Source organism: Corylus avellana, chromosome ca11, assembly GCF_901000735.1.
Source record: "Corylus avellana chromosome ca11, CavTom2PMs-1.0".
In the NCBI taxonomy this organism is placed as follows: domain Eukaryota; kingdom Viridiplantae; phylum Streptophyta; class Magnoliopsida; order Fagales; family Betulaceae; genus Corylus; species Corylus avellana.
In genome coordinates, this window is record NC_081551.1 from 15,929,512 (window position 1) to 16,073,690 (window position 144,179).

Sequence of the window (144,179 nt, forward strand, 5' to 3'; positions counted from 1 at the left end):
TTGTTATAGATAAGGATAAATTATAACTTGGCCATTAAACCACCACTTCATTCTCAATATTTATACTAATATTCAAAACACGAAAAATAAACCTCAATTTAAAGTTTTAGTTGCAAAAATTGAAATTCAGAATCTAATAATCGGTGTTAGCCTATTAGCTCTGATATCATGCTAAGATTTCATAATGCGGAAATATAAAGCGGAATAATAAATAAAGAGACACAAGATTAATGTAGTTTGACATATAGCCTACATCCACACACTAAATCCCTATAGGCTACATCTTGCTTTTTATTGAGTAATTTGATAGTACATAAGAGGCCTCAATATATAGAAGCCAAAGAGAGAGAGAGAGACTCTCACACATAAGCAATATGAGACAAGCCTACATATTCTCTAACAGTAAGCACTACGCACAAATAATTCATTCGAAGAGGTTCCTCTCCAAGTCCTCACATCCTTCTGCCAATATCTGCCTCATTCTCTTGGACAATCTCTTTTATCATAGGAATAGTCCACCATCTGGTATCTTGATCTATAAGCTCCTCCACCTTTTCATCTTTAACTAACAACTTCCTTGGTATTTGATGCAAGTCAGTTTTATCCATTTTGGTCAAATTCGCACCTGACAAGTTTTATTAAAAATGTCATATCTCGAGTTTCGGATATCTAATTTAAGCAAGCTTGATGGATTTGGAAAGCTAATTCAAAGATCTACAAAGTCATATTGAGATTTGACTAATTCTGATATTTACTAGGTCAAAACGGGCTGCAAAGGAAAGGACGGAAATCAAGGCAAGAATCTAAGAAGGAAGACTTAATTGCTCTATTAGGGACTTTAATGAATATTTTATTCCAGCAAATCAAATAATCTAGCAATCAAATATATTTTATTTTATTATTTATGTTATTTAAATTATGATTTTATTTAATTGTAATAATTAACTTTATTATTCTAGAAATGTTTATAATAGGCTTAGGTTTACTTTTACTCCAAGTTTGCTTATTGTTATAAATATAGCAGACATAATATTTAAGAGACAGAGTTTATGTATTTTGATTAATCTATCAATATGAAACACTCAATGAATGATTTTCTATCCCTTTTGCCTTAATTTCATGATAGATTCTTGGTTTAAGAAGAATTGTGATTCTATTGTTGTTTTCTATTGCGAGCCCACTATGCCACCCTGCATCAGTATTTGACCATAATAAGTAGTCGGAGTAGGCAACCATCTATCACTCCATATTTTGATATCCCTACCATCTCCAATCCTCCATATAAGCCTATATTTAAGCGTATCACACACTGAAAAGATGTGTCGCCAAGCAAAGGAAGGTCTTTTACCCAATTTTTGCATACATGATAATTCCCTTTGGATATTATTTAGCCTTAACAATGCTTGCCGCTAAATTGTTTGAGCTTTGTAACATTCTCTACCACTATTTTTACAAGCAAAGATTTGTCAAAACGCACTGGCTATGTTTGGCAAAGGAGTGGGCCGGACCGGACCCAAAAAACCAAAATATTCTTCTCAAAATCAACCACAATATTCTTAATTTTTATATCACATCAATAACTTTTTTATTACTATTCAAATAAAAAAATCACTAGAAAACAATTTTTTTTTTTCACTTTTTTATACAAAACATTATTACTTTTTTTTTCTCACATCAATCAAATATGCTACAGTTTCGGCCAATTTCCTTTTCAAGCCCTTTGCCAAGCACACCCAGTGTCTTTGAACCCATTCCTACTTGTGTTTTAGGTAATGAATTTTGGCTTCAATAAAACTACCGCATCATTGAATTTATGTCTTTACATAATTATTTCGGTTAGAGAAAGATGCTTATACTAATTGTAGGAATTGCTTGAACCATAGCTTAGAGTAAGATCTCCTTCTCTACTTGTAAGAGGAACTTCCTTTTCCAGTTATGCAACCTTTTCCAAAATCAATCATTTATATTCCTGAAGGCTCGAGTTCTTGATTTGCCCACTAGCGTTGTGAGCCCCAAATACATTTCATATCTTTGTGTAGCCTAGATACCATATATATTAAGAATTTGATCTATGTCCTACATACTTATATTTCTGTTGAAGAATATTGACGTTTTATCCATATTCAACTTTTGTCATGAGGCCTTCTCATAAATTTTCAGTAACTTTTTTAACCTCCGCCATTCCCAAGAAGTATTGGCATTGCAAAAAAGTAAATTATCATCAACAAAAAAAAATATAGTATACATATAGACAATTTTTTTTTGGAGGTTCGAACATAGATTGTAGGATGGTTGCTTAATCAATCTCCTACATTATGGTTGCTAGCTTATGCAAGTAATTACCATTTCTTAAAGATAATCTTTTCTTCATTTACCCATAATAATAATAATATAAACCCATTTATCCATTTTTACCCATAATCTCTTTGAATCCAAATAAAGTAGAATTGATTTAAGCCTTTAGTATCCCTTTACCTTATAATAGGTGGTATTTTATTAAATGGCCACTACAAAAAAACTATCAATTTCTGACGTAGCTACAGTAAACGAATTTGTGCCACCTTACTAATTATATGCTACGTTAATAAATATTTTTATGAGGTGGAAAAGTTGGCAGGTCAGTAATTAGTGACCTGACAATATCCACATATCAATAAATTCTGACCTGTTAGACATTGCCACGTCAATAAATTTTTTAGGATTTTAAAACTTTAAAAATTATATGTTTTACTAATGTGTTAAATTTTTACACGTCAATAAATATTGACGTGTAAAATTACCACGTCAGAAATTTTTGATGTGGCAATTTTACACGTCAAAAATTACTAACGTGTTTAATTGCCACGTAAATAATGTCTAACGTGGTAGTTTAACACGTCAATAATTATCGACGTGTGAAATTACCACGTCTGAAATTTGCTGACATGACAATTTCACATGTCAATAAAAATTTTCATTATGCCAAAATTTCCTGACCTGACAATTTCACTGGTCAGGATTTCTTGACGTGTGAAATTGCCATGTCAGGAAATTATTGACTTGCCAGTTTAACACATCAATATTTTATGACGTGTAAAATTTCATATGTCAATAAATAATGAGAGGTGTTCCCAAGAGGTAGCTCAATCGGCTTGAACCACGCTTAATGAAGCGGAGGTCACTAGTTCGAATCCTCCTCCTCCCTCTTGTGCGGACATGTCAAAAAAAAAAAAAAAAATAATGAGATGTGAATAATTTTATTTAATAATTAATTAAATTTTATACAAACAATATAGTAATTCATAATTTATGAATTTAAGTTAAATTTTGTGCAAACCAATTAATTAATTAATTAGGTATATATATATAACAATTGGAATTGGCATGCAGTATATATATATATAATGTGCACCGGATTATCGATCCTTGGGTTTTTTTTTTCTTTTTTTTTTTTTTTTTTTTTTTTTTTCTAATTAATTATTGTTCTCATTAGAATTAAATATATTGCATGTACATGCTATAAACTATATAATTAATAAAGTTAAGTTAATTATATAATGATCATGATGCATGCATGCAATATGCTTCCCTCCATTAATTAATTCTATTTCAAATAACTAATTATATAATTATTAAGCATACATATATATAGACCTAGCTAGCTAGAGATCCTTTCGAAAATAACTATGGACTTGAAGAAATAATCATAAAAATATATGACATATTTAATCGATCACTTTGTTTTGCAAATTAATTTAGTATATTCATCACTGATCACCACTATATGGGAATTGTTAAAAGAAGGTTGGAAAATTGATTTTTAATTTATCAATTCTTTCCTTTTCAATTATTTTAATTTTACTTTGAATGTCATTCTCCTACATTAAAGCAGTCTAATTGCTAGCTACGCGCAGCTTGCACGATGAAAGAGGCATGCACTTATCTTATCAGTCAACGTCCTAAACATCTATTGGCGATGCCATGCCATCTTATGAATTTTATAATATAAATACATTAGAGAGAAAATCATACAATTTTATGAACCTTAAGTACTACATGCTAGGCAATTTCCTAACTATATTGTCACAGTTTTATTTAAAAGACAGTTCAAATATTAATAAAATTTGGTTTATCATACTAAATTATTCAAAGTTATATCAACCTTTTGTGTGTTAGAAGTTAGAACCCCACAAGCTAGTTAAGTATCCACAATTAATTAAATCAAAAGAATTAGATTTCTTAATTTTCTCTAAGCCTATACTTTTCTTAGTATATATATGCATTACATTACATATTACATTATAAAATATCAAAATTAAATTTAGTTATAACAAATTTTAATTTATTTATTTTAATGTAATGTGTTATGTTAGTATTTATATATTTATAAGTAAATATTCAGTATATTAATTTTAAAAAATTTATTGACGTCGAATAGAGATGACGTGCCACATTAACGCGTCGGGGATCCCCTCAGGAAACCAACCCTAGCATGATCCCATCTCCCCCCCACATGGCATGCGCCCGTCAGTATGTTGGGGGCACACTTGACTGATTTTTTTTTTTTTTTTTTTTCTATTCTTTTCCCCTCTTTTTCGAAGACTACCAGCTAGCTCCTTCATCTTTTCTTTTTTCTCCTTTTTTTTTCTCGGCTTTTTTTTTTCTCCTTTCTTATGCACTTAGCTGAGCTTTCGGTCCAAAGCGTGCTTTTTTTTTTTTTTTTTTCTCTTCTCCATCCGCCGACCCGTATACTCTCTCTCAAGCTCACTAGCTTTCTCTCTCACAAAATCTCCTCCGCACATAAACCCGCCGGCCATACGTCCTTCTCTCTGCCATCTCCGGCCGTCATCCTCTCTCCCTCCGCTTCTAGCTCCTACAAGAGCTCCTCATATATATTAACTAATTTTTTGTGTTAATTATTTAAATTTTTGCTTTGTTTGAGATAATTAATAATTGTTGGTTTGTTAATTGATTAGGTGATTCCTGCTATGTGTTAGGATTGTTATTTGGTATGTGGTATATATGAACAACCATGTGGTTTTGATTGTTATATTTTTACAACTAGTAATTAACTTAGATTTATTTATTTTATTTGTTTAGTGATATATAATAATAAATGCATTTAAATTTGGACTTGTATATTGTTTAGGTTTTGCCCTATTAAACTTTATAAATGCTATATGACCAAAAATTTTGACAAAAGGAAAAAAAAAAAAAAAAGGACTATGTACCCTAGCTAGATTTATTTTATTTAACTAGAGTCCCCATTATCTAACAAATGTATATGAATATTTGGGAAATAAAATAAAATGTGAATGTGAAAAAAGAATGTAAACGGTTAGACAAAATCAAATAATGTGTATGTGATAAAAAAATAATAATAATAATAAAATAAAATAAAATAAAAAAACAATTTTTTTTTTTAAAAAAGCGTGAAGTAAACCCTAAACCCTACTAAAAAAGATACGAAAACAACTAGCCTAGATAGATGATAATTATTGATGATCCTCATTTGGAATAGTTGTTATTTTGTTTAAGTTTAGGAAATTTTCATGAGTAAGAAATAAATAAATTATCAACAACCTTAGCTAGTAATTAAGTTTGCATTTAAATTCCATTAATATGTATGTGTTTATTGATTACTTTTAAGTCGCGTATATTTGTCTCTAATGTCCGTAGATAACAATGGCCAATAGTTGGATGACAAAACCTAGGGGTACAAAGGAATACATAGACGGTTGTAGATTGTTCGTAGACTTCGCAATTGGGAACTTCTCAGTACTTGATGGTAAGATTTATTGCCCATGTAAGGTGTGTCGCCTTAACCGGCGCTATTCACTAGGCATTGTTCTCGCCCACTTGACAGGGGGGAAAGGCATACTTCCTACATATAAGGACTGGATGTTTCATGGTGAGAAGCTTGTACGGGGTCATGTTGAACCGTCTCCTTCGAATCGTCTGGCCACAGATGTAGCAAGTGGAAGCAGCGATGAGGATGAAAATATGCACGCTATGTTACGTGATGTGTTCGGCATGCACGATGTCAGCGAAGACAACTGTGAGCCTCAGGTCGTTGTGCAGGGTGATGAAGAAATCTTAGTCGAAGAAGCGGATGAAGTTGACGTTCGACAGTACCACGAGCTGCTTAAAGAGGCAAAGACACTTCTATATGATAAAACCAAACATAGTAAGCTGAGCGCAACTGTTCATCTGTACAACTTGAAGTGTGTTAGTGGAATTAGTAACAAGATATTTTTATCTCTCCTTGAGTTCATCAATCAATTGTTGCATGCGGATGATGGAGCTTTGCCGATTAATACCTATAAGGCAAAAAAATATCTAAGGGACATGGGACTCAGGTATGAGAAGATTTCGGCTTATTGTAATGACTGCATGTTATTCTGGAAGGGCAACGAGTTGTTAGATTCATGTACAATTTGTGAAAAATCTAAGTGGAAAGATGAAATTCATTTAGACGAGGACAGTCAACCCATATCGTCAAGTAAGAAACACCTAATGAAAGTGTTGCGGTGGTTTCCACTCATACCAAGACTATAGAGTTTGTGTATGTCGCAGTATACATCGCCCCATATGAATTGGCATATAGACAACGGCACACAGTGGCGAAGCCACTTAATGCTTTGGGGGTGCCACAAGCACGCCCAAAGCTTTTAAATTTTTTATTTTTATTTTGCAATTTTTCTCCCAAATTCCACACGGTACTCCCAAAAAGAAAGAAAAAAAAAATTATTCTCTCCTACTTACGCAAGTTACCATTCGGCACTCTAAAAAAAATTTTAGTGGCACCCTCAATATAAATTGTTTGGCTCGGCCATTGACCGCACAAAGGATGATGTATTGAGATATCCGGCCAATGGTGAAGTATGGAAGTCATTTGATCATTTATATCCGGAATTTGCAGCGGATAGCAGGAATGTAAGACTTAGACTAACCTTAGATGGATTTAATCCTTTTGGGAATCTTAATACATCCCACAGCACTTGGCCCGTAATGCTTGTGCCATACAACTTGCCTCCTTTGATGTGTATAAAACAAACATTTTTTTATATTATTTCTAATTATCGTAGGCCCGAGTTCACCTGGAATGGATATAGACGTTTATCTTCTGCCCTTAATTGAGGAATTAAAGGAATTATGGAATGTAGGGGTACGCACATTTGATGTCTCCACTAAAACACACTTTATGTTGCGAGCATAATTGATGTGGACAATTAATGACTTCCCGGCATACGCAGATCTGTCAGGATGGCCTACCAGGGGAGCAAAGACATGTCCTTGTTGTATGCATTCAATAATGTCTAGATGGTTAAAACATGGCCACAAATAGTGTTTTATGGGCCATAGATAATACTTGCCCTTAAATCATCCGTGGAGGAAGAACAAAAGAACTTTTGACTGTAACTAGAAACTACAATGTGCATACGATGCGCTAAGTGGAGATGAAATCCTAAGACATTTAGAAGGGATGCCATTTGGGGATGAGGATGCCGGTAAGTCAAAGCCAGAAAGTAGTAAGAAGCAGGGAGAGAAGCAGAAGAAGAGTACTCCCAACTTCATACCATAAGGGACTAATCATGTAGTATGGAAGAAGAAGAGTATTTTCTTTAAGTTGCCGTATTTGAAGGATAATTTATTGTGGCACAACCTTGATGTGATGCACATAGACAAGAATGTGATAGACAACATTCTTGGCACAATACTCAACAGAAAAGGAAAAACAAAGGACAACTATAATGCTCGCAAAGACTTACAAGAGATGGGTTTGAGATGTATACTTCATCTATTTACGAAGAATAGAAAAATCTATATGCCCCCAGCTTGTCACACAATGTCCTATGAAAATAAAACCAATTTTTTGAAAGTGCTTCGGGATGTGATGGTGCCCGATGGTTATGCCTTGAATTCCAGATGTGTACGACTTAAAGAACGTACGATAACGAGTTTGAAGAGTCATGACTATCACATACTAATGCAACAACATCTACCTATTGCTTTACGTGGATCACCGCTAGGTAACGTGGTCAGACCTTTGGTTGAGATGAGTACATTCTTCCGGGGCATATGTTTAACTACGTTGACATTAGATGGGACATGTATTCCCCCCAAGTTTTTTCACTAGCATGGTTCATGTTGTCATACATCTTGCCCGTGAATGCCGACTAGATGGACCAGTAGGTCCAGTACAGTATAGGTAAATGTATCCAGGTGAGGGGTAAATTTTGATCACCAATTTTTTTTTTTTTTTTTTTTTGCCCACCACTAAAAGATAAAGAATAACTACAATTGATTGATTGATTTCTATATACAGGAGCCTAGGGGGGTTCAAATCTAATGTGCGCAATAAAGCAGGCCTTGCGGGATGCATTGCGGAGGGTTACATAACAATTGAGTTTGTGACATTCTGCTCGATGTATTTGGATGACGCATCGACGTTTCATAATAGGGCCCAAAGAAACCCTGATGGTTGTAAGGGGGCGGGAAAGCGAGTCATCTTCAATCGTATCACACTGGCACAGATTCATCGATATATATTGTTTAACTTTGACAAGTTCCTACAGCTACAGACGTGAGTCATGTCATTAGTACGTGCCCTGTCATTCCTTGTACAACCTTAATTTTTAATGCACTATAATGAATCTAATTTTTAATTGTAGGATGCACATGGAAATGCTTAGAAGGCGAACGACGGACGATCGGTTGGAAAGCCAACATTTCGAACAATTTGTCGATTGCTATCATGACTACGTAAGACTAATGTCTTTTTACCCATTAAATGACGAGTATATCTGTTTCACATTCAAATTTTCTCACCAATTTCACTTATCGTCCTCCATTGTACATAATATACTCACAAGTCAATGGATTGGATGATCGAAACAAAAAGAAAATGGGTGAGAAACTGGTAATGCACTGTAGAGGGCCAAAGAAAACAGCAGTCAAGTACAACAGATATGTGGTTAATGAGAAGTTGTTTCGTACTTTTGTAGTTGATATCGAAAAAAGGACTCAAAATAGTGGTGTGTGTATGCCGACTACTAATGGCGAAACGTATGATGGTAAGTTAACCCAAATAATTGAGGTTGAGTACTACGATAGGACTAAGTATGTTATGTTCAAGTGTGATTGGGCGAACAGCACGAGGGACAGGGGGTACAAGGTTGACGAGTATGACATAACGCTTGTCAATTTCAAAAACCTTATCCACACTGGAGAGAAGACTATGGATGAGCCGTTTATGCTAACTTCACAAGTTGACCAAGTATTTTACGTCGAAGATGATAGGAATCCAGATTGGGCTTGCGCTGTAAGGACTAAACTTAGAAAAGTATACGATGTTGGTCAGGGTCAAGGGCCTAGCGATTCTAGTGTCAACTACCACGAGATTGGGCCCCTCCTCTTGAGTAGCAATCATGATCAAGTTAACTCACGTGATGATGTCGATTACATCTGACCCGATTTAACACCAATTGAAGCGTATGTCATTTAATGGTATTGGAGTACACCCTTATCTTTGGATTTTTTTTTTTTTAAAAAAAGATATATCTATATTAATTTGTAATTGTTTTATGTTAACCATGAAATTTATATGTACAATGAGTAAATGATATATAATTAATTAAATAACTAGTATATGTTTAAAATTTTAAATGTGTGATTAGTTTATATATCCTTGTACATATTTACTTATTTTAAATACTAATTCGGTCCGTAATGTATTTTACAGGGAGATATGAGTTGTAGAGGGAAGAGAAAAGCACAAAGGCAACCCATTGTGCGGTTGACATCGGTCACCCAGGCGTCGGGCTCATCTCCCCGGGCTAATAGGGAGCCAGAAGGGTATAGACCAGTACTTCCACATCATGTGGACCCATGCGGGGCAGGACTTCGACTTTGCTAGTGACGTTCATGGAGATTCTTAGTATACTCCACCCGAGCTAGGCACATCCACACCTTTCACACTCAACTTCCCTATGTTGAGTGATCTAGGGATCGTTTCACATGGCCACTTTGATAGGCCCCTGTGCACCACCAGACCACAAGTAAATAATAGTGATGAGACACAGCTCCCTAATAGCAATGTGGGTAATGAGGATAGTACCGCGCAGGACATGCATCTCAATGATACTGCTACACGCCCGTTGGCGCTCAACGAGGTTTGGACGATAAGTAAGTATATATGCTAAAAATTGTAATATATTTTTCATTTTATTATGTAGTTTGTTTTAATTTGTAACTAACTTGTTTGAATCGTTAATGTAGTAGGTATAAATGAAAATGGCACCACCTGGTATCATGTTTTGAGTGTCAAGGCAAGACACAAGTCGTTAGATATCCCCAATGGGCAGAGGATCGTGTGTGAATATAACCCCGTGTGGCAGCCTGTGGGACAAAGCGCTTCAAAATTTATACGGATGACCGGATTGTTCGTCAGGAGCAACAATTATGTACGGATTAGCGACGAGTGGAAGAATGTGCCAGAGCGTAGGAATGAGGATTTATGGGATGCTTTGATAGTATGTTTGAATTAAATATTATTGTATTTATGATAGTTATGTGTATGTGATTTTGTCAAATATATTGCCTTATTGTTTAATTTATGCATAAGCACTTCTATGTCCCCCTTGAGTACGATATCGTGGCAATAAAACAAGACGCGTTCCAAGATATGAAAAACAAGCTTAAGACTTGGAAGTATAAATTTAAGCATAGTATTCACATTCAGTCGGGTGATACTCTGACGGCAGTGAAGGCTAGGGTAGGGGAACTTATGTTATCCACGTACAACAGTACGGACGTGGATATATTATTGGAGAAATAGTGTAGTGAAGAGAATCAAGTAAGTCACATATTTTATTGGGTTTTGTTTAATTTTATTGGGTTTTGTTTAGTTTTATTAAAACAAATGTGTTAGGCTAAAATATTAACAATGTTAATTGTGTAGAAATATGCTGCGTATATGAAGCAAATGCGGTCCAAGAACCAAACGCTTCACTGCACCGAGTCGAAGAGCTTTGCCAGAGCTACACATGAAAAAGTATGTGTATTATTTAACACACACATACACACACACACACACACACACACACACACATATATATATATATATATAAAATTTATGTTGAGTTGATAAATTATATATATTTTAATACTTATTCGAAGATTATATTTATGTAGTTCATGAATACGGGGACTTCGCTTACACGAGCATAGTCTTACATCAATACACACATGAATAAGGATGACAGATATCCAAATGACTTGGTTTGGGAGAGATGTGTATGCTACTATTAACCGATATGTCTTGGTTAATATATATTTGTTTTTATTTCAATTTAATATTTCTAATTGATTTTTTTAATTATTTATCACATTGCAAATTTAATGTGTACCCTACAGGAGACGATGAAGGAGCTACTACCCACTAACCCTGCTGCTACAAGATCTATAACCGAAGGCACCGTACGGTGGGCACCCGACGATGCGTACTCACAGGGGATAGGCAATAAGCCTGAGTACGCTGGTCGGGTTCGTCAAGTTGGGCCAAATATTCTACCTGTGCCTGACAGCATACACACTTATTATAAACCAGTTACACCACGGTCACAAAATCCCAGAAGCTCGAGGGTCTCACAAATGATAGAAGTTGCACTTCATGCTGAAAGGGAGAAGCACAAGGCGAAGATAGATGCGCTGTTAGTGGCACAACAAGAGCAGGCAGCTGTGTAGCAAGCTGAAAGGGAGAAGCAGAGGGCAGAGATAGATGCGCTGTTAGATGCACAATGACAGCAGTTTGCTGCGCAGCTATATGAGAAAGAGACTAATATTAATTTGATGTATGAGGCCCGTTTTCGTCAGCTTGAGTCTATGATGCAATCGAGGTCCACATCCGAGATGACTCGAGTTAAGGATGTGCCGGACAAAGAGTCCCCAGCTCGTTTGGTGGTGAGATCGTCGGTAGGGAGTGGATCAGGTAATGCAATTTTTTTTTTGTTTGGGTTTTCTTGCATATATGTCCTATACATACGAATTGGTATATATATATTGCAACTCTTGTTGCAATTTGTTTTTTCTTCGTTAGTTTGGTGATACATTTGATTGCTTTTAGTATTGTTTTTGATGTTCTAATTATTGATGATGATGATGATGATGATGTTTGTTATTATTTCTATTAGTAAACTTTAGTATTGTTTTTGCGTCTAATGTTGTTTAATATATTATTTTCCTATGGACTTTGTAAGAGATACATATTGCATTGATGATGTTTGTTATTATTTCTAGTTAGTGCATTTTTTGTTGTATTATAATAATTTCATTTTGGTTCGTATATATGTTAAAGTTGTTATGGTGCCCTATTTTGTGTTTGGCTTAGGATCCTGATAAGAAGGGTACGTATTGGTTGCTAACTGTTTGTTTTATCATTTCCAGGTAATGCAGAGATGTCGTACAATGAGAAAGCTATTGACCTGAAATGAGCATTGTGTACCAGTTTGTAGTTGGTAAACTTATAAATATTTTGTTCTTGTTTTGTTGATGTTTAACGTTACATGTAATTATGTCTATATTCGTGGTAACATATATAGTTTGGTTGTCTGTGATTGATGTAGAAATTGCATGTTTGTGATACTTGCTGGAACTTGCATGTTTGTGATTAATGTGGGAGTTCATATCATGAATAGTAAGTATTTTTTATGGATGATTAATGAATACTTCGTTTAGGGTTTAATGTGGTAGTTCGTTACATCAAGTATATTTTTGGTGAAGGCTTAACGTGGTAGTTCGTTCCATCAAGTATTGTTTCATGAATATATAGTTCGTTAAATGTGTATTAGGTCAACTTTGAAATTCTGCAATAAAAAATATTGTTTTTGATGTTCTAACTATTGATGATGATGATGATGAGGTTTGTTATTATTTCTATTATTGAACTTTAATATTGTTTTTGCTTCTAGTTTTGTTTTGTTATTATTTTCCTATACACTTTGTAAGAGATAAATATTGCATTGATGATGTTTGTTATTATTTCTAGTGGAAGCATTTTTTGTTTTATTATAGTAATTAATGTCATTTTGGTTAGTATATATCCTAAAGTTGTTACGGTGCCATTTTTTGTGTTTGGCTTAAGATGTTGATAAGAAGGGTATGTATTGGGTGCTTATTGTTTGTTTTATAATTTCCAGGTAATGCGGAGATGTCGTACACAATGAGGAAGCTATTGACCTGGAATGAGCTTTGTCTGTCAGTTTGTAGTTGGTAAACTTATAAATATTTTGTTCTTGTTTTGTTGATGTTTACCGTTACATGTAATTATGTCTAGATTCAGGGTAACAGATATAGTTTGGTTGTTTGTGATTTTTGTACAAATTGCATGTTTGTGATTAATATGGAAGTTCATTTCATGAATAATAAGTATTTTTTATGAATGATTAATGAAAAATTCGTTTAGGGTTTAATGTGGTAGTTCTCTCCATCAAGTATATTTTTGATGGATGATTAACGTTGTTTCATGAATATATAGTTCGTTAAATGTGTATTAGGTCAACTCCGAAATTCTGCAATAAAAATAAAGTCAAAATTGGTTTTTAAAAAAATGAAACAGTAAATTGAATCCTAAACGAATGAAACAAATGGATGATTAACAGTAAATTTACAAAAAAATGAAACACAAAAATGGAAAAAAAAAAAAAAACCCTGATGACTTAATTTTCTGACGTGGTAAAAGTACCACGTCAGAAAATTTACTGACGTGGTACTTTTACCAGGTCAGCAAATTTATTGATGTGGTAAAGAATGCCACGTCAATAAATTTATTGACATGGCACTGTTTGGCACGTCAATAAATTTATTGACATGGCACTGTTTGGCACGTCAATAAATTTTACTGACATGGCAAACAATAACACGTCAATAAATGTTGACGTGCTAAACAGTGACACGTCAGTAAACAAAATTTATTGACCCCTACGGTTCTAACCTTCAATACACGTCAGAAAAGTTTTCAGACATGTCAGATATCATGACACGTCAAAAAACGATAGTTAAGAAAAAATAGTTATTTTGTAGTGGGTATGCATTTTAGTGAGACAAAATATATATAGTAGATTTTAAAAAATGTCTAAAATGAAGTGGTAGACACAAAAATACTATCAAAAACAAATTGTTTATCTAAGGGCGTGTTTGGCATTGCGATTTCATTGATAAAAAGTGCCATTTTTAAACCTAATCCCAAAAAAATAAGTTGTTCAGGGTTGTGTTTTTTTAAAAATTGCTTCAAATGGAAGATAATGAGGTGCCTTTTTGAAAACACACAATTTTAAAAGTTAAATTACAATTTTAAAGGTCAAACTGCGATTTTCTTAAATGTTTAACTAAAATCATTATTTTTAAACTGGACTTTTAAAAATCGTAAGCCCAAACCAACCTAAAGGTACTTTAAAAAAAGATTGTTAAGCTTATCTTATTTTATTATAATCCTAGTTATTTGTTAACTCCGTATATCCGTGTTAAGTAAAACATATGATAGCGAATCACTTTCGTGGAAGTGTTGGTATAATGAGCAATGCGTGAAACTTTCGGTTGATTTGGTCCAAAACTGTAGTCTGTAGTCAACTCAAATGGGCCTGATTTTAATATTAGGCCCATTGCCAGCAGACAGCAATGATTTCACTTACTTTGAAGCGCGTGGCCCTGAAGGCATATTTTTGTCTTCAAAATAGACAAAATGCGAGGTGGGGCCCATTCCTGTGCCCCCACTAGGGTAACCGCCACCGTCAGATCCGGAAGGCTGCATCAGAGCCGCACGTATATTTATGACATCTCATATGCGTTTCGTGCCCCCACTACGGTAACCGCCACCGTCAGATCCGGAAGGCTGCATCGGAGCCGCACGTAGATTTAGGACCTTTCATATGCGTTTCTTGTTGACATTATTATGGGGTGAATAAATTTTCTTATATATATATATATTTTTTTTTCTATTTAATTGATTTGAATTAAAATGGGATCAAACATAGTCAGCTTTTTAATTAGGGCTGGGAAAAGTGTGGTTAATGTTTAGGCCCAATATTCTTCTTGGGATTGGTGGTAAAAAGTTGCTCAATTCCCTTATATATACCACTCCCATCCAGCCCTCTAAACCTACACCTCTCTCTCTCCCTCTCTGCCTCTAAACCAATTGTGCTTTCTTTTCTTTCTCACCCTTTTTCTCTGTTTTAACATATTTCTTTAAAATGCTTCTTTTTTTTGATTGGCTTTGAAGCTTCTAAGCATCTTATCTATAATTCGCATGGGTGTGCCCTATAGATGACCCTCTTTGTATTCTTCCACAGCTTTCTTGAACTGCATCTATATATGAGGAGCCTCTTGCATGCTAGAGAGACTATTTTTTTTTTTTTTTTTTTTATATATTTTTGCTGCGGTTCAATAAAGCTGTGGGAAGATACAGACAGGGTCAGAGAAGTTCAAGATCGGCTTTCGTATTATTGCTTGTAATACCCATCTAACCCTTTTTATTTTTATTGAATATCTATCTATCTGTTATCTTTCCTGATCTGCTAATTCCTTTCATGGGGTTTTTTTTTTTTTTTGTTGCCAACAAGTGTATGATCTAGGGCTCATGCTTTTGCTTCTACATATACATATTATGCATCAAATCTATGAGTTTGCAGGAAACAACTAAATCCTCCATTTCCTGATCCAGGTTTCATGGCCCCCGGCCCCCCTCCCACCCACCCACCCAATTCATAAAACATATGACTTTTTATGTTTTAACTCGGTTGATTTACTTGGCTATGACATTATTACTGCGTTCACATTTGCATGTTTAATTGCAGGAGAAACGTAAGTACTAGTTGTAAATCAAACAGCCATATTTATAACTTGGTACTTTTAGTGCAACCAAAATTGTTCAGTACTCGTTTTTTAATAGATTCCTACCTACAGATTCAATTATAGCTAGCATGTCATTTGCGGCTACTTTTATTTATTGCAGTTCTGATATATATTAGCAACTATTTTTTCATCCTTCACCTTTTTTTTCTTTTCTTTTTGTACAATAAATAAGTAGTACAATTATTTTCCTTTTGATGTAACTAAACTAGGTTTGATCTTGTCAGCACACTTACGAAGAACAATATGTAATTTTTGCTTTTGTTTTGATGAATATGTAATTTTGTAGTTAGAAGGAATAAGTTGAGTTCGTTTATTGATCAATGTTAGATGGACCATACCATGTGTTTTAAGGTAACTTTAGAGCCATTAAAATGAAAGCTACTTGGTTAGGTGAAGCTTTTATTAAAACCCAATAATAATATTAATAAAAATAATAAAAAAAGATATAGCTAGATCGGTCGTGTGCTGTTGTTGAATTAATTTTCCTCTGAAAGGAGATACCTGCTGCTAGCTAGGCAAATACAATGCAGAAGCAGCTGTTGAAGAAGGAAGTTTATTTATATATATAGGGTTTTCTTTTGCTAACTGAGGCAAAGACAACCCAAGTGGAAGGAAAAAAAAGGCCTTCTTGTTCACTTTGAAGAAACATTTTATTGTCTTGTATGGTAAAGGCCGATGATGTTTGTAGATCAGATCCTGGTTTTTTTTCATGCTTCTTCGATAGAAGAGCCAGACCAAGATTCATGAGTTCCAGAAAATGAGCAATTGTGCCAAGGCTTTGAATTTTTTATTAATTTAGAAATCTGACAGGAAAAACTTTTGAGGGTACAGTGTTTCACAACATACTGCCTTCTTTCACGGAGTTAGCTGGAGTTTACAGATCAGATGGTGCACTCACGGGAACTTGAATACATCCAATTAATTGGCCACTGATTTTGAAAGATATTGAACAGGTCATGTCACAGATGACCCCAACCACTTTAATTATTTCATACACGTCTTAGTGTCTCCACTAATCAAATACATATATTTGTCTAATCGTGGCCCTTGTCTCTCATTTGCTGTTTGATAATGTTTTTTTTTTTTAACGTTACTTTATTGTCAATCATGTGCTCTCTCCTTTCCCCTTTGGATTTATTAGTGTTTAATGCCTTTTTTTTTTTTTTTTTTTTTTGGAACTACTATTAATGACTTGACTTAAAGAGTCGGCACGCTTAATTATTATTTTCACTAATAAATCAATGTGAGTTGTGGATTATGGATTGATTGCTTATTAGTCATCTCTAGCTAGGTCAAAAAAGGAGGGACCCCATTATCTGATTTAACCTAATTAGCTTCCCTTTTGGGGGAAAGGATTGGAATAAAAGAGCCAAGTTTTCTTGTGCTTTGTGAATGTGGAAAAGATAGATGGGTAAAAGTGTAAGTGAAAAAAAAAAAAGGAACAAAAAAAAAAAAAAAATGAGAAGCTCAATGCAAAATCTTTTTGATCTGGTTGTCTTACTGCTGTTTTTTGTCTTATTGCTTAAACTATTGCTGCTGTGGGGATCATTCCAATTCTTTATGACTTATCTGCTTTTCATTGTCTCTTTTGGTTTGAGAGAGAAGAAAAAAATTTAACTTTGATCGACTTACTGTTATGCATAAACTGATCATCTCATGAATATTTCTGTGGGGAATGGCTATTGAATTGATCAAGAAGGGTGCATTTTCTATTGTCTCATTTGCATTCAATGTATATGCATGGTGCATGCAAGCACACCCAGAGTATTTTTATGCCGACTTTCTGATTTAATATAGGCATATGCATGCAGCCATGGTAATTATATATATATATATATAATGAATGACAACAGTTTTGGTGTTTCCAACAACATCCTAGATTGCTTTTTTTCTTTCTATTTTACAAAGCTAAGTTCCTCTCTAAAGGGTTAAATTTATGTGTAAATAAATAATTTACAACTACTTGAACATATATAGTTGTACGTTGTCTATATGGAAGAAGCTACTTTATTATGATTATTTCTCCTCTGTTGTGTAACAATCCCATGTACCTAGCTATCATGGTCAACACAATTTTAAGCATTATAATAATAGGTAAGAATTGATTAATGAAAAGATTGGGATAAATTAGTGAGTGCCAGCTAAGTTAAACAAAGAACCCACTAACTCACAAGGGGTACTTATAAGAATGGGTGCCTAGTGGCCTTAAACGTGCGCATCCCAATCTTCAATCTCTTCAGTTCATTTTCTTTTGCACAAGCGAGCCAGCAATAGCATCGTACAAATAGAAGTGTCCGCTCCACCAACCCCGACAAAGTGACCTCCTCTCTAGGAAAGAAGGGTTATATTGTCAATATCCACATACGCTCCGGCCAACAGTGCGGTCATCCTTAAATGTCGTCGTATGAGTCCGAAATGTTTGTTCCACATTTCGGGGGTTACTCTTAGCCCTAATTTAACTATAATTTAACCTTGACGCTCATTTAAGAGTGGATTATTGTATCCCGCACAAGCACTCATATTGCTGCGTTTGCGTCTCACATGTGGGCTCACAGTATGGACACATAACATGGACCACGTATGATTGCTCCCGTTTGTTTTACCTTGTGTACTCTACAATATAATTGATTTCCATTGCCTTTCATCCTGATCAAATTCTCAAATGGTGCTTTGGTTTGGGGAATATGAGAGCTTTTACCCATCAAATGAACCAGAATACTACATGTAACTTTTCTTGCAGATTACATATAGTAAATATAATGAATGATAACTGTGTCAGCTAGTGTTTCAAAAAATTCCTAGGTGGTTGTTTTTTTTTTTTTTCCCCCACTTTTTTACAAAGCTAAGTTCCTTTAAGGGTCTACAAAAGCTTAAATTATGTCGAAATAATTAATAAAATTTGTCATGATTATTCATCTTCTGTTGTATAACAATCTCAAGTAGCTATCATGGTCAAGAAAGTTGCCATTTATCTCATTGTTGCGCACTTCCTTATCAAAGGGAAAAGTTTTGCCGTTTCCTTTTGTATTGTATTATATATACCAATAGCGACGTAACTGTTCCATCTCCGCTACATGGGGGCAAAATTATTTCTTCTCCATGCCACTTCTCTTTCAGGTGCCCCCCATGGTTTCCCAAGTTTAAATTTTATCTGATTTCTTTCTAAGTTTCTCTCCCACTGCAAGTATCAGTCATTTTCACAGCATTAATCTTAACACCATCGTTCAGAACCACAAGAACCGAAATTTTCCTACATCACAATTTCGTTTTTGTGCAAGCTGGCCAGATCAAGCAAGAGGTGCACGTTAAATCACCATTTGTCATAAAAACTGAAATTGATAGAAAGAGATGGATTTAATTGAGTAACAATGCTTCTTGTTCATGAGCTTGTAGGAGCTCCCCCTGAACGTAAATATCTTTTTTATGGAGCATTTGGCATTGCGATTTTATAAACAAAAAGTGCGAGCTCAAACCAAATCCCAAAAAATGGATTGTTTGGCATTATGTTTTTTTAAAATTGCGATTTGAAAACCCAGAAAATATGTGTTTTCGAATCGCAGATAAGAAAGTACTTTTTTGAAAATACACGACACAATTTTAAAGGATAAACTACGATAAAGGCCAAATTACGATTTTGTCAAATGCTTTAATTGTATTTTAAAAAATCACGTTTTCAAATAGCATTTTTGAAATCGTAAACCTAAACAGACCCTTAAAAGAAGAAATGGCTGCATTAAACAAGAGGGTTCAAACTTTGCAGTTTTTGTAGTAAAAGTTTCTACAACAAAAGAGGCTTCCTTAGTATTTTGCAACATGGGGATCCAAATAGAGATTGGAGCTTTTCCACTTTAACAACCCTATCTAGGAATTCCTAGAAGGGAATTCTTTTATGAGGATTAATTTTGGCATGCAGTAATTTTATTATATCCTTGAATAGATCATTAATTCCATAGGGTCCTCAAAAAATTACTTTCTTGAGTTCACTAAATATGCTGGGATCACAGTACTTGTCCTTTGCTTCCTTGCATTTTAGCAATTATATATAAATAATGTACAATGTTTTTTTTTTTTTTTTTTTTTTTGAGTGAATCTAATTTAGAACTCAAACATTAATATTAATTATAGTTACGAATTTACTTTGAAACATATCTCAAGAATGCAAAATATTAATTGAAGAATATTACTGTTCTTATTGGTGTTTTCCTAGTGTTCTCCTGATTTTACGTGAATATTATTTTTTGCTTTTTTTTTTTTTTTGAGTGACCGATGAGTTAATTATATACATTCACTTGCTGTTTTAATCACCCTCCTTAGTCCTTACATAAACTTTGCTTATTAGTTATTTTTTTTAACAAGAAGATATTAATTAGCAGATTAAATTGGATTAAGTATGGAAACAAATTGAATTCAAAAACATTATTTACGGGTATATAATTAGGCTACTCTTTCAGTCTACGAGCAAGGTCAGGGATTGATCAGCTAATTAAGGTCTAGCTTTGAAAAGGTACTACTTGAGCTCAGTAGACCATAAGGCAGCTCAAGATCCTGCAAGCCATCCTACACTTATAATTAATTAAGTAGGGCAATAGTTTATAATTTCATTTCAAATTTTGAAAATAATTGCAGCTTACTCCATCAAATAGCTTTGGCCCCGGCTTAATTAATTCCATGTATATTATTCATGTTCGCGTGTCGATCGAGATATGTATATAAGATTATATAGGTCAATTTTTAACACAACTCGTTTTATTAAACGGGTCAGATCCCTCAACACTAACCCACTAATTTTGTGTTGGGTTCGTGGATCGTATTGAAAATTGCAAGTCTAAATGTTGCACATGTATGATTATAAAACTAATTTGACTCGTTTAATTAAATGAGACAGATGACCCATTAATTCTAACTCATTAATTTCATATTGAATTTGGATCAAATTTATGACTTGTTTCAAAACTTTTGAGCCGCCGTTATAATTAAGTGGAAAAGAGGGTTTAATTAGGGTCCCATAGGCTTCAAAATTAGGTGGATAGTAGGGTCTAGGTATTAGGTTTTATGTTGGGTACACAATAGCTTTATTGCTTTCACGGACCACGGAAGAGCCACACCTCTCTTGTCTGGCCTATTTTTGATCTGATTTTGGTGGGGCAACCTTCATAAGAATAAGACTTATTTTTATTACCTAGGCTAAATATATAGCATCACTTATTTCTTACAAATTAAGCTCCCTTTTTCTCCACACTGGAAAATAATTTTACTATAGAGATATCATTTTTTTTTTTTTTGGGAGGGTTGCAGTCCAATTCAATGCTAAAGGGTTGGTGTAAAAGATGGTGGCGATGTATATTATTATTGCCCACAATTGAGTTTGGTGGTACTTGCCAAAAGGCCATTGGAGGGAATTGGAGAAATCCCAAAAAGAAACAAAGAAAAGAAAAGGTAGTTGAGACAAGAAAGCTTGTGAGAGGCAGCTAACTTTAAAGTTCTTTGGCTCTTTTGAAAATTCCCCATGTGGTTCTTTCATGTAGGGGAGCCTTTTTCTGTCCTCAGCCGATCATGACTCTTGTTGAAGATCGTTGTAGCAGAAAATGGCAGTAAAAAGTTATATTTCCAAATCCAAGGGCCAATTTAGAAGCCAAAATGTTCACAAATAGCATATATATTTATATATAATTCGAATGATTTTACAAAGCCAAAAAAAAAAAAAAGTACTTAATTACACAAAGCAAAAGAGAATTATGTACATGTATTATGTCAGAAGGCCAAAAAAAAAAAAACTTTAGAAAATATATATTATTATTACCTTTTCAACTGGCTTGGGCAAGAAGATAATTCGGAATCTGAAATAGTCACAATGATGAAAACAACAACAACATCATCATCAATCATAGGAGAAACAAAAAAAAAACATGTTTTGCAGACTAATACTGTGGAAATCCAGCCAATAATAATGCACCAGCAAGGCTTAGAAAATTATATATTCACATATATCTCTGCATATATAGATCAAGGGAAGCAGATCCTGGGTTAGGGTCTGCAGTTTGGTTGCTGGAGAGAGAGAGAGAGAGACAGAGATCAAGGGAAGCAGATCCTGGGTTAGGGTCTGCAGTTTGGTTCCTGGAGAGAGAGAGAGAGAGAGAGGGTAAAAAACTGGAAGTCAGAAAGAGAGGGAGTGGTTAAAAAAATGATGTCACAAAGTGACAAACTTTAACCTTTTTCACAGAAATGTAGGAGAAGATGTGGAGGCAAAACCAAAAGGGCCAACAGGAAGAACTATCATCATTGATGATAAAAAGGAAAGGTAGGGAATCTTCCCTGCAACGTAACTATTTTTTTTTTTTTTTTTCACCATTTCGAATGAATAATAAATCAGGATATATATATATATATATATATATATATATATATATATATGAACAAATAAAAGTAATTAAATGCAAATCTCATCTAATTGCACAGACAACTTGAGAAATATATATAATCTGCTGCCCCTTCATGCATGGCTCAAACGTGTTGCAGCAGATTTAACCAGAAAACAAAAAGAATAAAAGAATATACTCTCCATGGAGTTCTAGCTCTTCCTGATATATTGATTGACGCAACCCTCTCTCACATTGCTTCAACAAAAAATTTGAGGAAGATCCAAAAACAAAAAACAAAAAAACCCACATTGTAGTTCACCATCAAAACTCTATTTTCTTGAAGAAAAATGCTAGAATTCATGTGAATTACCTTACAAATCAAAGAAAAATAACATGATGACAATTACATATGGTTTACCCGGCCAGATCCTTGCAGATAAAAGCTAGGATTATCAGAATTGTGGCATGGAGAGACTGGGAGATGGATCTTGTCTGTTGAAAGAAAGCACCAACAAAATCCAGAATTGCCATGTTGTCCCACAGCTTTCTTGAGCTTCCATGGCTTTAATCTTTCAGATTAACAAAGCAAAAGAAGTTCAAGAAAGCTGTGGAAAAGCATGGCCAGGACTTGCACAAATTTTCACCCACATTATCCTCAGATCTCTTTTTTTTTTTCTTAATTTTCTCTTTGACATGTCTTCCCTCTAAAGAAGATGTACTAACTTGTGTGTGTTTGAGAGAGAGAGAGAGAGAAAGAGAGAGAGAGAGAGAACTGAGCATTGCCCATACAGAGCCCTTCATGGACCACTCTACCATATAATCTGTCTACCAGCTTTATAGAGAGGGGAAGGGGAGGGGTGAGTAGGGTTTACTTCAGTCATAAAGCTCAAGTTACCAACAAATGCCTTACATTCCTGGTGAGTGCGCAGTGGGGTACAAACAATGCGTCACACGGCCAAATAACAAAAAAACAAGAGTGATGCTATTTATTTGGTAAATTGTCGTAATATTATTACCGCTATACAATTAGATAATTCAACAGTAAAAACTAATCAGTTCTTTTAGATTTGTACGTCGACGGTTATATATCAATCTAGTAAATAACATTATTAAAAAAAAAAAAACAATTAAGAGTAAAAAAGAAAAAGAGAAAGCATTTTCAAAACCAACCCCATCTCATGCTCACATGCCACCATGTGCATGTTGAAGATCATCTCCTCATATTATATTGGAATTTAAAGGTATGGGTTGTTTATGGTCCCCCAATCGTTATGTTTTCTTGCATACATTATAAGCCATATAATATATGTGTGATCATCAATCATGATGTTGTATTTGTGCAGCTTGTAGATATTTTATGCACTTTAGGTCATTCTAGAACTATTACAACAATATCCTCATGGCTTTAGGCCGTCACTTGCCTGTTGGGAGACTGTGTATCACGTGTATATATATATATATAATCTAAAGCATGGATTCTAAATTTGCTAAAATGTTGAAACTAGTTGATCAAACAATTGTAAATAATATTTTCGAAATGCTTGAAAAATCTGCTCATTCGCCTTTGTTTCACCCAAAAACACAAAATCACTTTCGTTTCACATCCTTATAATTATCATTGACATAATTTTTTTGGTATCAAATAAATGCAAAATCCTTTTTTTTTTTTAAATAATAATTAGTTGTGTTATATGTTTGAGTAATGCTAGCTAGAAGTCCTTCTCATGTTTCTCTTATATCCCTTCAAAACTGATAGAACTTTTAAAATTATTATTAGATAAAATTCAATAGTGATTTTAAGCTACATTAGTTTTGAAGGGATCCAATCCTGATTAGGATCCCCTACAATTTTTAAGAAATAATAGATTATCAAATTAAGCAATTTTGGTTGTTTTTAGGCATCGCTTGAAAAATGCCACCTATTAAAAATATGGTATGTTACCTTTGAGAATTGATCGTATATTTTCATCAAGTTCTTGCTCTGTATGTTGTGAAAAAGATTTGAGCCAAAAATTGTTTTTTGATTTTATGAAGAATAAACGTGTCTACAAAAATGAAGCAGAAGCTTTTTAGAAAGAAATTCTTTTTGGTGATCTCGATAACATGCCACATTTTTAATAGGTAGTATGTTTCAAACGTTTTGATGCTTAAAAATAGCTTATATTACATAATTTGAGAATCGTTTGAAATTGTAGGGGATTTGATCAAATCCACTTTCTCTTGTGCTTTATTTCAGCATTAGGTCCCGTTTAGTTTGCGGAATAGACCTTTGAATTGGACTAGTTAACACTAGGTATAGCTAGTCCTTTGTTTGGTAACACTCTATTCGTAGGAGTAGTCTATTCCCATGGGACTACTAATTTTATACACACAGGGTTAGTTAAGCCACTAAAAAATGAGTGGCTTAGTTAATCATTTCCTGTGGGATTAAATTAATCGTATAAATTGCCACAAAAAACGTCACTTGTGGGATTAAATTTCATTCTCTCTCTGATTCTTTCATATTTCGTTCTCTCTCTCTCTCTCTCTCTCTCTCTCTCTCTGTTTCTCCTTTCTTCGTCTCTATATTTCTTTCTCTATTTCTCTTTTTCTTTTCTCTCTGATTCTTCTGGTACAGTTTTTCTACAAGTGCAAACGATTTTTTTTTCTTTGTGCCGTCTCCCTTCTCTGTACCGTCTCTCTTCTCTATACCGTTTTTTTTTTTTTTTTTTTTTTTTTTTTTTTTTTTCTATACCTTTTTTTTTTTAAATTCTGTTTCTCCGTCTCTCTTCTCTGTACCATTTCTTTTTTTTTTTTTTTGACGGAGAAAAATAATCTACAAGGTTTTTATAAAATACAAATATATAATCTGTTTTTTTATTTCTTTTGATTCTCTATACATTCTCCTACTATATTTTTTTGATTTCAAGATTGAGTTTGATTATGTTTTCTCCAACTATATATATTTTTTTTATATAAATAATTTTGTAGCATAATTGCAAAAAAAAAAAAAAAAAAAAAAGAATGAAAGTCCTTAATAATATAAATTGTATTTGTATTATATGGGTATTTTAAGAAATTTGATCACAATATGATTTCATTCACCAACATATTGGATTGTACCAAACGAAGGAATATGATTAGCTAGTTTATTCCAGCTTTACAACCAAACAAATGAAGATGAATAGCTAATCAATTCCACACTCTTTTATTTTTAGTAGTAGCTAATTCTTTTCCAATTGACTAGACATTCTACGAATCAAATAAAGCCTTAACTCGTTTTAGATCTATATGGAAATTCAATTTTGGAAATTTGAAAAGCAATCCTTACTAATAAATAATCACACAATTAATTAAGTAAATCTTGTTCCCATTTCATGCATTTAAGGCAAGTATATTATTAGGATAGGCTTATTCCACCGCTCTCTTTTGTTATGGTTTTTCATGCTGACTTGTCATGCTCTTATTGGAGGGCACAAATGTCTTGATTTGAGCCAAGACCTTATAGAAATTATTCTCAATTTTTTTTTTAATTTTTTTTTTTTATTTCTTCCACATCACTTTCTCTTGTAGGCCTTGGAATGCAAGTAGAAATTAAACCTTCCTATGAAAGATGATAATGCTAAAGAAAATAATAATAATAATAAAATTTTCAAATTTTCCTTTCTACTTTACAATTAATTAGGGAGCTTCGATCTATTGTAATATATATAAAGAAAAATGTTAAGTGTTTTCCTAATGTCTTCTTCGTCCTAAGTGAATATTATTTTCTAAAAATTAAGTGAGAGAAATAAAGACCATTTTCTTTCTTATATATATATATATATATATAGAGAGAGAGAGAGAGAGAGAGATAAGATTGTCTGATATATATTGTGATAATTGTGTACGTAATTAATGACAAATCAAAGGCCCGCTTGAAAGTCTTTCTTTTTATTCATCCCTGCAGTTGTTTAATTAAAGGGTGTCCTTTTTTTTTCTTTTTTTCTTTTTTCATATGTGCTTGAAGTTACTTGAAATAATTAGTTACCGTTTTTATTTATTTATTTTCATATACTCTCATTTAGGAAGCTTTTCTAAAGATCCATAATTTGGAAACTTCAGCCTTTCAAAAACGTGATTAGTCTCTTTTTTAGTTAATAGAATCAAATTATACAAACAAGGGAAAAAAAAAAAAAAAATAGCATCTGTAATTTGTTTATTTGTATGTGTGATGCAGGATGGGCCGAACTCATCTAATTAAGTCAAAAAAGGTAGGAAGGAGCAATTAAAATGGTAACTAATGACAGAAGATGCCTAGAAATGGTTATACGTGAGTGCACTTGTGAGTGTTAAATCCCATATTAATAAAGTAAAAAAAAAAAAAAAAATTTAAAAAAGGTACTTTATATATCTAATAAGTGGGGACCCAAGCCTATTAGATTAAACTTTTGGGTTAAAGTGGTGTTCAAATAAGTATACTAATGTATAATTGGTAAAAACTCACAAACCATTTATATTCGCAAAAAGTGGTATCAGAGTCATAATTAACTTCTTGTGACGAGTGTCTGGATGTGTCCCAGAGAGGGAGTTGGGTCAATGTAAAAGAAACTCACAAGTGAGGAGAAGATTGTTACGTTGTAATATATATAAGGGGGAAGGATGATTCGAATTAGTGATATCTGCTTCATGAGGCGTGGTCTCCAGCTGATTGAACTACTCCTTATTGAGGACGTATATAAAGAATGCTTAATATACCTAAGTGGGGACCCAAGCTCATTATTTTTAGGCTTTTGAGTCTGAGTGATGTTCAAATATGAATATTAATGTAATCTCGGTAAAAATTCACAAACTATTTATCTCCCCAACATGTGGAAATTGCATGCATTTCCTCAAGTCCAATTAAGTTATAAACTATCTTGAGTAAGACTCAAGATAGTTTATACTAATTAAATATGAGAATTTTTATTGTAAGAGTCAAATTCATGCCCCTTAGTATTTACCTAATTAACTATATAAAAATTACTTTGAGGCCACTGAACCAACAATAATAACAATCACATAATAGTTAACTTCTTTTTCTCTTTCTTCTTCTTCTTCTTTTTAATTTTTTTTTAATGGTTTCTCCAGAAGTTGCAGCTAAAGGTGTGTTCTCCAATGGTTTTCTTTCCTTCTCATTTTCATGATGTAGACATATATAATGAGGCATAATATCAAAGAGACAATGGGGAAGTGCGGACAGAGAAAGAGACTACGAGTCCATAAAAAGTGATTCCATTTTTTTCATCAGGTCCGGGTAGAGATCAACGGTCATGAGCGGCCAATCCGGTAGAACAACTCATCTTACAAAGAAGGGCAGCGGGAATGATAAGATGTTCTTCTATCATTGTATTGTTCTGATAATTGTAGGGACCCACGTCAGCTATCCTCCAAATCAGCAGTGAATTTCTTATTTAATTTTGTCATATGATACATGACAACTCTGGTGCACGAGTAAGGCAGCATTTGATCATCTGTAGTGGTACGGATCATTGTAACTGTATCATTCTGTTAGTTCTGAATTTTTATTTTTATTTTTTTAATTAATTAATTATTTTTTTTGGGGGTTCTCTAGAAACTTCACAAAATCCTCGAATTTCAACGTGTTTTAAAACTACCCCTGAAAGTTCAAAAAATATCATTTAGGAATACCTAAATGAGATTTGAAAAAAAAGGAGTACTACACATTCCAAATTTATTTCTTAAAAGTTGGTTTCCAAATAATGTGTCACTATCTCATGAGATTTATTATTTTGGAAAGTGTATCACCAACTCATGAGATGGTGACATATCATTTGGGAACTAATTTTTGGGAAACAAATTTGGGATGTGTATCATTTCTCTTGAAAAAAATAGCTGAATCTTTGTAGTTTTGTTAGGCATTTTGAAAATTTTGACAAAATTTAACAGACAATCGTGATAGATGGGGACATTGCAAAAAATTGAAAGTTTGGTATCCTAAATTGAAAGTTTGTAAACTTTGAGAGATAATTTCAAAACATGTGAAAATTCAGGGAGAATTTTGTGAAGTTTTTATTTATTTATTTATTTTTTTTATTTAAAAACAAAAAAAAAACAAAAAAAAAAACAAAACCTTTAGATGGTTGATGCATTGGGGTTTAATCATGGAAAATTTACTTGGGTCCCAATATTTTGAATTGATTAAGCTCATTTTTATTTTTTATTTTATTTTATTAGTTGTTCATAAAAGAAAAGAAGAGAAAAGAAACGAAGAGAAGAGCTGACACCCTTGCATGCATTTGACTGAGTCTTTGGCCAGCTTTAATAATACATTTATAAATATTTGTATAAAGCAAGATTTCAATCAATTTTTAGAATTTGAAAAGGAATTTGTATTTTAGTTAAGTCTACGAAATAAAGGTCAAAATGCACATGTACCTCGCAAGAATGGTAGTTGATCGATTTTGAAACCTTATTATGTTAGTAGTTGTTGCGGATGAGAAATTGGTGTAAAACAACGAGGGTGGGTTGGCCAAAGGTTGAAACGTCCAATCCCGTCTCCTAAATGATTCTAGTGATAACTTAGGGACAGCAGGAAGGGGTCGAGAGAGGGGGCCGGTAAACGACTCTAGTTTAAAATTTCATTAAACTAGCTAGAATTATGAGGGGGGAAAAAAAGAAGAAGAAAAAAGGGTGGGAAAATATGAAGAAAAAGTAGGGTAGGCAGGGACCAAGGCAGAGTTTAGTATGGGCAAGGTCAAGGGCCAATAAATTATGTTGTTAGGGGCCGATATGCAATAAAAAAAAAACTTATAATTTTTTTTTTTTTACCTTCAATTTTTTTTTCTTTATGAGTTGGGGGGTGGCCATTACCTATATGGGCCACCCCCTTCCTCCGTCCATGAGGATAGAGTATCTTTTTCAAGTAAATTAGAAAGAGAAATGAACATGCTATAATGCAATGTTATTATCTATTTAATACTTTCAATTTGCCCCCTTCTGGTAGCATTTTTTGTTAACTTAGACGGAAAATACATCACATGACTAAAATTGTCCATTACACTCCTTATTAGATGTGTAAAAATACAGTTATGCCCTTAGATTAAAAAAAAATAAAATTCCCTAGCTAGATTGTGGGTCTTTGTTGAGGAAGGAGAATCGGCAGATGCTGAGTTATTAGATACTGAATTAATAGTTATATAATATCTTGACAGAGAAGATCAAAACACAAGAATGAAAAGAATCGATAGAATCAGGTGTAAATAGGGCAATATAGCCCAATACGCAAGAAATTGGGCATAACAAAGAATGAGATAGATAGAAGAGAAGAGTTCTTATTTCATTATTGTCAAGATACATCATATTACACGCTTAAATAGGAAGAAAATCAATATAAAGACCAATAAGAAAATGAAAGTGGAACATGTAAGTAGCTTAATGGAGTAGCCCAGCTTGCTGTCAATATTCCTACTAAGCAGAGGCAGCATGGCTATTCCACTATGCCTAGCTGTTCCATTATGCACATGGAGTATAGTTGTTGTTCCACTCTGCACGTGGAGCATAGTTGTCAACACTTTCCCTCAAGATGGGGCATGGATGTCTCGCATGCCTATCTTGCATAAGGCTTCATGAAGAACCCTACTTGATACCCCATTTGTCAAGATATCAGCAAGCTGTCACATATGGAGTAGATGATACCTTCTTAGATTTTTTCTTTAATGAAGTGTCGATCTATTTCAACATGCTTGGTTCGGTCATGTTGGACTAGATTATGAGCAATACTGATTGCTACCTTGTTATCACAATATAATCGTATGGAGTCGATGGATTCAAAACCAAGCTCTTTTAGAAGTATTTTCAACCATAATGCTTTGAATTCTGCCTCTACACTGGATCTAGCAATCATCGATTGTTTCTTGCTTCTCTATGTAACCAAATTACCTCCCACAAATGTGCAATACCTTGATGTGGATTGTCGATCCATAATCGAGCCAACCCAATCTACATCAGTATAGACTTCTATTTTCAAATGATCATGTCGAGAAAATAACAATCCTTTACCTGGTGAGGATTTTAAATAGAGAAGGATTTGGTAAACTGTTTCCATATAAATCTATCGTGGAGAATGCATGAATTGACTTACTACACTCCCAACGTATGCAATGTCCGGACGGGTGTAAGATAGATAGATCAATTGACCCACCAGTCGTTTATACCTTCCTTTGTATGCATAAGGACTCTCACTAGCTTATCCTAGTTTGACATTTATCTTTACTAGATTATCAGTGGCTTTGCATTCGAGCAATCTTGTTTCTTTTAGCAGATCAAGAATACATTTTCTTTGAGAAATAAATATCCCGTGCTTTCTCCTTGTTACCTCAATTCCAAATAAATAATCAAGATTGCTAAAGTATTTTATTTCAAACTCATTGGCAAGAGAGTGTTTTAAGATTTGTATCTTTTCATCATCATTATTTGTTAAGACAATATCATCTAAATATACAATCAAGGTTGTTATCTGTTGGGTAATGGATCGGCCACTCTAGGCCCAACACACCACTTGGCCTGATCCAATATGCAAGCCCACTAAAGACAAGTCCAGGCTGAGATATAGTCGGCCTAGACCGAGACATGGCCAGTCCACTGAGGGTATAATAGTCCTTCCACCGAGGGTACAATGGTCCTTGAGTAAGTGAAGAAAACCCACGTTCACTAATAGACAAGGGATACGCCCAATGCCTAAGCAAAGTCCCACGTTCAATAGAACGTGTCCCATCTGTCAGCACAGAACCGAGCCACGTGTGCCTGAGAACAAATCGGGAGCCCACATCTAGGGCAAGCGTGGCCAAACCACCATTAACACACTCCACAATCTCAAGATCATGGAGTAACCCACAACCCATGATCCACTTCGCCAGCATTGCGCAGAATGGATCATCGGGAATGTGAGGCCAAGAATTGGGGAACGATAATCGCTACCTGATGACTATAAAAGGGAAGCTCCCGTTAATTATTTGGTAATCACAAATCTCTCTCAAACTCTTATTGCTTACTTGCTCTCCCTCTCTCAAATCAAATACTGACTTAGGTATCGGAGCTATCCCCTGCTGGCACACCCTGGCAGCACTTATCCTAAATTTTCTTCTCTTGCGGATCAACGACTCCTCGAATTCGGTGCAAAGTCACTCATCGAAAAACTGTCATCTACATTATCTTTCCTTGAGTAGAATGTTTAATGAAAAATGTATGATTAACCTAACTTTGCTTGTAACAAAATCTCTTTATAGCTTGAGAAAACTGCTGCAAACCATGCCCTTGGATAGTGTTTTAGACCATACAAAGCTTTTTTCAATTTGCACACTTTTCCCACTGTGGATGAATCCTCCAATCTAGGAAGAATTTCCATGTAGACTTCTTTTTTTACATCTCCATAAAGGAATGCATTTTTTACATCGAATTGATGAATGGACCAATCCAAATTTGTAGCTATCAACAGTATCACTCTAATTGAGTTCCTTTTCGCTACAGGAGCAAATGTTTCCTTATAATCAATCTCATAGGTTTGTTTAAAACCTTTTGCAACAAGTTTGGCCTTGTATTGTTCCACATAACCATCGGTTTTTATGTTTGATCGTGAACACCCACTTGCATCCAACTACCTTCTTCCCATTAGGCAATTTAATAAGATCTCTAGTCTTATTTTTATGAAGAGCTTTCTTCTTTTCTCGCATTTTGGACACAAAGGAACGATATGATGATGAAAGATGTTGATAGAAAACAAAATTTGAGATGGGATTGTGTGTGTATGACCTGACTCATTTGCGTTGTGCAATGGGTAGACTCATATCATCAATGACAGGTATTACATAATTCATATAAAAAATAGTAGTATTACCTGAGTCAGATCAGATGTTTGGCATGTAGCATCAGGAATGATGTTATCTATTTGGCATTTGGAGTAAACTTTCAACTCATCCACAGGTGCCTCAGATGACTTATCAATATGTTCAGTAGGAGACTTGTTAGTAAGTTGTTTCTCCTGCTCAGGCATAGACGTATGAACTGGTAATGGAGTCAAGAAATCCTCCTCTTCATTCTAACTCTCCCCCTGAATAGGAGTTTGGGGTGTAAAGAAATATGATCATGTTTCAAAGAAAGTGACATCCATTGAGACAAAATGTTTTCGAGAGGGGGGGTGATAACACTTGTACCATTTGCCCACAAAGACACATTTAAGGGCTCAGTGTCTAACTTACCCCAAGCAAGACCATGGATATGGACAAAGCAAACACAACCAAAGACCTTTGGAGAGACACATTTCGAAGAATAGAAAGGTGGGGACAATACCATAAGGGGTGTTTTAAACTCTAGGACCTGTGAAGACAATCTTATTAATGGAATAAGCAGTTGTGAGTAGGGCATCTCCCCAATATGATTTGGGAACATGCATATCAAGCATTATGGAACGAGTTACCTCTAAAAGATGTCGATTTTTTTGTTCAATAGCACCATTCTATGGTGGAGTATCCACACAAGTAGTTTAATGAATAATGCCTTGCTCATGAAAATACAAGTTGAGATCACTAGACATACTCACCTCCATTATTAGAACGGACAATTTGGATTTTTGTGTTAAACTGGGTCTGCACCATCTTATGAAACATTTGAAACACAGAGGATACATGCATCACTTTTTTCTTTTAACAAATAAACCCATGTAGTCCTAGAAAAATCATCAATAAAAGAAACAAACCGCCGATAACCAGATGAAGAGACCATCCGAGAAGGGCGCCATACACCAGTATGGACAAGAGCAAAAGACTCAACAATTTTATTAGTACTAGGAGAAAAAGACACATGATGGTGTTTAGAAAGTTCACAAGTTTCACACTGTAACTTAGAAATGTTATTATCCTTAAATAAAGTAGGAAATATGTGTTGCAAAATTAAAAAGGAAGGATGTCCTAATCACTGATGCCAGAGCCAAATTTTCACTACAGAGTCATCTGCTTGACTTGTATGATAAACATGTATGAGCCATCCTTGTGTGCTTGGTTGAGAGTCTAGGTAGTACAATCCATCCCTCAAGCTACCTCTACCAATCATCCACCCCGTAACTAGGTCCTAAAAGAAGCAATAATGTGAGTAAAAAATGACTTGACAATTCAACTTAAGGGTAATACGAGCAATGGATAAGAGATTAGTAGCAAAACCAAAGACATGAAGAACAAAGGAAAGGGTCATAGAAGGCATGACAGAGATAGATCATTTACCCAACACTAGGGAGAAATAGCCATCAGTTATTCTAACTTTTTCTCTGCCTGAACAAGGATTATATGACGAAAATATAGGGCACATACCAGTCATGTGATCAGAGGCACCAGAGTCAATGACCTAGGGATCATTAGTGTCAATAGCAGATGCATTTAAGGCAATAACTAAATTACCTGTATGAGAGAGAGATGCAATAGCAGGTGTGTCCAATTGAAATATAAGTTCATGGAGTGTCTCTTATTAGTCTTTGTTGAGGCACCTTGTATCAATAGAAAGGGAATGGGTATCTGGTGTGGGAATGGCCATCTCGACTAAGGAAGTATGATTGGCTCGAGACCTAGCTCTTCTACTCGTGCGACCCCTACGACCTTGGGTGGGCTGGCCATAAAGTCTCCAGTAAGTCTCTCGAGTATGTCACGACTGATTATAGTAGTCACAAAATAGTTTATCTTTGTCATCAAAGGTAGCATCTCTGGCTCGAACATGACCTTTCAAAGGACATAGAGAGGCACTTAGTAGGGTAGTTTGAGCCTGTGAATTGGTGTGCGACTCTCCTCATTTTGGACATATGAAAATACCTTTTGAAGGGATGGAAGAGGTTCCTTGCCAAAAATCTGAACTTGTACAGGATCATACTCTGAATTTAATCCACCAAATAATTCATAAATGTGTTCTTCTTCAATCATCTGCTTGTTTTTCACAGCATCAATGACACACTCAGGTTGCAAGTTCTGATAATGATCTAACTCCTACCATAAACTCTGAGCTTATGAAAATAAGTAGCCATTAACCAGTCACCTTGAGTTAGTCCATGTATTCGTCACTTCAAGTCATACTTCAGTGCGGCGTTCCCCATTTTGGAATAGGTCTAAGCAGCTGCATCCCAAACATCTTTTGCCGTACGAAGAAACAAGTATCCCTGACTAATATCCGGTTGCATTGAATGCAACAACCATGACATAATGGTAGAATTATCGACTTCCCATTTATCATAAGTAGGATCATCAAGCTTTGGTTCTTGAATTTTTCCATTCAAGTATCCCATTTTACCTTTGCTCTTAATAGACAAGAGAGCAGACTGTGACCAAATAAGATAGTTAAGCTCATCTAATTTGACTATTGTGATTTAGAGAGTTGGAATTTCATTTTGGGAGGTCACCTGACTCTTAACCCTTTTCGTCTGATTTGTTTCCAGCATTTTCAAATTAGACATCCAACCAAATAAATTTCTCTAACACAACTAGTGGGCTCAAAGAAAATTTGCAAATACAGGAAAAATTACTAAAAAAAAATTAATCAAAATAGAAACTCATCAACACTGATTAATCTGTAATCTTTTATTTTATTTTATTTTATTTTACTTTTTATGTAAACTACAAGTCGTTTATGACTAACCTTCCATTTGGTACACTGCTGAACGACATGTCGTTTGTAGGACAGGAGCTGAACGACAAACCAGTTCTAAACGACATGCCGTTTTCCATCCATTAGTAAACGACATGTCGTTTAGACGCACAAAACAGAGCAGCCCTTTGCAACTGCCGGAGGTTCACGCGTCACCGCCTATGTTCTCCAGTAAGCCTGAAAAACTCCAGATCAGACCAGAAATCGCCAGATACTCCGAGGAAGACTACCTTGTTCCAGATCGATGCACAGAACGCACACTAATTTGTGTTCGTGATGGATTGATTTGTTACAAAATTATCACCGTTCGTCGGAGGAACTCCCAGTGGATGCCGGTGGTAACTTCTGTGGGTTGTGCGACCTAGATGATGTTGAACAACATTTTATTGCACAATCACGACGATGTGAGTGCAATTGTCGCACGACCTCAAGCGAAAGTGAACCGAAGAGAAAAGAAAAAGATTGCTCTGATACCAAGTAGAAAAGAATGAGAGAGATAGAAGAGAAGAGTTCTTGTTTCATTTTTGTCAAGATACATCAGGTTATAGGCTTAAATAGGAAGAAAACCAATATAGAAACCAATAAGAAAATGGAAGTGGAAAATGTAAGCAACTTAGTGGAGTAGCCCAGCTGGCTGTCAATATTCCCACTGAGCAAAGGCAGCATGGCTGGTCCACTATGCCTAGTCATTCCACTATGCACGTGGAGCATAGTTGTTAACAAAAATTGGCAGAATCATGTGTAAATGGGGCAATATAGCCCAATGTGCAATAAATTAGGTATAACGTTAGCTATAATCCCAATCCAGAAAGTTCTTTTCAATGCACACATTGTGGGTACCCAACTAAGCTTGATAAACATCATTTTTAGACTCAAAATCCATTTTTTTCCCATATGAATAACTGTTTTAAGTTCATTTTTAACATTTTAGGAAATATTTCTTTTCTCATTTGAGTAGAGATTTTATTACTGGGTTTTGTTAGATTTATTGTAGAATATTTATTTTGATTCGCAGATTGATTTTATGTCATAGTTAGAGTTTTTTTTTTTCTTTGGAAAAATTGGGTGTTCATTAGCTACTCAAGTCGTATTTGTGAGCTTACTTCAACACCCTTGATTTGATAACAATATTTCATATTTTATAGTAATCCTATGTTTCTCCTTGGGCAATTGAGGTTTTCTCTACTCTATTAGTTATTTCTCTCTTCATTAATTACCTTACAACTTCAATCCTCAATTTTAGATTACTAGCATACATTGTTAGAACAATCCTAATTATGTTTGGCATCATCTAGGTATTAAAACCCACCGCTTAGTTGTAGGTCTCCTCTCATTGTTGCTGAGAATAGGATTGCAAATTAGATATTTGTCCAACAGAATAATCAAATTCCCATGCTAAAGAATTCTTTATGGAGAATATGTGAAGAACAGTTGCTATTTAAAATTAAAATTTAAAAGCAAAGAAAACTTACTTGGATATAAACGGCCACTCCTGGTTTTGGGCAAAATTGTTTTTGCTTTTCCAAGAACATGTTCGTCTTGTTGAAGAACACGAAGAACAAATTTTTCTTTTTTCAAGAACATGAAGATCAAGTTCTTCTTTCTTCAAGAACACGGCATATCTTAGGGATGATGAGACCTCTAGATCTTCTCACCAATGACTTATAATAACCAAGAGAGTGTGAGCTCTTACTTGGCTCTTCAAATCTGAAACTTTTGTTCTTTATGAGTTAATACAAAGAACTATTAATTCTCATAGAGTTTCTGAAAATTAATTATCAAGAGAACTTGATGAGATGATTTAAGAGCTCAGGCTCTTCTCAATTTATAAGCTTAGCAAGCTAGCATAGCTTGAGAAATAACTAATGTCAGACAAGTGTTAGTTCTAACTTTGTTAGAACTATAGAAAATTAATCCTAGTCATACTAGGAGTAGGGGGACGGCTAGGGCTAGGAAAAAGCCCTAGCCTCTTCCTCCATGCATCCAATGCATGTGACAAGGAGTTTCCTCCCTGGTCCATGCATCCACCTTTGTGGACATGCCCTTTTCCTTTGTACCCAACACATAGGGTCAGGGAATACCCCCTGGCCTTATGTGTTCCACTTGATCCTTGGACCTTTGAATTTTATCCCAAGCCCAATTCTCAATACATGCATTTCTGCATTGTATTTCTCTAGCCCTTGTTTTCAATAAATAAAACAGGTAGTCCAATAAATAAGAAAAACCTTATTATGGTTAATTACATCAGCTTAGTGAGGGACCTAAAGAGAAAAATGTTATTGGCTTAAATATGTTCGTAATCATGTCTACATGACATTTATTACACAACAACATTTTAAGGGTAAATATATTATAAGTCCATGAGTCAAGCCACCAAAACTAAATAATACCCTAAGTTTTTTTTTTTTTTTTTTTTTCGATTTTCTAATTTCTAATTTCTACTCTCTAGTCAATTAAAATGCCAATAAAATCCCTACCATTAGATTTTTTTTTACAAACTGGTTAATAGCCGTTTGTCACATTGAAACAATGCGTTTCACCTCACTTTAAAATATTAATTTTTTATTAATTTAATTTTAAAATTTAAATCTAATTTTTTTTTAAAAAAAAAAAAATGCCTGTTCTGCAGAGTTGCTTCCCATCGTAGATTTTGGAGGTATGGGAAGAAGCATCTTTTTCTTTTGCAAGCAGGTTGAAGAATTCGAGCTGGTTTGTCGCCCAGGAATGAGTATGGAAGTTTCTACGAATTTATCGATTTTGTGTTTGAGTCATATTTGAACTGACACACCACAAGAGATCTGTTCTAAAATTTTCGGAAGTTTGTTAAGTTCGTGTTTGAGCCCTATATTAGCCGGTATATCACGATATACATGGTACCAAAATAACATAAAGTTGTTAATATTGCGTCTGAGCAGTGTCTGATCAGATGGATCACGACAGATTTGTGCTGAAAATTTTAGAAAATTGTTAATTTTTTCCTTTTATCCCAATCTGATCAGATAGATCACGACAGATCTGTACTAAATGTACACAAATTTGCGTATATTGTGTTTGAGCCATAGACTATAGTTTTGCTAATATTTTCCAATTTTCAATTAGATCCATATATGATCCAACACTTTCAGGAATTTGCTAGTCTTTTATGTTTGATCTCATACTTGTCTTTGGTCCTTGAAAGTCGAATCTAACAAAAACTCTGATAAGATAATAAGATTATAGAAAGCAAAACCCCATGAATCACATATATGCTATCCGAGTTCCTGACATATTTATATTGGAAAATGGCTTTTCATCATCTACAAGTGATTTAAGACCAGTGATACTATCTGAAATCATTGCCGTGTCATCCCAAGAACCGATTGAGAAACCTGTGACATATATAGTTGTCACCACGGCATGCAGAAGGCCCTGCTGAGTAATTCTTCAACCTGCTTGTAGAAGAAAAAGATGCTTCTTCCCATGCCTCCAAAATCTACGATGGGAAGCAACTCTGTAGCACAAGCTTTTTCTTTTTCTTTTTTTTTTTCTTTTTTTTTTTAATTTTAATTTTAATTTTTAGATTTAAATTTTAAAATTAAATTAATAAAAATTAATATTTTAAAGTGAGGTGAAATGCACCATTTCAATAAGACTAACGGCTGTTAGCCATTTTGAAAAAAATCTTACGGTAGGGATTTTATTGGCATTTCAATTGACCTAGAGAGTAAAAATTCGAAAAAAAAAAAAAAAAAAAAAACCGACAAAAACTTAGGGATTTTTTAGTTTTGACGGGTTGATTCAGTGACTTATAATATATTTACCCATATTTAATTATACTAAATAATTGTGGTTGCACTCCAATAAATATTTTTAATTAAACAATTAATCCCTTTAACTTACTTAATGTTGACTTATGATCTCTCTATGAAATATTCCATAGCAGAATAAAGGATAAGGATACTGTCACTTAATTCTCAACCTCTTTATCCTTGAGTCACTGATTTTACGTTATTTTCATACTTGTATAAGCCACATGTATATATTTTGGTATGCCAACCAAAAAGCTTCAGCCGAAAACTTTAAGAATAATATCCATAAAATCTAAAACAAGGAGAAATTTCTTTTCTCTTTGTTCAGCGGCAATGGATTTGGGTTCCCTCTTGGAAAAAGCCTTCCCACAATGTTATAGGCGGTTACCCAATATACCAAGGTTACTCGACCGATAGGTCTATCTCTTTAATACATCAAAGTAACCTATATACGGTATCTGAGTCCACAATCCCCTCAGGATTTAAAATCAAAGTCGTAAGTAATCTTTAAGGAGTTATTGTTTTTCCTTATACACAGTATCTTTGTGGAAAGACATATCCTTGGTCCATTCAGTGCTTTAGGGTCTCAGCACCTACACATCAATCTGAAGTCACCGCTTCGCTTGATCAAGGTAGATCATGAATATTCAATGTGTAACAGTTTTTCTCAAAATGGAATGCCCTAATTTTATTTACCGACTGCGGGCTTTATATATATTTAATGATACAAGGATTATGAACTAAGAACTTGTGTGATAATTAAGTTACTCACACCCAAAGTCATATTCAATGTAATTCTAGGACCTTTCACTTACATAACAAATATGATGAACTTTGGTACTAAGCATATAAAAAAATATTTTATATGTCATATGCTCAAATTAGTTAATGAGTGAATATAACATATATTCATTACAAACATTTAAATGTCAACTCAAATATAAAATCATTGGGATTCAAGGCACAATTCCCAACAGCTGTGTGTATATGTTTTTAGTTTATTTTTTAAGTTTGATATGATGCAAGGGTATAATGGATAATCTGAGTTATGTGATGCATATTATGTCCAAATTAATACAAAATTCCAGCAAAGGGGACAAATTGAAAATGTCTCATAATTTGAGGGAGTTGATTGTTACTTTTTAAAGTTTGGTGGGGTAATTGCAAATTTGATGCCAATTCTAAGAGATAAGTACAGTTGTCACATAAAAAACCATATCCTCTTCTTAGTGTCTTTCTTCTTAGAACACTCACTATGGCTTAGCCATTTCTTACTAAAAAAACCCTCTATATTGAATTATGCATCATAAAAGCAAAATATATTTTTTATGCATTTGTGAACAATTCACCGCTACATGTAGCGGGCATTGTTCACATATTCATCTCATTAATATATTATTTCGCTCTCTACATCTATTTTTTCCCAAAATTTGCTACTATTTCTCTTCCATATCTCTCTTTTTCCAAAATTTTCTCCTATTATTTTCTCTCCACATCTCTTTTTTCCCAAAAGTTGAAAATATGATCTTTAGGAAAAATACAATCCTTATAAAAATAAAAAATAAAAAATATATAATTTAAATGATATAGATAAAAAAAAATTAAAAAAAAAAAAAAGATAATCGGATATATGATAACTAAACTAGGTAAAGTGGGTTTTGATTAGCCAGCGCAAACGGGCCCACTAGAAAAGACTTGTTTCAATATAGTTTAATATGTCAACCACAACAGTTTTTTCTATTTGTAAAATTTCGTTTAAAACTTCTTAATTATTCAAATGGACGTTGAAACTCTTCATAATTTTCTAATTCAAATGGAAGTTGGAGAAAAAAATTATGCATGTTGGAAGCATTTATGCACTTTGGACTTTCAAAAAAAAAAAATATGATGAACTTTCCAAAAACTTATGGACGTTGAGACTTTCCATGAATATGAATTCTTAATTAGCTAATATTTATTAAGTTTTACCATATTAGAGCTTAAAATTTTTTTTTTTTGAGAAATAATTTTTATTATACTATTATTAGTTGGGGCTTTAATTAAATATTATTTACTAACTTTTTACCGAATTGAGATCCCCTCCAATTGAGGAGAAATTAGAGATTCTTCAATTATTAATCGTAACCCTTCTATTTAAATCCAATGGTTTATAAAATGCCAGTTGCTTTTGTATAACCGAGGCATTAAATGCTGACTTTTGTTTTACCGAAGTTTCAATACCATTGGATTTAAAATGAAGAGCTACAATTAACAATTGAAGAATCTCCAATTAGAGGGGATCCGAATCCCTTTTTACCATTTTAAATAAAAACTTAAAATATTTATTATATAATTATTAGTTATGAGCTTATTTAATTTAATTGAGGGCTCTAGTCGATTTAGCCTTGAGCCGCCCTTGGCCCGAACCTCAATAATGATTCATCACGATTCACATGCATGCAACTCGTTCAACTCTTGCTAAAGAAATCGAAAATTCTGCTGAGGATATTATTATTTTTTTTTTCTAATTGAATTATTGTTTAAATTTTTATTAGGAACCAACGGTTTGAAATGGTTGTGGGTACCAGCTGAAAAGTGCATTCGGGTTCTAAAAAGCCCATTGGTGGGTTTAAATTTTAGTACGTTAAAGGCTATAAATGTTATTTCCTGTTCTTTTCGCCCATATTTTTCTGTTTCTGTTTTTTTGTTGTTTTCGAACTAGAGATATAACGCTGTGAAACCAAGTTGCCAAAGGGTTGTAAAAGATTACAAATAACCACACACAGGATTTTTTAACTGCAGCCACGTCTACTGTGATAAAAAGAGCTCATTAAAGTAGACAAGCAAATTAATTTAAAGGCATAAATGTAAAATTGGTTACTGTGGTTGGCCTAAATTACAAACCACTCTATGTGGTATAAAAAATATTATATAGGTTCAGTTGGCGTAAATTACAAATCACTCATTGTGGTATAAAAAATAATTTATAAGTCTTCAAGGTATGCCAAAATAATAGTTTACTCTCTGAAATCAATTTCTGTTAAATAACTTAACAAAATCTGTCATTTTGTCACATCATACCCAATAAAAACGCAACACGTGTTATTATTAATTTCTGACTTTCAAAAATGACAATTAAAATTTTTTCACATCAACTTTTCCCTAAACCCTAAGATTACACATCAGTCCTCACTCCACGTCATACTACTGCAATAAATTAACCTAATCTCTTATATTTTCGAAATTCTACCATGTGCGTAACCCTACCTTATCTTCATCTTCATCAGCCGCTTCACAAAATGCGACAGTTAAATTCTTGCAAAATACTCCCAAATCGTGGCGAGAAAGATGAAAATGAGAGAGGGTTACACACAGAGTAAAATTTTGGGATAAAAGAAATTAGGTTAATTTATTATAACAGTATGATGTGACAAAGTAATTGATTCTGTTAAGTTACTTAACGGAAATTGATTTTAGGGAGTAAACTATTATTTTGGCCTACCCTGAAGACTTATAAATTATTTTTTATACCATAATGAATTATTTATAATTTAGGCCAACTATAAGGATCTATAAATTATTTGTTATACCACATTAAGTGATTTGTAATATAGGCCAACCACAAGGACCAATTTTGCATTTATCCTTAATTTAAATGAAAACAATGGAGTCATGCGGGAACATGCTGATATAGCAGTGTCTATCAATCATTGAATATTTTTTCATTTTTAATAAATGTTTATCTGACCAGAAGAATTAATGCTTTTACAAAGGAGATGTGGCCCATCCAACAACACCATTACCATCCCTACTGCCCATTTAAAAAGATGTTGAATTGCTTGTTGACGTTAGGCTGGCAATTTAACTTGCAAACCCTACACGAACACGATACATAGTTTTAAGGTTAGAGTTTAGGTTAAACGAATTCAAGTCATAAACAAATGTTTATGACCCATTTAATAAACGCGCCATGTTCGGATTGACATAAATGGGTTGACAGGTTAATTGAGTTGACACGAATCCGACATGTAAACATGTTTGTTCGCCCTAATTGACGTGCTACTACTTGAGTTATAGACAAAAAAGAAAGGGTTGGTGGGCAATGCTATCATATGAGTCCAATAAAATATGGGTATAGCATGTAGCATTGATCTATAATATTTTGCTTTGATTGATCTAATGATTCCTTCATACGAGTCATTTGGACAAATGCAGGAAATGTAATAATATATGTATTACCACATTATTTATAGCTTCATATACATTGTTAAAATATAACAAAACAAAATTAGATCATCATGAATTTATTTCCATTTTCATTTGAAACAAAGTGGATCCAATCTAATCTACTTTGGCCCAATCAGAATCCCAAGAGTTTTGCTGGATGGTCTTCATGCATAGGTAATATGAGTTAATTCAAGCCCAATCCAGCCCATAAATTGTGCTACTTGGACCTTTTTGACCCTCTTGTTTGGAACCATTGTACAGCCCTAAATTCATTGTGGAACCTTGAACAAACAATAGGAGCCCTGACCCAGAATTGAGCTCCCCTACACTGGATTTTTCTTTGGGTTAGGTAAAAATACTAAATACAAGAGAGATGAAAAAACGGTATTTTTAATTCAAATCAATTTCATGAATTTTTTTATTAATTTTAACCCAACACTTAACACTCACCACCGAACCGTCACCTACTTCCGAGCTCTCAAAACCGGAGTCTTCAAAAACGGTGGATCCGATGGTTTTATTTACGGGTATTCATTTGTCAAGATAATGAAAATTATTTGGTGTGAATGGTTATATTATTTTTTTGGTGTTTCAAACTGAGATGTCTGCATTATATTAGAGTGTGCAAAATACTTAGTTTACACCACAACCTGATTGAAGTTATTATGAGATAACAGTATGAAAACGAGCAAAAGTGATGCATAATAAAAAAAATCAATAATCGGGTTTTTTTGTTTTATTTAGAATATTAATTTTATTTAAGTTATATATATTTTATTTTTTAAGAGTTAGTGTTATTTTGAAATTTTAATAATAGGGTTTGGCCCAAAATCAATTAAATTAGGGTTATCTATTTTGTCAGTGTCTATATTTAAATGTTCTTTTTATTTTATTCTCCAATGAAAGCAGATTAGAAATCATAAAGAATTAATTACACATGTTGTAGCTACTAACCTCATCGAGTGAAAAACTTTTGTTTAAGATGAGATTTCTCTTGTTTTGTGAAAAATCCTTCCCGTGTTGCATCAAGCAGAGTCAGATACTTTACTCAATCCTTCCCGTTTTGTTAAATTAAAAGATATGAAAAGGCATCACTCTTCACATAATCTCTTTTCCAAACACATGTTATTCTTATGGGCCTATCAATTAACAAAAGAGATGGCGCACTAAATCATTTCATTTCTCATATATAGGCTTATAGTGAGCTGTGAAGAAGACGCAAGTGAGATTCAGATTCTTAGGAGCTTTTCCTTGAAACCTCAGCGATTATTTAATTTATGCACCAAAAGCAAGGCATCCGATGCTCTGAAAAACACGCCATTATACATAGAATATGTTAAAAGTCAATAGTTTTTAGGAAAACCCCATAACAATTTTCATAGGTTAGATGGGGGAGGAAACTTCTCAAAACGAATAAAAATAGTCACAGGAGTTTCTCGGTTTCTTGGGAGATAGACCGTTAACATTTTAACGATTAAGTTAGTCTTTTACCCGAGAAAGAGAAACCGAATGAAGAGTTTGAGAGACGAAAAATATCAATGTTACCTTTATAAAGAGGCTTAGATGTTCAGTGAGACTGTCACGTCAACAAATGAAATTATACATATGTTTGGTCTTTGTTTTCAGGACACTAACTAATAACAATTAATTAATTGATGTTTTTTAACCAGGGAATTGCTCAATTCCAATAAAGCAACAACTTATGAAGCTTAATTTCCTAGGCATTTTCTCAATTTTTTTATTTTTTATTTTTTATTTTTATTTTACTTGTGAAGCAAGTAAATATGGATTGGAAGGCAAGAAGCCCACTTGAGTCCACCCAAAGTCCTTAACCTCTCTCTGCCCCGGCCCACATATTTGAAGAGAAAGATCTGAATAGGAAAAAAAGAGAGAGAGAGAGAAAGATTCGTGGAGGGCTATGATTGGTTCACTCTAGCTTGTTCAGTTGGAATAGCAGAGGGATGATTTTGTTCCTTCCACGAGGGCACAAAGTATCAACCACTATCATCTTTAGTCAGTCTTCTGCTATCTTCCCACCGAGTGCATAGGTTTATCGTACAACCAAGATTCTCCATTTCGGACAAGGCCCGCCTCTATTTATATTGACACGGGACACCTTTAACATCGGATCTTTTTCATTTATTTATTAATTTAAATGGTTTTTCTTTTTATTGTTTGATATTCCCAATTACTAATTAAATTATTTTATTCAATAGAAAGGGAACAAAAAACAAATATATAAAACTAAAAAATTTAAAAATAATTTTTTTTGGCCAAATTAATAAAGAAAAAGAGATAGAGAGTCATACTTCCATTTTAGAGTGTCTGGAATTATTCAGCTTATAAGCGCCAATTTCGATTACCAAATTTTCAAAATTTTGTTAGTGTTATTTGAACGGTGCAAATACCTTCTGGCGTGAGTGGTGCCGTTACACTATTTAAACAGCACCACTTTAAAGTGGTGCTGTTTGAATGGTAAATTTTTTTTAAAAAAAAAAAATAAAAATGCCTTTTAGTGTCGTTTTTTTCCAACTAACATAATCCCAAACATCATTAACACAATCCCTTTTAGTGTCGTTTTTTTTTTGTAGTGTATTGAGCGGGAAGAGTGTGCAATCTCATGCTTATTCACTGCAATAAAGGAGATACCTCAAGGAAAAGCCTGACTCTATTCCAGACTTTAGATTAAATTTCATGTCATTTAATTTAAATGATATAGGGTAGATTAAATTTCAATAATAAGGCTAGAGTTCTTAAGGTAAATCACCAAGAAAAATATTTTTCATCAGCTAGAAATTCTCTTGGATCAACTATCACATCACCTTCCCAAATGATATATATATATATATACCCTCTTTGTCTCTCCATAAAGGTAAAGCCTTAAAGAGCCTTTAGGTTATTTTTTGTTGATATGAATAAAAATATAAACTAAAAAAGTTTCCGAAAAATTTCAGTATAAATTGGCATGGGCAATATCATTTTTGTCAATTTATTTGATCATACGAGATAACGAAATTAATAAATCAAAGAGAATAGGCATACTTTTATGTAATGACAAGTGACAACTAATAAATATTGAAAAATATATCCAAAAGTATGGGCTACAACATCAATTGATAGAATTAATTTCTCAAACTCCACCAACACAATGCTTTTGGAAACAATGATTATAAACTTTATCATGAACCTTTCTTTTTCTTTTATTATTCGAGAAAAATAAAGTGGAGCAAATATGTAACTAAGGGGAGGCTAGTCCCCACCTCTAAAAAAACAATTATTAAAAAACATTTTTCAATCTCTAAATTTGTTATAAAACAATCAATAACGATTTAGGTCTTTAATTTTTTTTTTTTTTCTTATTTCAACCTTAGAAATTTCTTTTATTGAGTCGGGTCTTTTTAAAATTGAATTTTTAGTTCCGTCCCATCAAGTGGAGTGTAGAACAAGTATTATATACAAGTAAATGTTAGGAGAAACTTCACTTTGGCCCCTGAACTTTCACCCGATTTTACAAATCACCATGAACTTTCAAATCTCTCATTTTGGACCCATAAACTTTCAATTACTCTCAATTAAAACCCTTTTGTTAATTTTAGCTGTCAAAAATACAAAAAAGACCAAAATGTCCTTGATTTTCAATTTTTTTAAAAATAAAAAAATGATTTGAAAGTTGAAATTTTATACAAAAGTAAGGGGTATAAACGTCATGTAACGTTTAAAATCTGACGGATGGATCTACATTGAGAGTAATTAAAAGCTCAAGGGTCCAAAATGAGAGATTTAAAAGTTCAAGAGAAATTTATAAAATCGAATAAAAATTCAGGGGGCCAAAATAAAGTTTCGGAAGTAGGTCATTGACAAGTGCCATTGACAGATCGAACAGCATAATATTCGAAGGCCACCATTGGCGTCACCAAAATATTTCCATTTACTTTATTATTATTAAGTTTATTACACTTTCACGCGGTTTGTGGGATCAGAAGTACCACCAAACACCGCGTCTCCACTTCAATGCTGCTGCGAAGACCAAAAATCCCATCACAAACAAACCAAAACTTCTCCGTTCTCTTCTTCTTCTTCTTCTTCTTCTTCTCTCTTCCTTATCTTCCTATTCTTAATTTTGGTTGTATTAGGCAACACAAAAATGATGATCATAATTAGCCTACTCTTATTGTCTCTTCTCTTTCTTGCCGGCTTCCTTAATATATTCTTTCATTTTCCCACCAACAAGTTTTTTCATGCATGGTTGAAATACACTCCACCACCCGACACAAAATCTTCACCTGTTTCTTCCCCCCGCAAAGAACGGTCTCCGACTCTGAGTCCCCAAAACAAGGCTGAGCTCAAGAGGGTGTTTGCCACCTTCGACAAAAACGGCGACGGATTCATAACAAAGCAGGAGCTGAGGGAGTCGCTGAGGAACATCAGAATCTTCCTGACAGAGAAGGAGGTTGAAGAAATAGTCGCCAAAGTGGATGCTAATGGAGATGGGTTGATTGAGTTTGATGAGTTCTGCATGCTGTGCGAGTCCATGGCCGGCGGCGGGAAGGAAGAAGAAGAAGAAGAAGAAGGCGGCGGCGGCGGTGGCGGGGAGGAGGAGTTGAAGGAGGCTTTTGATGTGTTTGATAAAGATAGGGATGGGTTGATTACGGTTGAGGAGCTGGGTGTGGTTTTGTGTGCCTTGGGGATGAAGGAAGGGAAGAAAGCTGAGGATTGCAAGGAGATGATTACGAAGGTTGATATGGATGGAGATGGAATGGTAAATTTTGATGAGTTCAAGAGGATGATGAAAGGTGGAAGCCTTCTTTTAGCCCACTAATTCTCAAAACGACGACGAATGCTTGTCTTTCTTTCTCCACACAATCTCTTGATAAGGTGTTCATTAATTTCCACCTCACATGGAGAAGAATTAAGAAATCCGTCTTCTTAGAGCTAGCTAGCTTCAAGTATGTAATTATTTTCATTTACTCCAAAAAAAAAAAAAAAAAAAAAAGTATGTAATTAATCTTTCTTTCTTTTTGTCTCTTTTCTCTTCCAATATATTAATTACAAATCCCACTATATACATATCCTTTTTTCATTTTTTTCATATATATTGGAGATTTCATCGGCTGTGCATGATGATGCAGTCAAACTACGAAATGGGTATAAGAGAACTGATATTTAGGATATTTCTGTATTTCTTATATTATGTGTAACTCTTTAACAAATCAGTCATTAGATTAAAAAGAAAAACATATGGTGATTTAATGATTTTTTTTTTTAAAAAAAAAAAAAAAAAATTGAATGAAAAAGTACAGGAGTACGGTGGCGTTTAGGCTTTCTCATTATGATAATAATATAAAGTAGTCAAAGGGTGTCTCCAAAACTGAAAAAGCCGAATATCGAAGTGTATGCACGTGCAAATACGTGTATATATATAGTAATAATTGCTAATCTCAATAAATAAATAAATAAATAAAAGTTTCACTATACGCAAAAACCTGAAAAAAAAAAAAAAAAAAAAAAAACAAAGCATGTGTTTCTCTCATGTTATTAAAAAAATATGTCATTATATATGACAATTTTATAAACTGAGTTCTTTTAATTTAATTTGAAGAAAAACTTGTGTTTTTTGTCTTTTTAGGTAAAGATAACCTTTCTGTTTTTGGAAAATTTGGCCTAAAAAAAAAAAAAAAACATGATATCCATGAACCATTTGATTCATTGCACCGAAGAGAATCATCCCTCGTCCAAAGTATGGCATCCATGTTTTGAGCATTCCTCTTGAGGAAGTAAAATAGAGAAAGGTGGAGATGATAAGCTTGCATGTGCTGAAAGTAAATTCCTCATTCCTATGTCCCCCACATGCCAATCACATTGTTTCTTGGCGTGTATTTAGGGGCATCAACTCCATCCCAACGCCAACACAACCCGACTTTCTAGCCCAATTGAGTCGTGTTGTTTAAGACTCCCCCCATGACAATCATTATGAATAGCTCTCAAGGCAAAGACGAGTGTAAGACTAATAAATTTTTAACACGATTAGCGAACTCAACAATAAATTAGTGAGTTAGGGTTCAGGTTTCAAACCCGTTTAATTAAATTGATTGAATTAAGATTAACCTTTATATTCTTAAACACATGCCTTGACACGACATAAACTCGCTGCGTAACATTTGAGAATAACAATTTTTGACAGAACTTGTAGACTTAACACTCAATCAGTAAGGATTGAAATGTCTGACTCGTTTAATTAAATCGATAAGCTTAGGATTAACTCATAAAGTCTTGTATTCATATATTGCTATAACCCGAATTTGACACGCGAACACGAATTGTTTACCTCTGTATGCTCCAATTTGTGAACAAATGAGTTACACATCAGTTAAAAGAAATCCAAGCAATGTAAATAAAACCAACCTTTGTTAGCGTTTATAGGGTTGGAATTTGCGATAGAAATCAAAATGAAGAGAGAGAACAAAAAGAATTAAAGCGGTTTGGCCTTCAAGACTAAGAAGTCCAACATATATAAAGTTCAAGTGGCTACATTTTTATTATTGACTTGGATAATGAAGCTACATTTACAATAGGATTTTATACAATTCAAAATGTTGACTAGCAGTTTTTGGATAGTAAGGCATCATATCAATATAATTGAGAAAAAATGCTATAAACCACATTTTTATCACGAGACGACTTCCCAATGCTGACATGACAATCTTTTAGAAAACCATTGATTTTTTATTTTTTATTTTTTTTTAAAAGACTAATCCAAGGATTAATTAAAATTGACAAATCAGCATTATATGATAAAAATATAATCTCTAATATTACTCTTAATTGGATATACTAAGAGCACATAAAAACAAATGCCATTACAATGACAATTCCCTCTCGATGATTAAATCGAAATAGATGCTCAGTGATATTAAGTAATAATGGATTGTGAGAAGACGTTTGTAAAAGTAGCATTACTAAAGAACCATAAAAAGAGATAAGTGAGATACTGATAGAAATTGACAGCCAAAACTCGTGGAAGCTTTTGGAGGATGCATTAGACACAAGTGTGAAGGTATGACAAGTATTTAGCCAAAGCAAATGTGTGTGTGATAGAGAGAGATTTAAGCACCACTAATATCTTATTATGATATAATTAATTTATTTGATGTCTCTTAACATAAACCCACAAACACCTGCGTATCAAATTTTTAGTCAATTGAGGAGGCAAATGGAAAAGATGAGTGTATTCAAATGAAACTGAATGGGTATTCATCCTTGCATACCCATTTGGCCTTAAAAAAAAGAAGGGGTTTGGGGGGTGGTGTTGAACCTGCATAGTCCGTCACTCCCAACCGGCACAGGAGGCCACGATTTGGAGTGCCTACAGATATAATTCGCACTAGCTTTTAAGCAACTGTCGAAAGCACACTCACATACTAAACATCCTGAAGGCCAAATTAATTAAGCCAATGTTCACTAGAAGACATCAGGGTGGAAATGTCCGGGGATGGAATTGCTTTGCTGAGCCTGTTTCAGGTGCATTGTCAATGCATAGTTGTTCACCTGATAATATGTCATAAAATCATACAACAATCATTACACTTGATGCAATGACTGTAAAGGAGCAAGGATTGATCGAAATTACTAATGAAGTAAGAGTAAATGCACCAATTCTTATAAGCATTTTCATGCCAAACAGCATAGTCCACAGACCACACTGCCGACATGAAAAATTATGGGAAACTACGGGATTTGAGAGCTAAACCTCTAGTGTTCTCAACTGCTCCTGGTACTGGGACACCAGTTGCTTCAGATGTTGCAACTCCTGATTCCTTTCTTCGTACTCTTTTTGACGTTCGTGTTGAATAGACACTGCTCGCTTGAGGATTGTATTTTCCTGAATAAGTGCTTCTACTTGTTCCTTCAGCATCATATTTTCCTACAATGGGGCATGCGATCAGTACAAGAAAGCATTAGAGAAAAGAAACCATTTAAATCTCCGTGCACTACCCCCACTGCACCTGCACTTCTCTCCCTCTTTATTCACCCACCAAAGAAGAAATAGAGGAAAGAACAATAAGGGAAATTGTAACACATTCAACATTATTGTAGTACAATCACAATCATAAGCAACCTGGTGAAAGCTTTGGGATGCCTCTGCACTTGCACGTGCAGCGATAGATCTCTCCAAAACCTCAAGCACTCTTGAAGTACGAGCTTTAGCATCATCTACATTGGAGGCACTCATCATTTCTCTAACAAAGAGCTCCACCCAGTCAGAACCATCCATGGGAGGGTCCTGTGGAGCTGATAGCTCCTCACCAGCTGCAACCTCTCCATTAGCTGTCACTATACCTGAAACAAAAATATTGTACGCAGCCCTGGAACTAGTCACAAGGGCCCCAAACTTGGAAAAGGAAAGGTGGCTTGCAAATGGAAGACAACCATAACCATGATAACAGCACTATATTCTTAAAAGAGAATTACTCGGTAATGAAGCACATCAAATGACTTGTATTAATTTTTTTTTTTTTTTTAAATTATAATAAAGTAGCAGATGCAAAGCAGAAAGGAGAGACAGCACTTCCATAAGGTTGCAACTCTTTGTTCTTTCTTCTTCCTTCTTTGGTGGTATGTAGCATCCGTAAGTAATTTTCTATAACTTTATATTCCCCTTTTAGAGCCATAAATTGGTTGAACACATTCTGTATAGGTTTGCAAAATATCAGATACATCTGAAACAATATCATTGATTATTCTCCTTTCCTACAACATCTGGCACTTCATAAAAGCAATATCCTTTTTGCAGAGATTTAGTTCAAAACTATAAATCGATGCCAAGTGCCAAGAATTATTAGTGAGGTTATCCCTTTCAAGCAATCAATTTTGGTGATTTTACTGTGTGCACCAAATGGTGGTACATTGATTTCTTCATGTAAGAAGAATTGATTTTGGGTCAGAACAGCTTTTGCGCAATAAATAAATATAATTGCTTGATCCATTAACATCTAACAGACCAATTCCCTTTGCTTCCTTCTTGACACCAACTCTCAATGGCAGTGAATTCCCTACATATGATTCTTTTCCACATGTTAATGGATCAAATCAGGGTACAAAAAATTAAAATAATAATAATAAAATTAAATAGCTTCACAGCTTTAGAGATGAAAAAATAGTATCATTTATTGGAGTAGATAACAAGGGGTTTTAGCCCAAGTGGTGGAGGCCTTGGTTTTGAGGTATCATCCCTTCAAGGTCTAAGGTTCAACACCTCATGGGTACAAACAATCCTTTGGGGCCACACTCCCCTGGTGAAAAGCCAACGATCTAACCAATTCTGTGTAGGAAAACTTCCAAGGGTGCAGTGCATGAGACCGGGGTTTACTCTGCAGGGGTGAATCCGAAGGGCCTTACCTTGGAGAGGTTCCCAAACATAAAAAAGGAAAGAAAAAATTAAAAAAAAAAAGAAAGAAAAAATAAAAAAGATAACAAGTCTAGGCTAGGATTTGTAGCCTATAAAAATGCTTGTATTGAACCTCACTTGATCATTGAATCCTAGAGTTTATTATCGATTTTTTTTAATAAGAACTTTTCTTATGTCTTCTTCCTTGAGGTAGAGCTTTTTCTTATTTCTTCTTCCTTGTAGTGTTATAGGGTTCAAAAGAGAAATGTTATTTTCTTTCCTTTATTGCTTCTGCTATGCCAATTGGTATCAAAGCAACTTAATATAGCTAAACCCATACAACGATGGCAATGTCCCTAGTGACAACGATCAAGAGAGAGAGGCTCCTAGAAGAGCCAAATTTAAGGATCTCTAACATGAGATGCAGCAAGCTTGGTTTGATGTTCAGGCAGCCTTGCTAGGCTAATGATGGAGATTCAAGAGATTTTCATATGAAGATAAATCTACCAACTTCACGTCGAAAATTTCTTAAGTTGGCTGAACGAGGTTAAGAGATTCTTCAAATATATAGAGATTCCTAAAAAATGAAGGTGAGCTTTTGCCAACAACTTGAAAGGAGGAGATTCCGCTTGGTGCAGATGCAGATTCCACAGATGCAGAGGAAGGAGCCAGTATGATCATGGACAAAGATGAAGCTAGATAAAAGCAAGATGTTTACCTCCAGATTATGAATAGATCTGGTTTCAACAGTAGTAAGATTGCATGCGGTAGAGTAGAGCAATTCAAGCACATACCAAAGAATTCTATAGGTTGTATGTTCTCATGTTAACAAAGGCACAACAGGTGGCTAAATTCATTGGAGGACTGCAATTGATGATCCTAGAGTTTTCATACATACCATGTACACATTGACAAAGGCTATTAATTTAGCCACAAGAACAGAGTCCTAATTGGATAAGATGAGGGCTCAATCATCTAGAAACCCCTCTTTTGATCCTTCATGCTCTGAGATGAGCAAATGAATTAGCCTTCAACATCACAATTATTGAATTCCTCCAATAAAGACTCGAGAAAGATCATTGGGTCAGTGAACACCACAAGAACTACAACACAAGTAAAGATGCTCCTTGAAATCCTTCTACAAACCAGGTCCAGATAGGTATTACAGATGCAGACAACCGGACATTGGTTTAATCAATGCCCTAAAAGAGAAACAACAAATCTATTGAAGGATAACAATAATGAGGAGTTTGATGAAGGCATTGACAATACAACACTCGCTTATCAAGAGGATGAAGGAAAAAATTTTGGGGGATCGCTGATTGTAACAGGCTATTAATTGTATCTAAGCAAAGAGAATCTCCTCAATGACACAACATCTTCATGGGAGATTGATTGGTGTTGCATGGGTCATATCTCATAGGGAGAGCGAGTTATAAAGAATTGGGAGGGGACATTGGGGACACTATACTGCTTTGCAAATGTAGACATTGGCACCTTTGTGTTAATTGTGGTCTATTTTGTAACATCCCAAACTCATATTGGAAGGAAATGAGTAGCCCACAAAGAGAGTTGGGGGTTTATAAGAGATGTTTATGGGTGCTAAGCCCTACATTGCTTTACTTATTAGATAAAATTGGACTTTATAAGTGATTTTAGGGAAACCCTAAATTGACTAGTTATTTTGAGGTGATTGCACAGATGTTGCTAATGCACTTTCTTGAATCGTTACAAATAGTATCATAGCCATCTAGTAATGCCATGTGGTACTGTCATAACCGTATGACGTGGCCCTGATAAAAGGAGGAGTTTGTAACACTCTGATCTCATATTGGGAAGAGATGAGTAGTCCACATAGAGTGTGTCGTTTATAAGAGATGATCATGAGTGCTAAGTCCCACATTGTTTACTTACTACGTGGAACTAAGCTTTATAAGTGATTTTTGGAAAGCTCCAAATTGACTAATCCTTTTAGGATGATAGCACAGATGTGACTAGCGCTTTTCCCTGACTCGTCACATATTTGGAGAGAGCAAAATGCAAGGAGCATTAAAGATCATGAGACTGGGATGTTAGAGTTGAAGAAGATGATTTTGAAGAAGATGATGTTCCAATACTTTTATACTTGGAGAGTAGCATGGAATAGTTTGCATGTTTATAGTTTTTTGGAGTTTTTGGAATTTTGTTCTTCTTTCTCTACACTTTAGGGGTTATCTCTGTATATTTTCCTTTGGCTTTCTTTGTTTTATTTTCGTTTTAAGCTTTTCTTAATAACTTTACCACTTTTGAATTTTTCAAATTAGAATTTGTTTTATTTCTTTTAGTGTATTCTAAAAATTTTATAACTTTTCTCTAGGTTAGGATTTGTAGATTATCAAAGGCTTGTATTGAACCTTATTTGATCACTAAATCATTGAATTTATTATTGAGTTGTTTTAATAAAAGGAGAGAGCTTCCTTTTTGTTCTTCTTCCTTGTGGTATTGAAGGATTCAAGAGAGGAACATGTTATTTTTCTCTTTTCTATCCGTTCCACTATGTCACTTCGTCATCTCTAACACTATCATTTTCTCTTTTGATAAATCTCTGCAATGTCTCAATTGCCCTCTGTTTAATAACAAATAACAAAGATAACCATTTCCTCCAAAAAGCATTCAAGGTCCAAGGCATATAGTATATCATAATTATAATATGAAGTAGTTGAATGTAGTTTAATGCCTAAAGGACTGCTTTACAATTTGTAAATTTGATTGAAGAAAGTGTCTCATCAGTATAATGAGGTAAACAATGTCTTTACATAGACCAACCAGAGGTACAGGTTTGCCAATCTCTCGAAAAGATTTATCAGAGCTATACTCAAGTTTAAGTTGCTATCTGTCATTACATGATTGAATGAAAGGCCCGTGAAAAGCCGATGTGCCAATGTGTTTTGTACGATATTTGGCAACATAAAGAGAACATATAACTAGTACAACATGCAGCCAAGGATTGAATAAAAACTCTAAAAGGGATCATCAAATCTTTTTTTTTTTTCTTTTTTTTATAAATAATTGAAATATCATTAAAAACAAAAAGCGCTACTTAGGTACATAGGGACTATATAGAATAAACATCTAGTTAGGAGGAGAAAAAAAGAACAAAGGAATTATTAAAACTAAGATCCCATGGAGCTACAAATGCAGTTGTACAAGTAAAAAGGGTAAAAAAAAAAAGGACTCAAAGTCCGCCAATGTCCTCTCACGGTTTTCAAAATTTCTGTCATTTCTTTTCTTCTAAAGACACCACCAGAGGCAAGAAAACACCATCTTCCATACGGCAGCACTCCGAGTGCTACCAACAAGCAAATAAATCAGCTGCACTACTAGACATCACCCAAGACAGCCCACAATGACAAAAAAAGACATTCCATAAGATGCAAGCGACCTCATACTAGAGTAGAAGATGGTCTACAAACTCCCCATTCTTCTTGCACATATAACACCTATCAACCATAATGACATCCCGCCTCCTAAGATTGTCCAGCAAGGATCTTCCCTAGGACTGCCAACCAAGCGAAAAAGGTCGCCTCAACGAATCCTTAGTCCGCCATATACAAGAGAAAAGAGTATCCTCATTACAACGCATTATAGGGCTTTGAAATAATCTTCTCCACAACCTTTCTCAATATATTGGCAAGAACTTTGGCAAAATCTAATAAACTCCACTCACAAGACTAATAGGCCGAAAGTCCTTAAGATCAATAACCCCATTTTTCTTCATAATGAGAAAAATGAAGGTGGCATTGAGACTTTTTAAAGGGATCATCAAATCAAGTATCAAAAAATAAGATATTAAGCAAATTATTGCCACATAAGAGTAGAAAAGAAAAGAAAAAGGCAAAATAGAAGTGACTCAAAGCCAGGTAAAGATCAGAAAATCTAATAGAGGATAAACCTCTCATAGTCTTAGGTAACAGCAGTGTTGTTTGAGAGAGAGAGAGAGAGAGGGTATGTGTCTTTTTTTCTAATAGGTAATAAATATGTATCTTTAAAAGATAGTCCAAACACTTTATGATTCAGTTTAGTATAGTATCAATATCAATATATGTTTTTCCAACTTAATAGAAGTTACATAAAAGAAATATGAATTTTTTTTTGACAAGTAAAAAAGGAATATAATTAGAACTTCCACTATTGTAGATAATGAGAATGTACCTTAACGTGCAAAAAATTGAAACTTTAAAAATCCAAAAATACAATAACCACACAAACAAGTATATCCGTCAATCCAATGCAAGTTAGTAACAGCCAGAAATTAAATGTACACGCACCTTGTGATTGAACATTTGGTTCCACTGTTACGTCAAGTTTGGGTGCAGCAGAGCCCAAGTTATCATCAGTGGATCCTAAACGAAGCTCATTCAAACTTCTGATAGCTGAATCCAAATCACCACCACATTCTTCAAGTGCTCTTTCGAGAAGCTACAACAATAACAGCTCTCACAAATGGTTAGTGACTATTAATGCTACCCCAACCAGATGTGATCTACACCCTCCAACTTCACATCTCCTTTTGTCAAAACAAAAAAGTTATGGGGCTTGACAATTGAGCTGCCTTTGCTTTTAAGGGTTACAGCTTGTCATTTCCTATTACACTCTCTTCTCTCAATGAGATTTGTACCCAAAAAAAAAAAAAACTCTGTAATACCCGTGTTCATTTCCAAGAATTTATCATGAGGATATTAAACTTTAATTTTACCAATAAATTACCATGAGAGAATTAGAATGGGCTGTTGTGATACTTTGATTGAAATTGGGTGATATTTTAATCCAAGGGCCCAAGAGGATATCTTGGTAAAAGTATTATGGAACCCCAATGTAAAACATCTCTTTCTCCTCTCTCTCTCTCTCTCTCCCCCTTACATTTGAAAAGCCTCTCTCACGCATGCACAAAAAGGCATGTGCAGACAGTGCAAACCCACCCATAGACACAGGAAGTTAAGTTTACAAGAAATCATGGAAAGAGCAACAAGGGCATTACTTCTCAAAACAAAAGCTTGATAATAATGGCCAATGGAGCAGCAAAGATCATGGGGTTGGCCAATGGAGCTCACTTGTTTCTCTTGAGGTAGAAAACTTGAAAAATTAGGTTGTACTAAATTTTTTTTTGATAAGTAATGTTACATATCAAAAGCGCAAAGGATGCAACCCTAGTATACAAGAGAATGCTGGGAAAAAAAAAAGAATAAAATAAGAATAAGAATAAGAATAAATAAGACCCCCATAAAAGAACCCTAAAACCCAAAGAAGCCCCTAAACCTGCAGAACATACCCCTAAACCCCAAAGAAGCCCTAAACCCGCAAAACAATCCTACCTTTACGCCGACTAGAGCCGCTGCCTCTAGCATCAAATTAAAGGAGCATTCCAAATTTTTAAGCTCCCTCTTCCCCTTAGGTTTAGAAGCAGACACCCCATCTTCAAGATACTAACCCTCTTAAATGTCAGAAAAAAGATCCATAAGTCTTTTCTCGTCGACCCCAAAAGACAACCCCATAATGGGAGCGGCTCCCATCGCACTAAGCACAAACTCAGAAAAGCCCTCAACCCCCACCTCTCCATTCTCTCTAAAAATTGAAGGGATTTGAAGTAGATCCACGAAGCAAGATCTTTTGGGAAAATTTTCAGCTTTGAAACCAACTTGGGAGGTGCCATGATTATCGGTCACAAAGGGCATAGCATTGGGTTAGTTTAACCGTTATTATTACATCTTTTACTAAATTACGGCCATTTGTTACCGTATTTAGTTTTATTTGTGTCGATATTGTTGTTTTATTATCATTTAGAATAGATAAAACATTAGATTTTTTTACATGTTTATTGATAGGATTGTTATTTAAATTTGTTTAGGTTCTATTTGGTTGTACGATGACCTCAAGGGGAAGGCAGTTTAGTAGCAGATTTGAGGGCAAGTGTATTTGTATACTTTATATTCTCATTATTATTATTGTTTTTTTTTTTTTTTTTTGATAAGTATACCCCATGTACTTAGCAAAGTGTGAAAAGTACGTTTATGAATACATGCTAAAGTTGCGTAAGTCAAGCTATAACATGGTACATAATAAAATCTTACTCAGTGAACATGCCATTATGTCATAAAGCTATTTTACTTGGTGAACATGCCATTATAAATTTATGTACTTATTTTGCCACTTCTATAAATGCATGTGTTGATTCTGCAATGGCCATTTGAGAAATGGGTAAAGAAATTTATTTTGGCATATTGAAATGTGGCGTATAATGATTTGAATTTGGTTATATATTGATGATATTGAATTTGTTTATATATTTATGAAATTTGTGGAAATCAATTTCTCTGGTCTTTCTTGCTAAAAAAATTATTTGCAGGGTTTTGAGAAATGTTGCATTTTCAGTCGTTACCAGGCCCGTTTGGATTTGGGATGTGACATTTTCTTCATTTCCCCAAAATCAAAATCACAATTTGAAAAGAAATAACAAATCAAATATCGAATATCAAATATCGATCTAAGAACCCTATTATTAAGAAACAAGAAATAGTAAAAAGAAGAAGAGAGCGAACCTTTTGGTCCATGTGAGGAAAAAAGGCCCTGAGGTGTTGGATCGAGTGAACGGAAGAAGGGGAGGGAAAGGAAGAGTGGTTGGGCCTGGGCGGAGAGAAGCGAACGGGCGAGGAAGAGGAGCAGCGGATTCTCTTGGACACGGGAGGGTTTGCTGCCAGGCTCAGATTGTCTTCGAATATGGACGATCTCTTCCCGCACACTATGGCAGACATGTTTCGCTGCTCCTCCGCTCTATGCGTCTCTCTCCAACCCCTCCCTCCTCTACTCTCTCTTCTTTCTCCCCCACACCTTCTCTTTCATGCACCGTTTTCCTTCCCAGATTCTCCAGAAAAACGATCACAAATCCCACCGGAAAATGAAATTTATCAATCGAATTTAACCCCTCAGGCAGGTTCAGAGAGCGAACAAATTAAGGGCGTTGAGGGATTGATTGTTCTTGTTCACAGCACCGTTGAAGGAGGGGTGATCGGGTGACGGCGAGGGCCGGGGAAGGACCAATCAAGAGGAGACATGCAAGCGGACGTTTGTTAGAGTTATTGGTTTCTAGCAAACGTGGCCGTGTGCCATTGGTTTTTTGTGGTTGTGGGAATTTATTAAGGGAAAGTGGAATGGTTCGGTGGGTGTCATTGAGCTTCTTTTTTTATCTTTGTCGTGTTGGAATTGGTCAGTCGTTGAACGAAGGGGTTCTTTGCCGCGTGGGGAAGGCAAGAGAGAGCTTTGAGTCTATACGAGATAGCCGTCCGATCATAGTGTCTCGTGGAGATCTATGCTTCTACTAGATTGCTAAGCATTTTTCTTTTTTTCCTTTAATAAAATAAAATAAAATAAATAAAAAAACAAACTTTTTGCAGGAAAAACAGCAATTTTTATGTGGCAGAGATCAGGCATGGAATGATGGAACCGAAGTGTATCCGGGCCTCCGGCCCAACCCAGTCATCACCAATATCATCTTGCCACATATGATGTTATATGTTGACTCAGCTTGACATGTGGTGTAATCAGTGATGCCCCCGGGTAATTAATATAAATATTTTAATAGAAAAAAATATAAAATTAGTTTATCTAGTTTACTTGATTTGTAATTAGTTTCATGTGGTATCAAAATGAAATCAGATATCTCTAAAGTATGCAAAAAAAAAAAATAAGTTACTCATTATAGTCAAATTATATTCACTGACTTAACAGATTATGTTAGTATGACATCGACTTAAATTGTTAGAATTGTTAGGTTCAAGCCGTCAAACCCTACAAAGAGAGCAACGCAAAGGGTTACGACTCCCTCCTCCCCGCCTCCTCTCCCCTCATTTTTTTGGCCTCCACTGTAAATCGACCAAGGCGAATGTGTCAACAGTCCTCGTGGTGCATTCTAGCGGCGCGTGGCTGGCCAATGGTGGTGCGTGGAACATATGAGGGTGTGTTGGATTTTTGTTATTGTATTTTCATTGTTTTAAAATAAAAATGTATTCTCTTTAGATCTGCTTTTAGTAGTGATCTATTGGGTGAAGTTTTATTCATTTTCTTAGATTTTGTTTTCACGAATCCTTAAGAATAACGGAATTGGTTTCTAGTCGGTCTTTTGTTTTTTTATGGTTCATTTTCTGGAAACAAACCATACACCAATGACGGAGGAGTTATCAGACATAAAGAAGAATTGTCACTATGGTAGAGGCAGCGAAGGGGATTGCAATTGATAAAGCACTAGTAGCAAAGATAAAAAATAAAATACAATAAAATAAAAAAAGAAAAAGAAAAGAGGGAATCAACGACCTGGTAGTGGATAAAGATGTGATTCATCGAAATTTGCTGTAGATCTGAAACTGATGGGACGGTGACTTTTCGTAGATATTGTCATATAATAGCCCGAGAGGCTATTGTGTATGTCATAGATAATGTTTGAGTTGTGAAGATTCCAAATTGTATCTTTGGCACTATTTAGAGCATTTTGCCCTATTTTATTGTTATATCAATGAAGAGATAATTTGTTCAAAAAAAAGTATGACATGGACTTAAATAAGATACATGTCATAATTTTATTGACTATGACGTATCACACAATTGAAATCTGTTAAATCAATGGACGGAGTTTAACTATAGGGAGTAAATTGTCTTTTTGGCATATTTCATGGACTTTTAAGTTCATTTTGATACCACAGTAAGCTACTTGCTAATCAAGTAAACTACATGGATTAATTTTGTAATTTTCGATTATATATATAGTATTTGGTTGAGAACTACCATCCGAGACTCAATAATGAAGGAATTCAACTACATCTTGACATCTTGCAAGAAACGAGGGATGAAGCCCAGGTCACAATGGCAGCTTACCAGCGGAAAGTTGCTTAATATTTCAACAAGAAGGTCAGGCATTGAGACTTTAAGCTTACAGATTAGGTTTTAAGGAAGGTGACTCTAGCTACTCGAGACCCCATAGAAGGAAAGGTGGTTCTTGCATGGTAAGGAACTTACATAATCGTCAAGTGCAATATGCAAGGCACTTATCACCTACAAACAACATATGACAAATTATTGCCAAGGCCATGGAATGCAGAACATCTTAAGAAATACTATTTGTAGTATCTCCATGTATTTTCTTTTCTTCATTTATATTTTCATCAATTATGTTATTTTTTTGGGTAAAGTCCACTTAACTCCCTCAAACTATCACCCTAATGACAATCTACCCCACAAATTATCAATTACGACAATTTACCCTCCAAATTACCAAAACAATGACAAAGTACCCCCCAGTGCTAGCAAAATGATGAAATTATCCCTATAAAATTTTCAATAAGACAAAAATGCCCTTAAAAATTTGAAAAAAAAAAAATTAAATTTTAGTATTTTTTTTTTTATTTTAGTAAATGTAATTTTGTCATTTTAAAAAAATTGGGAGTACATTGTCACTGTTTTGGTAGTTTTGGGGGCAAATTGTCGCAATTGATAGTTTTGGGGGTAGATTGTCATTGGGGTGGTAGTTTGAGGGGTTAAGTGGACTTTACTCTTTCTTTTTTTTTTTCATCATATTTATTTCAATAAAGACTGAACATTCTCTAGCATTTGGGAATATGAATACTCTTAATAAAAAGAAAGAAGCAGCCGAAGCCCGAAGGTAAGGAGAAAACCCTGATTTAAATAAGAAGGTAATGAGTCATCCCTAAGTACAGGGAGAAAACCCTGGGCAAAAACAAGAAAATAGAGACAACCCTTAATAAACAAGGATAAGGAAAAAAACTTGATTTAAACATGAAGGCATGGAGTCAACCCCAGAGATAGAGAGAAAACCCCTAAACAAGAAGGCAAGGAGTCGTCCCCGGAAATAGGACAAAAACAAGGAAAGGGAGACAATCTTGAATAAACAAGGAAAGGGGGACAACCCTGAATAAACAAGGATAGGGAGAAAACCCTGATTTAAACATGAAAGCATAGAGATAACCCCAAAGACAGGGGGACAATCCTGGGCAAAAACAAGAAGACATGGAGCCAATCCCGGAGACAAGAAGAAAACTCTTGGCAAAAACAAGAAGATAAGGAGCCAACCCCGAAAACAGGGAGACAACCCTAGGCAAAAACAAAGACAATGAGACAACCCTAGTAAAATAATAATAATAATAATAACAGGGAAACAACCTTAGTAAAAAAGATAAACAGTGAGACAATCTTAAGCAAAAACAATGTAGTAAAATGATCTCGGTCAAAGAAAGAAGCAGCCGGAGATAGGGAGAAAACCTTGATTTAAACAAGAAAGAAAAGAGCCAACCCCAGAAACAAGGAGACAACCCTAAGCAAAATTAAAGACATGAAGACAACCCTGGACAAAAGCAAAAATAGGCAGACAACCCTGGTCAAAAACAAAAATAGGAAGGCAACCCTATTAAAAAAAAAAAAGAACAGGGAGACAACCCTAGGGAAAAACAATGCAAGAAAGTGATCTCAATTAAAGAAAGAAGCAAAGTACTTAGTTTTTCAATTAAGTCCTGAAGGGAGGGATGAAATTATCCTTCGGTTTAAGAAAAAAGCAGAATACTTAGTTTTTCAACTAAGTCTTGAAGGGAGGGTCAGATTTATCCCTCGTTCTAAGAAAGAAGCGGAATGCTTAGTTTTTCAACTAAGTCCTGAATGGTGGGTCAGATTTATCCCTCAATCTAAAAAAGAAGCGGAATTCTTAGTTTTTCAACTAAGTCCTGAAGGGAGGGTCGGATTTATCCTTTAATCTAAGAAAAAAGACAAATACTTAGTTTTTCAACTAAGTTCGGAAAGTAGGATTGGATTTATCCCTCGGTCTAAGAAAAAAGCCAAATACTTATTTTTTCAACTATTCCTAGAAGGAGGGCCAAATTTATCCCACACTCTAACAAGAAGCGAATACTTAGTTTTTCAACTAAGGTCTCATTTGGTTGGCAAAATGTCTAGTCTATTGGAAAATGAATAGCTACTATTGTAAATAGAATAACTATTCATATTTCTTAGTTTGGTAATAACACACATGCAAAAATTGGAATTGAGTCAAAATTACAAAAAAAAAAAACCATATATTATTTTTTTTCAAACTCATATTAAAAAAAAGGGGGAGGGGGGGTTGCCACGGCCACCTCTTGAAGCAAATATGGGGCCACCCAAAAATACAATGGGGGTGGTCCCCCGAGGCGTCTAGGAGTGGTGCGACCACCCCTGGCCTCTTTTATTGGTGGCCGACCACCCCTATGGGTGGTCAAGCCACCCACTTTATCTTTCATATTTTTATTTTGTTTTAATATTAAAATTAAAAAAAATAAAATTATATGGGTATCTTTGAAAAATGTATTTCATTCCTTAAAGTGGCTTAGATAATTCCTAATTCGGTGTGTATGTGATTAGTAGTCCCATGAGAAGAAACTATTCCCTAAAATAGTATGTAAGCAAACAAAGGAATACTATATAGTAGGATTAGTTATTCATTTCTAGGAGTCTATTTCGGGAACCAAACGAGGCCTAAGTCCTGCAGGAAGGGTTGTATTTATCCCTCAGTCTAACAAAGAAGTAGAAGACTTAATTTTTCAACTAAGTCCTGAAGGGAGGGTCGGATTTATCTCTCAGTCTAAGAAAGAAGCAGAATACTTAGTTTTTCAACTAAGTCCTTAAGGGAGACTTGGATTTATCCCTCGGTCCAAGAAAGAAGCGAAAAAACTTAGTTTTTCAACTAAGCCTTGAAGGGAGGGTTGGATTTATTTCTCGATCTAAGCAAGAAGCAAAATAGGGTTGGATTTATTTCTCGGTCTAAGCAAGAAACAAAATACTTAGGTTTTCAACTAAGTCTTGAAGGGAATGTTGAATTTATCCCTCGGTCAAAGAAGGCAACCGTGATTAAAATGAAGTTCTAGCACCGGTTATAGGGGGTATTTAAAGAAGAAATACCTCTTAGGAATCAACCCGGCGCATTGAATAGTGGCAAAGATGAAGTAGCGCAGTTGGTAGAAACCGAGGCATCTCCTTAAAAGACACATTGTACGAAAGACAACACATGTCTCGAGCATGATTGTGCGTTAGACGATCATAGGAAAAGTGAAAAGCGCACCAAGGGAATGGTGACATGTGGACCTAGAGTCAGATCAATAATGAGAATTTTCAAAACCAAAGCGTCTCTTAACAACGGTGATGATGAGAAACTCTAGCTGTCAAACTTGAGATACTAAAACGACTCAAGATGAACTGCAAGGAAGATGCAAGTCTTAGATAGAACCAAGCATTGAGTCATCCTGGGACCCTGATTAAATTTCTAATATCCAAGCATGCTTCGGATAAGGGAATTGGGGGGTAACTGTTGGGAATAATATCACTCAACTGGCCCATCAGCTTAACCCTGAAATCCTAAGAAGAGTGTTACTGGGTCTCAATCCTCATTTTCTAGAATAAATTACTATCCCAAATAATCTGGATTAGATCCCTACTCCAAGTCAAATTACGGTAGGAAACACAATCCGAGCCCAATTAAACATCTTGCACTCCAATTCAAATTGAAGTAGATGACCTAATCCAGGTCTAACTCAACCTCTCTGCCTATAAATAGGCTCATACACTAGGTATCAAATTCAAATTGAAATCTTGTGCTTTAGGCATACACATTCTCCAAGAAACTAACTAAGGCATCAGTGTGAGACCTCACTGGCAGTCTGGCACACCCGGCAAGCTCCTTTGTCTATTCTTTTTTATTTTGCAATGATCGTGAAAGCGCTTCGAAGAACTTGTAGATCATCCCGTCTTGAAACTGTTCTAACAATCATCAAATGTGACTTAGTAGCATTTTCTTTCTCAAACATTGAGATTCAGATTCACTTAGTTTTGGATCGAATGGTCTAGAGGCGCTTTTAATTTTTAATTTTTTTTTAAAAAAAATAAGAAATAAATAAACTATGAAGGTAGGGACTGCATCATTTAAAATCTTTAAAATCACCAATAGATCAAAAGTCAATAAATCACATTTCAAATTCAACAGTGATTTTAAAAGCCACATCACATTTGGAATGACTTTAGGAAGACTCTAAGAAGACTCTAATAAGACTTATAGCTTTACTCCTATACATATCATTAGATGCAATAAAACAAAATTTAAGTTGTGAAATATATATTTTTTAATTTACTTAAAATGAAAAGGATCCCATTTAAGGCAAGGAAAAGTTCTATGTTAGGAGTTGGGAATTTGACCAGTCTACTATTCATAGTCTTGTCGATATAGGTTTGTTTTAGGTATCATTGGAATGAATGCGTTAGATCTAATAAGGTCTTGAATGATTCATAAAAATTAAAACAAAAAAAAAAGGTCTTCATATGGAAAATCTTGAGAAAAGAATATATGGACATTTTGGTACCCATTGCTATAGCATGTGAATCTAATCTTTTATTTTCACAAAATTTTAGAGAAAATATCGATTTAGATTGTCTAAACTCATGATAGACAATCTAAATCATAATTGTGACCACTTATAGTCATCGCCACCGGCCACCATAAACTTCAGCGAGTTTTCGCTGTTCACCGAATTTAAACTCAAGCTTTCAAAATCTTTTACCTTGAGTTTGAAAGAATGTTAGCATACATTAGGAGATTCAATTTCAGATATTTGATTGTACTCAAGTCTGATTATAATTGATTCAAATCTAATACTATCTCTATATTTGTATTATTCTTATTTCCTTTAGTTTTCCTTGAGTTTCAAAATTACGTGATTCGATAGACCGAATCATGTAATTTTTTGTTTCAATTTTATTATTTTTGCATTATATTTTCTTTCAATAATAAGTATATTATGAAGCGGTAAAATCTATGGATAAGTCCCCTTTAATTAAAAATAAATAAATAAGATAAGAGGATGATTGATCAATTTAAAGACGTGTAAACTATCTTGGAAATCAAAATAGTTTTTTTTTTTTTTTTTTTTGAAATATATATATATTATGATTGACTTGAGACTTTAACAGTTACACTTATTAGAGGTAAAAAGACGGTTACAGTTAGTGATTATTGGTTGAAACTGCTAACCGTAATCGCTTAGGCGGTTAGTAAAATCCATGAACCGCCTCCGGCCCTCCGCTAACTGCCTAGAAGGTTAATCAGTAGTTAGTAGTTAATAACCCTAATAACTGCTAACCGCTTTTAAAAAAAAAACATTTTGCAAAAATTCACGAAACAAAACAAAACGACGTCGTTTCTATGGTAATACGAAAATACCCTACTACATACGACATCATTTCTAAATTTTTATATATATATTTAAACACAAAAACGACGTCGTTTCATATGTATATATGAAACAGTTAGCGGTTTTAAGTTTTGAAAAAATCGCTAATCATAACCGCCTAAGTGGTTAGTGGTTTTTCCTAACCACCTTTAAAAGTAGTTAGATGTTAATTAGCACGGTTAACAGTTAGTGATTAGTAGACGGTTATTAATATTTGCCCGCCTTTTCACCGTAACACTTATGCATTTACAGTCTGGTTCACCGAGCTGAAGGCGAATCTTTGAATCCATAGAACTGTTTGGAATTTTATTTTATTTTTTGTTTGAGAAAATTGTAAATGGGTTGAGGTTTAAGAGCGTTCATTTTATATTTTTTCCTTGAAAGGCCAAAAGTACAAGCAATAACATTTTATGGACTAATCCAAAAGATGCTGCCGACTGTCCACTGAGTTGAATTGATAATTGGGTTAACTGCAATCACCAGTTGTTGGCTTTCAGGCTATGGTGGAAACTAGTCAATAAGCATCTTCACCACCAATCACATATTCCTTTAGAATATCATTCTATATATCTACCAAGCCACCAAAAGCATCTGCTCACAAAAAAAAGAAAAAAAATGCCACGAAAGGCATGCATCTCATGACATAAATCATACATATGTAGCATCATGATGATGATACCTGAACAGGAAAATTTTGCAGGGCAAAGAAAATTGAGTTGAACAAATATGGGTGCTTATTTCCCTCCCTGGGTAGCAGTTGGTAATTCGATTCAACCCTCGTATGGTTTATAAGGATTTACAATAATTAGCAAGTCTAAATTGATAGTAATTTCGACAATTAATGTGAGAGAATTCATATGGGACCTACTTATCTGCGTAGGTGGTTGGATTGTTCAAAATTTATTTAAACAAGTGAGTCTTAATATGAGCTTTCAGATCAAATTAACGGCCGGCCGGACAACTGATTGGTGTGTGTATAGCATGCTCCCTCTAAATTATCAAATTCCTCGATCTTGAGCTTTTGCCTTTTTCCTGAACCAATTACATGGCTTGGTAACTTTATACCCTCCAAAATAGGATATCTTGTTTGCCCCCATATGATGACCTTGAGTGGGCTTCACTGGTTAGTCTTCCAAATCTCTCTCTCTCTCTCTCTCTGTGGGTGAGAGAGTAGGACCCATGCATTGAGTGGGGGCAATGGGTATCACTCCTTTCCAACAAGAGATTGTCAAGTTGCATCCACATTGAAGAAAAAAGAATAGGATCCCACATTGCTTTTCTTCACCAGAAGCATCATGGAATACAATTTTGTTTATTTTGTTGGTTGATGAAATGACCTCTCACCAAGCCCAGCCTTCCACTCCCTACTCTTCCCCCCCTTCCCCTTTAATTTAGCCTTTCAAGAGGAACCCACCTATCATATAAACCTACCAAATTCCAACCACATAGGAATATTTCTACACTCTCATTGTCTAGAGAGATTGATGGGATTGCACTCAAATGTGCTCTTGACTATCTTTCTATTAGTTTTGACCAACCAACATTAATTTTTTTTAATTAATCTCACTTATTTGACCTATAAAAGCCAAGCTTTTGGTGATTAAATCTAACCAAATATAAAATCATTTGTATCAGAAGATCTTTCAGCTTAGGTGCAAAGATGCCAAACACAATCTACAAATTAATAAACCAAATCTACACAGAACATGCAACAAACACCAATTAACAAAGATTTAAGGCAATGTTGAGCATACAAGTATAAATGAAAAAAAATAAAGTCTCATATTTAAGATGAACAATGTACCATATAAGCATTTTACAAAGTTGACATGATAAAGTATAGTAGTCACTAGATAAGCCCTTATTTAAAAATTAAAAAAAATTAAAAAAAAATTCAATGACTATGTGCATACTAAATCTTGTCACGATAGCTTTATGAGATGTTTCTGTGGTATGTACCATTACTCATTAAAGATATGAGAAATGCTAAAAATTATATTTTCTTCTCATAATGTTAACGTGGTAGTCTCAACCAACATTTAGATTTTATTTTTTATTTTTTATTTTTTTTTAACAATGACTGATCCAACAGTTGATTAGGATTGTCACGTCGGCATTGTGGGATAATTGTAGGATAAAAATACAACTTCTAACATTACTCTAAAGATATATGATGAAAATGAGTAGTTAATATAATACAATTGAACCTAAATCTATTAGTTTTAGCTTATAGGATGTGTTGTGTCATAATATGTTATATTATTATTATTATTATTATTTTTTTTTCTAATTAAAATGATGGGAAGGGCGACCAGTGTAGTTTCCCCCCTTGGGCGTGACTATCGGGGTTCCCATCCGCTGTGGAATATCCGATTTGAGCCATAGCTACTGCCTAGGAAGGCGAGCCCGTCACCACAACCCCACCAAAGTGTGAGCCGGTAGAGCCCTTTCATAGTAGCATCTGATTCACGCATCTACTACCGCAAGCGAATTCGAACACGCGACCACTAGGATGAAATGAGTTCTTCTACCAACTCAACTACCACCTTGGTGAAACTATATATGTTATATTATAGTCTCATTGAAAGAACTCCTTAAAGAATAAATTTCTCCGACAATAATATCAAGTTTGATAGGCTGATAGCCTGTTTGAGATTGCGTTTGAGAAATAGAGTTTTTAGCTCAAAAAAAGCTTTTGGACAAAAGCTTCATTTTTAAGCTTTTTTCAAAAGTGCATTTTGGCTATTTTTGGACCCTTAAAAGCGCTTTTAATTATTTTTACCAAACTAGTATTTTTTTCTTCAAACGGACTTTTTAAATGTTAAAAGCACTTTTAAGCCCCTCAGACGCAATCTCAAACAGGCCCGAAGTGTTGAACATGAAAATATATCATAAGCATGAGTGATTTTCTTTTAATGAAATAAGAATGAGTAGTTAATAAAATACAATTGAGCTTAAATTCATTAGCTTTCATTCTAAGAAGCAAAGCAAAGAAAGTGCCAATTATTTTTTCATTATACTTTAATTTTGAAAACACTTTAAAAAAAATCTTCTTAACAAATAATAATAATAAAAAAAAAAGAAAAATAATAACGCAAAGGATTTCTCTCTATTCTTTTTTTAAAAAAAATAAAAAATAAAAAATTCCAAGATAAAGAATTTCTAGCTTTACTATTTCCCATTTATTCTCAACAACAAAAGTGAACAAAAATTCAGAATTACTACAACATATCGACTAAAGATAGAAACTTCCCATAGTAAATTCAAGGCCTTTAGCTTATTTTCTTTTCTATTGTTTAAAAATCCAATAGCAGCATTCATATTGCAAAATAATTTTTATATGCAAAACTAATTGATTGTAATATAATCATATACAACATTGCAAAAAACACATAAAGAACATCACAAAAAATTGTTAACATTTTTTTTTTTTTTTGTATATTCATGCAATCTCGCTTGCTTGAGGAACCAATATTACCAAAAAAAAAAAAAAAAATTAAAAAAAAAGAGATTAATCTTGAGATCTATACTCCTTCCCCAATCATTTAAAAAATCATCATTATGTAGGTACAAATATTTGACTTGTGAGAGACCCCCAAAACTTCTACAAAATGCTCCTAGAGCTATATATCCTATAGTCTCTCTTGCACTCAATACGACACTCTTTTCTAGAGTATATTTTTGCAAAACCAAAATCTAAAAGAATTTTGTGAGACTTTATGTCAAAATGCAAAGCAGATGGTTGTGCTATTCTTATCAAAGTAACACAAAACATTAGTTTCATATCCATATATTGCACGCAAAAATAATGAGAATCAAATGGGTTGAAACCAAATTCTTTGACTCTCCTCTCCACTTGGTTTGCCAAAAAATCGGAGTAAAAAGAACACAGGGAGAAGAGGTTCTTTTACACACACATATATATATATATATGTGTGTGTGTAAAAGAACCTCTTCTCCCTGTGTTCTTTTTACTACGAATGAGGAAACAATATAGTGGTGCATCATGCATGGTAGCTCCTACAATATGCCATACTTTTTTTGTCTTTTTGGAAATCAAAATGCTTTCACCCTTTGGATACTATGAGCATTAACCTTAGTTTGCGTAAATTGAAGGCAAATTACTGATTGGCATGGGGGTGGAAACAGGAGGAAATCCACTGAAAGCTTTATTGGTTCATATATATATATATTCTTGCTATCACATTAATGCCATTAGATCCTGGTTTCAGCCAGGAATATTATTCTATTTTTATCCCCTACTATTTATTTATTATTTCTTTTTCGATTCAAAGCGTAAAACATCAGTTCTCAAGATCTTGGGTGGAGTTTTTATTTTCCCCCTTTATTCGGTGGGGGACATTACATCCCTACTCTCTCCAATCTTTCAAATAATTGCTTTTATGCTACTACTATTCAAGGAATTCTTCAAGTTGACAAAGAGAGTCTTGAGTAGCAAAATATGTACATGCATGTTCTATTTTTGATTTATTATTATGCATATATCTTCTACTCACTATTATATAATTAATTTTTTTTTTTTTGAAAAAAAATAGAAGAAATATTAAGCACTTATCTGTTGTTTTCAGAAAGGATATTTAGGTGTATTACACAAATCATAAGAATGGTAGTCCACAAAACACTCTACTTATTTTTCTAGAAGCCGAACCTATATAATGGAGTTGCCAAACCCACCCTACAAACTGTAGAGATGGTTCAGCCACCCTCTTCTGCATTTTTAGGGTGATTGAGTCACTCCAATCTATAGAGGTAGTTTGACTACCTGCATTTTCTTTTTTGAAGGTGGTTCAGTCACCTCTACCAAATGTGGTGGTGATGATTAGACCACCTCCATTTACATTTGGAGGTGGTTTGACTGCCCTCAATTTGTAGGGATGGTGAGGATGGTTCCACCACCCCATTTTGCATGGCCTAGGCACTTCCACATGTTTTGTGGGCAATTAGGCCACGACTGTGGGGGTGGTTCAACCAAGAATCAATATTTTTTTGACTTTTTTTATTTAAAATTTAGTTTAGTTTAGTTTAGTTTTGTTTTTGTTTTTGTTTTTGTTTTTTTTTTTTTCAGTATTTTTTAACACTTTTTAAGGGTTTTAATGGCTTTTTAGTAATTAAAAAGAAAAAAGAAAAAAGAAAAGGTTACTTGCAATGAGTTGTGGTTTCTTTATAAAATTATATAATGGAGTCATAGTTTGAAGAAGTTAGATCTCACCTTTTAAAATTAAGTAATATAAGTGCAGAAATAAATAATAGTTCATAAAATATATTTTTCCCTCATGTTTATTATGCTCTTCACCAAAATTGTAAGGGTTTATGGGCGTCATTTTTCCATTATATAAGCAGACTGCCCTGACTTAAAAATTAGTTCATATGAATTGGAGGCCTCCATATACAAAAACATTAACAAATAACTTTAAATACAAGGAGTAATACTATATATCACACTACTATTTTTCTATGATGAGAAGCTATTGCCAATCCACCTTTACATCCGTTCTTCTTAAAAATAAAATAAAATAGTTGACCGACAATACCATGTTAACATAAGTGAGATAATAATAAGATAGCCGTGTAGTATATAACATTATTCAAACACAAAATACTCAATTATTTTTTCATCTCAAAACATTTTTTATAAGAGTAATGCTATTTATGGTTTGTTTGGGTGTGCAATTTCAAGAAGTATGATTTTAGAATAGCGATTTGAAAACGCTATTTTTTTTTTTTAAAACGTAGTTAAGCGTTTGAAAAAATCGCAGTTTGACTTTAAAAATTGTGCGTTTTCAAAAAAGCTTCACATTGCTTGCGATTTGAAAACTCAGATTTCTACGTTTTCAAATCGCAATTTTTTAAAAACGTAATTTCATTTTTTTCGCGATTTTGTTTAAAATCGCCTTTTTTGTCTACGAAAAGCACAATACCAAACACATTTATAGTAGAACTGCTATACAATTTGATGATGTGACAGTAAAACTAATTTGTACTCCCACATTATCTCAATTAAATAATTTTTTTTTTTGTAAGTAATTAAATAATATTAGGATATAAACCAATTAAATAGTATTACCCATTTTGAAAAAAAAAAAAAAAAAAAGGGCTAGGAAAAGCATTAACAAACAAGCTTGCAATGTGATTGATGGGTTGAGAGGGAGAGAGAGAGACCCATTCCATCCCCCACACAAAAAAGTGGTGGGAAAAAAGTTCTTTTTGTACACACTGCGATGATGGCGATGATGATGCCTGCAATCTCCAACAGGAGCAGCAACAACGACAATAACACTTCCTCTCTCTCTTTCTCTTCACTCACCTCTTTCCCTTCTCTCTTCTCTTCCCTCACCACCATGGCTGATTCTCTACTCTCTCTCACATCTCATGCAATTACCCATTAATGGTAGAGAAGCAGCAAACCAGTTATGGATAAGAAGTGCGGGTGCTGGTCTGTGCTGAAACGCGGCGTTAGAGGTGCCTGCAAGTCCTCTTCTTCTAAAGACTCTGCCAACACTATCCCTCGTACTAGTCTGGTTTATGACGCAGGTACATATACATATACATATATGTCTGTGTTCTATAACAAAGGTCTGTTGCTATACTTTGGAACTCAATTTCAGCGCTTTATTTTAATTTTTTAAGCTTCGAGATTTGATACAAGTTTATCTCAGAAATGCTCCAGGTTTGTCTTCATATGGGTCTCCTCTGTTTTTGTTTTTGTCTTCAATTTCTCAAATTTCTCAGACTATCCACCATAGCTTTATGGTATTTGGATTTGAAAGGGTATTGTGCCCACTTCCACTGTTTTCTATAAACCATGAAAAATTTTGAGTTCAAAATAATATGCTAAGATTCCTCCTATGAACTGTGAAATCGTGATGTATTTTTGAAGTAGATGACAGATCTCAGATTGGGTTTCTCTTAATGAGTCCATCAAGGTCATTTTCCTTAGTACTAGGTACCAGGAAATGCGATTTTTCTTGTTCTGTCTGAGTGTGACAGTTGAAATTCAACTGGTTTTTCTTCTGATAGATGCATAATTCTGCTCTTTGGATCCTCCAAATCCGCGTTGCTTAATTTTTGTGAAAACTAGTTAATCTTTATGAGATAACAAGGAAGTTCATTCCACTCGATATCTCACCGCCAAATTTGAGTTCTCATGCTCCCAATCCAGTCAAGATGTTGATGGTAATACTTTATTTCTGCAAACTTCACCTCTAGATGTTCTTTGTGAAGCCAAAAAAGTTCAAAGTAAGCTAAATTGACATCTATCATGCGATTTGTCTATGAGAGGGTTGTGATCAAAGCTGATCTTTTCACACTCGTTCTGTCAAATGCAGCGACTGAAACACGATATCTAAATGCTAGCAACAGAGAACTCTGTCCTCCCAATGAAGCTCACCTATCCTCAGATAATTCTGAGCGACCACCATTGGAAAGTGAAGCTCCTCGCCAGCTCCTCCAATTCACTTTTCAGGAACTGAAAGCTGCGACCGGAAATTTCAGACCCGATAGCATTCTTGGAGAGGGTGGATTTGGTTATGTGTTCAAAGGATGGATTGAGGAAAATGGGACAGCACCAGCGAAGCCCGGGTCCGGAGTTACAGTTGCAGTTAAAAGCTTGAAGCCGGATGGTCTTCAGGGCCATAGAGAATGGGTGGTTAGTAGAATATCTGCTTTGGGTTAGTAGATTGATGTCAAAAAGAGGTTTTCAGTGAGATGCTGGAAATTGGGACAGTAACCGTGACATTTCCTTAATGCAGGCTGAGGTGGATTTTCTTGGACAGCTTCACCATCCTAATCTTGTCAAACTTATTGGGTACTGTATTGAAGATGATCAACGGCTGCTTGTTTATGAATTTATGACGCGTGGAAGTCTTGAAAACCATCTTTTTAAAAGTGAGTGTAGCTATTATTAGGCTTTCTTACTTCCAATTTATGCAACTCATCTTGCTAAACTTTTATATTGTGTTGTTTATTCTGAAAAACTGCCATCAGAATGTTGCTTGGGATCACTGTTTTCTAAATTTTAGTAAAAGGAATCTGCCTTCTTAAGATGTAAGTGATGTTGTTACAAGTAAATTTTAGTATCAAACATAGAATTTGTTCTTTTTCCATTATCTGTTTTCCCTCTTCTTTCTCCAGTTTCTCTTCCTAATTCTTATAGCTGAATATGTCATACAATGAATGAATCCTACAAAGGTTCCCATGTTCAAAAGATCTTTCTTTAGGAGTATAAGCCCTTGAGATATGTTGTAAGTTCTTACATAATTCTTCAAGATTATAATACATTGATGGATGGTTAAATCTAGCACAATGCCTTCAATTTAACTTCTTTATTTTATTTTCTCAAGCCTCTTTTTAACTTGTATACTTGGCATGATCATGCACTATCAAATTTTTGTATTAAACAATTGCTAATTTTGTCAAAAATTTTGAAGGGACCATACCTCTACCATGGTCCAATAGGATTAAGATTGCACTTGGCGCAGCGAAAGGACTTGCGTTCCTCCATAATGGTCCAGAACCAGTCATATATAGAGACTTCAAGACATCCAACATATTGCTTGATTCGGTATGTGAATATGATATTAGTGAATGATGAAATTTAGATATTGTTGAACTGAGCTGTTAACAGGGATTATCTTCTATAGGAGTATAATGCAAAGCTTTCAGATTTTGGTCTAGCAAAAGCTGGTCCTCAAGGAGATAAAACGCATGTTTCTACCAGGGTTGTTGGGACTTATGGCTATGCTGCTCCAGAGTATGTAATGACAGGTAAGAAGATGGCAGAATAAATTTTGAAGTAATTAAAAACTCCAACATATACAAGCCTTCTGTTGGGTCTCAGAGGGAATGTTATATCTCTACATCCGAGCAGAAACAAGGGTGGAGACCATTTGTACAATAGGCATTTGAATTCAATCTTGGACGATAAACAAATCTGGATGTTTAAGTACAAGTTCAAATATATATGTTCTGGCTTTAATGAAGTTAATCATTAATGGTAAGAGAACTTAATAGTAGGATATACTGGTATACTGATATTAGAACTTGTCATTGGCTTAATAACAAAAATAGCGCTGAGATATTTGAACTTGTTAAATGCTCAAATTTGTTTAAGCATCAGTTTCAAGCATCTTTATGTAGCATTCGGATACCACATAAAGATGATTTACACATACTGAAGTTAGTGATAAGACATTGTCTAATATCTACACTCATCCATATATTCACTAATGAGGTTTACTGACTTCATTAGAATCCTCAATCTGCTGAATTATAGTGTCAAGTAAGTAGTCTCCCTTAAAAAGCTAGAAAAAGCATCGAGTATCTGTTGAATGTGCTCGCTTCAGTGCATGGACACATATACACACGATTCAGAAAAATCTATAAAGCTTTAGTGTTTAGACCTCTAAACCCTGTGTTTTGTAATTCTACTCTCCTAACAAACAGTTAGGGCTTGTACCTCCACAGGCTAATTGTAGGATGACTTGATTATCTTGTGCTACAGTTACAAGGTCAGATAAGACAGTGGAAGATTTATTTGAAGTCATTCCAATCAAATTAATTAAATTACAATTTTCATATTGGTCTGATAATGATGTTGTTATTTAGCATTAAGAATCTAGTTTGTTGGTCATCCAACACCAAAAACTTTTAAAAATTCAAGTTTGATGCAGTTCAGATGCTTGGAAACTGATGCGTCATGTCCTTGGCATAGAAGCGAGTTATCCTTTGTGTTTGTGTTTCTTGAACCATAAGAAGTTTCAGATATGACCTTTTATACAATTTTTGGATCTTCTTTCCCCAGGACACTTGACATCCAAAAGTGACGTTTACAGCTTTGGAGTTGTGTTACTTGAGATTTTAACGGGCAGAAGATCGATGGACAAAAAACGCCCTAGTGGGCAACAAAACCTTGTTGCGTGGGCTCGGCAATTTCTAGCTGACAAGCGAAAGCTTGACCTACTAGTGGATCACCGCTTGGAACGACAGTACTCCATTAAAGGGGTGCAGAAGGTCTCTCAATTAGCCTACAACTGCCTTAGTAAGGACCCGAAAACCCGCCCCACAATGGATGAAGTTGTTAGGGTTCTGACTCCATTGCAAGATCTTAACGACCTTGCCATTTTATCTTGCCATTCTCGTTTACCTCAACAAGGGAGACGCAAGAAGAAAGATGGAACTCCACAGCTCACCTACAACCCATCCAAGAGCATCAGAGATTCCCCACTGAATACTGGCAGGCAGCATTGTCGATGATGGGCAGTCACTTCTCCTTGATTGGCTCAACTATTTGATAAAACAAAAGTTTGGATGCCAATTCTTTCCACTGGGAAATTATCAGAAGAATATATTTCAAGCTTGTATAAGTTTTGGGTGTTTGAAACTTGCCAGAGCAGCAGGGTCAACGGAAGAGGAAGGTACACCAGTTTCCTTTTCTTAAACCCTGACCTTAGAGAACTAACCATCAATTTAGAACATTCCTCACGATTTGCCTGTGTTGTAATTGAGCTATATCTTGTAATTAGATAAAACCTCTCATTTCGATGATTGTTATTTGCAACTACCTGATTTTTCCAACTGCTTTGAGTTGTGGAAATTGCATTTTTCTATACATTGTTAGCTAAGGTACTGTACTTTCAATTTTCTAAATTTGTAAATTATATATATGCACTTAGTGGGTCTTCAACCCAAGACTTACCCTTCTCCCAATGCTCAAAGGGAAGAAGTGCCATTTGAGTCAGAACTTGTTGGCCTTGTGCTTTCATTTGGTTTTACTAAATCTTACTCCAATATTAATCCAGTTTCTGCAACTTTTTAGAGTTTTCTGCAATTATGGAACTCACTGGTCCTTGAGTTGTATATATGCTTTTGAGTTGTATACCAAGCCTGATCATGTCCAGGACAAGCCACCAACAATTAAGTTTCCAGCAAATCCTCTCTACCCAATCCTATAGGTTTAAGCTTTTGGGTTTAAATGCCTCACCTTCGTCCTATATTAAGGCCAGGCTTATAGATTATTTAGGTTTTTATTTCCCTAATATTATATGTATGGTTACTCATTTTGCCTTCACATGTTTTTGATGTCAGAGTAGATTAGGATCATGTTTGGCTTTGACTTGGTCCATGTTTGTAATTTCTAGAAAGGATATTTCTCCAGTTGCAGTTAACAACTCTATATAAAGTATGCTGGCAAAGAGGAAAATGAAGATGCCGGCACTAGCCTTTCTATCTTTTAGCAGTAAAAAGAGCAGTCAGGTGTTTCTTTTAGCTTTCTGTCTTTCCAAATAAAAGAAGCGACATCTTTTCTTTTGATAGATTTACCAGTCACTACAACCCTGTTTTCATGCTAAGTGGAAATTATGAATATGTTACTTTAAAGCCAGCAAGGATTACCTTCACTTTCGACTTTCTTTATAGAGAAATGTTAGGGCTTAATATATATATATTTTTTTTCATATTTGTCTCGTATTCTTTTACAAATTCAATAGATTAACCATTAGATTTGTGGGGTCCACCATTAACTTATATAGGGTCCACATAAATTCATAAATTTAATGGTTAATTTGTAAGATAAGATGAGTCAAATATGAAAAAATAAATATTGGCCCCTAGCATTTTTCTTCTTTATAACGGCTGGGTAACATGAAATTTCCCTTGTATCCACGTCTTGTTTCTAATTTCCTTATGCAAGGGAGCAACAAATTGAGGGTTTCCTTACCCTCAAACCAAAACAAACCCCCAAAAAAAACCCAAAAAAAAAAAAAAAAAAAAAAAAGAAAAGAAAAAGAAAGAAAGCACCTGGGGATCCACATTTGTAGGAACTAAAGCTAGGATTATCCTAACTAAGAGCATTCGTGTCCGATTATGTAAAGTTCTATCTAAATTTTAGCTAAAAGGATACCTTATTAAGTTATTATTATTAAAAAAATATTAGCTAAAAGCTTTTCAAATGGATTTCACATCCAATTTTCTTTCTTTTTTTAGATCTATTTATTTATTCTTATTACTTTTTCCAACGGTCAAGATTGAGAGGCCGCACTGTTCGAGCAAGCGCTTGTGACTATGCTTTTTTTTTCTTTTTTGACAGTGACTATGCTTTTAGCCGCCCCTGTTAACACTTCGCCCAAACATGTGGCAAATATTTTACAAATCATTGGTTGAACTATGTATTACTTTAATGTGTATATATAAATATGTTGAAATTTTCTGTACACTATTTTGTAAAACGCCCAAACAAGTTTAAAGATAATGAAATAGCCCTGTTAATTTGAACATGTGGTAAGTTGGGGGTTGTAGCTAAAACAAATGGTTGTTGCTTTGTAACGATCGAATGGGGCTATGCTTTCGTGGAACGATTGATCGTTGCTTTAAAATGATCGAATGGTACAATTATATACCTAACGATCAATTGTTTCTTTAAAACAATCAATCGGTGTCAGACTGCATGCACTTAAAACTTAACCTTTTCGGCACAAGCATGTGGAACGGGGCCTATTTAAGAGGCAGATGCTAAGCGAAGGGTTAAGGGCTTATATAGTTAGATTTAAGTTTTATCATGGGTGTATAAAGACTTGTGAGATGGTATTGTATATTTGTAAAAGAATAACTTAATTATATAAGGACTTGGCACAAACTAAGTCTTTTGTGCCCTCCCATAAGAGAGAGACAAGTAAGCATGGAACACCAAAGAGAAGATATGTCCAATGGTGCTAGGTCCAATTGAAGATTCAGTTGCTCAACTTCAAAAGGTTTAAGAGTGATGTACATCAGAGTTCATGGGAATTTGGGTTCCAACTGATTTACTATTACTACTAGAGTTAGGAGTTTGGGGCCTATAAATACATATTTTATAGACCAAAAAACGTAGCTTGGTGATCATCATTTAGTTTTTTAATAATAAAGCTCAGAGTTTGAGTTTTTCTCTTATTTGTCCTCAAATTCTTGATAGACTCTTGAGTTTTGATAATAATTGTTACTTGCTTGTTGTTTGCCTTTGCAACTCACGACGTCATATTGCATCAAAGACGTTCACCTTGGAGATCTAGAGAGCTTTGTTCAGTGAGGTGTTCACTACTTGTCCTATTAAGTAAGCAACTAGAAGTGGTCGTTTGCAGGCTCCAGTTGTCCGAATGATGAAGTTTTTAGGATTTCTACTAGTTTATCACATTCTCGTCCGAATGACTAAGTAGACCTGTTTGGATGGGATCGCATTAGTTCGATAAACCGACTTTATTTAGTGTTTTAATAGGTTTAGAAGTCTAGTTACTATAAATACTTGTGATGGGTGATTATAGTCTCATTTTTTATTATTATTATTCATTGGTTTTCAATAAGAAACAATTTAGAAGCAGATTTCTATCTATTTTATCTTAAATCCTTGATTTGTTCTTAGTTTTGGTAAAATTGTTAGTCTAGTGTTGTTTGTTTTCTGATCCACTATACCTACACTGCATCAAAAAGTCGGTGGTATATCGTGTTGCTACTGATAAGAAAATATCAATGAAGAGATGCTAGTTGTCATCAATTATCAGCCACGGCGTCTCATTTTGGGTCCTAAAGTTATTTACAACGACCTTGAACATTATTAGAGACTACTTTTTTATTTTTATTTTTATTGCTGATATGATATTTTCTTCGTTGATAACCATTATCAACCGAGGATTTTCAATGAATTATTAGCAACGGCAAGCCAATAACTACATCTGCATATACATCTCTATCTGTCATAAGCCTATTAGAGCCATTTCCTTTTAGGATTCTCTTTAAGCTGATGTAATTTGACCATAGTTTTAGAGATCTATTATTAAACAATAAGCAGCTCTAAATAGAGCATATTATCCACAAAAATCAACTTTCTAACCTTAAAGTCACCATATTTCACCAACAAAACTTGACTTTCATACTTAAAAAATACACACACAAACTCATCATGACATCTACACACAACATTAAGAACAAAATATAAACAATATAGGCTAAGGAAAGAGGTATATATGTGGCTTACATACCTGAAGATATGAGTTCAAACTCTCAAGAAATCCCCTCTTCCTCTCTTGTTTTGGAGGCTAGGGCACACACCAAATGGAGCCTAGGGCTCATAATGGGGGCTTAAAGACCTCCAACTACATTTATGCAATGTTGTCCTTTCGTAATTCACATGTAGACTATTACTGTTCAAATGGTCATCAAATAGTTTGGATATTTGTTAATGTGAATTGTGGACGATGACCGAATGTCTTTCCTATTTTTCTGTTGCCTACCGTTCACACGACTTTCACAGAGAATTACTCCTAAGTGTTTAAAATGTCATTTTCTCCTATTTTTTAGATTTGTGACAGTTCCAACTCTATTACAAACACTTAGGCACTAACTAAAGTATCCTTAATCCTATTTTAGTGCGAAGTATTATAAAACACATGCCTAAAAACTCCAATTTTTTAACATTAAAAGCCCATCATTTTGTATGTTACACATATTTTATAGGGCCCAAGTCCATGGGCCTGGGTCATGGAAAAACAAGAATACGGGCTCTAAAATATCATTAGAAGCCCAGAACCTTTAGAAGGGATCGGCCCTTGTAAAGGTACACATTGCTCCAAGAATGCCTTGGCTCGGAATGTCGTACATCTCGGATGCAATAGATGGCAAGTATGGAACAACTGCCATGGGACCAACTCCCCACCAAGTTAGCAACAACGACCGAGCCCATGTAGTCGGGAGTACTAGTATCATTTTCAGGAACAATTGCAAATCATTCGGAGGTTACGCATTGCTCACCATGGCGGTTATGCGTCACTCACGGGACACAATGATTGGAGAAGCAGTTACAACTCACTTATAACGGCTAAGAGACAGGATCATTAACCCGCCCGTCGGTTACTCCTGGATCCCAAATTTGACGCTCGGTTGCCATCTTCAATGCCAGATAACCCATCCTATAAATAGGCGAACATCACAAAGCATCTACGCGATATTTTATTCCAGACAACACTCTAGAATCAAAGAGAAGGAACTAACTTAAGCATCGGAGGAGGATTCGCTAGAAACACTCCCGGCGTATTCTCTTAACCCGTCCTTCCGTCATTCAAAGGTTTAGAGAACAAAGATCCATATGTTCATGTGTGGTCTTTCTTCGAGATGTGCGATATGATTAAATTGCAAAATTTCTCGGATGAGTCGGTAAGCCTTTGACTATTTCCTTTTTCCCTACATGATAGGGTGAAAACCTGGTTACATTCCAACAGGCTTGGATCCATCACCTTTTGGGAAATGCTGCAAAGCAAGTTCTACAACAAATTCTTCCTAATCTCCAAAACCAATGATCTCCGTAAATAGATCACCAATTTCAGGCAGAAAGAGGGGGATAAATTCAGTGATAGCTGGGAGAAGTTTAAAGAGCTAACTACGAAGTGCCCACCCCACGGTTTTGAGAATGAGAAGATTGATCAATATTTCTACAAGGGATTGACTCAAATGGAGCGTAACCTGCTTGAGTTTATGAATGGTGGAGAATTCTTAAATCTTACAAGGGATGAAGCCTATAAAACTTTGGATGAACTGTCCAAACACGCACAACAATGGGACTTTCTAGATAGTTGGGGTAAACAACTTACTGCTCTCAGTATGGGAGGCCTCTACGACGTGAAGGACGATGCTGACATAAGGGGGCATCTCAAAGATCTCATGCGTAGGGTTGACGCTATTGCCCTAAACAAACTAGTGAATGCAACGGATACTTACCAAGTTGATATATGTGTGTTAAGTACCAGCCTAATGCACTTCACTCAAAACTGTCCATCTCTGTCAATAGAGTACCCGACGGAGCAAGTTAACACCTTCAATGAGTATAAAAAACCCACAAATGGACGTTTTTTGAGGCTTACAACCCAGGGTGGCAGAATCACCCCAATTTCTATTGGAAGCAGAATCAGCCACTTAACTAAGGAGGTACCTCCACTCAAGCCCATAATCAATTTTAGCCATCTCACCAAGCTCAACCACCTACGTATTGATCCACCACTTAAGTGCCACAGCCTGCACCACAGTCATCACTAGAAGACACACTTAAAGCATTCATGCAAACTGTCAACCAGTCTACGCAATCAAATGAAAAGAATATACAGGAGCTAACGAACGCCACCATAGCCAATGGCAGAGACATACAAGGACTCCATCAAGCTATGTCAAAGATGGAAGGGAAAATTGGCTAGCTAGCCAATCAAGTGGGAGAAAGAAAAAGAGGAAAGTTCCCTAGTCAAATATGGAATATGATGAAATAATGATGATGTGGAAATTATAACGGAAGCAATCCAGAAAAAGGAACACAAAGAACTTACGGGTGGTTCGGTGTTAGACACCTACGTCCACCACTTGGAATACCCATAAGGGTTACATTGTGCTCATTAACTTTTTTTTGTCTACAATATAAAGGTCTCTATTTAAAGGGTAATGTCTAAATACAATTATAGTAATCAAATCCCGTTGATTTGATTACAATCCCAATATTTGATTACAATCAACCATAAATAGAAAATATTTGATATCAGCATAATTATGAAATATACGAAAAATATTATATATTTTTCATATATTCTAACATTCCCCCTCAAACTTAAGGTGAAATATTATGGAATCTTGAGTTTGAAATTAGAAACAATGATGACAGCGGTGGCGGAGGCCGGGAACAAGCCGTAGATGGTGGTGACTGCTAGAAGAGATAGAGGTTGGCGAGGTAGCCAATAACGGCGGCAAGTGGTTGGTGAATGTAGACGCAAAAGAGCCGACAACGGGACGGGGCTGACAATGAGCCAAGCTTCAAAAGAGGCCAACGATGGGCCAAAATCCAAAAAGAGGCCGACAGTGGGTCAGGGCTGACAATGAGCCAAACTTCAAAAGGGGCCGACAACGGGCTAGTGCTGACAATGAGCCAAACTTCAAAAGGGGCAGACGACAGGCCAAAAAAAAAAAAAAAATGAGCCCACTTGGGCAGTTCTTAGATCGGCACACCGAATCTAACTAGTGCGTGGCGCGCATGATTTGGTCACTCGTACCTTTTTTTTTTTGTTTTTGGAAGAATCTCATTTTGTGCCATATAGAGATGCCAAAAGCAAAAACAGACCACAAATTTGAAATCAGGACAAAAAAATTGAGTGGGAAATACCTGGTCAACTCTAGAAGTCAACTAAAAAGTCAACAATCAACTCTTATAGAAGTCAACAGTCAACGCAAGACTGTGTGGCAGTGGTGCTAATGTGGCACAGTGATGGCATGTACTGCATTAACATGACACTAGGGCTGACGTGGCACTAAGATAGACGTGGTAGCCTGACGACCCTGGCACGTGTGGTGCACGCGCGGTAGGTGGGGCCTTAGCGCTTGAGTTTCATGCGCACAATTTCTAAGGGCGCGTGACATGGCAGAATGGGCTAATGTCGGCAGTTCTAGAGTCACCGAAGCAGGATCTATCAAATGGGAGCGTGAGCAAATCAAATGGACCACTATGGCGGCCTGTGGCGGAGTGCTGAAGACTTCAAGTGGCTCGTGTAGAAGCGTGGCAACTCCGATGGATGATTTTCGGATGGATCTAGGATGGTCGGTGGCGGATCTGTCGAATGGTCCGAAAATTAGGTTGATCGGAAGAAGGCGGCTGCGCGTGGAGCGCATGGTGTTTGTGGCAGAAACTTCGATCAGGTGGCGCGTGAGGGCACGTGAACCATTTTTGGCAGTATTCTAGGCAAATCTAGGACATCCGGCGGTCAATCTATCGAATGGTGTGTCCACCTCCGTGATCAGGGAACTTTGGCGGCGCGTGGCTAAATGGGCAGAAGGTGTGGGAGAAGCATGGTGGCCGAAGGCAGTGTGGGATGGCCGATGGTGACGCCTAGAGGAGCGTGACACTTGGATATAGCAGAACAATGAGAAACGTCAAGGACGTTGAAGGCCATGATGAAATAATGAAATTACCAACCACCAACATCCAATTTCTTATTGGATGTTTCATTTTATCCAAGTCTTTGTTTCTAATTTTACAAACGATGTACTCATCAAACTGCATGCATGCAAGATACACACAAAATAATAATAATAATAATAATAATAATAATAATAATAATAATAATAATAATAAATCTAATTAAATATAACAAATCAACTATATAGACCAAATAAAAAGGGATTGAGATCCCCTAGAATTTTCTATTTTCAAATTCATAAATCTCAGCCGAAATTTAATGAGGAAGCTAGAAACATAGGTTTAATAACTTTATCATTAAATGCTGAAACATAACTTATTTTAGACCCTAAAAACCCTGAGATTTATGAATTTGAGAATCTCAAATTTAAAGGAAAAGGAAATTCACGAGAGATTGGTTATTATATATGTACTTACATCTTCTACCTTTGAGTAGTCTCGAAGAGAAAACTTCTTCATGATCCATTGGCCATTGCGATCAGTACCTTTGGCCTTGTTCTTTGTATATTTGAAGACAAAAGATTTCTTGATTCCAATGAGTTTGTTGATTTTAGGATCACAAACTTTTTGAGTGTGTTCGATCTTCCAAGTGCCACACCCAACAACTCTATCCTTCCTTGACTTGCTCTTCTTCTTCAACTTCATAAAGACGAAGAATTGTTTTTTCACCGTAGGATCGAATATTATCCATGGTTCCCTGTTCCCATAGATATCGAACTCACCCACCTCGTCATGAGGCAACGCCTCTCCCTTCACCTTCATTCAAAGAAACATAAAAATCTCTTCAACAGTTGGGTGAAATCAAAATCCTAACGGCATCGTTTCAAATCCCATTTCAACGCTTTTAGATAAAAAACAAGGCTTCGCTTGCGGTGATGCTGCAAGACCGGAGGCTAGGGATCACGTTGACGTCAGTATTTATACAAGGGTGGGGATCACTTTCAGATCACATTGATGTTAAAATAGGCAACGATCGATGTATTTATACAAGTTTCAAAGGGTATCAGAGTTTCAATCAAACACTAAAAGATATGCTAGAATTTAATAAAACTTCGATAAATATTGTTTGATTGCATTAAAAAGTCTATGTTTTGGCCATATAAATCTTAGGTGGCAATCCCATCTTAATTTGAGATATACTAGAATCTAATAAAAACTTCATATTTTGCCCATAAAAGTCCAAGTGACAAGATGGCACATCATCTTCTTTTTGTTTTGTCTTTTTCTCTCCACAAAAAAATAATATGGCATCGTGCCATGTAGACTTATATATATATAAAAGATAGTGTCCACAAACCACCATTAACTCCAAAATCTGCTGTCAAATTTTTATTTCTCCCTCACTCGGGTCTCCACATCTCTCTTCCTGTCCCGCAACAATCTCTGCGTCTTTCCAATCCAAAGCTTCTAAAGTATTTGATTTTCGACGAACTCTTAGATGAACTTATTTGTTCCTGAGATTGTTGAGCCTCCTACATGTAGCCTTGTAAGTAAAGTTTTGTTTGCTGTGTATATACTTAGAAAATTCTTCTATCAATCATTACGGTCCACTTCATGATAAAATTAAAATGTCGTTCATCGGAATGGGGAAAAGCAAAACTTTAGCATAAATACACTTGTCTTGTGAACTGACAAAGAACAATTCTCTAAGAACACTTCTTTAAAAAAAAAAAAAAAAAAGTTTCTCTCAAATACAATCCTCTTCCTGTAAATTTCTCTCGACACAAACAACCATATAAATAAAATAATCCCCACACTTGATCACAGAATCTCAAAAGTTGATCACATAAACCATATGTGAGAGACGAGTTGAGTTGATTCCTCTTTCAAATTGGTAAAATCTGAAAAATCGGCAAATGAGGGCATTGAGGACGTGAGGCTTAATGAATGATTGACGTGCTCTTCTGCTGCCTTGAAACTCTCCACCAACCAATAATGAATAAACCATATTTTGTGGATGGGAAAGACATAAAGTTTGGACTCCTTTGGACGTGTGAGAGGGAGATGTGCGTGTGTTTGTCTCTGTTGATGTTCTAGAGAGAGGGAGAAAAAAAAAATTTGACGGCAGATTTTGGAGTTAACGGTGGCTGGTAATTTTAGCTGGTGAAATAATGATGATGCGGAAATTATAGCTGAAGCAATATAGAAAAAGGAACACAAAGAACTTACGAGTGGTTCGGTGTTAGACACCTACGTCCACCACTCGGAATACCCATAAGGGTTACATTGTGCTCATTAACTTCTTTTGTCTACAATACAAAGGTCCCTAAGGGTAATGTCTAAATACAATTATAGTAATCAAATCCCCTTGATTTGATTACAATCTCAATATTTAATCACAATCAACCCATAAATAGAGAATATTTGATATCAGCATAATTATGAAATATACGAAAAATATTATATATTTTTCATATATTCTAACAGAATATATTAGAATTTGGCAATGTAGTGATCTGGTATCTAATGGGAGTTTCTATGTCTCTGTGTGTGTGTTCTGATGATGTTATGGCTTTCGAACCTTATTTTCTCAAAATTGTTGTGTTGAACTATATATCCTTATCTATATTTCTAGTTTTTACTTCATTTGTGAGCACACTATTCTTTATTTTCTTTTCCTTGCAGTACTGATTTTGTCTTTGAGTGATTTCTATATGAAATATCATTTGGTTAAATAGTAGGCAATGTAACATCTGTCATTAGTATAATACCCTTAATTTTTATTGGCTTTCTATTTAAAGCATATATTTCTAATTTAATTTTTTGATGCTTGTATAGGTCGTTGATGGACTTGAATGTCTTTCAGATGGTGGTTATCCTGATATGATAAAATTCATAAGGCAATCTATATCGGGAACTCCACTTACCGTGGTTTTCAATGATTCATTCAATCATGCCTCTGTTCCATTGGTTCAAAACTTTTTTGTTGCGATCAATCTATCGACTTTCGCTTAATGATACCATTGCCAGTCTAAGTTCATGCATTGTCCAGTCTGTGAATGTGTGCACCTCATAAGAAGAAAAACTATAAAAGGTACATATATCAATTAGTATGTCAAGCAAAGTTTCTACTTAAAGTTTAGAACTTATATGGCCCAAAGTACAAATAGAAAGTGTCTAAAAGCAGTCCCCTTTTTCAAGGCACTTCCTTGTTTGTTTTTATTAGTTTGAATCAAAATAGCACATTTCTCCTTATTCTTGTAAATCTGTTTTACTTACTGATTTCATTATATTACTCTAACAAAAAGAGAATTGTTGTTTTATCCTAAGAGGAGCTTCTGCTGGGTTAGAGAGTAGAAAGAAGGCTATATATCTCATAACTTGCAGTTTATGAGATGTCATTAGCACTTTGGTTCTATTCCTTTTAGGTAGATATTCATGTGAATGTGAATGTACAAAATGTGTTTTATTAGTATTAAAATTAATGGACCAAGTATTAGTCATGGCCCTTTGAATAAGGTTTGTCATTGATGCTTCTATTCAAAACCGAGATATCATGCTGTCCGATTTTTTAATTTTACAGATTAGAAAGGGACTGGATGATGATAATTGAGTCTTTTGACTTATTTTTGGGTAAAAGAGTTTTCACTTGTTTTGAGAAAAAAAAAATTATGAGCACGTTAGCATGTTTTCTGTGAGGTATGATTTTTGAGCTTAAACTTGTTCCTTTTGAGATTTGTTGGATGACCTAATGATAAATAACCTTGGCTTGCAAGATAAAATAAAAAATAAAAAAGAAGAAGAAGAAGAAGAAAAATCATGTTGAGTTTTCCGCTGAATAACCGGACCTCTTGCCTCATTAAGCATTGAGTGTTCGCGTCAAAATGTGTGAAGTTTAAGTTGATTTATAGTATGGCTAGTTTGGCTTTGTAGCCTTTTTGACTTGAGTTCATAAGCCCATAGGGATGTTCTACATCTAGTGCCCTAAAATCATTTAGTTTGAGAGTCACTGGTCTAACACTTGTTACATGGTCAATTAGAAATATTAATGAAGTGAGACATTGCATAGCCTGTGAAAAAAAAAAAAATGAAATCTTGCCTTGGTTGTTTCATCTATTAGGGATTCTTACAAATTTTGTGGAACTTGTTTTGAGTTTAAACTGAAAGCTTCATGATTGTATGTTAATTTCACTTTTCACTTTTTAGAACATATGATGTCTCAATTGTCCATTTTTTAGTAATTTGATTTTGGATTTCCTTTTGATTGTGATGATGATGTTTATCTTTTTAAGCCTGCTCATGAATGAGAACTATGGTTTGTGTGAAACTTCTTTCTTGTTAACAATATAGTGCTTTAATATTTGTGAGTATCATTCCTGTTAAACCCTCACGAGACTTCACTCATCTAATAGGGATGCCTATGGGTTTAAAAAGCTTGTTGCATATGCTAAATGCAATCATTTCTCCCACGAAAGAGGACTTTTGTTTTATTTCTTTCATTTTATTTTTCGTTTTGTTTTGCTAAGTGACTAGCAAAAGGTAAGTTTTGGGGTGTTTGATGTGTGCCAAATATTGCATATTTAGACCATTTAATTTACTTTTGTTAATCCTTTAGCAGTGTTATAATCTGATATTCTAGGTTAGTTCTGTGTTTTTAGTGTTTTGTAGGTTGCTATGAAAAAACTGCAGGTTTTATGTGAAAGTTGCATACTTTGGAAAGAAGCTGCCAACGGATCTACGATCGAGCCCAGCGCAACCACGATCGAGCTTAGACACGCTCAATTCAAAACATAGCGCACGCGCATGCCTGTGCGGCAGGGGGAACTTATGTGCTTGAGTGCTCTCGAGCGTACCAAGTGTGCGATCGAGCGCACATGTCCGATCTAGCAACGTTTCTTAGTTCTAATCCAACCTATAAACCCTAGTTTTAGGCCTATAAATAAAGAACTATTCATATTAGTTTAGGGAGGTTACGAATTACAAAATTTCAGATGAGAAAGAATAGAGTCTATGATTTCAGAGCTCATTTATGGAATATGCTTTGGGAAAAACACTTCTTATGCTTGGCGATGCATAACAAAAGAGAACCGAAAGTGGCGCCATATCAACTCTGAATCTGTGGGACATATCCTCTGGCATTATCAATCAGCCAGGGATGTTTGGCTTGAAGGTCCAAAGGCTTTGCCCAAATGTACAAGTAATGACACCAGTTTCTAGGAGATATTTTTGATGCTCATGGACAAGCTGGATGATTCCATTTTCCAGCTATTTTCCACTGTAGCATGCTAGCTTTGGTTTAGAAGGAACACTGTTGTTCATGGGGGTGACCTGATAGCACCCGCAACACTCATGCAACAAGCGTATATGCAGATAACACTTTTTGAAAGAGCCATGGTGTCACAGCCCCAAGCTTCCCTAATAGCAATACAACCTGAAAGGGAAAAGAAATGGGAGAAACCACCACCACCTTTTGTTAAGGTGAACTGGGATGCAGCCATCTCAAAAGAGCAAAATACAACCGGAGTGGGAGTGATCCTTAGAGATCAGGCAGGGGAGGTGCTTACTTCTTTCTGTACGTCCAAGCCAACAACCATGGAACCCACGTCTGCGGAAGCTATTGCGGCCTGGTACATAATAGAGGTTAGCCAGAAGTTGGGAGTGAGGAATAGCATTTTAGAAGGTGACGCGAAGGAAATAAGCCAAGCGCTGTAACGCATAAGCACGTGGAGAGGATGTTATTGCATGCTAATGGACGAGGCTAGGGAAAATCTTCAACGGCAGTAGGAGTGGCATGCAAACCATGTTTATTGTCAGGCCAATGATATGGCCCACCAATTAGCTAAACTAGCAATAACTCTTAGGGAAGAAATGTTGTGGACTAGGGGTTACCCCTGTTGCATCCTTGGTAATGTACTTGCTGAGCAAGTTTCTTCTTAATCAATAAGATGAGAAATTTTCCTCAAAAAAATAAAAATAAAAAATAAAAACTATCATATAAGGTCTACACAAGATACTATCCATTCTCAGTAGGGTTGACGCTATCCCGAGGGACCTATAATACAATGACAGTGCATCGACTATTGTACACTACTGTCCATAATATTAGCAGCCCAATAGAGTCTGACCTCAGGTGACCCACGGTACTAATGATATACATCCTCTAGTGACCAACCATTAGGCAATGGTTGCGCCGGTTATGAATAACCATTGGATCCAAGGTCCATATAACAACACACACATTTTACCATAGAATCAAGAGTATGTAGTAAGCCCATGACCATTATTCCGCACGTACTAGTATACCATGTTATACAATGCATCTTATCAACTAGTCATTAAAGCAGTTACCAAGCTATTACAAAAAAATAGACATGCTCATATCATACGCGTGGTTAGTCGGCTAACATATCCCATGTTTTTAAGGAAAGTGTTCATAAGTATTTATTTACCTTGCGCAATCACTTGAGTCCTCCGACTTCACAAATCTCTACTATAATGAAATACAACACATCGTTATAAGCAATATTAGAGAACTCTCCAAGTGACACAATAAGTTCCTACCTAGTGAAAGGGGTCATTAAAACCCTAAACTCACATATTTGGGTCATTGGGCGTACGTCCCGCTCTCTGGGCGAATGCTCGGCCTTGTGGGCTTACGTTAGACCAGTGAGTAGAAACTCTCGGCCAGAAGCTACAAACATGATCTTATGCTTCTAAGGTGTGGTATATCCCATAATTCTAGGCTCCTAGTAGACACATGGAAGTAACACATCATGCTATCATACAAACTCAAAGCAACAAAAGGCGGGTTTAAAGTTCTTTAAAAACATTTTTGGTCTTTGTAAGAAAATAGGTACAAGAACTTGTCAAAGCATTTTTAAAACTTGCATGAACACAAAATAAGAAGTATAGCTTAAGAATGCTAAACGTTTGGACAAGAAGTTACCTTAGGAGATAGCAAAGCACCAAGACCTCCTCCTTCTCTCTTCAAGTCACTCCTTATACTAAGATTAGGGTTTTCTGGGGTTATGAGAGGCTGAAGGTCGAAGGGAGGGGTTCTTATAGGGGGTGTAACGCGTGCCTTGCTTTGAAAATGTAGAAAATGTGTTAAAATTACTTTTCAAGTTGTCAATGAACGTTTGGGTATTATTACACGTTGGATAAAAGGGTTTAGGCGTACGTTTTGGGGTATTGCCCACTGGATCAAGGACTGGTCAACGTACGTTCGGATGGTTCCTCGGCGTACGTTCTCATTAAGGGCTAGGTGCGTACGTGCAAGTGGTCCCCTGGCGTACATTCGGTTAGAAAGGGGTGGGCATGTGTTTTGCCTCAAAAAGCTTCAAGAGTTAAGTTACATATAAAGGCTTTAGTCTTTCTGTTTTAAAACTATGCTTTACAAAATTATTAATCGTGTTTGTAATGAGTTATTAGCCTTTTATTAGTCTTTCTGTTTTAAAACTATGCTTTACAAAATTATTAATCGTGTTTGTAATGAGTTATTAACCTTTTACAACGGATTTTTTTTTTTTTATCGGGGTATTACATCAACGATTACTATGCATAGTATTATGTTTTATGCATGTGAATAGAAAGAAAATTTTATGTGCACTGTTTTATGTTCAAATCTAAAGTAAAGTCTCTCTCTAATTTTAAAGAAAAATGAAAACATTGGTGTCTACCTCTAAAAGGATTTCTGCACGTTGTTTTTGTATTTCGGAAAATAGAACATGAGTTTTAAGGAAATGTCTTACAATATTCTTTATAAAGGCAAGTTGGTTTTTAAGTTTTCATAAAATAAGAGAGAGTGTTATCAAAAAGGGATCACGTCACACATTATGTATTGGATTTATTTACTTACTAAGTCGTAGACTCATAATTCCACCACCAAAATATTTATTTACAGCCACAACTGACTAGGAGACGAGAGAGCCAAAGGGGTATCTCCAGTATGACCCGTAGGATTGTAGGGTCAAACTTTTGATGTTCAACTATCGGGACTTTACTTTTGTAAGAGCATTCCCAACAACTTCCTCGTCATTTTTTCTAAGTTTAAAAAATCAAACTACTTTTTGCCTCCCTATTTAAATACACTCCACAATAACTTCTCTTTATAGTTCCCTATAACATTAAAATATTATTTGTTTTACTTTTATTGTTTTTATATTCATTTATTTTGTATAGGAAAGTGTGAGAGGAGAGAGAATGTCATTTTATGATTATAATAAACCATGTGGATTGCTACAACTTTCAACTGTAGCAATCCTAATGTATAGAGAAGATATAGGGAAGCTGCTGTATGTGAGTTTTTGTGATTTTTTTGAGATTTTCCTTATGTATAGAGAAAGGAAGCAACTTTAGGATAGCTGCTGAAAATGCTCTAAGTTAAAATGTGTGGGCCTACACTCCTTTTTGCTATTGTACAATTTCGTAATATTCTGTAAGTTGTAATCAGATGGAACACGTTGTAATTAAGTTATGTCAACATGGACTTTTGCTGCTTCTAGTGCTCTGGTGTTTTATAATTAGGTGAATTTGTGGCTTCTCAAAAGAAAATGAAAGAAAAAACTTCACTTACTACTCATGATCTTCTGTCACTTTTACAATTTTACCCTTAAAACTTTTAAAAATTGTCAATTTAGTGTATCAATCTTTGAATTTTTTTTCAATTTCACCACTCCTTTATGATTTTTCATTAAATCCTCTCAAAATTTCTAAAATACCCCTATTTTTTATATATAAAAAAAAAAAAAAAATTAAAATTAAAATTTTTTTTAAAGATTGTGTGGGTATTTTATCAAATTCGGTTAAATCATGACCTACGCCTAAATCCATGCAATTGTTTTCTTTTTTTTTTTTCTTGAAAAAAAAAAAAAAAAAAGAGCGTTAGTTTGAAAATTTTGACACCCCTCAATTAGGATTTAATAGAAAATCCTAATAGATGGTTGAAATTGCAAAAAATTGGTACAATAAATTGACAATTTTTAAAGTTTAAAGGTTTGAATACAAAATGATAAAAAATCATGAATGGAGTGAAAGTTTTCCCAAAAAAATATATAGAAAAATTTGTCGTGATCATTATTGACTTTGCACGATAACTCCACTTATCATGGTAAAGTTTGAGTGTACAATCATATCTACGAGTATAAATTTAAACAAAATAAACAGTACTAATTGCTGCATGATATTGCATGAGTTTATCCATTGGTTGAGGTATAGCTAGTTCGGTGATAGACATATAAAGAGATAGCTGGAGCCCGGAGGGATAGATTTATCAGATGAGGTAGTGAGTTTGGTGGCTGATCTGCGGCTGTCCGAATCTGTTGGTTTAAACTCACCTTTCTGTGCTCGCTTCATGGTGAAAATTGGACCTTAAAGGCAATCTCTAGAGACCGACCTTTTTTTCAAAAGAAATGCTATTTTTTCGTCTCCCCGTCTGCGTTTTACTGTACATGTATCAATTAGCAGGCTTCCGGGTTGATCTATAAATATGTGTGTGTGAAGCAAACCAATTACAGACGGAGTAATTTTCTTAGGAAGATCCATCCTACCTCTACCAGCCTTCTCTTGTTAATGTCTTAGCCATTTCAACACACAAGCTGTTGATATTTGCACTTGGTTGCTTTAGTACTGGTCTCTCTTCTTGTTCTTGGCCATCGTTAATCGTAAGATGTCGGACAAAACGCAGCTGTATGTTTCAGAAAAAAAAAAAAAAAACTTTGGAAGTGATCGGGATTTGTTCAAGATCTTCCACTTCAAAAAGTTACAGCAAATCTTTTCAAATAAATCCCGGCATATATATAGCCTTTAAAATACGACATCCTAGGAATATTGTCCAAATATATACTAAAATTATCCTGGAATCTAGTAAAGATTTATGTCAGAGTCAGGATCAACTCAGCCATACATGTCATTTTGTTTTCTGGGTCCCAGAATGCTTTTGAGTTTTGACATATATGTGAAACAATATATGCTTCATAAGACGTAGTATCCAGTCGACTGAGCTACTCTTTAAGGACAGTTAGTCTACCATATTAAGTTGTCTGACTCGTAATATTTTGTCCAACTGAGAAAGACTTTCTATTATCAGTGAAGTCAAAAATATTTAGTGTAATGTAATCAATGTAAAACTGTACCATTGGCTGAGATATAACAAAAAGTTTGTTTTATTCAAAGAATAGATTTCGTCTATTTGAGTATGAAAACTACGTAGAAGAGATATTGGGTTTGTTTGATAAAACTTATGATGTGAGATAAATGTGAAGTGTTGGGTATTTAAAATTATTTGTTAATGCCTTTACTTTGATGCTAAAAAGCAAACTCAAAGAGCGTTATCGAACGAACTCATTAGGATATCTTAAACTCCCAGCAACAAAATGTATCAGAATATAAATGAAATAATTAAATTTATCTCTTTCTATTTAATTAAACTTTTAGAACAAGTAGCCTTTTAATATAAAGTGGATTACCTCATCCTCATCCTTGATTCCAAACAGTCGGACAGATGATTTGTCATCAACTAGCTTCTGGCCTTTGTAGCATAAACAAAAGTGACCCCATACATGAGACCTGCATGTACATAAAATGGTTTCTTAATTTAGGAATTTAACAATTAAAAATAAAAGATTTAATCAAGGTAAATAATATATTCGGTTTAGGAAAAAAAAAAAAAAAACCCCAACACAACTAATTAAGCCAATTGTTCGTATTAAACTCAATAGATTAGATGTTTTATTTACAATTACTTGAATTCCTCTGGTGTGTGGTGGCAATAAATTTGCAGAATTAGAATCAAGGGAGTTTCTAAAAAGCATAAAATTTGTTATATATTACATTTTTTTTCTTCTTCTTAAAATTAGTAATTTCATGGCTAATTAGTCCATACCAAGAAATATTAATCTCTCTATCCCTTGGAAACCGACTGAAAACCTCCTCCACGGCCTCTTTCAATTCTGCAATTGTCGCCGTCCTTGCAACTACCACCTCTGCTTAATTGACATTTAAAAATTTCCCAATTGTAATAATTTCCAAATTAAAAATCTAAGAAAAAAAGAAAAAAAAGAAATAAATATATTACCAAAGCAGGAGCCATCCAACTTGAGAACGGAGAGGCGGAGGGGCTGTTGAGGCAGCCTGTGGTAGGCTAAGGTCTTCCAAACGCTCATCGGAGGAAAGATGCATTAATTGCCACGTAAGCATGGTTCCGGCATGTGCAGCCCCATGCCCGGCCGGAGTATAAATTACGTACACCAAAAGAAACCTAACCCTACCTTTTACCGCAAGGAAATCTGAAAATGGCTATATATTTTCTGAGTTTAATTTCCTTCGGTGGTAACGGGCCGGTAGGGTTAGGGCTTTGGTGATCATTCGAAGAGGTCAAAGAGTCAGAGATGAGAGAGAGAAAGAGAGAGAGAGAGAGAGTTTATATTTGTTTCAACGTTATTTGGTTGTGCTTTGAAGACGGAGACGGTTATAGACGTTCAACAGAGACATGATTTGCTGGGAACACAAGGAATAATGCTGATTCGTTTCCTTTTTTCTTTTCTTTTCCTTTTTTTTTTTTTATATATTTTACAAAATTTTTTACAGATTATGTCATGACCTTTTTAATATGTTACAAAACCATAAGCTTAGGTTCTCAACATCCTTTAATATATATATATTTGGTACGGAGTATCTGGAGCTTGCTTCCAACTAATCTTGGAGGTGCATAGGTCTCGGCAATGAGTTTTTCACAAGTGCACTTCAGTTAATTTAAGAGGTAAGTCGGATAGCCCCAAAAAGCAAGTGAGTTTCGAATAGACCCTGAACAGCATACTCAAAGTTCCAGACGGTCCATTTTTTGTATGATTAAAATAAAAATACATATGGTATATATATATATATATATATATATATATATATAAAAACAATATGGTGACATAAGACTACTTGCCACCTCTCCCAAAAAAAAAAAAAAAAAAGAGAGGAGGATATTCTCTGAAAATACTGCTGAATTATTCTCCAAAATCGAATATATCAATTTAGTCCACAAGCCGGACTCAATTAATAGCTAAAGGAAATTTAAAAATCACCAAAAATGACAAAAATCTGTTTCTTAAACAAATGGTACGTTTGGAATTGCGATTTCATAAAAATAATTTGCATTTTTAAAAGATATCGCAAAACGTAAGGCGTTTGGCATTGCAATTTAAAAAGCACTTAATTTAAATAGGAAAAAAATCTGCGATTTCAATAAGGAAAAAGTAGTGATTTCAAAAACGCTATTTTTAAAATCGCACTTATTAAAACTACAATCCCAAACAGTCACAAAATCAAACTATTATCAAAGCAAGAACTCTGCCAAAATTCTGTCAAAATCCAATAACAAATACCGTACCCTTCTAAAACGCAAATGGAAATATTTTCTAAAATGGACAAAATAAATCTTATTCGGAGGAGAAGACAATTAACAGATTTTGAGGCCCAAAATGACGCTCACCAAAGCATAGCTTAGTGGAATCGACATCATGCATGCACAACAAAATAAGCTCTTTTGTTTTTTTTTTTTGTTTTTTACATGTCCACACAAGGAAAAAGAGAGGAAGGATTCGAACTAGTGACCTCCACTTCATTATGCGTGGTCCACAGTCAATTGAACTACTTCTTGAAAATTAAAATAAGCTTCTCAAATTGGGGTCTTATGCACAATTCTAATACTGGTAACGAAAGTTTTGCACGTTTTACTGCATACTTCTAGCCCCAATTACTTCTACTTCTAGTCATGTCGAATCATCAATTCTTGTCATTCTTGTGCTGATTCTCTCTGTCAAGGTATGCCAGGGCTATCAACTCAGCATCAAACAACTCAGCATTAGCTATGACTCCTGCATCAGATCCAAACACATGAAGCAAAAAGGTATATCCATGACATACTTTTCTAATTATGGGCTCCCATCTCATTATTATGTTTTGACAAAGCTATAAGAAAGAATAAGATGGAGCGCACTGTGCACCCTTCTTTCTCTTTCGATAGAAAGGCCCATTTGGCCGAATTAGGATCATATTAAATTTAAATGTATTGAAGAATATTCAGTAAGTTATATTAGAAGGGTATTTTTGTCTCTTCAATTTTTTGATGATACAAAAATAACCCTCCAATATAACTAAATAAATATTTTTTAATTCAAATAAACTGGAGAGGATCATATTCTCATTTAGCCAGCTGTGATATATAGTTATATAGAAGAAGAAACAACATGCATATTAAATCAAGAAACTGTAGTACTAGCTACTTAATAGATTGCTAGCTTGTTGGTTGCCTTAGGAAATGAAGCTTTTAGATTTGGGGAACAAATGCATTCCTTATATAAGACAACTCATTATTAGGAATGGAACCAGTGAAGCTAATTATGGCAAAAGATTAGAAGCATCAAGTTTCCAATGAAATCCAAATGATGATCCGACACTTTTTTGCCTCTATGACTATGATATGACCTCCTTCCATGGGTTGTCCTTCAATGTTTTGTTGATTAATCAAGTGTTTTTATTCCTGTAGAGTATACCATTTTTAAACACTCTTTTAGCTACTAATTACACACAGAATTAAGCACTTCACAGAATGAGAGAGAATTTTAAATCCATTGCTTGAGAGAGAAAGATTTTACTCTTAGAAACTGTGTGTATATATATATATATATATATATATGCAGAGTTGCACTATTCACACGTCAGAAAATTAATGACGTGGCAACAAAGCATGTACTATAGTCACGTCAGAAAATACTAGTTTTTTTTGTAGTGCATACCTGTGCTTTGTCTATAGAGGAGAACTGCTTGGAACCAGAAAAAAAATAAATAAATAAATAAATAAAAGCAATATTATATATATATATATATGGGAGAATTAATGTAATACCTTGGAGAGTGTTTAAAGTGAGACCTCAATTTCATCTGGCCAATATGTTCAACATTGGTACTCCAGAAAAATAAATAAGTACTGCTGCAAGAAAAGAAGTCTACGCGCGTGATGCAATTTATGTCCCGCACGGGCAGCTCGAATGGAAGCTTCAATAATGTTATACTTATGCCTCGAGGTCTTATGTTCGAATCCGGACTTAAATGATACCTGTAGTTTGCCGGCAATTGCAAGTATCCGGACTTTATTCTATAGACCTGCTTTAGAGGGTCTCCAAGTGATCATCAAACAACAACAATAATGCAATTTACATATATTGGCATATATATAAGGGATAAATTTAAGAGATGCTTTTTGTGAAAAGATAATTTAAGATATATAAAACATGCAATATCATGCAAGAAGTAGAATCGAATATTAGAATATATATCAGAAAAACAAGTTTTCAAGAGAAACTGATAATCATCAGGTGATATGGGAAAGCATGCAGTTGGGGAAAAGATATGGGAAAGTGATATTGGCGCGGCTCAATCCGAGAACTTTTACGACTTTTCCACACGTAAATCCGTCATCAGATTGAACCTCACCAACATCGCTTTCTTTGCATCCCATGCATCCATCCATCCATCCATAAGAAAAGCATAAAGCAAATTATAAAGTTCTTCCACTACGACTGCCACAGCAAAAACACACAGCGATACTAAAGAGTTTGCAGTGATCTTTTTGGCTTTCAAGCTTGCTGGCCTGGAAATAGAAAGGAAAAAAAATGAACTTGATTAAAGAATTCCATATATGGTCCCATTTTCCACCAAAGGACAATAATATCATAATTTTAAGTACCCATGGTAGGGGAAAAGAACTTATTCATAATTAAAAAATTAAAAATTAAAAGAAAGAAAAGGAGGTGGGGGAACTTGTTTTTAATTAATGTTGAAGTGGGATCTCCAATCATGATTTATTTTCTGGCTTGCTAGCTAGCGAGTCAGTATCAATGCAAGGCATAAAAAGCTCTATATTTCAATACTAGCTAGTGGGGTCCCAAAATTGTAATTATTTTTCCATAAATCACGGGGGGGATGAAGAAGATGATGAGCAACGTGCAAGGTTTCACCGCACGTATGGTTTACATGAAGCTACTAAAAACCATGAGACAACACTCATTGAACAAACAAAACTTTGTTTGGTTTGGTTTTCATCCAACTGAAAAATGGTCGTGCTAATTATCACTCATATTGAGTCTTTTCAACAAAGAACTAAATTAGGGTTTGGAAAAGGAAGAGCTTATGAAGAAGAAGAAGAAGAAGATGATGATGAATGACAAAGAAACAATGATCATGATGATCAACACAACATATGTTAAAGAAAACCAACAACTATATATATATTGATAGAACATGAGAGAAGGAGAAGAAGAAGAAGAAGAAGAAGAAGAGCTGAGAGAGAGAGAGAGAGAGAGAGAGAGAGAGAGAGGGATGAGGAGGAGAAGGGGTGAAGAGGGAGAGAATGTATACTGGTAGGTTGTGCCTCGGGATGGGAAGGTGAAGAAGGTGAGTGGAATGATGTCAAGAGGGAGCATCACTTACTTTAGGGTTTGTCATGCTTAGTTTGTACTCAAATAAAATCAAACACCACCTTCTTGCGCATGCACCTGAAATATTCTCCACCAGAAAACCCAAACAACTCCTTTTGATTGTACCTCCACCCTTTTTTCTATTCTTATTATTTTAACCCCCCACCTTTTTGTATCATGCTTGCACCTCATTATATTTATTCCTACGGAGAATAACATACTTGGCTTATATATATATATAAAGTATATATTTTTGTATATATATATATATACACACACACACCATGATACAAAAATATATACTTTATATATATATCCAACATCTCCTCTTTAATATTCACTTATAAAAAGTAGATGATTTTCAATCTTTTATATATATATATATATATATATATATATATATATATATATATATATACACACACTTTGCATGCATGATTCAAAAAGGCTATATCCCAATCCCACCCCACCCATTACCACAATTATTATTATTCCACCAAGAACATACCTTCTAGCTTAGGATAAAATAGTAGGTTTTCATAGTTAACCTAAATTAACAAATGAATACGTCGTAGGGCAGCAAAAGATGGTCAAAATGTATGCGTTTGTTCTTTTTTTCTTTTTTTCTTTTTTTTTGTGTGTGTTGGTGGATAGAGAGAGAGAGAGAGAGAGAGAGAGAATCTTGGGAACAGGAGTGCAGAATGTCAGCGAAGGGATTTTGTCTAGAAAGAAGTTTCGGAATGGAAGGGGGGGTACGTACAAAGTTGCTAGCTTTTAAACACACACATTTTAGCAGTAAGCAAATAGGGCAAAGCGGGGACACCGGCGCTAAAGGAGCCCTGCCTTGGGCCTGCAATGGGGAACACTCTCCTTGGGTTTTGCTTATTCTTTTTCCCTCTCCTCCCTACTCTTTCTTTGACCCAACCCCCCCTCTTGAACATTTTGGGAACTGTAAAAGACCCTTTTTATTAAAACATCCTCCTCTCTCTCTCTCTCATAATTTGAGGCGATAAGTTCGCGTGCCACTATCCAAGCAGATTCTTTTTTTTCCCCACGCCTTAAACCATTTGCAATTCTTCTTCTTGTTTCCTCACCAGATCCTAGACGGAGAAGGTCAAAAGGTAGCTCTATTTCTTCGGCTTTTTCTGTGGTGCTTTACAAATTTTTGCCTCAATTTTTTTACATTAATTTTTAATGAGTCCCCCCCATGTGATGGGTGTGTGTTCTTGAAGCAGAAATATGGAAAGTAGTGGAAATTAATTTGAAATATATTCCAAGGTGATCAGGCTGCAGCTTGCTGCTGCTGGTCTTTGAGAGTCTTGATTAAAGAGGGTGGACAAAGAGACACCCGTGTTCTCATAACTGAGATTGTTCTTAAAGCTTAGCCGCGGGCCATATTGCCCCTTTTTTACTCTTAAAATAAATAAAAGCAATCACGCTTTCTTATGGATATTACTATTCCAGAGAATAATTCAACCACTTTATTATGCTCTCTTTTGTTTAATTTAATTTTATTGATTTTTTTTTTTTTTTTTTTGCTGTTGACATCCCCGTCACCTCTAGCGAGTAGTGTCACAATTTGAAGTTTCTTATGTAAAATTAATCACAACTTATCTCAAAAAATTTTAAGTGTATTAATTTAACGCGCTTCTAGAAATTGAGGTTGGTGGGGTGCAAAATCTCTCTCTCTTACAAACATTTTGGCATGAATTATGGAGGATTTTTTTAAGTTATTGCAATGTGGGGATGATGGGTATGTTTCAATCATGCATGGCAATTAGGCCGAAGTCAGTTGTCAGGTTGTGGAGACAAGAAAGAAACACCCCTCTCTCTTCACAAACTTCAGTTTCTCTCTCTCTCTCTCTCTCTCTCTCTCGCACACACACATTTGGATTATGCATGCCGGTTATCTTTATGTATGAGACATCTCTGTTCACACATGCGGGCAGGCATACAGCTTACCTCCTAGAAAGTAGAACCTCCAGATTGAAATTTCTAAGCAATGAGTGAATGGAAGAAGCTTTTTCACTTTAAGAAAGGTTGAACGAGGAATGCCAGACCAAAATATAACCCACAAGGCCACAAATGGGACACATCTTCACCAATTTTTGGGACATAAAACTCACCTCAACCGTCCCATGTGACCTGGCAGAGCCTAACTAACCAAAGTATAACATTCCCATAAACTCCTCGGCATACAAAAATTATCATCATGTCTGGAGGTTTAAGCACTGTCTGTTTCCTTACCACAAAATAGCTCTTAAAAAAATTTACGATTTGGCTTAGGTTGCCGTGAAAAAACCAGATTTAATTCCAAGTTTTCTATGAGAAATAGAGCGTTTTTTACGGTACCTAAGCCAAATCGTAGAAATTAACCGTAAGAGAGGGGCGATAAGGGCTCAAAAATTCCCATAAAGCTCAGAGTTGGGTGAAAGGAAAATGACATGTTCCGAGCTGTAATGCAAAAAAACAGCCTAATCATGCATCTTCATTCATAAGATATCATGCATTTCAGGTCCCATTCAATTCACACTACCCATTACAAGCATGTCTACAATAATACCATTAGCATCTTTTCTTTTCTTTTCTTTTTTCTGATCTTTTTGTCCAATCAAATAATGGCATATTATCATTACCAACGACACAATCGCATCTAAACCTCATAAAGATGGCATCTTGTCTAAAACTCTTTCGGATGCTATAATGTTCAGATTTTATTTTCAGCCAAAACTTTCCCAGCCTTCTAGGATTAAAGGGCAAAATTTAAATAGGAAAAACCTGATTGCAAAGGAGAAAATTCTGTGTTTCAACATGCACGCTCTGTAACAACATTTAATCATGAGATCAAAATTAGGCGGCTGACAAAAGCAGCAACAGTGAGCCATTGGAGCTATTTACCTCCAGTGACAAGAGGGAAACTTTCATGCAGCAGCTTAATATTTCTTATTTTCCTTTGATTTTATAATAGGCGTATAAGCAGGATCCAAGGAAACCAAGTGATTGGCCGAGAACATTGAGCTGGAAGCAAATGTAACAGAAGTTCACATGAGAATATAAGATTAAGAATGGCAGTGTTAAAGACACTGCAGAAAAATAATATTGGTAGAAGTGTATGCTCACTGGATCGAATGGAAGCCCACCAAATAGTAGCCAGCCAAGCCCAACTGTAAGAAGATCCTATAACAGCAGAATTAGGAGTCAAAACAAAAAGGATTGAGAAGAGCGGTGAAAAGGGCATATAAAAATATACATATAGACAAAGAGAGAGAAAAATGCAATTTAGTAACGACACAGGAAAAAATACTAGCTACGCTATTACTCCAAAAAGACTAGTCAATTTTGAGCTTCCTTAAAATTTATTATAAAGCTCAGTTTCACCTAATAACTACGCAATGTGGGACTTAGCATGCACTCATGACTATCTTTATAAACCACTCACTCTATGTGAGCTTCTTCTCATCTTTCCAATATGAGACTGATGTGTTACAGAAAACCAGTCTCTAAATTAGTAAGGGCTTAGTGAAAAAAAATAAAAAATAAAAAAAATTTCAGTTTGGATCCATATCCTAAAGTCCAAGGACTATTCTGACTAATGGCCTTAACAGAAATTCAGCCCTAAAGTCCCAATCAACTTTTTAAGAAGCAAATTGAGCCCACATGTGCAAGACAACATCAACAAAAATGCTAGTGATTTTACTTCGATGCATCTTGAAAGAAAGTTCGGGTAACCAAAATAGGGCTTAAAAGACACATCTGAATGCTATATGTTGGGCTAATATAAACAATTTGTTGGCTCAAAAGGTCCAAGTGACATAGTCAGGCTCATCCAGCCTGTGGCATATGGGACCCAAGACCCGGCATGCACTTTATTGAAGGGGTGTCAATGCGGGCGGTTTCTTGATATAACCGCTAACCGCTTAACTGTATTAATCGCTAACCGCCTAATTGCTATAACCGCCTATCAGTTAGCGGTTAGAGGTTATTGAGTTTACTAACCGTAACCGCTAACCGATAACCGTATTTTTATATAATATATTTTTATAATTATAATTATAATAATATTTATACATATAACATAATCACTTGATCATTAAATCACAATTTTTTTTTAAATAATTAAATCATAATTTGAATATTAATATATTATCACTATAATTTATATGATTATATCACATGATCAATTGATCATTAAATCATTTGATTACATAATAACAAATTATACATATATAATATGACATAACTCATAAGGATACCAATTCATACTAATACAAAAATTAAGTGTCTAGAGACTTAGTTCCAATGTATGTTATAAACTTATAAGTCTATATATGTTATAAATTATAATTATACATATATGCATATGAATAATATAAATGTATAAGATCAATACTTAATCATATGATTCAATGACAATTCAAATACTTTATTCAAATTAATCATATTATTAATGTATAATGATAATGTGATTCATATAATATCAAATTAAATAATTGGCATTAGATTCAATAATGTGTTACTTATAACCACAACTGAAGTATTAATGTATTATCATTCTAATTTATATGATTATATAATAACAAATTATACATATACAATATGACATAAGTCATAAGTATAGTAATTCATACTAATACAACACTTAAGTACCTAGAGACTTAGTTCCAATGTATGTTATAAACTTATAAGTCTATATATGTTATAAATTATAATTATACATATATGCATATGAATAATATAAATGTATAATATCAATACTTAATCATATGATTCAATGACAATTCAAATACTTTATTCAAGTGAATCATATTATTAATGTAGAATGATAATGTGATTCGTATAATATCAAATTAAGTAATTGACATTGGATTAAACAATGTGTTACTTATAAACACAATTGAAGTATTAATGTATTATCACTATAATTGATATGATTATATCACATGATGAATTGATCATTAAATCATATGATTATACAATAACAAATAATACATATAATCATATATATCATATGTTTTACATATGTTTTATTTGAACTTCTTTTGTATGTTGTGTTGAACTTTTTTTATATGTTGTGTTGATTTTTATTTTATTTTATTTTTTTTATATGTTGTGTGTGTGTGTGTTTTTGTTTTTTTTTAAAAAAAAAAGTTAACTAGTTATGATTAAGTACAAGTAAATGTAAATTTGAGGTCAAATATTTTTTATTTTTCAATATGGGCTCTTTTTATAGCAATTGGGCCTAATAAGACACTAAAAATACAAAAACCAAATTAGGGTAAAAAATGCTACAGTAATAAAAAAAGCCCGGAAAGCAAAAACAAAAAAAACCCAATTTTGAAAAAACGGTTAGCGGGCAGTTACCTATTTCACTAAGTACCGCTAACCGGCGGTTAGTGAAATCTACTAACTGCTAAGGCGGTTACGGTGAAAACAATAGTTAGATATATTCATGATACTAAGAAGCTTCACGTACGCTTGTTGGCAGGGTAATTAACATGGAATTGGAAACAGACATTACATACCTTCAAATTACCACAAATTGTCTGCGTGAGAGCTGAATTGAGAGTTGTATTCAAAAATACACAATAATTTATCAAGAAAGCCATAATACAAGAAAGAAGCATCACAGCCTGCAAAACATTACAATGGAGCAATTTTGGAATTAGACCGAACAAACCATTCAATAATGTGTAATGCTAGCTATGGGGTTCTCGAAAACTTCGTTCTAACACAACAGTTCTTTTAGAGTTTATTTGAGATTGCATTTGAAAAATAGAGTTTTAAGTCAAAAAGAGCTTTTGAGCAAAAGCTTCATTTTTAGTCTTTTGCCAAAAGTGCGTTTTGGCCATTTTTAAACTTTTTTAACCCTTAAAAGTGCTTTTAATTTTTTTTTATCAAACAAGTACTTTTTTTTTCAAACGAACTTTTTTAGTGTTAAAAACATTTTTAGGCCCCTTAAACACAATCTAAAACAGGCCCTTAATGAATAACAAGCACCTGAAAGCCAGGAGAGAACAAATGAGGGAAATTCAGCGTCACTTGTAGGTCCCCTCTGATTGATGTCAAGAACAGCAGGATTGGCCCACATATTACTCCTACAAAAATCAAGCAACTAGATTTTCATACTTTGCTCCGATGAGAAATTAAATGGCGATAAAGACCATGCATGCAGGTTTGTCAGAACCCTTATCGATCTTACCATTGCACCACATAAGCCCAAAGGTATTCAGGCCACTGGATCTACCTGAAAATTTGAGGAGACAATATTGAATTAAATAAATTAAAAGAAAGTCCTAATAACACCATAATTGAGACATGAGAAGAATTAGAGAATCTATTACCAATACGAGCTATAGAAGCAAGATATATTGCTGTACAGATGTTTGAAATGAAAACAACAGTATAGGCATGGACATCAAATGACAAGTCCCGAGCTCCGGCAACAAAGGCACCAAGTATAATGATCCCCACACTGATGAAATCCTTGGATTTAATCAATTAAGAAATGTATAAGCAATATGAATATTACATCATACATATATAATGTTATCATACATAAAATAACGACATAGGAATCTAGTTGTGCTTATGGAATACTATTTTAACATCATCACATAACACAAATACCACGCTTGTAGTACTATAAACTGAGATAACTTTATCTTAAAGGTAACTCACAATATTTGACATGGGAATTTACTGATATGCAAAATTTGCTAGCTTGAATTAGTTGGAATACAGTTTCTTTCTTAGTACATGAAAAAGATTATATTAATTCATTTGACAAAGTACCCTTGGTTACAAACACTTAAACCCATTTGCACTTTGATACCTATCTTGCTTTCATGTGCATGCCCAGTCAAAAGGTACTCAACACTTGAACCCATTGACACAATCATTGGAAGAAGGTAGTAACAATACAAGAGGGTTGCGTACCAGTTGATAACAGAAGGTGAATGCTTCTGCCCAGTTAAAAGATACTCAAAAATCATCGTAAAAGCCACAGTGGTCCGCCTGAGGGTGGTGTACATCGGAACATTTATGCCCCGGACAGATTCCATTGAGACAAGCTTTTACAGATAAATAGGCATTCTTTAGAAGATTATGTTTTCTACAGGGGAACAAATGTGAACTATTGTGTATCATCATATACATACCATGTAAAGCAAATACGATAATGCAAGAGGAAGAGTGTGAACCAATGTCTTAAACGGTACAAGGGTGGCTGGGTTATTAGTAATGCTCTGTGGTTCATCCGTTGTGAAAGAAATGATCTTCCAGCGTTTCATTGCATAGAGAAATGAAGATGAACATAGCGTCTAAAACAACCATGAAATAAAAACATGTCCCAATTAGTTGAGTGAAAAATCAGAAGAAACTTTTGACAGACAATTTCTCAACAAGCATCAATAGCGTCAGGCCAGCATGGATTAAATATTGAAATTTTAATTAACATGCATGTAGCACATGAAAGACATTGAAAATTAAAGAAGGAAGATGATTGTCAAACTTGAATTGGATTACCATTATAATTTTAAGGGAAAAATATAATTTAGTCCTCCAATGTTCAAAATGTAATAAAGAAGCCCACAAACTACCAGGTAATTGCAATTTTGCCACTCCATTAGTCAATATTGTCAAATTTGATGAAAAATACAAAATGACATGGTTTTAGCAAGGTTAAATTATTAAAATACCCTTTTAGAAAAAAAAATAAATAAATAAATTTAAAAAAACCTCCAAAATGATGTCATTTTTTAGAAAAAAATAAAAATTAAAAATTAATTAAAAATCAAATTAAAAAAAATGTGGTTTAGGAGTGACTCGCGGGTGAATCCCAACAGTGATGGCGATACTGTTGGACGGTCTTCTCCGATGACCATTGCCTTTTCAAGTGCCGCAGTGTCTTCTCCGGTGACACTGTTGAAAATCCCAACAGCTATTTTCAATTTCGCATTCGAAGACCGCCTCTTCTTCTTTTCTTCTTTACCTCTCTCACTATCTCTCATATCGGAATCAGATGAGCAAAAATGGGGGATGCGAGCCATCTGGAGAAGATGGGCAGACTACTCAAGTGCCCCATTTGGTACTTTTCATCTCTGACTCCCTCTCAATCCCCATAGCCTCATTGTCTTTTTTTTGCAAAAAAAAAAAATTAAGAGAGAGAAAATTCATTTTTATGTCAAAGATTTTCTCATCAACCAAACAGAGTTGTTGATGGGTGTCTTAACAACTAGGTTTGATTCTATATTCTGATCTTTGACGGTTTAAAACCAAATCCAATCTGAAACGACACATCTAGAAGTTTCTCATGCAATTCGTTAGTATGATTTATATGTATTACTTCGGATTTTGCTTGAAATTTCTAACATTTGGGCTTGGGAATACCTCTTTTGGGGGTCAATGGGCTGAATTATATTATTATTATTTATTTTTTTCTCAAAGCGACGTGGTTTTGGATGCATTTTTTAAATTGATTTTTATTTCAAAAGGGCATTTTAGTAACTTAACCTTACCAAAAAGATGTCGTATTGAATTTTCAATTCTATTTGACGGTAATGACTAACATGGTGACCAAATTGTAACTAGTTAGTAATTTGTGAAGCTAAATTGAAAATAGCTGATAGTTTGAGAGGCTAAATTATATTTTTCCCTAATTTTAAATAAGTGCTAATTATTGCAGTAGAATTGAAGAATATTGTTAGCACAGGCAACTAAATAGTCACAATTCAAATTATATATAAGAGCAAATGAGAACAACTTAGTAAATGAACTACCTGAAAAAGTGTGATGACATTTGCACATGGGAAATTGTAAGAAGAAAGGACTGCTTTGTTGAACATTACCAAGAGAACTGCAGGATGGAGTAAAAAGCATGATCATAGTTATTATAAGGGAACATGGCTGCATGCCTTCAGAAAACCTATTAACCAGTACATGGTAAAGTTGGTAGCAAAAACCTAACATGGAACGATTCAGACCAGATCTTATTGTAAGATAGTAGTCACTTAAAAAGGATTAACGGAAACCCCATACATTATAGCCAAGTATAAACAGATAAGAATGAGCTTTATTGTAATTAGGTGAACTTAATTGCAGTAATTTCTTTCCACCCTTCTTTTCTATCTTTATTAATATAAAAACCCTTACTACTTACAGATGGAATAATCTTGAGTAGATACATGTATATATATGTGTACATTTTGGATATATACTCGGACACACACACATACACATATATGTATTTATAAAGATAACGTTGTCAACTAAAAGTTATTAATTGTCCCTTTTTCCTATTCCGATAGAAGTGGCTAATAGACTGAAAAATACTTCAGGGGGACTTTCTTTGGGGGGTAAATAGGTGACGAGTTTAAGTTTCATCCAATGAAGTGGTCAAAAATATGTACTCCGATAATTTCAAAGGGTTTGGGGGTGAAAATTTTGATTCAATTTAACCGAAATGAAAACGTTCATTAAAATATTTTCTTTACAAAATGTGCATGATTGGGAGATGGAAGTGGTCTCTATTTTCTTTGAGTTGTTGTATTCTCAAACAGTTAGGCAGGGGGGGGGTAAAATTTGCTAGATTCCTTCTAAAAGGAAGTCATTTGAAGTGACGTCTTAGTATCATGTGTTATCTACTCCAGTAAGTTCTATTTTTCCTTAGAAGAGCATTTGGAAAGTTAAGACCCCCTCAAGGGTGACCTTCTTTGTGTGGACAACGGCATTAAGAAAAATCTTAAGTTTGGATAATTTACAAAAAATGGATATTATGTGATTGAATGGTGTTTTGTGTTTTAGCAAGTTTTTTCCCTCCAGGGGTTTGAGGCAAGGAGATCCCCTATCTCCTTTTCTCTTTATTCTTGGCTCTGAAATCCTATCGAGGCTTTTATTAAGGGAAGAAAATTTGGGTGCTCTCTATGGTATTAAAATTGCTAAAATGTGTCCTCCCATTTCTCATCTATTTTTTGCAGATGATGTCATGATTTTTTTCCAAGGCTAATATGGCTGAAGTTAATGTTATTCTCAAATGCCCTTCTTCGTATTCCCTCTGGTCTGGGCAGTGTATTAATCAAGCCAAGTCTGCAATTTTCTTCAGCAAGAATTGTAAGCCTGCTGTTAAGGCTTCTGTTAATAGTGTTCTCAAGTTGCCCCCTATTCCAGCTCGTGCCAAGTATTTGGGGATCCCTTTGTTTATTCTCAGAAATAAGAAGGATTCTTTTTCTAAGCTCAAGAATAGGATTTTGGCCAAGGTGATGGGCTGGAAAGCGAGGCTCTTATCTCAGGCTGCAAGAACCACTCTTTTGAAATCTGTGTTTAATGCCATTCCTACTTATTTTATGTCTCTCTTTCTTATTCCTAAGTCTCTTTGCTCAGAGATTGATTCGGTTTTGAGAAAATTCTGGTGGGGCTTCCCTCAAGAAAAAAGGCACAACCTCTCTTTTCTCTCTTGGGTTAGCATCTGCCAGCCAAAGAGTTTGGGTGGGCTAGGTATTAGCTCAATGGAATTTCTAAATAACTCTTTGTTGGCTCGGCTTGGCTGGAAGTTGACTTCAAATGAACCTCTTCTTTGGGTTGAGGCCCTTAAGTATTTGCAGCATGGTTTTTCTTTTTTGGAGGCTCCTTATAATCCTGTTTCTTCTTGGATTTGGAAAGGGTTGCTGAAGAATAGGAAGATGGTGGAGAAGGGAGCTTGTGGGTCTATCTCTACTGGCATGAATATCCTTAGTTGGAGTTCTCCTTGGATTCCTTCTCAACCAAATTTTAAGCCTAGCCCGAATGCTCTTCTTACGAAGCTCCTTGATTTTTTTTATGGCTGATCTTCTGCTCTCTGGTGTGCGTTCTTGGAATGTGGATCTTTTGAGAGATCTTTTCTCTCCCTCCACGGTTTCAAACATTCTCAGCATTCATATCCCTCAGGTTAGTTCAGTAGATAAATGGTCTTGGGCGCCCTCTCCTTCCGGTCTTTTCTCTATGAAGTCTGCCCATGAAGCCTTTTTGTCTTCAGCTAGCAGATCTTCCCCTCTCTCTCCGGCAAATTGGCAGGCTCTTTGGGGCCTTAAGCTTCAAACTCGTTTGAAGCACCTTCTTTGGAAGATTGCTTGGGATTTGCTTCCTTCTAAGGCTAATATTGGTAGGTTTGTTGTCTCTAATGATTCTAATGTGTGGGTGTGCCCTTTTTGTAAAGGTCCTCTTGAGACCCTGACTCATATTTTCTTGGAGTGTTATCTGCTCGTGCTCTTTGTAGTAGCTCTTCTTGGCCAAACGTGATATCCTCATACTCATCCAGACCTATTCATGAGTGGATTCTTGTTGTTGTTTATCCAGCTGAAAAGTTGGCTATTCCTTTTTCAGATGTTCGTCATTTTCAATTTTTTGCTGCTCTCACTTTGGATCTAATTTGGTTGTCCAGGAATAAATTGATTCATGAGGCTTCCCATCCAGATCCGGTTAAGGTTACTCAGCAGCTTCATTCTAGTTTGGGCTTCCACCTCTTGGCCTGGAAGCATGCTTCTCTCCCCTCCTTATGGATTCCTCCTCTTGTGGGTTGTATCAAGGGGAATTTTGATGTTGCCATTAAAGGCAATTTTGCAGTTGCCGCAACTATTCTTAGTGACTCTTCTGGGGAGATTTTTGCTGCTGCTACCTTGAAGCTCCATTCCTCTGATGTCCTGTTAGGAGAAGCCATGGCTGCTCTTCTTGCTACTTGATTGGCTCAGTCTTCTAGCTTGGATGTTTTCTCTCTTGAAGGGGATGCTCTTTTGGTGATTTTAGCAGTGAATCAGCCTGCTCTTTTTTCTTCTTAGCATTTTATTTCTATAATTTCTGACATTTGTGTTGATCTTACTCTCTTTCGAAGCTGGGATGCTTTGAAAGTGTCCAAATGTGCCAACTTTCGTGCACATGCGTTAGCTAAATGGGCCGCTACCCATCTTGTTTTTGGTAGCATTCTCTTAGGTTCCCCTATTCTCTCTTCCATTCGGATCCAGAGTGGGAAGGACCCTCCCTTGTAGTTCTGTTTTCCCCCTTTTAATTAGAAAAAAAAAATAGTGTTTTGTGTGTAAGAAAGTGAGTAGTCATCACCTCCTTCTTCATTGTGTGGTTACACGAGAATTATGGAGTTCGCTTTTTCAATTTGTTTGATGTTGCATGAGTTATGTCTCGAAGGGTGAGAGAATTGTTGGTGAATTGGAGAGGACAAATGGGACAATATACTGCTTTGGAAATACGAAAGCTGGCTCATTTGTGTTTAATGTGGTGTACTTGGAGAGAGCAAAATGCAAAGAGCTTTGAAAATCGTAAGACTACAATGTTAGAGTTGAAGAAAATGTTGCTCTAATTCTAGCATTCAATACTTTGCCTGTTTCTAATTTCTCTAATTTTTTGGAGTTTTGTTCTTCTTTTTCTATAAATAAGGGATTCTCTTGTATATTGCACCCCTATGCACTTTTAGGGAATTTGAATTACTTACCAAAACAAATATCCAATCTGCAACCAAGAGACACCAAAGCTATTATTGACGTTACTCTTTGTTTATTGCTCCAAGATATTTGTTTTTGACGTTATGTTGAGTAGTTAATTGAATTTGACATTATCTCTTTGTAACAGTTGTTGTAGGATTCAATATCTCTTTGTAACGTAGAAGTCATTATCTCTTTGTAACGTGTACATTTAATTAGTATGTCATTATCTCTTTGTAACAGTCGTAGGATTCAATTTTATTTAAGCTAATGAAAGCCCAATCAGATGGGAATGTGAGGAAATTATTTTCATCCATGTGTTAACTTTAACATGGTATCAGAGCATTAGGCAATGATTTTTTTTTTAGACATTTTTTTTCCTCAACTATTCGTATGTTTTTTGCTCATTCTACAATGGCTGAAGCACAACTTAAAGTAGTTTCTTCCTCTGAGAGCAGTGATTCACAGGGATCAATCAATGATCCATACTCCAACCATGGTGCTTGTTAAACCTCTTCTATCTGGCGATAATTATGGCACATGGATTTGTGCTATCGCTATGGCTTTGCGTGCCAAAAACAAATTGGGTTTTGTAGTTGGCACCTTGATTAAGCCAGATTCACCTACTGATCTTCCTCAATGGGAGAGATGTAATGATCTTGTCTGTTCATGGATTCTCAACTCTGTTTCGAGTTAGATTCGTAGCAGTATTTTATATGTTGAGATTGCAAGGGAGATTTGGTTGGATCTTTCGGAGCGATTCTCTCAATCCAATGCACCACAAATTTATCAGTTGAAGCAGTCAATTTCTTCTCTCAAACAAGAGAACAATATGTCTGTTTCTGCATATTTTACAAAGCTCAAGTCACTATGGAATGAGCTCAAATCTCTTGTAAGTATCCAACCATGCACATGTGGACATGGGAGAACTACTGTAGAAAAATTTCAACAAGATAGGGCGGTGAATTTTTACAAGGCCTTCATGAACGATATGCTGCACTTCGTAGCCAAATATTTCTCATGGAACCTTTTCCTAGCACAACCAAAATTTATTCACTCGTTCGTCAAGAAGAAAAACAACAAAAGATACATTCTTCATTATCCTCAACTCCAGATGCTGCAACTTTTACCACCAAGCCCACAAATCGTGGTGGCCAACTCAACCGTAAGCCACGCTACCATTGTGATCATTGTGGCCGTGACGGTCACACTAAAGATCGCTATTTCAAGCTTGTTGGGTATCCTCCAAAGAAGACCGAGGCTCCTGCTAAGACCACTAAAGCTGAAGATTGTGCCATGGTGTCACCACCACCCATCACCCAAGAGCAATACAACAAATTACTTGCTATGCTCTCTTCAGGTAGCATCAATTCTAGTGTTTCTCTAGCAGGTATAGCACTTATTGCTCACTCTGCTTCGATGTGGATTATTGATACAGGAGCTACTAACCACATGTGCTACTCATTATCTTTGTTTTCCTCTTATAAAGCCTGTCCAACTCCATCTTTTGTTAAACTTCCTGATGGGTTGAATGTACCTATTACACATATTGGAACTATTAATCTTTCATCCACCATTAAACTTGAGAATGTTTTCTTCATCCCATCATTCAAATTTATCCTCTTATCTGTTAGTCAACTAGCAAAAACTAATAATTGCTTAGTGACTTTCTCTTTTACTCAATGTTTTTTTCAGGACCTGTCAACGAAGAGGACGATTGGGCAGGGTAATGTTCATGAGGGGCTATACTATTTTCAGGCTGCTTCGGCAATGGTAGTTACTAAAATCTCTTCCATTGATTTATGGCATTGGCGACTTGGACACATGTCTTATCGTACTTTGCATAATTTAGCTAAGGATATTCCTTTCATTTCTTGTTCAAATAATTCTGCTTGTAAAATTTGTCCTCAAGCCAAACAAGCACGTTTGCCATTTTCTTCTAGTTCTATTACTACTAATAGACCTTTCGCTTTAATTCATTGTGATATTTGGGGAAATTTTTCCCAACAATCTTTAAATGGTTCTCGTTATTTCTTAACCATTGTTGATGATTTTAGTCGATGTACTTGGGTTTATTTGATGCATGTCAAGTCTGAGACTAAAACTATTTTGCAATTATTCTTTTCCATGATTAAGACTCAATTCAATTCTTGCATACAACAAGTTAGATCGGACAATGGTTCTGAATTTCTTTCCAATGATATGCAAAAATATTTTTCAGAACGTGACATAATCCATCAACGAAGTTGTGTCGGGACTCCGCAACAAAATGGTGTTGTTGAACGTAAGCATCGACACCTTCTTGAGGTTGCTCGAGCTCTTCGTTTTCAAGCACACTTACCCTTACAATTTTGGGGTGGGTGCGTTCTCACTGCCACATATTTGATCAATAAAATGCCATCTTCTCTTTTATCTGGAAAATCTCCACATGAAATTCTATTCCACTCAAAACCAAATTATTCTCATTTGCGTGTTTTTGGGAGTTTATGTTTTGCTCACAATCATAGCATTAAACATAAATTTGACCAACGAGGTAAACCTGGCATTTTTATTGGCTACCCTTATGCTCAAAAAGGTTACAAAATTTTTGATATAGCCACTAAAACCATTTTTACTTCTCAAGATGTCATATTTCATGAAGGAATTTTTCCATTTCGTGATTTATCTAAATTTACAACCTCATCTTCAGATGTTACTCCTTTACCTTTAAGTGATGATCCTAGTTTTGATTTTCCTATTGCTAAACATGATGCAATCACCTCTCTTATTGAACAGTTGGATTTAGAACCACCTAGTGTGGAGCAAAATCCTATCACTCCTCCTACTAGTCTGCAAATTAATCGGCCTAGTCACATTTGGCGTCCACCTTCTTACTTGGTTGATTATCAATGCTCCATTGCTACTCATGACGAGCTACCTTTTCCATCTGACTCTAAGTTGAAAGGTACACCTTACCCGCTCCATCAATATATTTCTCTTTCTAATTTTTCACTTGCACACAAAGGGTTTCTTTCTACTATTTGTTCAACAAATGAGCCTAGAACCTTTTCTCAAGCAATGAAATCACCATTATGGCGGGAAGCTATGGAAAAAGAAATTGAAGCTCTTGAAAAAAATGATACTTGGAGCCTTATTTCTCTTCCACCCAACAAGAAACTCATAGGATGTAAATGGGTGTACAAGATTAAATACCAATCAGATGGAACAATTGAGCGTTATAAGGCCCGTTTGGTAGCCAAAGGTTTCACTCAAATTGAAGGATTAGATTACCATGAGACTTTTGCACCGGTTGCAAAATTGGTAACCGTTCGAACCTTGCTTTCTATTGCATCCATCAAGCAATGGTCTCTACATCAACTTGACGTTAATAATGCCTTTTTACAAGGTGATCTTAATGAAGAGGTATATATGGTACTTTCACCTGGTTTTTGCCGAAAGGGGGAGACACAAATTTGTAAATTGAACAAATCTATCTATGGGTTGAAGCAATCGTTATCTCTTTGTAACAATTGTTGTAGGATTCAATATCTCTTTGTAACGTAGAAGTCATTATCTCTTTGTAACGTATACATTTAATTAGTAAGTCACTATCTCTTTGTAATAGCCCTAGGATTCAATTTTATTTAAGCTAATGAAAGCCCATTCAGATGGGAATGTGAGGAAATTATTTTCATCTATGTGTCAACTTTAACAGCTATTGACAATAATCAATATCAAGATAGCTGTTTCATTGATCCATATATGTCAGTGTCGTAGTAAAAGTTACAGTTCACGTATTGTCAGTGTCACCCTTGTTCTAAAAACTTCAAAAAAAACATCTTTTGATACTAGGGTGCATGTGTGACTCAGTCAGAGCATGTACAAAAGAAAAGAAAATGTCTTCTCTTTTTTTTTTGAGTATCGTCTGCCCTTCTTCAATTTCATACTGTCAATCGAATAACAATTACCACAGTCTCAACATTGTATATACTCTTAGGCTTTTAGTTTAATCCATAACCGGTGTCAAAAAAAAAAAAAAAAAAACCTATTACAAGAAGAAGAAAAATGCTAACAACTTTGTGTCCTCAATTGCATCAATATATATACTAGATATATTATCTTATTTCCTATTAATGCCTTCATTTTTCTCCTCAAAACCTTTCCTGAGGAAATATAACCAGCTCAATACTAGTGCTCTTAGGTTTGTCTCAGAGTCTTTGCTTACTCATTTTTTCGGATTTGACTTCTATGCGGTAGTGAAAGCTGGGGTAATTCAAAATTGCACCGTGCTCTTGGTTTGTCTCTGAGTCTTTGCTTACTCATTCTTGGTGCAATTTTGAACTACAGCAGAAAGGAATTAATGGAGGGTAATGGGTGGGCCCCACCACTCAATAAAATATAATAAATAAATTATTAAAAATTAAAAATTATAAACAAATTAATGATTAAAAAACTAAAAATATTAAAAAATTAAAGCCAAAAAAATAAAGAAAAAAGAAAACCAAGGATGCTTCGGTCACCCCCGAAGCAAAATGGCTGATTTGAAAGTGACCAAACCACCTCCTCATGTCGATTGGAGTGGCCGGCCGGTCACCCCAACAAGGCCAAAAGAAAAATTTTTAAAAAATAATAATTTGATTTTTGGGGGTGATCTATGGCCGGTATGGGGTAGCAAAGCCGCCCCCAGGCCCTTTGATTTGTGAGAATATGCCGCAAAAAATGGGGACCCAGAAAGATGGAAGTGCAAAAGGTGACGTGGAAGGCAGTTATTAAGGTCGTAGAGTTGTATCTGTTGCATCATATATAATCGATGATGCGGACAAAGAACTCTCCAGAGGAAGGAAGTTTTAGAACCGTTATATTTCTGACTGTTGCAGCTCAGGTTGAAATCAGGATAACCGCAGTTTTGGCCTTCTTGTCGGAAGGGAAATCGAGCAGGGATGCTTTTGCGGCCGCACATGGAGATTTGAAAAGGCTCTGTGTAACTCGTGGATAGAAGGAAGAGGAGAAGAAAGGAGAACTTTTAAGATGCTCATGATTTTGAAAGCTTTTTGTTTTTATTTTTTAGTATTTTTAGTTTTTGAAGTATTGATTTGTTTATAATTTTTATTTGTTAATAATTTATTTATTATATTTTATTGAGTAGTGGGGCCACCCATTACCCATCCATTGATTCCTTCCTGCAGTAGTTCAAAACTGCACATAAGCGGTAGTGCAAGAAGCCGAATCCCATCCAAAGTTCCACCGTTTCATTCATCACTCTAGTTTGTTTTTCAAATTAAGAAACTGGGGTCCATTTCCTCTCCTAGCCTCTCAGAATAAACTCCAAAACATTACAATTAACTTGTAGCTTCTACTTTCCCTACATTTTCTCACCAATCAAACAGAGCAGAAACGATTCACGTTGGAAATATCTTCCAAAAAAAAAATCATGCATGAAGGAAAAAAAAAAATGGAATTAAGAGTGGGGGAAGAAAAACCTGCAGACGCCATGTAAGAGATGGCAGCGTAGGCTCCTTTTCTGGTAAGGGCTGAGCCTTTCTTGTAGCTCTCGTCGCTCTTTGAGGGTTCGGAAACCGGGAGTTTTTGATTCTTCTCTGAAGCCATGGCCAAGGCGCGAAGCAACTGTGTCTATGATAAACAAAAAAAATATAAAATAAAATAAAACAGTCTACAGTGAAGACTACGATTTGATTGGCGAGACGTTGCTTTTCGCATTTTTATAGTGCACGTCCTCTTTCTCGCATTCGCATGCATGAATCCCACTTGTATGACACAAGTGGAACTTGAAAGCATTATAGGTGTGAAAATAATGGCTTGGAGTGGCACTACGAGGAATGTCCAACTGGGGGAGGCAATTCATGATGGCGTATCTGATATAGATTTCAATGAGTTAATACAAAATCTGATTTTTTTTTATTTAAGGGAAAAAGTTTTTTAATTTTGACGCGGCCTATTTAAATAGGAAATTGACAAGTTACAACTCGGGCACCGACACTAAAGAGGATTCAGATCTTCTCCGATTAATGGCTAAAATGGTCATAAGAAAAAGGAAAATGCTACAATGTAATCGAAGAGTAATATTAGGTGTCGTTTTTTTATTTTTTTTAAATTTTCTTAAAGTTGATATGGCTTTCAAAATTACCATTAGATCAAAATTTAAGTATAATTCATCTAAAATTTAATTGTAATTTTAAAGCCTTCATTAACTTTAAAAAAAATAAAAAGATGATACCTAACATTATTCGTCTTTATGTGACATCATTTTTCGGATTAATATCGTAGCAATGTCGAGGAAGTTGCCAGGCTAGTAATAGCAGCAATATGAACCATCCGTTACAGTAAATGGCCCAAAACAAGCCACACATTTTGGCCATGTCATCGATCCGCGTCAGGCTTAGAAATTGATAACCAGACTAACACAACATTCCAACGAACCAGCCACCACTTTCCAATCTTCTCAGTTCCACGGTAACGGCACAACAATGGAGATGGATTTGGAGGCCTTCGACGACCGGAGAAAGGTGCGTGCTTGTTTCCGTGGAGGTAAGGTTTTAGGCTGAAAATTTTGGTGTGAAAAACCCATCATCACATGTACCTTCAACGGCGATTTCCTTAACCGCCTCCTAGATGTAGACATCCACCACAGCTTATTTGGCTTCTACGGGATCCATATTATCCACGGTCATGAGGCTAAGAAGCTCCCAGTCTTAGATCGGGACTCGCTTGGAGCAGTTTGGGTGGGAGGATATGAAGCGGCTAAATCTGGACTCGCTTGGGTGTTCATCTCTCCTCCAACTCGGCCTCTAAAACTATGATGAAGTCTTATGTTTTTCATGTTTTCTGCTTGCAGGGCCTGTAATGCTCTACCATCGTAGATGTCATGCGGGTTTTTGCAGAATTATGTGATTGGCTGGACTTAGAGTTGCCGGTTTGTTGAATTAGCTAGTCTATTGTTTGATAGAATGTCGGAAAGAGATTTGGTAGATCAAAAATGGTCATGGCTTGTATTAATATACACATTGTATTACTTATAAAAAAAAAAAATTAATTAATTCACACACTGTACTTCAGGACCCGGGGTTTCCGAAGCTTACAAGGTTCTGGGTTTGATGAATTCAGTGAACTTAGATGCGTGCAAGTGGAAAAGGGTGTGACTATTGGAAAGTTGTGCACATCCTCCTATCCCCGTGCATGAGGGAGAAAATTCTCTCCACGTACCATCAATTTGAAGTCATGAACTTCAAATGACATTCGTAGATGTGGGTTCTTGTAAAGGTATAAACTTCTCATTGTAGTAGTTGGACACATGGTTCTGATTCTTCTGAAGGTCTGTATTGCCTGGGGCATGCCTGTACAAAGTTTATTTGTAAATGTAAATGATCATAATTACTCATTGCAGTGATGATGATCATGGCATAGGAGTTATGTAGTGCTTGGGGGCTTGCTTGAATTGAAGCTAGCAATGTAGACCTCAAATTCTCAAATCTCAACTAAATCGAAATTTTGCAGATTTGTTTGAATATCATTTTTGGTAATTGATTTCACCTACCTCATTTCTCATCAAACAGCATCTTGTGAAAAATTAACAATATTGTAAAGATAGTAAATGCTCTATAATTACTATATCATTTTTCTTTTTCTTTTCTTTTTTGGTGTTTACATAAGACAGAAATTTTGAACAGAGCTAAATAGAGTGGGACTAAATGAGGTTAATTAACTTGATATCTTATACGTACTAAAACATTACAAGCAATAATCATTTTGAACATCAAAGCATTACAAGCAACTCGATCTCTTTATGAAATCTTATGAAAAATTACACTTTACTCCCTTAAAGTTGACAGCGTTTTTCAATTTGAACCCCAATGTTTCAATTTTTGCAAGCTATCCCCAAAGTTTTAATCTTTTTCAATTCAACAATTCTGTCAGTCAAAGCCGCTTTGACTGACGGAATAGTGATCATGTGCGACGCACGTAATCACTTATGCACCTTTCTTCTCCAAAATGCCCCCCATCTCCCTGAAACTGTCGCTCCCCTCACACTTCTCTGCCGGTGTTTTCTTCAATTGGGCGGGCTTTGATTATCTTTTGTTTTTGGGTAGTGGGTGTGGGATTTCAGTCTTCGATTTGGGTGCAATTTCTTTTTTCTTCAATGTCTTGCGGTGTTCTGATTTTCCACGTGGTTGTTTCAAATTTAACTTTTTAAGCTAATTTGTTTGATTTCTTCTGGGGGCTCTGCGGTACTCCTTGTAGCCGCGGTTGGAGACAACCTCTCCGGCGCCTTTGGGGAAAGATGTTATGGAGGAGATTACGAGGAATCAAAAAGCGACATCAGAAAGCCCTAACCTTGGTTGTTGAGAAATCTCCATATAAGTGAAATTAGAGAGAGAGAGGGGAAAAAAACTTTGATGAGGGGCATTTTGGGGAAGAATTACACATAAGTGATCAAGTTGCGGCACACATGATTACTGTCCCGTCAGTCAAAGTGCATTTAATTGACGGAATAGCTGAATTGAAAAAAATTAAACTTTAGGGGGATAAATTTGCAAAAATTAAAATTTTGGGATTCAAATTGAAAAACGCTGTCAACTTTAAGAGGGTAAAGTATAATTTTCTCGTGAAATAAACTTCTAGCAACATCAAAACCGCATTTTTCATACCCATATATCGTAACTATTTGCCCATCTAATACTAACAGCATCATGGTTTGGCATCTGATTTAAACAAATGATAGGCATCTTCCATATTTCCATGTGTTACGCACGCAAGAGAATTCTCTAGCAAGCATTTTCCCAAAAAAAAAAACCCACCGTACCCATGAAAGAGTAAGCTCCTCTTTAGATTGCGCATACTCACTAATCATTAAATTCCAAGAAATCAAATACCTCTCCTCCACTAGCAACAGCAACACTACCAAACCGAGAAGCTATGACATTCTATCAAACATTAACTTAGCGAATTAAAATTCCAGCCAATCACAGAATTCTGCAAAAACTCACATCTACGATGGCAGTAACTATTTGCCCATCTAACTAAAAAAAAACACTTTCAGGAAAGAAAGAGACTTGAGAGTGTGGTTGGTTGAGCAGAGGATGAAGTGGCCATGAAGAGGCCGAGTTGGAGGAGAGAAGAACGTTCAAATGATCTGCCCTTTCATGTCCCCCCAACCACACCGCTTCAGGTCGTCGGTGACTCGGTGGCCTCCAAATCTATTTCCGTTGTTGAGTCGTTACGGTGGAACTGGAACTGAGTAGATTGGAGAGTGGGGGCTGACTCATTGCATGAAATGTTGTGTTTTAGTCTGGGTTTAAATTTTTAAGCCTGACGCGAATCGATGACGTGGCCTGAATGATTTGTCTTCTTTTGGACCGTTTACTGCACCGGACGGCTCAAATTGCTGCTATTGCTAGCCAGCAATTTTCTAAACATTGCTGGGTCTTTCTCGCATGTATGAATCCCACTTGTACGAGACACAAGTGGAACTTTAAACTTTAAACTTTAAAGCATTACAGGTGCGAAAATAATGGCTCGGAGTGGCACTATGAGGAATGTCCAAATGGGGGAGGCAATTCTTGATTGCTATCGGATTTGGGTCCGATATAGATTTCTATGAGTTAATATAAGATCTGATTTTTTTTTTTTTTGAAAAAATGTAAAATTAGTCCTTATAGTTTCCCTGATTTATAATTAACTCCTTTTGGTATCAAAATGAGCTCAAAGGTCTCTAAAGTATTTGTCAAATTTCGTCCACTAATTTAACAGATTTTGTTAGTGTGATACTAACTTCAATAAGACAAGTGTTGGAAGTCCCACATTGCCTGGGTATTAAGGAGATTATCCATTTATAAGGTGAGGGGAAACCTCAACTCTTGAGCTAGCTTTTGAGTTGAGTTAGGTCCAAGATCAATTTCTAACATGGTATCAAAGCCTGACCCAATTAATTGGCTGTGGCCCACCGTCACCCATTGTCGCACGTGTTAGTTTGGATGTCCTCCCGCCACACGTGAGGGGGCGTGTTGGAAGTCCCACATTGCCTGGGTATTAAGGAGATTATCCATTTATAAGGTGAGGGGAAACCTCAACTCTTGAGCTAGCTTTTGAGTTGAGTTAGGTCCAAGATCAATTTCTAACAACAAGTATCACAATTTTATTGGCTCTAACATTTTACGCTATCATAATCTGTTAAGTCAGTGAACGAAATTTGGTTGTAGGGAGTAAATTATTTTTTTTGGCATACTTTAAGGATCTTTGAATTCATTTTAATACCACAGAAACTTAATTGCAAATCAGGTAAATCACAAGAATTGATTTTGTATTTTTCCCTATTTTATTTAACGGGAAAAGTTTTTTAATTTTGAAACCGCCTAATTAAATAGGAAGGTGACAAGTCACAACTCGTATAACACATTTGATGAATGAAAGTGAGCATTTATTTCATTAAATGGAGTAAATTTCTTAATTTTTAATAAGGTAAAATCCACTGAACCCCCTCAAACTATCACCTCAATAACAATCTTACCACAAAAAAATTAGCATTTTTTGACGTGGCAATAGTACATGTTTTGTCACCACGTCACTAATTTTCTGACGTGACAAAATTGCCACGTCAGAAATTTTTTTCCTGACAGGTGAATAGTGTAACGTCAGAATTTTCTGACGTGTTGGTTTTAGCACGTCAGAAAATTTTGACGCGTTAAATATTTCAACGTCAAAAAATTTTTACAGATTTTAAAACTTAAAAAATTATATATTTTCTGACGGGTCAACATTTACCACGTCAGAAAATTCTGACGTGGTGCTTTGCCCGTCAGGCCGTCATAAAATATATTAATTATGTTTTAGTTTTTTATAAAAACTCCTGACGTGCCACACATGGCACATCAGGAATCCCCTCGATACCCGATATTGACATGTCGTAAAAAAATAGGTGGGATTTTAAAATTTTTCCCTCTTATTGTTTCCCCTCAACTTTTTCACTCTTTTTATTCTTTGTCTCTTCATTTATTTCCCCCACACTCTCTCTCTCATTTATCAATCTCCCTTCTCTGCACACTGCACAGCAACTTCTTCATTTATTTCCCCACTCTCTCTCTCCTCTCTCAATCTCTCTTCTCTGCACGCTGCACAGCAGCTTCTTCATTTATTTCCCACACACTCTCTCTCTCCTCTCAATCTCCCTTCTTTGAACACTGCACGACAGCTCCGTCTAGATCTAGAGGGAAAAAAATGAAAGTAGTAGATCGAAGAAGAAAGCAGAAGAAGAAGAAGAAAAAGAAGAAAAAGAAAAGGAGAAGAGAAGAAGAAAAAGAAAAAGAAAAGGAGAAGAGAAGCTGGGTACATTAAAAAAAATAATAATAATAAATAAAATAAAATAAAAAATAAGAAGATTTTTGGGTTTTTGAAGATTTGTTAGGTTTGACGTTTGGGTTTTTGATTTTTTGAAGATTTTTTCGGTTTGGGTTTGGGTTTGAGTTTTTGAAAATTGAGATCGAAAAGAAGAGAGAGAGAGAGTGAGAAAATGGAGAAAATGGAGAACTAGCCGGAGAAAAGAAGAAAGAGAAAGAAAAAATTGAGAAAAGAAGAGAGAAAAATAAAATTGAGTGGTGCAAAGAAATTCCTAATAAAAAAATAATTTAATTGAAAATTAATTTAAATTAATAAATTTTTTAATTAAAAAAAATTCCAGAAAAAATTTTAAATTTTAAAAAATACTCCGGTGAACCATTGCCGGAGCCCGGAGGCCCCTAAACACTCCGGTGAACCATTGCTGGAGCCAGGAGGCCTCTAAACTCAAAACTTCATTTCAATTGGTATAAATTCTAGGTCCTATTTCATATGGGTATTGAATTTGGGAGTTTCTTTTCTATTGATTTTCTAGATTTGGCTTAAGTTTGTGGATATTCTGTTTGGTTACTGAGAAAATGTTGGAGAATAGAAAGAAAATGTCTGTTTTGGAAAGATTGTGAGTTTTATTGGGCCCTGCTCTTGTTTGATTTCTGGGTAATTGGCTGGGATAGTTTTATATACTTTTGTATCAAAGCAAAAAAGTTTCCCTAGATTCCAAAAAAAAAAAAAAGAGTTTCCCTAAAGCTTCGTATCAAAGAAAAAACTTCTCCATCTTCACCTCCTCTTCTTCTTCTTCATCTCCCCCAACTCTCACACTTTTTCCTTTTAGGATTTTTAAAAAAAAAATGGTCCATCCATGGCTGTTTTATATAAAAATGAATTTTCACTATAAAAAAAACTAATTTTTTGCTGACTCTCCATTTCTGACGTGTCAGGTGGTCTGACACATCAGAAAATCCTTCTAACGTATCGGTTTTGACGTGTTTCAGGCGTCAAGATTGTGGGTGTCAGGAATGAAAAATTTTCTGACGTGCTAAAGATGGCACGTTAGAAATTCCTGGCGTGTTAGATCCAACACGTCAAAAAATTCTGACGTGTTGGATTTAACACGTCAAAAAATTTTCCTAACGTGCCATAGACACATCAGAAATTCCTGACGTGTCATGGAATGTGACACGTCAGGAATTTCTGACGTGTCATTTTTTGACACATCAGAAATTTTGGTTAGTTTTAAATTTTTTTTTTTTTCCTCCCCCCCTATATTTTTTGTGAATTTTTTCAGGACTATACCCGAATTTTGGATTACAATTAACCTGATATACAATCTATCCATCAAATCCATGCAAATAATATACAAATTTTCCATCAATCACAAGTCATATCCTACAATTTTTCCATCAAATAACATATATCATATCCATTAACATCAATCACAAACTATCCACCAAAACTAACTTCAAGACACAAAAAATGGCATATATACCAAGTGCAAATGGCCAACCACAAATAACATAATATACACCAATTTAATTATCTCTGTTATCAGCAATAAAACTATCACAAATACAATTACGTCAACAAAGTAACTTATATACAAGTGTGAATAGCCAACCAGACGTTCAATGTTGATCATTGACATCGATAGCATCCTCTCTACGATGTCTATTACCTGCAAATGATAAAACAAACAATCACCAAATAATATTCACCGATAAAACAATCACCAAACAAATAAAATCCATTAGCTGCAAATGATAATACAAACAATCATTGAGCAACGTCACGATGTAAAGTGAAAGAAAAATGCCTGAATATTCACCCAACTCAGTTGTTGATTCTTCCACAGTAAATGATATAACAAAAATAGGTAAAACGTTGAAGTTAGCAGAAAATTCATATAAAAAAGAAAAAAAAATTAAGTCAATATATATATGATCACAAATCAATCAATAATATATAGACATGAGAAGATAAACTTCGTTTTTGCCATGGCAATTATGTGAGACATAGGAACTTTTTCTTTTTTCCATTGCAATTATAGAGCTTCCATATAGGTTATTAATGTTGGGGGTTCAATAGAAGAGATGATAAACAAAAAGGAAAAGCACCATTTCTAGAATTGAGTGCTTTTATATCTATTTATATTTAGAGTTACTTCTGAACAACTGTTCTTGATGATATTGATATGCATGTATTGCTTTGTGCCATGCAGTTATATCCATTTATATGCCCATGAATAACTCTAAATAATTATCTCAACCAACACTATTTCATACCAGACCAAATTAAAGCCAACAATTTAAAATATAAATATAATGCATGCAACATTTTGATAATCTTCCCGTAATATTTTAATTTGTTGAGGAGATTAACACATAGGAGTTTATATATATTCAAATCATGTTATATTAACTACTTAAAATTATGATATTCATCTAGTGTAGACTTGATCGTTTCATACTCTCACACAATCACATACACTAGATTCTTAATATTTTACAAGGACCATAGTGGTCTATCTCATGATACCAATAAACACTTCAAATGCAAAGTTTTAACCCACATTCATCACCAAACCAACCATGATATATTAACCAAATTCAATAGGATTTACAACATCATTAATTAATAAGAATGACTACAACATATCCAAACTCTAAATTTAGAAGTTCACACACACACACACACACACATATATATATATAAACCTAAATTGACCATTAAAAAAAGTCATTAACTGATCCACTGTCGACCGACGATTGCACCATCGAAAAAAGTGGGGAAGCTCTGTCTGGTGCGGTGTTAAACCGCATCATTTCCTTGATTTGGCGGAAACGGGCGTCAAACAGTGCCTGACGTTCAACCTCCTGTTGTGCTACCCGCGCATTGTTCTCAGCCATCTGCTCTGCCACTTGCTGAGCTTCCCGCGCATTGTTCTCGGCCAACAAGGCATCTATCTCTTCCTTGTGCTTTGCCCTCTCCGCCTCAAGCGTTCTATCAAGGGCTTCTTATGATATCGTGGAGTGCCTGGCGTTTTTTGACCGTGCATGTGACGGTGTATAGTATGAGTGTATGGTCCCCCGCACAGGCAGAATATTTGGTCTAGCCATCCGAACCCTACCGGCATACTCAAGCTTATTTTCAATCGCTTGTGCGAATGTGTCGTTTGGCGCCCACCTGACCGTTCCCTTTGTGATGCTAGACGATGCTGCAGGGTCGGTGGGTATAAGTTCCTTCATCCTTTCCTGTATGTCACATTAATTATTTAGTCAGTGGGTCATACAATTGTTAATCACAAATAATTTATCAAATATATAAGTAAAACAACATATGAAAGGTGAGTAGCATACACATCTCTCCTTCACAATATCATTCGGATATGTACTGTCCTTCTTCATGTGTGTGCGGATATAATTTTATGCACGAGTAAGATGACTGCCCAAACGTTCGGCCTGCAGATAAAATAGAACATACATATATTTTTAAATATATCAAATGATAACATGTTTACATTTATAAGTATAAGATAAATTACACACTTACCTCCTCATGTGTCAACTTGGCATAGCTCTTTGATCCGGTGCAATGTGGCGTATTATTTAATGTTCGCAAGCTCTTCATTTTCGCCGCATAATCCTACACAGTTAACACTTTTAATATGTTAATACTAACACAATTGCAATTAATGACACTACACAACACAAAGAGTTTAACTCATGACCTACCTTATTCTCCCGGCTATACCATCTCTCCAATAAGATATCCAAGTCGACGGCATTGTACGTGCCTAGCATCTTTTCCCCCAGTCTTGCCCGTACAGTGTCCAGAGTATCTTGCTCCATAATTGCACAAATTTTTTTAAGGTCGTGCCTCCAAGTCCGCAGCTTTTTGCCCATATCCCGAAATGCTTCATTCTTGACGGCTTTCAAGTTGTATTCGGGCGTGACGAAAAAGTATGCCTGCACAAGTTCAACATTGAGAAATTAAAAAAACCTAAAATAAGTGTATATGTATATAGATATAAACACACATATACATGTGCAACTTAGAGCGTATATATACATATATACATTAGGAGTGCTTGACATAATATGCAATACATACCATCAAGGCATCCCAAATATCCTCATTGGTACGCTTTGGTACCTTCGTCCAATAGTCCAATATTCAGACATAATTTTTGCTCCTTACTACGTCTCCGGTCATCTGTCTAAACCTCAAGGCGCTAAATCCAACAGGTTGCAATGATGCATTGTACTTCATTATGATCCGTTTGCCGGCAGGGACTCCCGGCAACCTGTGCAAGTCAAGAATGGTAAACACCTCAATAATGGTGTTTCCATCAGAATCGGTACCTAACAAATTAAAAATTACCAATGTAAGTTATTTCGAATTCAATACTAACTAACAAGTAAATTAAGACCTAATATGCACGACATTCGAGCATATACACTTACTTATGGTCCGGACCTGCCGAGGGCCTAACCGGTCGTCGGGAGCAGAATCGGTGGGTTGCGGGTCATCCGTGGGCCGTGCCCCACCAGGCATGTCTTCCTCGGCCTCTGTCTCACTGTCCTCGAAACCTGCTTTGTATTTTTTTAGAATGTTTAGAATTGTATGAAGTTGTAGTTGTAGTTAAATATAATTGATATCGTACCAATATAATTAGAAACTTTCAATCTTCAAAAAAACTTTCGGCCGTACCTGCGCTATGCTGGCTGTATAACCGCTCGACATCGCCCTGAGAACTCTGTCCTAACTCGCTGTACGGATACAAATCAGGCCAATACCCCATATGGGTTATGCCTGTCTGACCGTATAGAGCAGGGACAGGATCTCCCCTTCCATAGCAGTTGGAAGAACTGGTCGATATCCTTCCTGCATCCCCAGAAGCTGAGCAACGTCTTGTTTCTCGCTATCATCAAGTTGGCCTGGCGGAGACCCATGCGACATAGACTACCACACTACGAACGAGCCCCTCTGTGCTCTTGTCTTCCCCCTAGTACTCATGGTACCCTGTGAAAAACACCACAAACCCAATTAATTTCGTATACAATGTATGAAATATTCATTACCTTACGTATGCATGACTCATAATGCTACTTGAGATATATATAAGATTTTATCAAATGCACAGCTTAATTAAATGTGTTGATGTAATGTGCATGTAGTGAACAACTACCAATCAAAAAACTCAAAACAAAAGTGTGAAAGAAAAAAATATTTTTTTTAAAAAAGTCATGACTTTTTACTTATTCATTTGAATATTAATCATTCCTTTCAATATTAAGACTCATTAACTTTTAATATTAATTAAACAAAGTCTTAAATTAAATCTCTATAAATATTATATATCACCACGTACTACACGTACTTAGAAGGTCAAACGATTGAAATGAATGATTAAAATTGACATAATATATGTTCTATAAATTCCTTACTAATAAGCTAACATTTTCAGTTAAACAAAAATAAAATAAAATAAATAAAACCTGAACCCACATTTAAAATACAATTATATTTTGAAACAAAAACCTAGCTAGCATGAGAAACATCATTTTGCATGCATGTGCATATCCAACGTTAATTAATAAATATATATACAAAAAAAAAACAAACAAACAAACAAACACCTCAATTAAATGCTCACAAATACTCAATCAAGTGCGTTAACGAAACATCGTGTGGATTCATGACAAAATAAAACATAAAACTGATAAAACAACACAATATATATATATATATACCTGCAGCAGAGATGGAGGAGATTGACGGAGCAGTTTCGGCAGGAGAATCGCCGGAGACGGCAACGGCGAAGTGGAGTTGGCCGCTGAAGATGGGGAGTGAGCTAGAGACCTACTGTGAGATGTGCTAGCTGAGAGATTGAGCTGACAGAGAGAGAGCAGGAGATGAGGAAAAGTGAGGGAGAGCCGATCGGAGCTGAGGGAGGAGAAGAAAAGAGGAAAAAATGGGGGAGCTGAGGGGCGGGAGAGAAGAAAGAGTACTGCTAATAATGAAGGGAGAGAGAGGGAAAAACAAAAAAAAAAATTAAAGGAGGAGTGGGTGACGGGACGGCCAGCAGGTGCTGGCCTTCCCAAGGCACACTATGTGGCACGTTAGGGATTCCTGACATGCTACGTGTGGCACGTCAGTAGTATATATATGTATTAATTAATATATATATAATACAAAAAAGAAGAAGAAAATAACGGAAAATATATATATAAAAGAAATTCTGACGTGGCAAAGATGGCACGCTAGAAATTTTCTAACGAGCCATAAATGGCACGTTAGAAATTCTTTTAACTAATTTTTTTTTTTTTTTGGCAAATTCAAACTAAATAATAAGGTGATCGTAAAAATTATTAACAATAGTAAAAAAGATGAATGAAGATATATTAATTAAGTAACTCAATAAGTAAGATGTGGTTAACCCACACTGATCTAATTCTAAATAAAAATTTAATAACGTGCATGGTTTAAACCTAAAGGATATATAACATTTTCCTCGTTCATTTAGAATCTGATTAAAATAATTAAATTAACATTATTGATGTTAAAGTTTTAACATATATATATGGGCACGGTGAAAATATCAAATTGTCATCATGCCCGTACTATATATAACTGTTTGTTGTACACTAAAATAGTTTTGTAAAATGGTCTGATTGTTTGACTAGAAAAGAAGAAGTAGAAGACGAGGAAGAAAGAATTGAAGAAGAAAACCTGGGTATAGTAGAGACAACGACAATTTTATTTCATTTGCAAATAAATCGTTTTTTTTTTCGTCCAAAAAAAAAAAAAAAATAGACATAGACCATGAAACAAGTTTTTATTTTATTAATTTCTATACTAAACGAATGGAGAATAATAAATCAAATAAATCCGGATTGGAAGGCCAAGAGCAGGAATAGAGTTATTTAATAAAAATGTGGAAAGATTTTGAGTATCATTTTCCTTTAAAATCCTTCTTAATAAAAAATAAAAGTTAGATGAATAAATAAACATGATATATATATATATATATCATGTTTATTTATTTATTTATTTTTAATACAAACTAATGTAATGATAGAAATGTGTAGTAAATGATCAATGAACAAATTAATATCTTTGAACTGAGCTGCAAGCTTATAGTTGCTGCATCTTTTGTTGAAGTACTCATGGCATGTAAACTTAAGATGAGAACAAGATAAGGGAAAAAAAAAAATTCGAAATTACGACATACAAATAAACAAATATAACTTGAATAAACAAATATAACTTGAATAAACAAATAGTATTAAAAATAGATAAGGTTGGTGTGAAGAGAGTGCAATCTTACCAACAACTGTACCATTAATTTATGGTTCAAACCTAAATGATATATAACGTGCATGGTTTATATTATATATATGTCAAAACTTTAATATGACTAATGTTACTTTAATTATTTTAATGAGATTTCAAATGAACAAGAAAAATGTTGTATATATATCCTTTTGGTTTTGCTATATATTAAAGCATGCGCGCTTTCTTGTATGCATGGCTAACAGTTAGAAATTAATTGTCTTATATTTTTTAATGTTGAAATGGGGTATGTACCGGTGTTATAAATGGGAAGTAAATTAAGTGTTTCTTTTGTAGAAATTAATTTTATTGAATGTTGGGATCGATCATATTGTACAATATTAAACCTGATAATGTTGGGATCATTTTATATGTTATTTATAAATATAGTATAAATAAACCTATATATATATATATATATATATATATTATATTTACTGATGTGTCAAAGTGACACGTCAGAAATTTATTGACGTGTCACTTTGGCATGTCAGTAAATATTGACGTGTCAAACTAACACGTCAATAAATTGCTGACGTGTCACTTTGACATGTCAGTATTTAATGACGTGTCTAACTTTGACACGTCAGTAAATATAAAATTATTAAGTTATTTAAATAAAATATTTTAAAAATATTGACACGTTAGTAAATACCGACGTGTTGTGTTCAACACGTCAGTAAATGTTGACGTGCCACTTTTGGCACGTCAACAAAAAAAAATTTATTGACGTACCAGTTTTGGCACGTCAACATTTACTGACGTGACAAAAAATAGATACTATTTGCCACGCTAAAAAAAATGGCATTTTTTTTAGGTAGTGTTTATATGCTTTTGTCATTTTCCATGGATGAAGTATGGAAAATTATGCTTGCCTTGAAAAAAGGGTCAATGGTAGTGAAAAAAACAAAAAACAATGTGCAAGCTGAGGGAGATGAAGAAGAAGAAGAAAAGAAGAAAATAAATGAACGAGCCGGAGAAGAAGAAGAGGAGCAACAAGAAGATGAAGCCGGTGTGCAGTAGAGTTTTTTAGTTTTTTAATATTTTTATTTTTTAAATTATTGATTTTTTTAATATTAAATGAATTTTATATTATTTCTTTTAAAAAATTATTTTTTATTGCCCTAAACGACCCAAACTGGGTCGTTTTGGGCTGCCGCATGGTGCGATAGTTTTGAACTACCGCACCTAAGCCGGATCGTTTAGTATATATACCAAAGGACCTAGATTTGTTTGATCGCCCGCCTGCGAGATCAGAAATTCCAAAGGTTGTGGTGCATAGAGAATATCATGGACCCTTCCATAATGAAGCTCCTTGAAGAAGATGAGGTTGTCTCTTTCTCCGTCTCTGTCTCTATATCTTCAATTTTGAGCATAAGGGATTAGAATTCTGACCTTTTTGAGTTTTTGATATGCACAGGACGAGAGTATGCATTCAGGGGCGGTTGTGGAGGCATTCCAGGCTGCCCTAAATAGAGACATAGGCGGAGATGCCTCAACTTCTCAGCCCCCTGATTCAGATAATGGTGCGTCCTTTGTTTTTTCTTTCTTTCTTTCTTTCTTTCTTTTTTTTTCCCCCCTATTTCCAGGTTCTTTAATCATAGTGTACGAGCGTAGCTTTGGAATTACATAAGTTTTGTACGTTTCTTTGGACAAGCATTTTGTTTTTTTTTTGGGAGGTTTCTTATAAACAGACTTAATTAGCAGAATTTCAGGTTAGAAGGTGCTTTATACTTGAATTCATCCACAAATGTCGTTCCTTTTTTTTTTTTTTTTTTTTTTTCTTATAGAAAGTTGCTCAAATTTCCATAAAGGTGTTAGCTAAGGAATTAAATATTAGCAATTTCTCATTATGTGGAGGAGAAATCTTACTTCGTGGGTTTAAGCTTGACATCTCAACCCCTTATTTCCTGCAAGCATGAATTTATTGTCCTTATCTATGATTATGTGTTTGAAATGAAAATCATTTTATCTTGTTTTTATCAAATAATCTACCGTGTTGTCTGCATATGGAAAGCGCATTCATGCATGGAAATTATGTTATGGAAGCTATTGAGCCCAAACATTTCAATAAAATGTCTTTTGCCTTCTCTTATGTGCTATGAATAGATTAAAATATCCTGTCTTGCAATTTATTGATTATGCATGATATGTACAAGCAGCTTTGTCCCAAGGAAGCAATCATACCTCCAGTCAGTCATTACCACAGTGGCAAAATGCTAGCCAAGATCAAAGCAGTGAATCTCAAATTGAGCAAGACCAAAGAAGTGCACAGCAGCAAGAACATACTTTATCTGGAATGGAGCTAAAGCAACATGGATCTGTTATTGAAAGTCAGCAACAGAATACTGTCCAGGAGGAACTCAAGCACCTCCAAATGCCACAGAAAAAGTCCCAAGATGATTGTCAACAGGGGAAGGGGCATCCAACTTCCCTCCAGAATCCTCAGACAACTGAAATGCAGGTTTCTGAAAAAATTCGTACACCGATAGATGAGCCAGATAGGAGACCTAGTCTAGAAGGAGAATCTCAATATGCAAAATTACAGAAGATGAGTAATCAACAGGCAACAATCACAGAGCAAGCAAGCAACCCAATAAATCGTACTAAACCAGGGCAAGTACCATTTGGCGTATTGCTGCCCGTTCTACAAGCCCAACTTGATAAAGACAGAGCCATGCAACTTCAAACAATATTTGTTAAACTCAAGGTGGGCCCTTAATACTAGTTTCTTAACTAATATGGTGTTGTACATGTCTCTTTGTGTGAATGAACTGGGTGTGTCCTTAGTTTTTGATGCAGCGTAGGATTGTGGTGAACAAGAAAAACAGCAAGTAGAAGGGATAAATATTCCTAAGATTGTGAGAATCTTCTTAAACAATAGATTCTATCTATGGTTTAAGGAAAAACACAAAGAAACTCAACTCTGAGTAATTTTTATTAAACAAACTCAATAATAATCATAAATTGAATTGTTAAAGGCTATAATCATATATTTATAGCCCAAGACTCCTAGCCCTAAAATAACAATGAAATAAAGTTGGTTTAGAAGTCTATGAAAGAAGACTAAACCAAATAGAAGACTAACAAAGAACCTAATTCAAAATGAAAGACTGAAAGATAAGATAGAATAACAAACTAACACAGAAACCTAGTTTAAACAAAAGACTGAAGTGTAAAATAGGATAAGATAGGATAAGATAAGCCGTTATAAACTATATCTATATCATTCTCCCCATGTTGGAGAGAATTCGTCCTTGATACCAACTGATGCAGCGTAAGATTGTGGTGAACAAGAAAAACAGCAAGTAGAAGGGATAAATATTCCTAATATTGTAATTCTATCACAAGAATCAAAGAAATCTTCTTAAACAATAGATTTTATCTATGGTTTAAGGAAAAACACAAAGAAACTCAACTTTGAGTAATTCTTATTAAACAAATTCAATAATAATCATAAACTGAATTTTTAAAGGCTATAAACATATATTTATAGCCCAAGACTCCTAGCCCTAAAATAACAATGAAATAAAGACTAACAAAGAACCTAATTCAAAATGAAAGACTGAAAGATAAGATAGAATAACAAATTAACACAGAAACCTAGTTTAAACAAAAGAATGAAGTGTAAAATAGGATAAGATAAGATAAGATAAGCCGTTCTAAACTATATCTGCATCATTCTCCCCACGTTGGAGAGAATTCGTCCTCGAATTCGGCTGGTTTTTTCCACGGTCCTTCGGATGCCCAGTCAACTTATTCCACTCGCCGTTCCTCAAAATAAAGACGAGGTAACATCCCACAATAAGCGTGACGCTTCTCATCATCGAAGTACATTGATGTTTGTCGTGAAATCCCCACACACCTTTTTGCTGTGTAGACTTGTCATGCTTCTCTCGTGCTTTGCTCTTCCCACAAGTCATGAGAATCCCCAAAGAACTCGTTAAGACCCTTTCAATCTTTGATAGAAAAATTTTCTTCACCATATAGATCTCATCACAATTTTGGTTAGAATAATTTGATAAAATAGCATCTATCCCAATGAAATCAACATAGTCAATTGGCTCAACACTAAAATCGAAGACTTTATCTTCGGGGCCCTTATTAGGCACATGATATGTAGAATTGTCGTCAAAAAGTGCAAAACTATCCAAAAGATTTATCTCTTCCAAGGGTTCCTCTTCTTCATGAAAAATTGCAAAACTCTCCAAAAGACTTACCTCTTCCAAGGATTCCTCTTCTTCATGAAAAATTGTGATACTTTCTGAAAGGTTTACCTCTTCCACTTGTTTTCCCAATTCTTCAAGCTTTTAAGGACTTTTGATGTCGTGCGGATGATTAGTAACATTAGTTCCCGGTACCAAATCAAGTTGAGGTTGAATGTCTCGCAATGATGGCATCACTTTCGGTAATTCTGATCGGACTATGTCGACACATCTCTCCAACAGCTCCTTTATTGGCCCCGACACCTCTCCCTTGACGCTGCTTTCCTTGTCCGTCAACTCCTGCTTGGCTACAAAGGATTGATCATCCCCTTGTGAAGGTTTTGGCTCTGCCCATGGGCTATGTAACAACGTCAATTTGGTTTTAACAAACATGAAGCTGTATGTATTCTTTGTTTCATCATGGATAGCAGCTCTATCATATTTCCATGGCTTTCCCAACAATAGGTGATACGTATCCATGTCAACCACATCACATCACACATGATCCACATATTTAGCTCCAATAGAAAAAGACACTAGACAATGTTTAGAAACCATTACCTCGTTTCCTTTCGTGAGCCATTCCAACCGATAGGGAATAGGATCTCTCTTGGTCTCAAGCCCTAGCTTTCGAACTGCTTCCTTCGAGACTACATTTATACCACTCCTTGGATCAATGACAAGCTTGGCCACCTTGTCTCCAATGGTGCATGTAGTCTGAAATTGTCGGTACATACCTCCAATGTCTCGGGACACCGAATGATGCTTGACCTCCGCCATCTCCCAAGACACCTTTTTTTGTATGAATTTTCTATTTTTTCTTTTTGGGTGTCGAGTTTGATGCCTGCATCCCGTGATATAGCATGGGCTTGTGCCGTTGAAAATTCTTTCCACACTCCACGCCCTGCATAAGGATTGATAGGTTCACCCTCAACAATAAATTTGTTTTCCGCCCCCGCGTATCTCGGTTTTGGTTGATGACGACGAACGCTCGGACCATCCATGTCGGCCAAGTGATCGGTAGGGACCCCGTGATGGGTGCGCGCACGCCCCTCCTTCCTCACGGTTAGACCACCAAACCTTTCCTCCATGTGCCGCAAACGAATCGCCGGTTGCTCCTTACATGCTGCCTCCGTGCGCATGTGCACCTCGTTCATGTCTGCAAAGCGGTTGCTTCTCCTCATTGATGGAAAGTAATTAAGCTCTGATAACAACTGATGCAGCGTAGGATTGTGGTGAACAAGAAAAACAGCAAGTAGAAGGGATAAATATTCCTAAGATTGTGAGACTATCACAAGAATCAAAGAAATCTTTTTAAACATAAAACACTAAGAAACTCAACTCTGAGTAATTCTTATTAAACAAACTCAATAATAATCATAAACTGAATTGTTAAAGGCTATAAGCATATATTTGTAGCCCAAGACTGCTAGCCCTAAAATAACAATGAAATAAAGTTGGTTTAGAAGTCTATGAAAGAAGACTAAAGCAAATAGAAGACTAACAAAGAATCTAATTCAAAATGAAAGACTGAAAGATAAGATAGAATAACAAACTAACACAGAAACCTAGTTTAACAAAAGACTGAAGTGTAAAATAGGATAAGATAAGATAAGCCGTTCTAAATTATATCTGCATCAGTTTTCCTGATGAAACTAATTTCTCAACTATCATTGCTTTCTTAGAAAAATGAGATCCCAAAAGAAGGGTTTGTCCGGCTCATGAGAGGCATTGTGGGGGACCATATGCTCAAACTGGCAGTAATGAAAATACAATCACAGGTAAGTACGGTATACTTCTGTCAATTACACCATGAATGCTTTTGGTCAGTTAAGCAGTGGTGTGCTAAAACCAGCCTGTTATATACTTGCAGCCAAGTTCCAATCAATTCCAGTTGCAATCTCAAGCATCAGCACGGCAACACCCTCAGCGGATTCCATCCGTTAGTGCCAGTTCCTCACAATTCAGTGATCCGCACTCATTTGGACAACTTCATCAGAAGGGCACCGACTCTTCTGCCGACCCTTCTCGTATTGCCGTTGTCCAAATGCCGGCTGGTTCAAGCTATCCAACCATAGAAAAGGATGCTCAAAAAACTCGAGAGGTGAATCACCAGTCAGATTCTCATGGAGTTCAAGTAAGCCAAGTGTCTTCTTCCAGTGAGAGCACTGTCAATCAAGAGAGGGAGCAATCCTCAATTGCTATACAAGGTCTTAACAAGCAGCAGCAACAACATTTGCACTTTCCACCCATTTATGGAAGTACTGGTGGTAATTATCACCCATATTCTGGGACAAATGTCAATACTTCAACATCATCTGTCAAACCACAACCTCATGATACACAATTGAGACAAATTTCACAACATCAGAACTTGAGTTCCACTCAGTTAGGTGGAACAACACAGGGCATGAACATGATGAGCTTGCCTAAGTTTGAGAGGCAAAATTCTATCAATGATCCAAAGCGAGTTCAGGGTGGATCTGTCTCTCACTTGGCAAACAATTCAACCTCGCAACAGAAATCAGTTCCTTGGCAAACGTCATCAAATAAAGAACAATATTCTGCCCCTTCATCATCAGTGGCTGGTGTAAAACAGGAAATAATTGATCAGGCTACTGAGCCCCATTTTTCTCATTCACAAGGATTGTCTTGTTTTTCTTCTGCACAGCTTGGACAGGGAAATGCAACCCCTGGAATTGTAAAGGATGAAACTTTAGAGAAGCAGTCTTCGAGGATGGGTCTTTCGACATCCACGAGCATGATGCCTTCGAATTCAGTTTCTCCTTCTATGACAACACAAGTGGATCCTAATGTCCCAGTAATCTCCAGACTTTTGTTGTGGTGCTTTTAATTAATGATATCAAGCAATTTGATGATTATTTGCCATTTTCAATGATATTAAAATGGGTTTACTGGCTAATAAAAGGCATTCTTCCTCTAATATGTTTCCATAACACCCTATGCCATTAGTGACTGCACGTGATATGATACACTTGGAACTCTGAGCGTGTCAGGTTATTTTGCTAAGAAATTGCCGCTAAGCTGGACTTGAGACTAATGAAGACTAAAGAATATTCTAATTTACTATATGTTGTCACTTTTATATCATGTGCTCCTTCATAATTTCAGTGTCAAAACAGAAGGTATATTATTTTGTGTCTTTCCTATCCTCTGTATTAATGCATGCATCTATTCATGGGACTGTTTGACATTTTATAGGTATGCATTATTACGATAACGTACATACATTGTATAACTCTTATTGCTTCATTTTCCCCCCGGCTTCTATTGAAAAAAACTTTGTGTGGATAAATTTTTTTAATTATTGGATATACTTTCTGTCTTGTTTACTTTGCGCTGTAAAATATTTCTATTGCAAGGTTCATGCTTGTGTCTTGTAATTATCTCTTAATATTCAGTGACGGCAGGTTTCCTCTTCTTCTTCTTCTTCTTCTTCCTCTTCCTCTTCTTCTGTGCTGATTTCCATATTGCTTTTACATTTTAACAGTTAGGTTCTCGGATCCCATCTACCGCCCCTCCTTCTGTGACTAATGCAAGGACACCTTCCAAAAAGCCTTCTATTGGCCAGAAGAAACCACTTGAGGCACTTGGTTCATCACCAACTCTGCCAAGGTGATAAAACGCTTCTGTTGTATTATAGCCAGAGGATAATGATGAATGGTTTCAAAGTGATTTAGTTCATACTCCATTTGTAACCTTTTGTTCTTTGTCATCATGTATAATTTATCTGATATCCTGCAGTAAAAAGCAAAAAGTATCTGGGACCTTTTCAGATCAAAGCATTGAACAACTAAATGATGTCACTGCAGTCAGTGGAGTTAATCTTAGGGTATGCTATTTTTCCATTTTGAAGTCGGCCTATTGTAAAGTATAAGATAATTAAGTAAATGATTCACTCTTAAAGTCCACAAGCTCAAAACCGATATTCTGTTCTGAATAGGAAGAGGAGGAACAACTATTTTCTGGACCCAAGGAGGACAGTCGAGCTTCAGAAGCATCTCGAAGAGTTGTGCAAGAAGAAGAAGAGAGACTGATTTTGCAGAAAACTCCCCTCCAGAAAAAACTGGCAGTGATCAGTTAATACTCTAGTTAATCCCTCTTCTTTAGAGAAGTGTTCTAAGTCTGTACATGCATCCATTGTGTGCGTTATCAACAAATATAAGGGTGCTTGATATCTGGTCTGTGTTGTTATCTGTATGGCAGTGACCAAATGTGGTTTGAAGAGTATAAGCAATGATGTGGAGCGATGCTTGTCATTGGTAAGATGCTACCTACTTGGCCCTTTTTCTTTATTAATGCTTACATGTTTTCTTATGCACAACTAAATCTTCAGTGTGTGGAGGAAAGAATGCGTGGATTAATAAGTAACCTAATCAGACTGTCAAGACAGGTCAGTGTTTTTCTTTTACTACTCACTTGAATTATCTGTAATTAAATACTTCTGAATTTTAGCGGGTCTCTGTAGCGGGTTGATATTGAGAAACCAAGACACCGAACTCTTATTACCTTGGATGTTGGACAACAAATCATGACAATGAACAGGAAAGCTAGGGAGGAATGGGAGAAAAAACAGGCTGAAGCAGAGAGGCTTCGAAGACTTAATGAAGTGAGTGCCTCTGCATTTTATGAGATGATTAACTGAGTTCTTAGGGTATTACTTGTATAAAACACATCTAGAATACCCAGTATATTTACTTTATGTCTATTGGAAGTTTTATGTATTTGTTAATAAATTATATATCTCCCAATGCAGCCTGAGGGTAATAATGGAGTTGATGGGGAAAAGGAGAAAGATGAAGGTCGTGCTAAATCACTTAAGGTATCCAGGATAATTTATAATGCTAAGCATTATAAATTTACCAATCAACAAATATCAAAATTCTTGATTTTGCTATCTGCTTTTTTGCAGGTAAACAAAGAGGAGGATGACAAAATGAGGACAACAGCTGCAAATGTCGCTGCCCGTGCTGCTGTTGGAGGAGATGACATGTTGTCAAAATGGCAACTTATGGCTGAGCAAGCCCGGCAGAAACGTGAAGGAGGGGTGGATGCATCTGGTTCTCAGCCAGGTAAAGATGCGAGTCGCAGGCCGACATCGGGAAGAAAGGACAATCAAGAAGCAGAGAAAAAGGGCAATGCAGCGTCAGGTAAGAGTGCTTTAAATTGATTTTAGTTTTTCTAGTTAATAGTATATATCTTTTCCCCTAGTCCACTGCACCGAACACCACCCAATCATTGATGTGCGTGCAACTTCAAATATACTCCCTGCCTCTCATCCAACAGCATTGATGAGCAACTTTTACATATTTCTGTTTTTTTTAGTTTAGCCGAGTATTTGCTGAAGAAATGTCCCATGTACATTCGACCTCTGTAATGTGTGTTTCTCCCTCCCCCTCCTTTTGGCAGGAGCTGTTAGAAAATTTGGGAGGAACCAAGTTGTTGTGCCTCAAACAAGGGTTGCGCCTAAGATCTCCATTAAGGATGTGATTGCAATCCTGGAAAGGGAACCCCAGATGTCTAGGTCTACACTGATATATCGCTTATATGAGAGAATTCACTCAGATGCCACCGTCGAATAAGTGTAACATGGTGCAAATGGATCATCTTTTGCAAACGTAGCCGAGCCTGAAGGGGTAGTTTTGTTCAGTTATTCTCACATGTTTGTTTTAACTGTAAAAAAAGACAAAGGTTGAATTATTCTTTCCTTGTTCATTCTTTGTAATTAAGTTTTGTTGGGCGGTCGCTAGTTTTTCCAGTTTTATTGTTGGTATAATATGTGTTACACTTTTAAATACAAGCTGCTCGTCTGTCTTTTTATAACGCAGTAGATAGTATAATCCCGTCATAGTTATCTTGTAGTAAGCAGAATGGCTAAGCCTACAAGCCGCAATCAATTAATTCAAATTCAAACTATCAGCTAGGGTTGGGCGTCGGTAGAAAAATTTTTGTTTTGCCAAAATGTCGGTAAAGTCGAAAATTTCACCGACTTATTCCGCCAAATTTTTGTCCCAACACCGATAGGCAGTCGGTAAAGTCTATCGGTATGTGAAAAAATTGAAAATTATCGGCGAAGTCGGTCAGGAAAGTCGGTTCAGTTAACAAATTTTATTTCGCCAACTGAACCGAATTTGTTGAAAAAAAAATGTTTCGCCTACCGCCCATTGGTTAATCTGTGTCTGTAGAAGTCGGTTGACTATCGATCAGTTGGCGGTCGAAAGTCTGTCGGTGGTAAATTTGCCCAGGCTTACTGTCAACAATAAAATTAGAAAAAACTGCCAACAATACCTAAGGTCTTGCACTAGGTAGGTGCAATACAGTCTAGAATGTGTGGAAAAAAAAAAAAAGGGTGTCTTGGGTGTAAGGGTGGCAAAATGGGTTGGCGGGTCAATCCGAACACGAGTTAGGTGACCCGACACCCGATTAGCTTAAACCCAAACACAACCCGTTTAGATAAATAGGTTGAATTTTAAAACACGAACATGACACGAAAAATAATTAGGTAACTCGATATGACTTGTTTAAAATAACAGGTCATGTCGGATTGACATGACTCGTTTACTTAAAAGGCGTAGCGATACGACCCGGCACGACCCGACTTAACACGTTTGAAGGAAAAATAGATAAAATAATGTTATAATAATACCATTGGGATTACTTTCTAATTTTACTTATCAAAAAATAATAATACCATTGGGATTCCATAGAATTCACAAAACACAATTTTAAAAAAAAAAAAAAAGAAAAAGAAAAAGAAAAAAAGATAATAGGTTTAATTGTTAACAAATTGGCATTCAATAAAAACATTGACAAAGAATAGCAATTTTTAATTCCATCATAGCAAATAGTACTAAATATTTTAGGCTTTAGTATAGTTTTTTTTCTTTTTTTTTTTTATTTTTAAATAATAATAATAAATAGAATGGCTAAGCCTACAAGACGCAATCAATGAATTCAAATTCAAATTGTCAGTTAGGGCTGGGCGTCGGTAGAAAAATTTTTGTTTCGCCAAAATGTTGATAAAGTCGGAAATTTCACCGACTTATTCCGCCAAATTTTTGTCCCGACACCGATAGGCGGTCGGTATGTGAAAAAATTGAAAATGATCAGCGAAGTCGGTTCGGTTAACAAATTTTATTTCGCATACCGAACCGAATTTGTCGAAAAAAAAAAAAAATGTTTCGCCTACCGCCCATTGGTTAATCGGTGTCAGTAGAAGTCAGTCGACTATCGATTGGTAGGCGGTCGAAAATCCGTAGGCAGTGAATTTGCCCAGGCCTACTGTCAACAATAAAATTAGAAAAAACTGCCAGCAATACCTAGGGTCTTGCACTAGGTAGGTACAATACAGTCTAGAATGTGAAGAAAAAAAAAAAGGGCGTCTTGGGTGTAGGGGTGGCAAAATGGGTTGGCGGGTCAACCCGAACATGAGCTAGCCGATTAGCGTAAACCCAAACACAACCTGTTTAGATAAATAGGTTGAATTATAAAACACGAATACGACACGAAAAATAATTAGGTAACCCGACATGACCTGCTTAAAATAACAGGTCGTGTCGGATTGACACGACTTGTTTACTTAAAAGGCGTAGCGATACGACCCGACACGACCCGACTCAACACGTTTGAAGGAAAAATAGATAAAATAATGTTATAATAATACCATTGGGATTACTTTTTAATTTTACTTATCAAAAAAAATAATACCATTGGGATTCCATAGAATTCACAAAACACAAATTAAAAAAAAAAGATAATAGGTTTAATTGTTAACAAATTGGCATCCAATAAAAGCATTCACAAAGATTAGCAATTTTTAATTCCATCATAGCAAATAGCAAATTTCAAAGTATAAAGTTTACATGGTAAATAGTACTAAATATTTTAGGCATTAGTTTATTTTTTATTTTTTTAAAAAATAATAATAATAAATAGACGGGTTAGGCGGGTCACCCGTGGGTGAAGCGGGTTGACCTGTCAAAAATGAAAAATAAACGGGTCATAATCAGGTCACATCTTTTTTTTAAAAAAAAACATTTAAATTTATACACCAATACATATATTACTAAACATAGTGACACAAAATATTGTATAAATGTATAAATCACAAAAAAAAATTAAAAAAAAATTACTATCATAAGACACTATGAGATATATATTTACACACTAAGATTTTTTTAAAAAAAAATAGAAAGAAGAATACATGGATTATAATATAGAAAATTAAAATGAATATTTAATATTTTCAGTGTGACATCTATAATATTTCAATACAAATCAAATGCATATAATTTTTGAACATTTAAAAAAAAAATACAGAGGAAAGTAAACAATTTTTTTTTAATAAAAATTTGTTCCTATAACTATAAGTATACATAGTTTAAAATGAAAAGTATAAAGAAAAAAAAATGGCCTTTTAAAAAAATGGGCCATATGGCCCCCCGCCCTTTTTTTTTGACTTATATGGCGGATTATGAGTAGTTAATTAATGAAGTATGTTTTTAATTTCTAAATGTAAAATGTTGTCCTTATATAGTTTTGGAAATAATAAATTCTGAAAAAATAATATTGTACATTAAATTTTTAAACTTAAAGAAATCAGATATAAGGAAAATTATTGAAATATAATTAAATACTCTTAATTAAACTAATTTAATGACCGGTATACTCTTAAAAAACTATTTAAAAAATTATGTCTTATTAGCCTTTAAAAAAATGAGTTCACGCCACATTTCACAATTTTAGACTACCTTTAAAGAGTAATTCAGCTATTATATATATATATATATATATATATATATATATATATATGATTACTATTTGTTTTTATATGTGTTTTAGTAGAGTCCCTCTGTTTTATTGATCTTTGAGTTGCTTTTTCTGTTGCTGAATTTATTG

The 144,179-nt window shown here is 35.1% G+C and overlaps 6 protein-coding genes, 1 long non-coding RNA gene and 1 other non-coding gene across 8 annotated transcripts; 3 read left to right on the top strand and 5 right to left on the bottom strand.

The window, feature by feature from the left end:
* The first annotated feature begins 46,858 nt into the window (after window positions 1-46,858).
* On the top strand, window positions 46,859-47,948 carry LOC132166228 (calmodulin-like protein 3). Its single transcript, XM_059577007.1, has one exon. It carries the CDS (start codon window positions 47,022-47,024, stop codon window positions 47,694-47,696), a length of 675 nt encoding a protein of 224 aa, XP_059432990.1. The 5' UTR covers window positions 46,859-47,021; the 3' UTR covers window positions 47,697-47,948.
* Window positions 47,949-50,171: 2,223 nt separating this feature from the next.
* LOC132165581 (uncharacterized) lies at window positions 50,172-59,426 on the bottom strand. Its single transcript, XM_059576207.1, has 5 exons — window positions 58,838-59,426; window positions 56,570-56,720; window positions 50,994-51,214; window positions 50,625-50,798; window positions 50,172-50,422 (listed from the first exon to the last, which is right to left on the bottom strand). The coding sequence occupies exons 1-5, from the start codon at window positions 59,048-59,050 to the stop codon at window positions 50,336-50,338; spliced, it is 846 nt and encodes a 281-aa protein (XP_059432190.1). The 5' UTR covers window positions 59,051-59,426; the 3' UTR covers window positions 50,172-50,335.
* A 13,307-nt stretch (window positions 59,427-72,733) lies between these two features.
* LOC132165273 (serine/threonine-protein kinase PBL34-like) lies at window positions 72,734-77,203 on the top strand. Its single transcript, XM_059575765.1, has 6 exons — window positions 72,734-73,099; window positions 73,894-74,213; window positions 74,317-74,452; window positions 74,995-75,128; window positions 75,208-75,331; window positions 76,368-77,203. Exons 1-6 carry the CDS (start codon window positions 72,979-72,981, stop codon window positions 76,817-76,819), a joined length of 1,287 nt encoding a protein of 428 aa, XP_059431748.1. The 5' UTR covers window positions 72,734-72,978; the 3' UTR covers window positions 76,820-77,203.
* Window positions 77,204-81,883: 4,680 nt separating this feature from the next.
* On the bottom strand, window positions 81,884-81,990 carry LOC132166831 (small nucleolar RNA R71). The gene has a single exon (XR_009438632.1). It is a non-coding gene; the product is annotated as a small nucleolar RNA R71 (small nucleolar RNA).
* Window positions 81,991-94,022: 12,032 nt separating this feature from the next.
* Window positions 94,023-95,736, bottom strand: LOC132165272 (uncharacterized). Its single transcript, XM_059575764.1, has 4 exons — window positions 95,548-95,736; window positions 95,356-95,455; window positions 94,940-95,039; window positions 94,023-94,158 (listed from the first exon to the last, which is right to left on the bottom strand). Exons 1-4 carry the CDS (start codon window positions 95,633-95,635, stop codon window positions 94,024-94,026), a joined length of 423 nt encoding a protein of 140 aa, XP_059431747.1. The 5' UTR covers window positions 95,636-95,736; the 3' UTR covers window position 94,023.
* A 1,323-nt stretch (window positions 95,737-97,059) lies between these two features.
* On the bottom strand, window positions 97,060-99,185 carry LOC132166640 (uncharacterized). Its single transcript, XR_009438587.1, has 2 exons — window positions 98,368-99,185; window positions 97,060-97,336 (listed from the first exon to the last, which is right to left on the bottom strand). It is a non-coding gene; the product is annotated as an uncharacterized LOC132166640 (long non-coding RNA).
* A 3,553-nt stretch (window positions 99,186-102,738) lies between these two features.
* On the bottom strand, window positions 102,739-117,998 carry LOC132166551 (UDP-N-acetylglucosamine transporter UGNT1-like). The gene is made up of 10 exons (XM_059577388.1): window positions 117,858-117,998; window positions 108,715-108,791; window positions 107,095-107,256; window positions 106,874-107,007; window positions 106,279-106,409; window positions 106,137-106,181; window positions 105,935-106,032; window positions 105,460-105,567; window positions 103,058-103,114; window positions 102,739-102,955 (listed from the first exon to the last, which is right to left on the bottom strand). The coding sequence occupies exons 1-10, from the start codon at window positions 117,982-117,984 to the stop codon at window positions 102,881-102,883; spliced, it is 1,014 nt and encodes a 337-aa protein (XP_059433371.1). The 5' UTR covers window positions 117,985-117,998; the 3' UTR covers window positions 102,739-102,880.
* A 14,280-nt stretch (window positions 117,999-132,278) lies between these two features.
* LOC132165695 (transcription initiation factor TFIID subunit 4b-like) lies at window positions 132,279-141,081 on the top strand. Its single transcript, XM_059576354.1, has 14 exons — window positions 132,279-132,384; window positions 132,476-132,581; window positions 133,218-133,765; window positions 136,946-137,041; window positions 137,134-138,081; window positions 138,772-138,896; window positions 139,026-139,113; window positions 139,225-139,360; window positions 139,488-139,543; window positions 139,618-139,674; window positions 139,750-139,890; window positions 140,038-140,103; window positions 140,194-140,431; window positions 140,691-141,081. Exons 1-14 carry the CDS (start codon window positions 132,346-132,348, stop codon window positions 140,861-140,863), a joined length of 2,817 nt encoding a protein of 938 aa, XP_059432337.1. The 5' UTR covers window positions 132,279-132,345; the 3' UTR covers window positions 140,864-141,081.
* The last annotated feature ends 3,098 nt before the right edge of the window (window positions 141,082-144,179 follow it).

Coding starts and splice junctions, on each gene's coding strand:
- LOC132166228 (XM_059577007.1), top strand. CDS start 47,022: ATGATGATCATAATTAGCCTACTCTTATTGTCTCTTCTCTTTCTTGCC.
- LOC132165581 (XM_059576207.1), bottom strand. CDS start 59,050: ATGTCTGCCATAGTGTGCGGGAAGAGATCGTCCATATTCGAAGACAAT. Junction 56,721..58,837: donor TTCCTCACATGGACCAAAAG/GTTCGCTCTCTT, acceptor TTATTGTTGTAG/CTTCTCGAAAGAGCACTTGA. Junction 50,423..50,624: donor AGCAGTTGAGAACACTAGAG/GTTTAGCTCTCA, acceptor ACATATTATCAG/GTGAACAACTATGCATTGAC.
- LOC132165273 (XM_059575765.1), top strand. CDS start 72,979: ATGGATAAGAAGTGCGGGTGCTGGTCTGTGCTGAAACGCGGCGTTAGA. Junction 74,214..74,316: donor AGGGCCATAGAGAATGGGTG/GTTAGTAGAATA, acceptor TCCTTAATGCAG/GCTGAGGTGGATTTTCTTGG. Junction 74,453..74,994: donor TGAAAACCATCTTTTTAAAA/GTGAGTGTAGCT, acceptor AAAATTTTGAAG/GGACCATACCTCTACCATGG.
- LOC132165272 (XM_059575764.1), bottom strand. CDS start 95,635: ATGAGCGTTTGGAAGACCTTAGCCTACCACAGGCTGCCTCAACAGCCC. Junction 95,456..95,547: donor GTTGGATGGCTCCTGCTTTG/GTAATATATTTA, acceptor TCAATTAAGCAG/AGGTGGTAGTTGCAAGGACG. Junction 94,159..94,939: donor GAATCAAGGATGAGGATGAG/GTAATCCACTTT, acceptor TGAAACATACAG/CTGCGTTTTGTCCGACATCT.
- LOC132166551 (XM_059577388.1), bottom strand. CDS start 117,984: ATGGCTTCAGAGAAGAATCAAAAACTCCCGGTTTCCGAACCCTCAAAG. Junction 106,410..106,873: donor TCACCTTCTGTTATCAACTG/GTACGCAACCCT, acceptor GGATTTCATCAG/TGTGGGGATCATTATACTTG. Junction 106,182..106,278: donor TGCTTCTATAGCTCGTATTG/GTAATAGATTCT, acceptor TCAAATTTTCAG/GTAGATCCAGTGGCCTGAAT.
- LOC132165695 (XM_059576354.1), top strand. CDS start 132,346: ATGGACCCTTCCATAATGAAGCTCCTTGAAGAAGATGAG. Junction 132,582..133,217: donor GCCCCCTGATTCAGATAATG/GTGCGTCCTTTG, acceptor ATGTACAAGCAG/CTTTGTCCCAAGGAAGCAAT. Junction 138,897..139,025: donor TCATCACCAACTCTGCCAAG/GTGATAAAACGC, acceptor GATATCCTGCAG/TAAAAAGCAAAAAGTATCTG.